The sequence below is a fragment of the Bicyclus anynana genome, chromosome 2 (genome assembly GCF_947172395.1).
Source record: "Bicyclus anynana chromosome 2, ilBicAnyn1.1, whole genome shotgun sequence".
Classification (NCBI taxonomy): domain Eukaryota; kingdom Metazoa; phylum Arthropoda; class Insecta; order Lepidoptera; family Nymphalidae; genus Bicyclus; species Bicyclus anynana.
This window is the reverse complement of record NC_069084.1, coordinates 14,821,132-14,936,961: the sequence shown is the minus strand read 5'-3', so window position 1 is coordinate 14,936,961 and position 115,830 is coordinate 14,821,132. Positions and strand designations below refer to the sequence as shown.

General features: G+C 37.0%; 5 protein-coding genes across 6 annotated transcripts; 4 read left to right on the top strand and 1 right to left on the bottom strand.

Annotated features, from left to right (window-relative positions):
- Nucleotides 1-237: 237 nt before the first annotated feature.
- LOC112056448 (sodium-dependent noradrenaline transporter) lies at nucleotides 238-46,372 on the top strand. Its single transcript, XM_052887693.1, has 21 exons — nucleotides 238-379; nucleotides 26,469-26,556; nucleotides 28,528-28,589; nucleotides 29,083-29,184; nucleotides 29,487-29,649; nucleotides 32,360-32,407; nucleotides 32,629-32,712; nucleotides 33,478-33,603; nucleotides 35,018-35,149; nucleotides 35,314-35,376; nucleotides 36,127-36,304; nucleotides 36,710-36,843; nucleotides 37,307-37,446; nucleotides 37,937-38,040; nucleotides 38,307-38,431; nucleotides 38,516-38,628; nucleotides 38,714-38,851; nucleotides 39,422-39,521; nucleotides 40,533-40,633; nucleotides 42,618-42,785; nucleotides 44,604-46,372. Exons 2-21 carry the CDS (start codon nucleotides 26,502-26,504, stop codon nucleotides 44,700-44,702), a joined length of 2,235 nt encoding a protein of 744 aa, XP_052743653.1. The 5' UTR covers nucleotides 238-379; nucleotides 26,469-26,501; the 3' UTR covers nucleotides 44,703-46,372.
- A 1,168-nt stretch (nucleotides 46,373-47,540) lies between these two features.
- LOC112054682 (dystrobrevin beta) lies at nucleotides 47,541-74,483 on the top strand. 2 transcript variants are annotated; one of them, XM_052885981.1, is made up of 21 exons: nucleotides 47,541-47,821; nucleotides 48,784-48,964; nucleotides 49,471-49,687; nucleotides 50,344-50,429; nucleotides 51,500-51,651; nucleotides 52,617-52,725; nucleotides 53,478-53,644; nucleotides 55,165-55,292; nucleotides 56,480-56,583; nucleotides 57,741-57,832; nucleotides 58,032-58,070; nucleotides 58,459-58,571; nucleotides 59,228-59,408; nucleotides 59,677-59,777; nucleotides 60,231-60,319; nucleotides 60,871-60,933; nucleotides 61,251-61,346; nucleotides 62,595-62,651; nucleotides 64,330-64,412; nucleotides 64,837-64,878; nucleotides 65,217-74,483. In XM_052885981.1, exons 2-20 carry the CDS (start codon nucleotides 48,790-48,792, stop codon nucleotides 64,864-64,866), a joined length of 2,082 nt encoding a protein of 693 aa, XP_052741941.1. In that variant the 5' UTR covers nucleotides 47,541-47,821; nucleotides 48,784-48,789; the 3' UTR covers nucleotides 64,867-64,878; nucleotides 65,217-74,483. The 2 variants fall into 2 exon arrangements, with proteins under 2 accessions (XP_052741941.1, XP_023950314.1); XM_024094546.2 differs by lacking the exon at nucleotides 64,837-64,878.
- A 1,075-nt stretch (nucleotides 74,484-75,558) lies between these two features.
- Nucleotides 75,559-92,634, bottom strand: LOC112054683 (facilitated trehalose transporter Tret1-2 homolog). Its single transcript, XM_024094547.2, has 7 exons — nucleotides 92,432-92,634; nucleotides 85,025-85,254; nucleotides 84,115-84,438; nucleotides 83,387-83,522; nucleotides 78,514-78,737; nucleotides 77,347-77,532; nucleotides 75,559-76,476 (listed from the first exon to the last, which is right to left on the bottom strand). Exons 1-7 carry the CDS (start codon nucleotides 92,502-92,504, stop codon nucleotides 76,216-76,218), a joined length of 1,434 nt encoding a protein of 477 aa, XP_023950315.1. The 5' UTR covers nucleotides 92,505-92,634; the 3' UTR covers nucleotides 75,559-76,215.
- A 5,449-nt stretch (nucleotides 92,635-98,083) lies between these two features.
- On the top strand, nucleotides 98,084-113,001 carry LOC112054680 (disintegrin and metalloproteinase domain-containing protein 10-like). The gene is made up of 14 exons (XM_052885456.1): nucleotides 98,084-98,207; nucleotides 99,303-99,494; nucleotides 100,655-100,770; nucleotides 101,349-101,360; nucleotides 101,585-101,692; nucleotides 103,218-103,332; nucleotides 104,069-104,264; nucleotides 105,259-105,422; nucleotides 106,237-106,434; nucleotides 106,853-106,961; nucleotides 107,448-107,559; nucleotides 108,352-108,507; nucleotides 109,240-109,384; nucleotides 109,842-113,001. Exons 1-14 carry the CDS (start codon nucleotides 98,084-98,086, stop codon nucleotides 110,057-110,059), a joined length of 1,965 nt encoding a protein of 654 aa, XP_052741416.1. The 3' UTR covers nucleotides 110,060-113,001.
- Nucleotides 111,866-114,284, top strand: LOC128198903 (uncharacterized). The gene is made up of 3 exons (XM_052886525.1): nucleotides 111,866-112,559; nucleotides 112,799-113,000; nucleotides 113,384-114,284. Exons 1-3 carry the CDS (start codon nucleotides 112,465-112,467, stop codon nucleotides 113,687-113,689), a joined length of 603 nt encoding a protein of 200 aa, XP_052742485.1. The 5' UTR covers nucleotides 111,866-112,464; the 3' UTR covers nucleotides 113,690-114,284.
- The last annotated feature ends 1,546 nt before the right edge of the window (nucleotides 114,285-115,830 follow it).

Genomic DNA, 115,830 nt, shown 5'->3' with positions numbered 1-115,830 from the left:
CAACATGATTTTGAGCCACCTGCATCATAATCCTTAATTTAATTAAGGATTATGATGCAGGTGGCTCAAAATCATGTTAATCAAAATAAGTTAATTATTAATATACATACAATACATTAAAAACTTGCAACCTGAAACCCTGGTACAGACTACGAGGCTGTAGTAATTCCTACGCAAGGCAGTATTGAGACGCAATATTCAGTTTGAATTTCGAACTTCCAACTTCAGTCGCACGCCATGCTCCATACGGGGCGCACGCCTGCGTTTTCCATTTGCTGAAACTTTTCAATATATCGATGTAATAAATAAATTAAATAATAGTGAACGGACTGTAACGTGATTTTAATTTGGTTCGAGCCGTTGATGGCGTCTTGTAAAGGTAAGTAATGTTTAATAATGTTTTACCTCTTTTATTATAAAAGTGATTTGAATACATTTTCAATTATTTTATAGAATTTTCCTAATTAAGAAAATTTAGTTTAGTTTATTAAACATATTAGTCTACTAATCTACTTTATAAATTAGACATATTTTAATTAAAACATATTTAACAGCCCACTGCAGGACTAGGCCTCTCTCTTTATAGAAGAGGGGATAAGGGCTTACTCGAACTACTTACTGGAAGGCTCGAACCCAGGACTTCGTGATCCAAAGTTTTACCTATTTTAATTACATATTCAATTCTTAATTATTACAAATTCGTGCTTATACATGCCTAGCCGCCACCTAATAAAGAGGTTTTGGATTTAAATTCTTTTTTTAAAACTATTGCGTAGCTTTTATCGCGGGCTTTGAGCGTGGCGATCGAATCAAGAAATTCCGTAACGAAAATTAACCTAAACCCAAGCCGTGCATGAAGTTTTGCCGTTTTGACGTTGTCATATCGATTTAACTGGATAAGTGGTGTGGAACTAAGGAGCAAACTTATTAAACCAGAGTTCGATTCCAGCTCAACGTAAAGGCATTTTTTATTATTTATTTATTTTTTATTTTATTTTTTATTCTTTTCTTAAGAAACAAATATTGCATGAATAAAAATAAATAAACAATTATAATTGCATACGTAGTGCCACACATTTTTTTTTGTTTTTGTTATTTCCTCAAATAGGCTTCCTTATCACTAAAATACATTACATTAAACTAAAAAAAAAATATTAACTAACATGCTGCAGTAGAGACTTTTAATTCAGTGATATTTTTCTACAGCGAAGGAAATTACATACGTATTTAGGAACTATTATAAGAACTCTAACTGGTACCAATTAACTACCCCTGAACGAAGCCCATCAGACCAGACCCGAGTCAATTTAGAAAATATAAAATTCTAAATTGTCCCGAGCCCTAACATCTTTATTCTAAACCAAAACATTACAGACTGCACCACAGAGGTCGTCAAAAGATACTTGCACACTATTAAGTTAGTTACTCTATGGTAGTACAAAAAATCCAAGGTAGTACAGAGGTCGTCAAAAGATACTTGCACTCTAAGTTAGTAAAAAAAAAATAATAAGCTCCTTTCGTCTGTCGGATTAAAAATATAATGTGGCCAAAATGCAGACTCGCTTTGCAAATTTTTCACCAACTTCATTCTGCAAAACTGCGCTAACTTTCTCCATCTTCAAAGAGTAAACAAAATATTTTTAATCAAAAAATAAAAACGGACTTTAACCGCAAAGTTCATTTTATTTCAAAGAGCGGAGAAGGACCTCCTTCTTTTTATGCGATCCGAACAAGGGTTGTTTTTCTGAGCGTTTATGTTACTGACAGACAAAGCAGATTGGACTTTACTTCTCTCTCTATCTATAGATTATAGTTTTGTGTTGGAAAGAGCGATAGAAGCTAATTTGAGGCTACACTGTCGAGTAGTAAAAACGTTGTAGCACTACTACTACGCCGGCGAAAACGAGGTCCCCGATACATGACTTTACCTGGATGGGGAATTTTTAACTCACGATGTCGGGGCCGCCCGGACTGATAAACTCAGGCCAAAACAATCTTCAAAATTCAAAATTCATTTATTTCAAGTAGGCTCAGTTTACAAGCACTTTTGAAGCGTCAGTTGACTATTTGTAAATATTCTACCGCCGGTTTGGAAGGCAGGTTAATAACAACATTACAATTTCTTATAGTTTTACTTCCTGTGTGAAGGTGGAAGCTGATCCAATGGCCTCCAAGCACCTCTATAATTAAGGAACTCATCAATAGTGTAGTAACCTCGACTAAGTAAATGTTTTTTAACCCATTGCTTAAAGTTGTGTATTGGCAGGTCCATCACAGTCTTGGGATCTTGTTATAGAAGAGTACACATAACCTACATAAGATTTTTTTACTCTTTGGAACCTTCCAGAACGGCCCTCTAAGCCAATGTCCGAATATCTATATCGTTATCGATATGATGATAACGATATAGTATACGTTCATCGGCTGATAATGATCATCATCATCATTATCAGCCGATGAACGTTCATTGCTGGACATAAGCCTCTTTCATGGACTTCGAGCCGCCAGCATCCAGCGGCTATCGTTATCGATAAACATAATATATACTCATATATGTATATCGCTCTGCCCATTTTTTTTGCCTTCGAACCCTATCAGGCGATGCTTCGCTCCAAAACTCCCGGTGACGCCCCTGAGGTTCCGATAAGGAGCCTAGGCGCGGCGATTACACGATGAGGGGGAAAAAGCATTACTGAGTAAGTGGAAAACTATCGCCTATAAACAGAGTAACACTTCGGGCAGACAAGGAATAGGTCTTACAAAGTGCGCTCTGTCCAACAACCTGAGGCGTAGGTGTAAGTGGTATTTCAAGTGCCTGTGATTACTAACAGCCGTTTTCTTAACCTATCTATCCGCCATTTCACTTACTAAAGTTAAGAAAATGTATCTTTCTGTTCTTATCTGCTGTTCAATAACCTACTGAATGATAGTTTGACTTTGTAAAGATAGTTTGACTGTTAGTGATAATCGAGGATAGCTATCTATCCGTAATCTTGGGTTATTGAAAACGGTCGTATGGCTACTAAATCTTTTAAACCGGAATAACCGGAAGTAATGCTTCTTGGCCGCAGAAATAAACACTGTGGTAGTACTTCTTTGGGACATTCTTCATGCCTACTAAATATTAGATCCGTCTCAGGTATACTTTCTTCTCTCTTTCTTAGAACTCTTTGACTCTTTCTTAGAAGAAAGAAAAACTATTGTAAGACCCGACCAAGGACACAGAATACATAATATTACAAGCCAGCGCTCGAATCGCGCCATTTCATGCATACGCCGCAAAGACAGATCACTAACAGTTAGGTCAGCTTAATAAATATAATTTCCGGAAAATCCCGACGGTCTCATGAATAATGAACGATAAGTCAATAGGAGGGTTTCAAATAAAAAATCTAATAAAAGTAGCGCTTGCGTCAATTTTAAAATGCAAATGACCACAATCTTTTCACTCTGAAATGAAAACTTAGGTGTACCTACTAAATATAGCTTCCTAAAAAAGGAGTAAGTAAGTAAAAAAATATTTAAATAGAAATCAAGATTTTGTTAAACAAATAATTATAAAAAATCAAGCATTTGTATCATTTATAGCCTTTATAACGTTAGCTTGTGCCGGCAACTTTGTCGGCGTAAGTTTTTTTATTTTAGGGGGTGAATTTAGGAAAAAACCTTTCTTAACGGAGCATACTAATGGGACAAGTTTAAATTGGTTGATCACGCCACTAACTGAACTACATGATACTTTTAAATTGCATTCATTATAAAGTACTAACTATAAAACTAAGTAATTGACTTGAACAAGTTCAATATTTAACAGTTTACCATCTCCTCAAGGTTGTTTACCTACTTCCGTTCAGACACAAATTAATTACGTTTCCAAGTAGGTACTATTCAAGCATATATTTTAAGCGACTTCTTATTTCTTTATTGAGTTTAAAGTGGTTTAACTGCTTACGCGTGTTTCGTATGGTAATTAATACGAATAAGTGACAATAATCCGAAATGGCAATTTCCATTTACAAAGCTACTTTACCCATTTCGAAAGGTAAAATTGTGTCATATGCTGACGACACAGTCCTATTGTTAACGGGTGATACCTGGGAGGATGCCTTGACGAACACAGAAAAGGCCCTACGACAGGTGTCTAATTGGCTGTCGACAAATGTCTTAAGTTTAAATACTGGGAAAACTAAATTTCTAGCGTTCCATACTTCTTCTCGTACACTACCTCAATCTCAAAATTTAAATATCAAAATTCATAGCTGTAAGAATCCAATTGAAAATCCCAGTTCTTGTTCCTGCCCAGCTGTCGAATATGTTCATGACATAAAATACCTAGGTGTACAGATTGATAGTACTTTATCTTGGAACTTACACATTTGTAACATTACTGCAAAAGCTAGAAAACTGATCCATATTTTCCGTAAGCTGAGAACATCTGCTGACAAATCTACACTTTTAACCGTTTACTATGCTCTTGCGCAATCCATCCTTGGTTACTGTATCACTGTTTGGGGGGGTAGCTCTAAGACATCTATGTTGCGTATCGAGAGATCCCAAAGGGCCATCTTAAAAGTCATGACTCACAAGCCCTACAGATATTCTACTCAAGAGTTATACAAGGATTGTAATGTGCTTACAGTTCGTCAACTTTATATTCTTCAGACTGTTTTACGAAAACACTCAACACTAGCTTTTCATAATAATCTAAACAAAAGAAGATCTGACATAGTATGTCACGCTACCAAACACAGAACACAAGTTGCTCGGAGGCATTTCTATATTTCTAGTTCCAGAATTTATAACAAGTTAAACAGAATCATTAACATCTATCCTCTTACCATCAAACAGTGTAAAACTTGTTTAACAAAATGGTTGCAGACCCGCTCTTATGAGCAAACAGAAGAATTACTCCAAATTCTAAGATAATCTGAATCGCTTTATCAAACCGTCTACATAATATATAGGACTATAGATATATCAAGAGGCTGACTGCTAGCATCATCATTGTAGTGTATAGTTATGTAAATGTAAAATCATAAATCACATACACACACCCGCAAACACACATACACACACCCGTAAACACACATACACACACACACATAATCACACACACATAATTACACACACACACACACAATTGCACACATACAAATACTAACGTACAAGGGCATAATTTTATGATAATATTTATAGGATTGGATTGTATATATAGTAGGGAAGTTCCAGCTTTCTGAGATACAGTTTCTAACTAGTTCAGATAGCTGGGGCACTCACAAAAATTTGGTAGTAATATTTAATATTTTTCTATTTGTATTTATGTGTCATGATTTCCTTTTTTGTGTTTTGCCAAATAAAATCTTTCTTTCTTTCTTTCTTACTTATCAATACTGTTTTTCTCGATTCTGAACGAAGTTATTTTTTTTACCGAAGTTTTTTTTATATTTACTTTACTTATTGTATTTGAATATACTTATTGTATTTCAAATTCAATTTAACGTTTTTAACGAATTTTAACAAGCTTTAATAATTTTTGGATGGAAATAAAGAAACAGATTCTAACTTCGATAAATTAGAAAAGAAATTAAACCAGATATTGTTAATATAGGACATACTCGTAGTACCAACTTTTCAATTAGTAGCCAATACTAAAAGAAAGTAATTCGTCGTGTTTTAAAAGACAGTTTACAATCCTAATTATTAATATTAAAATTTTAAAGAGGTAAAGTTTGTGTGAGAAGTTTCTGGATATACTGAACTTTAAGAAATATAAAATGAACCTATACAAAGTCACGTTATTCGTGAGTGTCATTGACTATATTTTATTCTCGTATTTCCACGGGAACTGCTGGTCTACACTAGTATTATAAAGCTGAAGAGTTTGCTTGTTTGTTTGTTTGATTGAACACGCTAATCTCAAGAACTACTAATCCGATTTGAAAAATTCTTTCAATGTTAAATAGCCCATTTATCGGGGAAGGCTATAAGCTATATTTGATCCCCGTATTCTTACGGAAACGGAAACCACGCGGGTGAAACCGCGGAGACGTCTACTAGTTATTAATAAAAACATGACTTTTTAAAATATTGGAAAAGACAATCTAAGTACAAACTGATTCCTTGCAAAAGTAACATTTGTATTCCGAGGACATACATATACCTAATGTTCTGTACATCACACCCCAAATGCTTGTTTGCAATGCACGCTTTCCTTACTTGTGAAGACTATTATTTTCCTCTCCTAAGTAAATCCTTTCATAGCGAAAATATAAGCTCTACGCTGAGTATATCTTTTCATGGCGAAACTAAAAACTCATAGGGGCCTTCGTGAGTTTATACAATGACAGAGGGGTGCTGATGGGAATGTCACCATTACTGTAACTACTGTAAAATACTGTCTACTAGCGGACACCCGCGTGGAGTTTAGTTTTTCACAAATCGCTCGGGAACCATGGATTTTTCCGGGTTATAAAGTAGCCTATGTCTTAATCCATGCTATAATATATCTCAATACCAAATTTCAGCTAATTCGGTTAAGTAGACGATGCGTGAAAGAGTAACAAACATTCATATCATTACAATCATCAGATTTCGCAAATCTCCGGAAACCATGGATTTTTTCGGGATAAAAAGTAGCCTATGTGTTAATCCAGAGTAAAATCCATTTCCATTCCCAAATTTTAGCCAAATAGCTTCAGTAGTAGCGACGTTAAAGAGTAACAAACATCCAAACATTCAAACGTACATCCAAACATCCATACAAACTTTCGCGTTTATAATATTAGTAGGATTTCCGCGTCATCGTACTGGGACACAAACTCACTCGGTGTACCTGATTGTAGCACTATCATCATCATTATCATAACCTATTTTAAATAGCTATGCAGGGCCCTCAGACCAACTTGCTCGATAGACGTTACTTTTCTGTCAAAGTATATGATCAACGATCTAATGCGATTATAAAAACCTATCTTTATATTATCGATGTTTTATAGTTGTATAGTTGCTGTTGGTTAAAAAGCTCCGCAAAAAATACTTTTTTGTGTAGTTGAATTGCGTAAAAAACGGACAAAAACTTCTAGTTTAGTATAGGATATATACCAAATCTATGCTCGTTTTCCTTAGACAATTTTGTTCGTGAATTGGGTGCGATACTGGTCCTATACAATAATTGATCTGAGGCAGGGCCAGGTCTCTCATAGGCGAAGCTTTTGGGACCACCATGTTGCCTCAATGAGCGATGCCAGGCTTAGGGCGGATTTATACTTGTCTGACGTGCCGTGTCATGACGCATCAGAACATAATCAGTATCATACATTTTGTATGGCAACGTTTACATTTATTTGTTGTGACATGTCGTGATGGCTTCTGATGTGTTGGATACAAAATATATGATACCGATTCTGTTCTAATGCGTCACGACACGACACGTCAGACAAATATAATTCCGCCTTTATGGTAATAATGTAATTACTATGAAATCTTAATGAAGGAAACCGAGATCGACAACTTTAAACGTCCCTTTCAATGCCAACAGCTAATTTACATATTAATAATTTAGGTTATATTACATTGTATAATTGTAAAGATTTCCTGACAGTTAAACGCGTCTTTTAATGCCACAGCTAATTTACATATTAATAATTTAGGTTATATTACATTGTATAATTGTAAAGATTTCCTGACAGTTAAACGTGTCTTTTAATGCCACAGCTAATTTACATATTAATAATTTAGGTTATATTACATTGTATAATTGTAAAGATTTCCTGACAGTTAAACGTGTCTTTTAATGCCACAGCTAATTTACATATTAAAAATTTAGGTTATATTACATTGTATAACTGTAAAGATTTCTAGAAACATCCTAAATTAATTTTCTTGTTCGTTATTAACATCAAAGAACAAAGACGTAAACTTTATGCCATTTAATAAGTACAAGGTAGCATCCGGGCAAGCAAGTGGAAAATAATAAACTGCAACTATACTTAGAAAGTCCCTTGATAACTCGGTAGGGAGCGGAACCTTGGTAAACTGTATTGGACTTTATTTACCCTTGATATAATGCAGAACTGAGAAAAGTACTTGAGACTTCAATAACTGGATGCACTCAGAGCGCATTACAGGACTTAACATTATTATTGCAGTATCCGGGACTCAAATATCATGAAGGATATTTCATTTTGAAGGTCAGGTTACCTTCTTAAGTTTCGCGAGTATGGAAGTTAATTAGTAGTAGACAACGGTATTTTATACTAGAGATAGAGAGAGGCACTAGCGCATCAAAACTGACGCGGAGAAATGTGCATAATTGTCTTAATTTCATTTAGTCGCTTATTAAACAACAAAAGGTTTTAAAACAAATAATAAATATTGTCATAAGTTGTGTGTTCCGGAAATGTAAAAACTATGTGTCAGCGAGTTATTTGATCGGTTAATAGTTAAATAATAATAATAATTTTTAGTTATAGCAAAATCTACGTTAATTATTGTGATAATATTAGAATCAGGTTTTCATGTAATTGGGATTTAATTATTATTTGTGTCACAGAAGAGAAAGGTTTGATACACATAAGATGCTACGCCGTAGCACCGTCGTAGCACTGATTATTGAAATGCGGCATTTTTATTTATTGAAATTTAGAAAAATAAAAACTAATGGACGTGAGCTACTAGTTTTTTTAAACCATTTTCGCTTTACTAACGAAACCGTTTGGGGCACATCAGTGGACTGTTTCGATATTTTCTTTTCTGCCATTGTTATAAGTTAGTAATAGGATACAATCATGCTTTTGAGAGCAAAAATCATGCGTAGAGCATATAAAAAAAGCAGTCAGTGAAGTCACTTTTTAACTAAATCGTATATATATTTTTTTGATCCGTGACGAACATGAAGAGCAATTATGTATTATATTACTCAATATTACATACAATATAATGTTTCGAGAATATACTGTCAACATCGATAAAAAGCACATGAAAAACGTCTTAAATATCAGTAAAAAAGCTGTTTACAATCTTTCAATATCCGTCGAGGTTCCAATTTCCGGCTCTCAATTATGTTTTTCTTGTCTTTTACAGTCTTTTTACAGTGTATTAAATAAAATGTGACATTATTCGATGAGGTTATTAAGACCTTTTACGTTACTTTGATGTTGTTTCTGTCAACGATAAACTTACTATGCCTGCAAAAACGATTTAATTTTTATGGTAAATATACGAAAATTAATGATGACGTCTTGTATATGTTACCGTTAGATTGTAAAATACGTTAGTTTATAATCGCACTCGTGATATTATAATCTACCGTTACATTGTGAACTGAAAATCGTGATTACAATTTATCGTGTTATTTTTCGGTATAATATTCGATGCTTGTCAACTAAGACAACTTAAATTTGTTTGAAATAAATGAATTTTGAATTTTATAGAAATCATCAATGCGTCACCCTGAACTTGTGAACTTGAAGTAAATAAATTATGTAAAACTAGCGGACGCCCGCGACTTCCTCCACGTGGAATTTAGTTTTTCACAAATCCCTCGGGGACCATGGATTTTTCCGGGATAAAAAGTAGTCTATGTGTTAATCCAGGATATAATGTAGCTAATTCGGTTCAGTAGTTGATGCGTGAAAGAGTAACAAACATTCATATCATCAAAATATCGGTATAAAAAGTAGCCTATGTGTGTAGAAGTAGGTCATGACATGACACTATCACACTAATATCGAAAATTTATGTGTAAATGTGTGTGTGTATTTCTTAGTTCTTCACACTGAGCCGATTTGACTAAACTCGGTTTAAAGATAGGATATATTCTGGATAAACACATAGACTACCTTTTAACCCGATAAGCTCTACGGTATAGTGGGATTTGGGAAAACAATTTCACGCCGATGGAGTCGCGGGCGTACGCTAGTTCTACGAGTAGATAAAGGTTTATAACTCAGATAATTCTCGGGAAACGCGTTGAGGCTTGCCAAATGACTTAAGGGCCGGTGTCTTATCTCATACATATGACTACTATGTTCCAAACTATCTAGTACAACATACATAAACGGTTAAACGGAAGTCGGAGATATTGCATTACTAGCTTTAGCGTTCTGTGTTCTGTACTTTATCAACTAATTTACTTGTTAGCTGTATTATGTGTATTAACGTAACGGAAATATGTATTGAAACGGATTAATGCTCTTTCAAAGCCATGATAGCCCAGTGGATATGACTTCTGCCTCCGATTCTGGAGAGTTTAGGTTCGATCCGGCCCGGAGCTTGCACCTTCAACTTTTCAGTTACATGCATTTTAAGAAATTAAATATCACGAGTCCCAAACGGTGAAGGAAAAACATCATGAGGAAACCTGCATACCAGAGATTTTTCTCAATTCTCTACGTATGTGAAGTCTACCAATCTGCGTTAGGCAAGCGTGGTGGACTATTTGGCCTAACCCCTCTCGTTCTGAGAGGAGACTCGAACTCAGCAGTGTGCCGAATATGGGTTGATAACGAATGCTCTTTCTAGACAAGTGCGTCCTATCCCAGTCTCATGGTTTAATTACATTTTAATTTCTCACAATTAAAAGAGATAATAAATAAATCATAATTCTTGGAAACCCTTATGAAGGGTGTTTACAGACTTTAAAAACTTCGTATGAGGGTTAGGAGTTAGAGCAAATATATGAAACATAAACAAATTGTGGTATCACGATTTAGTTGATAAAGCGCTGACTATATCTGAAAAAGACACTGAAGAACAATGTAAAATCAATCATAATTATTGATAACAATTATCACTTACACAATCATCATCATCATCATCATCATCATCATATCAGCCGATGGACGTCCACCGCAGGACATAAGCCTTTTGTAGGGACTTCCAAACATCACGATACTGCATCCAGCGAATCTCTGCGACTCGCTAGACCACCTGGTTTGGGGTCGACCAACACTGCGCTTACTAGTGCGGGGTCGCCATTTCAGCACTTTGGGACCCCAATGTCCATCGGCTCTTCGAACTATGTGCCCCGCCCATTGCCAGCATCGCAACTCGTTGATCTATGTCGGTGACTTTGGTTCTTCTGCGGATCTCCTCATTTCTGATTCGATCACGCAGAGATACACCTAACATAGCTCGTTCCATCGCCCGCTGTGTGATTCTGAGCCTTCTTATGAGGCTCATAGTTAGCGACCAAGACTTACAGAATAATGAAATCAAATATCAAGTTACACAGTTCCAAAGGTCGCATTAACTCCCAATATGTTAACACCCTCTATGTACGTGTAAGGACTTTTCACATCCATAAATACGTTTAGTATAATTTTAAAACGCTTTCACGGCACACGGGCTGTAAAACCGTTCAGGCAGTAAGGTTCCCTTCATTACAGGTGGGGACGTTTGATTTATCATTATGACGATTACCGGAACGTAGGGCGACCATGTCGCAGGCGTTTGACGAGGGTGAACAGGCTTACGTTTTAAATTGAAGTATAATTGGGTTGTAAGATACGGGAATTACCAATAGCGGCTTTAACTTTATTGCAGACTTTTATTAACCGATTTCAAAATAGGAGGAGTTTCCCAATTTGCGTATGATTTTTTTTTAATGTTTGTTACTTCATAACTACGTCATTTACTAACAAATTTTGAAAATTTTATTGTTTGAAAGAATACTTCTAGATTGGTCCCATTTCATGTTCATGATCATCGGTTTAGTAATTTTGGGTTAAATCAAAATAACTGAAATACGTTTTTGAAATCGGTTCCATTTTTATGTTAAAAAGATTATTTTAATTTGGCTTGTTAATTGAACGTGTGATATTTATCACAGGAGGGCAATTTTGGGCTAGAAGATTTACATTGGCACTTCTCATTAGAAATTTGACTTGGTCCGTTAGTGGTAAAATCTAGGAAATTAAATTCGAACCACTTCATGAAGACATTGGAATAAGTATTAACTGATTTTAGCGGTGATTGAGAAAATATTAATTTATAATAATCGCGCTGTGCTCAGGATACATTATATACAGGACAATTTTGAAGTGCTCGCTTTGTTTGAGGTTTTAAAATTCAAATTAATTTATTGATTTACATGTGCTTGTATGCAAGTACCGATGGAAAACAACAGTTACCTTTTAAACATATTATAGTAGGTATCATTTGATTCCTCTTCTTTCGCGGCAAACATTAAGTTTGCACCCTTTCGAAAAAAACTACCATATTTCCATATTAGTGAAAGCTTGGTTACTTGGCAAAACTGCCACGTTGGTTCACTGGTTAGCCACATAAGGCTGTGGATAACGAACTCCTGTAAATAAATACTGAGTAAATATTGAGTTTTCATTCTTTCAAATATATTTCTGTCAAAAATGCTCGGAGTGGGGAAGTTGAATACTTTAAGACGGTCGGTAGGTCATTATCATCATCTTTCAAATTAACATCGATACAGTGTATGGTGGGTTTAAGCTCCTCACTTAAGCCATTTTCAGACAGTTCTTTCCCGTGGTTCTTTCAGAAACGGCTTTAATTAATACGCCACTGGCTCGGCACCGTCTTTAAAGTGATCAGAAGGTAGCACATACGATGTTATTTTTCGCTTTTAAATTTGTTTTTGTGATTTTGAAGTCGGGTGTTTTTTTCTGTTAAAAAGATTTTATTAAAGTATAAAGAGAAAAAATAAAGAAAAGAAAAGAAAGAAAGATCTTTATTTTTAAGTAATGCCACATATCATATTAATTCTAATTTATATTAGGGCTTAGCTATCCACTCAAACAGGGGAGCACTAAATAATTCCCTGTGGCATAACCTGGAAAAAGGCCTCAACTCAGCATTTTGCCGGCTACTTTTAATAAAAAAAGTATGCAGCACTGATTTTCAGTTAGGACCCAGTTCAGGTGCCGCCACGCACACAGTTCAACATCCTAAGTAAACTATTCTCGTCAGGGTCGTTATAAAAGACAGATACTGATGATGACTTACAAAAGTCTTACAAAAGGTGGTCTTGTCCGGCAATATAATGTAATATGGTGACACTACTGCGGGTAACAGAGTTAGTGAGGGAGTCAAGGACACGACATGAACACCTCGCGCGTCGCTCACAGCAATGGCGTCGTGCAAACTGAATTATGATTCATTTCTTATAAGTAGTTCTTTTAATTGAAATGGAAATAATCTTTATTGCTGAAAATAATTAACGAGTGCAAATTGTTTCAATTAATGACACATAAAAATGAATAAGAGTTTTACAACAGAGCATTTTAACATTGATTTTGATGGTAATAAATAAAGATGTATGTGTTTATACGAGCCAAGACATCTAACGTAGTCACATCAAATCTTCTCTCTTATAAAGAGAGATGCCTGGCCATGTAGTATGTTGTTAGAATAATGATCACACCCGCGCAGTTCTTCCCTCCCGTCGCCCGCATATCATGAAAGTATCATCAACGAACTTGATGTTGCCAAACTAAGCAGTGAGCGGATTTGGATTTTGAAGGGGTTTTTTTATTCGTTGACAATTTAGCCCTTTATTGCAATCACGCCTGATGTTGTAGTGATGATGCAGTCTAAAAAAGGTTACTACGCGATATCGTACCGATACGCTGAATCGCTTGGCTGTACGTTTGGTAGCCACGGCTGATGCCTATCACCAGTATTATGCCTAGGTAGTTAGGAATAAAAGACAAGAAGACAGTTTCTAAATCACTCGGTTTTCTTTCTTTCGAGGTTTTAATTATGTTCATGTTTCACGTAAAAAGTAGGTAGGTTCTTTAGTGAGTTTAGAGATTAATCAAAGAAAGGAATCTCATGAAAACAATAAGTCTTGACGAAATTAATCAACACTGCTTAGTCTGCTTAAATCAACATTTGATTGTAGTTCGTAACGTCTCTGTTGGCGGAGCTTAGGCTGCCTGGCCACTAGAGTGGAACAAGATAACGGATAATGGAATCGCATAAAATCTTAACTCTCCTTCCGAAAATTCGTACTAAATCTTATTATGTCTTATAATCTAGGATCTTACCCAATTTAGCTAAGCAGGGGAACAACACTAGCAAGGATTGTTTATTGATTGTCAAAGAATTCCTTGACCTTACATCAATTGGTCACAAGACCGACTTTGCTTGGAGTTTTTCTTTTTGCTACCCGCACGGTGAATCCATGGATTGCTAAGATATTGTCTCCCTCTTAATTAATATTAGTGTACTGAATTGATGACAACTGATTAAAAAACTGATTCAAATTGATTCTATTGTTCTGCGTTTTTCTTATTTAAATAAAATATATCTTAGACCTTGTAACTAACAATTCTTGTATACTGCAAACCTTTCTTTCTTTCTTGTATACTGTAATTCTTGTAAGTATTGTAAACTATTTTTATGACATTTAGAAAGGTTTCGGGTGTGAATCGATTAAGCTAGGGTTGATTTTTATTTCAAAACAAGAAATAAGCAGAGCAAGTCCACAACTCTGATCCACAATACTCACTCGTTCCGCTCCGGTGGACATGCAGCCCTATTTGAAGAATTTTTAATTAAAGTTCTCTTTTCTTCAACTCGAGACTCGTAATCGTTTTGGATTCCGATTACAAGTCTCGGAGTCTTAAGAGCTAGTTATTAGTTATCAAACAAATGCCATATCGGGCCTTTTATACCCCGAAGTAAAAAACAGTGGAAAAAAAATTTCATAATTTTTTTCAAACTTAAATTCATTTAATTCAAATAGGCCATTGTATAAGAACTTTTGAAAGTTACGTCTGTCATATACTCAGAGGCACAATTATCCGCCCACTTTAATAAGAGCGAGTATATTAAATTGGGCGGATAATTGTGCCTCTGAGTATATTTCTACAATTATTAGCACCACAACAACGAGAGGTTATGGGTTCGATTCCCACCCGCAAGACTATTGTCGTACCCCCTCCTAACATAGTCTTTCCAGTAATTGGAGGGGAACAGGATTATTTGCGACATTTAAAAGATATTGCAAATATCTTTTTTTGAAGTGAAAACTACTTTAATCGCGTTTGCACTTTTTGGTAGGGGAAAATCTGATGCCTTCGCGTCATCGACATGATAGTGACTAGCGCACGCGCACGCGCAAGTATTTTAATTAGAGTATGCATTATACGAGAAGATTATACAAAATGAAAAATCTCTTCTACATATAGGTTCATAAATTTTGCGCCTGTGAAGTGCACTTTTTAGATGGGTGAAATCGTCACGGACGGACAGACAGACATGGCGAAACTAAAGTTCCTTGCGAACTACGGAACCTTGAAAACTGTCATCATTCCTATTATGTCGAATTTCGTTTCTTGACAAGAGTATTTCAGTTAGTGTAAATTAAATAAGGATCTCGTGTCCCAAATCGCTAGCACCTGCGTGACGTCACAAACGGTGTCGCCTTCACCTTCGGCGCAGTGGCCCGCACCGCTGCCTATGTAGGTGTGACACCTAATTGTTCAGCCCCAACAAGCCGAGGATAAACACGCCTTAGAAAATGGGATTTTAATAAACTCCGGTCACAGATTAAAGAATTAATAGGCAGATAGACCACGACGGTGTCGTAGCCGTTCCAAATACAAAACTCAAAAACGAATACATTTTCGAGTCAGTACGACACGAAGCGTTGCATTATAATTATAAACATTATATAAATCCACGGCCACGGCCCCTACGTAAATCATCCAAACTCAAAATTGCCAGACAATGTATAGAAGTTTAACCCACTAAAAACAATTAATTTGCAACAATATATTTTATTGGATTTTTTGTACTTTTTCAAGCCATTTTCAACCTAAAGTGATTAAAATGGAATAAAAACGCTTTAAAGGGCTCGAACCCAAGATCGAAATAAGGTTTTTAAAAAATAAGTAAACTTTATACTTAACTAAAAATTACTGTTTTATGCAGATTTTTATTCTGGAGTAAAATTGGTTTAATAAAAAACGATTATTTAAAAAGTGGATATTTTTAGCACATTTACATTTTCCGCAAAATTCTATGTTAGGACTGGGTCAGGATCTGGCATTCTCCTTTAATCTTTTACGATTCAAAGCTAAAATGAATTTTGACTTTGAATTTGACATTTATAACATTAGAAGGTAGGGTTAGTTTTGAAATATAAATCGAAAGTCTTCAGTAGCCGTCATTAATCAGCATTCTTGGTTTAATAGATCATTACGATGATCACAGACAGCTCTTTTTTGTGAAGGAGCAATTGAATGCCCTTACTGAAAAATGTCAATTTTTCCACGCCATTCGTAAACTTTGTCACTTTAATGGGGCCTAATTCCATTGCCTTTTATCGCGGTTTAGTTAAAGTCTTAAGATTTAAGTCCGCTCGTTTAAAATACAACCGCGCAATAATTCACAGGTTGGGGCTATCGTCTGTGAGATCGCTTCGTAAACAAAAGATCGGCGCGAGTTAGGGCCAGCGGTTAATGAGGTAGGAAGTCAGACAAGAGTTTTACGAGGTAGACGATTTTGTATTCATTGAATTTAAGTAACTGTTTGGAGGATTACTTCTCTTATCTACGACTGTATGAGTATGACACACTATTAGGTGATACTATTAAATAAAAAAGTATTTTTAAAAACTTAAATTGTCCCGGTCATAATCATTTTGAAAACGATTACGCATTATGAGATCTATCGATTTTATATGATACTTACCTCGATAATAATTGATTAGTTTGAAAAAGAAACGATATAAAAGTTAATCGTAAGTATACCCAGGTTCTTGTTCGTGGTGTAAGGCTATGGCTGGTGGGAGGCTTCGGCCGTGGCTATTTACCACCCTACCGGCAAAGACGTACCGCCAAGCGATTTAGCGTTCCGGTACGATGCCGTGTAGAAACCGAACGGGGTGTGGATTTTCATCCTCCTCCTAACAAGTTAGCCCGCTTCCATCTTAGACTGCATCATCATTTACCATCAGGTGAGATTTTAGTCAAGGGCTAACTTGTAAAAGAATAAAAAAAAAAAAGTATATTGCATATGTACCTAAGTATATTCTGTAGAACTACTCGAACTAAACGTCGCGTCGCAGAGTACCTTCATGAGGAGACGACCTTGGCTACAGTATCAAATTATTTCTATTATTTTAATGATTGTATTGTTACTAAAACTGAACAATAATACAAAATATTAAAACCCTAAGATTAGAGGAAGTGGTTTTTATTTAACTTCTGTTTTATCTATTCATACCTACATACATTTTCACCTTCTAGGTATATCCTATACGTAAGTTGAAAAAAAAATAATAAAAAGAATTCAACCGACTTGAAAAACATACAACATACTGACTAAACTAAAAAGCGAAAAATAATATCATACTCAGTTCCATATATCATATTGTGTACTAACTGATGATCAGTTTGAAGGCGGTGCTAAGCCGGTGTTGTGTTAATTTAAACCGTTTCTGAAAGAACTACATGAAATGAAAGAACACTGGCTGAAAAACCTAAATCTTTCTTGGTTATGGTAACAAACTTTAAAAAAAAACATACGCATCGAATTGAGAATCTTCTTTTTTAAGTCGGTTAATAAAAACATGTAATAACCGGGCCCAATGAACGAGGACTTCACGCGTTCAAGGTTTATGTGCATTGCTATTAGTCGTAATTAGTTCAATTCATTGCAACATGTCTACTTCAATTTCAGTAAATATCAAGACAAACGAGCACTGCTTGGTATTTTATCACGCACATTCTTGAATACGAGACGTGATAGACCAGTGGATGTGACCTCTGCCCTCTTCGGGGACTTAGGTTCGGGGCAAGCAACTCCAACTTTTCAGTCATGTGCATTTTAAGAAGTTATATATCAACTGTCTCAAACGGTGAAAAAAAAACATTGTGAGGAAACCTGCATACGGCTGAGAACTGTCTCAATCTCTTTGTATGTGAAGTCTGGCAATCCTCATTGGGCCAGCGTGGTGGACTACGAGTAAAACCCCTCTCATCCTGAGAGGGAACTTGTGCTCAACAATGAGCCATATATGGGTTGTTGATGATGGGTCTTGAATTTCCTTTTCATACTAGTGGGTAAAATAGACTTTTGTGATATGAATAGTGCACGTTCATTTCGTGTTCGAAAATAAATAATGAGATAAAAAGATTTTTCCAAATCTAAGTGGTAGGTAGTTCTGCATTGGAACACCATGGTGAATCTAAGCTCCAAAAGTCTTCAAATATCAAATCTAGAGATTACGACCAGGACGGTTAGGAATCAATCAGAAACCCTTTTATTTAGCTTTATTGCTCAAAATAAGATTTTGAAAATCTTATCAATATATAAGATATCTACTTTTGTATGCTATTTATATTAGACGTATCTTAATTTAAATTTTGTAGGCTCAAAAGGGCTCGTACGCAAAGCCGTCACTTAATTAAAAATAAAAAATAAAAATTCCTACTCGCTTGCTCCTATGTCACCAGTACCTACTGTCTGGTATAGAATTTATTGATAATTTTCCTCGAGATGTTCGTGTTTTCACTACTCTATTTTACTCGGTGTCTTATATCGCTTCGTAAACAAGTTTGCTAACGAAAGGGAGAACTCCAGGCACTATGTAAGATGATACTTTGTCGGGCAATGGTTTCTAATACTATAACATTATCCTAATACTATATTAAAAGGCAAGGAAGGCAGAGGTCATATCCACTGGGCTATGACCTCTGCTTTCCATTCGGACGGTGTAGATTCGAATCCAGTCCGAGGCATGCACCTCCAACTTTTCAGTTATGTGCATTTTAAGAAATTAAATATCACGTATCTCAAACGGTGAAGGAAAAACATCGTGAGGAAACCTGCATACCTGAGAATTTTCTTAATTCTCTACGTGTGTGAAGTCTGCCAATCTGCATTTGGCCAGCGTTGTTCTTATTATGAGAGGAGACTCGTGCTCAACAGTGAGCCGAATATGGGTTGTTGATGATGATAATGACTATATTACATGTAGGTATGCGGATACTTCAACTGCATCTTTGGTTTAGTGATTAGCCTACGTGGCACTGGATCGCGAGGTCCTAGGTTCAAGTCTTGGGTCCTGCTATGGCTTATTGAGTTTTGATTCAGGTCCGGAGATGGGAAGTTGATGGTGATAAACTCCCATGGCCTTAAAAAGCACATAATATGTCGATTTCGGTCATATCTGTGAATCTGATAGTAATCTCTACTAGGACATCTAAACGATAAACTAATCCCACCAACTCGTATTGGATTAGAAGCAGTATGGTGGGTTTTAGCTATATATTCCCTTTCCTATATTGAGGGAAGCCTGGGTCAAATATCCTATTTATCTGTTTAGATACATGTGATATGTTTACATATGACATGTATCTAAATGCGACTTGCTTGTATTGGAACAAGTCAAGAGCAATTTAGATTAATAGATATATGTACTTGTATGTAAGTGCATTACTGTTTGCATGCTCGCTGGAGTACCTACTTCGTTACCTATGCATTGATTCAAGATTGTTTGATATATACATTAAGTGTCTATTAGTGGCGTGCAAAATTGTCGATCAGAGTATGCACTAGTAGGAAAAGTTAACCAAACTGGAAAAATCAGCTTATGATAGGCTTATAGAAAAACATTTCTATTAGGATATGAAGTACTTTGATGCATGTATGAAGTGCACGCCTCTGGTATCTATGGTTTTGTTTGTAGGCAAGGGAATGTGAACTCCATCGTCATGTCTGTCTGTTAGCGACAAACCCGATAACTACTGATCAAATTTTCATGCATTTCAACATACAGCCCCCCTTGCCAAGTGACACATCGACTCTCTTTCTACGATCGCTAACGTTTCGAAAACTAGAAAAATGTATGGGAATGACATTTGCTATCGACAGGTCACGTGATCATGATCGGTCACTCCCATACATTTTTCTAGTTTTCGAAGCGTTAATATATATTATAGCCTGGATTAACACATAGGCTACTTTTTATCCCGGAAAAATCCATGGTCCCCGAGGGATTTGTGTAAAACTAAATTTCACGCGGACGAAGTCGTGGGCGTCTGCTAGTACGATGATAGTTGTGGGACTTGTCGGGAAAATCCAACCCGTTGAGTAGAAAAAAACAATGCATAGAGGCACAGTCTGCTTTTATAGAAGGGCTTAATATGGATGCCTTCTAGTATTTATCTAGTTTTTTTTTATTGAGAAAGAATACTTTTTTTTTATTCTTTACAAGTTAGCCCTTGACTACAATCTCACCTGATGGTAAGTGATGATGCAATCTAAGATGGAAACGGGCTAACTTGTCAAATACAGTATGGAAATTAAGCTAACTTATCCTAATAACTATACAAATCATGCCCACGTAGAATGGTGGCAAGAATACTGGCTGCATTTCCGCGCTGGACAGCCAGGCTGATCCTTTGCGCAAAAAATGAGCCAGCCCTTCTGTCACCAGTCGAGGCAACTAGCCGCGGTGAAATTATTAATATACCTAGTTAAATTCCTTCATACATAATATTTGCGTATTCGGTTCAGTACATCCAGATGTTACCCCCAACGACCACACAAACATACAAACACCCAATATCAAGTTCATTTCTCACTACCTATTACATTTTTGCCAGATTTCGGGTATTATCTCATTCACATCTAGGTTTAAGGCTGGGCGGCGGAGCGTGTGGAGGCGTTCACTTATCGGATGCACACGTTTGCAAATTAACGCCATGCTACATTAGGCACGATATTGCGACGTTTGCTGACTGTTGCCTACACTTAGTTACTGAGACACTTGTTATATCTGTGTAAGCCATAAATCAGTGTCGTTGGTCCAGTGGCGTATCTAGGATTATTTCCTAGGGTGGGCCTGGCCCCTGACAACAAGTCTATTATTATAACGACAAATTATTTATTTACGAATACTTAAATAGGCTAAACTTATTATAAAAATAAAATATAAGGAAAAATCGATTTACAACTATAAAATTAAAATAAATTAAAATTGTGCTTGGAGGTCCATGCAAGAGGCCTATGTCCAGCAGTGGACGTCTATCAGCTGATAAGGTAAGGTAAATTAAAATTATAACTAATACCTAAAAATACTTATGAAAATTTCCGCCCTTGGTAGGGTTCCCATCACGCAGGCAGCATTCCCGCGTTGAATTGCGATTGAAACTCTTTGCGTGAGAAAGCTGCCCCGAGGGTCGCCTGTTGCCTCTCTGAGGCGTTTGCTGATCTCCTTGTGGAGAGTCTGAGCGCTCCTGCCCCACGGGCCTAGTGTCTCGACGTCTATTATTAGTATGATAATAGAATTCCATATCAGTAGCTCAGAATCCTAGTGTGGGTGGCAGATTTGGAAAGAGGTTCCCTAGCCAGGATTTTCTTTCGTGAAATTCTTAACAGTACTTTGGTATATGGTGGTATGTTATGTACTTTTAGGACGTATCGAGATCACTCTCCATACTACTTAAAAGAACATAACATGGTGGTGTATCCCTCACGGAATAGAGTGGACTTGTGTTGGACGTACGAATATTTTCTATCTATAATTTATTTATATTGTACCTATATTATATTTTATCGTTTTTTAAACGTTTTTGAAAGGATTTATTTTTCGTTTTTTTTTTGTACGTGTGTTATATCGCCAGCGTAAATTCCTTATCAGGGAATAAGTGGACGTAGTGTTTTCTCATAATCAACTCATGATTATTATTAGCCATGAGGATTATAGATGAATGTAACGCCAGCGCTGATCCGATTTTAATGGGACTTTCTCTGAAAAGATAGATATGAATAGAGGAAGTTACGGAGCAACATATAGACTATTTTTATCCTGGAAAAATACGTAGTACCCGCGGGATTTGGTAAGAACAGAATTTTATCGCGTACAAATTCGGGCGCATTTGCGAATTTTGAGTAAGTCAGATGCCTACGTAATAAGCGCTGTATAAATAATGAAAATGTTAGGAACATTCGGTCAAGCAGAGTTGTCACAAGAGCCTTCAGCGTGAGGCTTTGAGATGGGATAATTTGACAGCTGAATAGCACGCCGCGGCCAATCAGGTGCCACGAACATTCGCACTCTACACCAATCGTGCGTGTTTACAAGCTTTTATATAAATTGCACTGATAGTATACGAAGTTCCCAATTTTTTTTCTCTTAGATCACTTTCTAATTTAAAACTGATTCCGATGGATTCCCAGCTAAAGGACATGTCCCAATTTTGTATGGAAGCAGGCCTTTATTCCGAGTGTCAACTAAGCAGAACAAATTATTTTTATCTTAAAAGAACATAAACATAAAGTAAAAGCCCAAAATAAAAAAACTTTTTAGAACCCGCATTGTTTTTAAATTAATTAAATAAATGTATATTTTTCATTAGCTGACAACATTAATTAAGAATTTTTACAAGGCAACATTCTTGTCAGTCAGTCTTGTAGAGACGTGATAGCCCAGTGGATATGATCTCTGCCTCCGATTCCGGAGGGTGTAGGTTCGAATCAGATCGGGGGGATGCACCTACAACTTTTTCAGTTGTGTGCATTTTAAGGAAAAATATCGTGAGGAAAACTGCATACCAGAGAATTTTCTAAATATCTGCGTGTGTGAAGTGTGCCAATCCGCATTGGGCCAGCGTGGTGGACTATTGGCCTAACCCCTCTCATTCTGAGAGGAGACTCGAGCTCAGCAGTGAGCCGAATATGGGTTGATAATGATGAGTATACGAGGTTCCCAAACTTTTTTTTCTTGTAGACCACCATTTTGCTGCCATTTTGTAAAGAGTGGTTTGTTTAGAAAAATAGGTTAATTTAAAGGAAGGGCCTCACAAAGAAAGAGCCTCATTCCTACTGCTGGAATTGCTTAGGCCTCTAATAGTAAAGCTATAATTATAATATAGTTATATACTAACAACCCTCGTGCACTAAGAAAGGCCTCATTAGTATATATACGAGTATATTTAGGCCTTATATTGGCCTATGTAGCTTCGAATCAGTATCCTGGGTCGAGCAATGAAATATCGAACTTCTCTTTTCTTCAAGAAATTCTACTAAAGCCACATAAGCCACTGGGCCAAGAAGGACCAAAAGACATATTTTATTAAATAATAACATAGATGGACGGAACATAAGTCATAAATGGCAAGGATATTGATACATTATATATAATTTTATAGCTCGTAATGTCACAGATGCGCCAAACATAAAACTAACAGACGTTTGGCGTTTGGCTATAAACCGATCATGCTTTTATGATTAGTTGGATAGTTATTGCTTATAGATGCATTAGAGGTAGTCGGCCTCTTAGATCCTATTGCCTCTTAGAGGTCTTGAGTTAAATAATTTCATTGAAGACATTTGTCCAAGTACTTCAATTTGGCTTAATTGTGGAACATTCTACAATGTTGCATAATACCCAGTAGGTAGGTAAAATAAATAGGGCTAATGGAGTTCATCCTCACTTACTATACCAAAACATGTAGTGTAGCCATGACATAAAATAAAAAGTACACTTTTAAGGTGCAGTTTATTATGCGCTACATGCCTGCTTTTTAGTTTTTCATTTTGACGTTACAACGTCTTATAATTCGTAGGATTCCGGCTGCTCACTCGAAAAAAGTTGACGTCATGCGTCGTTCCCTCGCTCTAGGGTTGCCAACTTTTTTTACAAGAAATAAAGTATATTCTGGCCTATGAAGATTATTTTAGAAAAGTAACATTTTCTTCTGAAAAATGCAACCATTCCATCAGTATTTTCTTATGACGTTGTCACGTACTACTATCGTCAGTAAGCCGACTTTACAGACAACCAATTTTTTTATTAACTACTTCTTTAGTGCAATGGCTATGTCGTTATTGTCGTTATGCGATCTGTTGGAATCCTGGATCAGGCAAAAAAATATTTGGTTTTCCTAGATATTTCCAGTAGCAGGGCAAAGTTGACTAGTGGTACCCAAAGCTTTAGAGAGCAAGGTCCTGGACATTATCATCAAAAAAATATTCAAATCGGTCCAGGCGTCATCGAGTAATTGAGTAACATACACAAAAAAAACAAAGACTCGAATTGAGAACTTCCTCCTTTTTTGAAGTCGGTTAAAAACGAGCATTGTCAGAAATATTTGATTTGACGCAATAAAGATAATAAGATAATAAAGTTGATTTTATTTGTTGTGATGTTTGACTATTTAATGTATGTATGATAACAACAAATAATCAATCAATTATTAAGGAACCCTGCTTCTATCAAAAAAACATTTTTCATTTACCTGAAGTAGGTAAACTTATTATACTGAAAATAATTAAAACTAAAAGGCGACTGCACACCTCGGAGAGTTACTCAGCCGAGCGTGCTTCTTTGCGTGCAGTGTTTTCAACAAATTAAATATTCCGAATATAAATTCACTCTGTTTTTTCTGTAAAATCATATTTTAATAGTGCTACATATCAGGAAGCTTAATCAACATATCTCTCATATTTCCACTTAGCAGCATTGTCGTGTCTAAAAAGTATGGTTAGCAGTGAAATTGATACATGAGGCTTAAGCAATTTGGTAAATGGACACAGAGCAACGCATAATAAGTGGTGTGGTGGTATATATTTGTAGCATCAACTATTATAACTTTGAAAAACTGTAACTCGACTACGGAAAAAACGTGTGCGTCTCGGGACTCTCGGGAACTCGCATCTATCGCTCTCTGTCTAGAGTATCATGTTAAACAGAGAGAGATAGAGATTAATTCGAAACTCGCACTTGCGTGTTACACTAAACATCGTTACTGAATAGACCTCCTGCTGCCCTATCCGTGAGAGAATGGGATGCCAGACATAGTGGAGCCGTAACGCGTTACGTTACGTAGTTTACCCTCCCATAAGCAGTCATCACTTTAAAAAGTCTGTTCAATCGGGGCTCTTTTTATTGTTACAAGGTCGATAATAACGAATCGATTATTATTAATCATCGAATCGCCAAAGTTTAAGCGCTACGAAATAAAATAAGATACAAACATACATATAAAAATAATAACCGTCCCTTTTGGCTTCGTCGTAATCGGGTAAGAATTATGAATGTATAACTGCAATATTTATATCCAAACATTTTATATATTCCATACGAAATGACAGCTACGAAATTGCTAAGGCCGCGTAGACCGCAACATTTTCGTAGGTAAAAATTGTAGAGGACATTAATACAGCCGAACATAGAACCTCCTCCTTTTTGAAAGTCCGTTAAAAAGAGTAACAAAAAGTATTGAGTCTAAATTTTCGTATCTCAAAGAAGAACCGAGTAATGGTAAAAAAACTGAATTCATACGTTTTTACAAGATGGCGGAAAATGCTCTTAGAAAATCTTGAAGTTAAGCTTTTCCGAAATTCAACTTTCTCAGTTTATTTGCATTTCCAAATGTATAATGTAACTGGACTACAATGACATCCCGCCATGAATTGTTTTGTTTTAATTAAGGAGCGCTTTTGAATAAAGCTCCCATGCGTAGTGAATTTTTCTGACCTTTAGTTATTTTATAATTTTTCATATTATGTAATTTGTGTATCATGATATAGCCAAACAGCCGCTGACTGCATACTACCACTAAAATACATACTCGTATACCTATTATATATGAACTGCCTAAGGATGTGTTGTATGATTTTTTACATATTATGGTTTAAATATGAATTTTTACACGTTTTTCCATTATTATTTCTCAAAGATAAAGGCGCTTGGAGGCTACTGGATCAGCTTCCACCTGCACACAGGAAGTAAAACTATAAGAAATTGTAATGTTGTCTTCAATTGTAAATTATAATACTGTATGATTTTTTTTAAAAAGCGCAACTGTTGAGTTTCTTGCCAGTTTCTTCTCAGCAGAACCAGCCTTCCGAACCGGTGGTAAAATCTATACAAATAGTCAACTTACGTGTCAAATGTGCTTGTAAACTGAGCGTACTTGAAATATATGAATTTTGAATTCGAATTTTGGTCTTTGACCTCATGTTTTCATATCTTTGACCTCAGACAAAACAGATAACAAAACTGGGTTAAATATTCTGTTTGCACACGAATGATTTATACGTGAAAACCACTTTTTTACGTTTCAGCGTTTTCGTACGTGCATTAATTTCGATTAGGTTCACAACACTGATCATTTGATGTACACGCCATCAGATAGCACTGAACGCTTTTTCGTTTGCAAATCGGTACATCGGACGGTGCTAAAAGATAGATTGTCTACTACATTTTTTCATTTATGTATATATTAGCTAAAAGCCGTGATAGCCCAGTGGATACGACCTCTGTCCGATTCCGGAGGGTATGGGTTCGAATCCGGTCCAGGGCATGCACCTCCAACTTTTCAGTTGTGTGCATTTTAAGAAATGAAATATATGTAATAATCATCCCACTATCAATATCATCTCACTGTCAAGGTATATTATTTGGATTTCTGATTACTTTTTATGGAGTTTTATATTTTTTAATTAATTGATTTTTTTATTTGTTATGATAGTCATGACGGCATGATGGACTGAGCGCAGGCGACATGGCGGGCATGCCCTTGCTGGGCAACAGCGTGGGCGCGGGCGAACTACGAGAAGGTATTGTATTGTTCGATAAGATAGTAAGAGCGGGGGCACAGGATGTGTGGCGACGGTGGTGCGTGCGTTGTCTTTACATAGAAATATCACACACGATGCGCTCCGGCGCCGTATTGCAACCGAGACAAGGCGGGGAATGATTTGCGACGTCGGAGCGGCACCGCTCAGTTGTCTATGCGTCACAACATTACTTTACTAACATACTGTCCAACGGTGCTACTGCGCCGATGCAACATAACAAGACGAGGCGGGGAGGGGTGAATGCGTTGCGACGTCGGAGCGGCACCGCTCAGTTGACTATGCGTCACAACATTACTTAATTAACAGACTGTCCAACGCTGCTACGGCGCCGATGCAACATAACAACGTTGCGGCGCCACACCGCTCGTGTGCCCGCTGATACGGTGAAATCTTTGCGATGCGGCGCCGCAACGTATCGTGTGCCCCTGCTCTAACTCTTGAGAACTACGTTATGCTACTACCTAGCGGACGCCCGCGAATTCATCCGCGTGGAATTCAGTATTTCACAAATCCCGCGGGAACCATTAATTTTTGCGGGATGAAAGGTAGCCTTTGTGTTCTCCAGAGTAAAATCTATTTCCATTCTAAATTTCAGCCAAATCGCTTCAGTAGTAGCGGCGTTAAAAAGTAATAAACATCCAAACAAACATAAAACCATACAAACTTTCGCGTTTATAATATTAGTAGGATGATATTGTACGGATTTTCATGCGGTTTGTCTGTAAAAAACTCCAAACTCTGCACAGAAGCGTTAATGTAATTTGTTGTGAAATACCCTAAAGTCGTGAACCACGCTTGCATAGAATGTGCCTACTCACCATTGCCTATAAGATGATAAGTAGGTACAGGGCCGGCTCGCCCATACGGCAAAAGGAGCAATTGCTCCAGGCGCCAAATCCTAGAGGGCGCCTAAATGGTAAAGAACGTTGGTCACTCCAGATTGCACTCACAATTGGTATAGGTATATATTTTTAGGAGTAAACAGAAGAGGTGCCATAATTGGATCTCGCTCCATTCTAAAATTTACTTCTGGCCGGCGCTGAGTAGGTACGCATAAATACATAATCTCCAATGGTTACATATATAGTTGCCAACGATAAACTTACGTGTATTTCCACTAGAAAATATTTAACAACGAACGTCAGCTATCTACGAGTATATTGCGTTCATGTGTACCTAATATGATTCTGTAGAATTAAGTGAAGTAAAACTTATAATGTATTCAAAACGTGTCGTAGAGGCGTGCGAGCGGCTCTCGTCGTGTGGTCAACTCCAACTAAGACCTAAAACTAACTGAGAACATTACCTATCTACGAGTATCCCACTTTAAATACTGCTCTTCTAACACATAGATTCTCAATGTGCGCTATAACACCCCGTTTGGGGTGGGTGTTAGACATTTTCTGGTGGGCAGATGACCTAGAAAAATTTAGAGTTAGATCAGAAGAGAAGTAAGCTGATATTGACACATTGATGTTGTATAGAAGTAGAAAATGCTATAGGAAAGGTCATGAGAGTTAAAAGCTTGACTCTCCAAATATAAACTGTTTTTACCACAGAACATAATGCACTTAAGCTTCGCTTAAGTTTACAGTGCAAGCAATACGCGCTAGCAATGGACTTACTTAACATGAAAAATGTTTTTGGTGAGACACTTATTTGTAAACGATATTAGAACAAACAAAAATTTTTTCTGGTGCCTATGTTTGTTCGGCCCGATCTCTGGAACGGTTGGACCGATTTTAATGGGACTGTATATTACTGGAAGATAGAGGAAGTTATTGAGAAACATATATCTACTTTTTAATCAGGGAAAATCCATTTTCCCGCAGCAATTATGAAAAACTTAATTCTCTCGCTCGGTCGTGCGCTAATTTAATAAAAATAAGTCTTTGTAACAATGTATGTAGCAATAGTTTGCAATGATAACAATTGTTTTTTATGTTCTAGATGCCAGTAACAGATCGTCTAGTAGTGGCTCGCGTCGCGGCTCCTCCCCTCCAAGAGGACAGGTAAGACATAGACATTTTTAGGGTTCCGTACACACACTAAACAAAGCGCTAAAGCTGAGCGCTTTGGAAAAATGGAACCCTATCAGGATCTCTTTGTATTTCATTTGTTATTCTGTCACAACCCTTTATCATAGGAAACAGTGGAGGTTTCGAGTAGCGAATAAGCTCCGACTTAACTTAGATAACTACTGGACGGATTTTAATAATTGTTTCACCAATGGAAAACTACGTCAAAAGCCTTGTTATGCTACATTTTATCCCAGCATTTCCACGGGATCGAGAACTATGCGGGTCAAACTCCGGTATTAAGTTGAAGATACGAAGGATTGTACAAAAATAATATGCTAGTAAATTAATGCATTCAAGATATCGCATTTTTTGGACTCAAGAGAACTAATCAAAACCCATCTACCAGAGCCTACTTCTCAGTGACTTACAGTTTGAACAGATTACAAATTAGAATAGAAACAAAAAGTGATGAATATACTTTTAGGAGCAGGAAGCGGACGTGAGTTGTCACCGGCCAGACCTGACGACGTCCCTTCCCTCGCGCCGCCCCACCAGCTACGAGAGGGAATACAAGGTCCCCACTGTGGTAAGGTCCCCCGTCTTCTGAATCTCTACAAACTTCAATAGCAAGCGTTTTTACATTCAAGTAAGTAAAAAAAAAACCATTGTTTCAAAAAAAACTAACAAAACGCTGGAGGCAGGTAATCATCATCATCATCTGTCGTATTCTTTGCAACGTGGACAATGTGCAATGTGAATTGAGCTTCGTCTTGAGTAGAAATGCCAATTGTTTTCTGTCACATTGCGTTAACTTCCCATGCTGAAATATTAACATTATATAGCCGTTAAATGTTGTTGGATTGGACCCCACGGCAAATTATTCTCCAGGCGTCGCTGAGCGGCGCGAGCGTGGTGACGCACGCGGCGCCGTCGTACGAGGAGCAGCGCGCGAGCCCTGCTCTGCTGTGCCGCAACACCGGCGGCACGCCCGGCGGACGCAGCGTGCGCGACGACGGCTACTGCTCCGCGGGGAGCACGCCTCGCGCGTTCGGTGAGTTACACTGAGCGGCGCGAGCGTGGTGACGCACGCGGCGCCGTCGTACGAGGAGCAGCGCGCGAGCCCTGCTCTGCTGTGCCGCAACACCGGCGGCACGCCCGGCGGACGCAGCGTGCGCGAAGACGGCTACTGCTCCGCGGGGAGCACGCCTCGCGCGTTCGGTGAGTTACACTGAGCGGCGCGAGCGTGGTGACGCACGCGGCGCCGTCGTACGAGGAGCAGCGCGCGAGCCCTGCTCTGCTGTGCCGCAACACCGGCGGCACGTCCGGCGGACGCAGCGTGCGCGAAGACGGCTACTGCTCCGCGGGGAGCACGCCTCGCGCGTTCGGTGAGTTACAGTGACCGAGTTACAATGCTGCTTAAGCCTCAATAGCTCGGTAAAAAATGGTAGAGGAACCAAACTCATCAGAGTTATGAGTTCAGAGGGAGAACTCATCCGAATTCATCAGAGTTCGATCACCGTATAAAGTTTTTTCCGACTGGGGAATGATAATATTGGCCATATTTAAAAGATATGGCAATTTTCTTTAAAAGAAATGTGCTAGAAAAAAAGTGTATTGCACGGATTAGGTAAGATTTTTAAATATTCTAATTCGTGTCAAATAAAACCTTAAAATCATGCCAAGATTTTTGCCTAAATCGGAAGTGTAAAATTCAACAAACAGAACAAAATAAGAACAAAAAATCCTCAACGAAAAGACAAATATACGCTATAGGTTGTAAGAGGCAATAAATCCTACACTCAACGTCACTAGACGACGTGCAAGGTTTTCAAGTTCACATTTCAGCACAGGCTGCGAAGGTCACTCAATACGGCGGTTTTGAAAAGCTTGCCAGAAAATGTTTAACTTTGTATTTACCAAATAGGGAACTGAAAAATGATTTTGTTTACTTCGTTTAACCTTGAAAGTATCTTTTTAACCAGTTTCATTTACTTGCTTTGCCAGATAGTTAGTTTGATAAACTTGGATGTTAGACAGTCATATTTCTAACTCGTTTTTACTAGAGTCGCCTTTCTTCTACTAGCTAAAGGGTTGTTTATGGAGAAAATACGACTAAAATAATAAGAAAATCTATCAAAGCCAAGTAGAGATTAAAATTTAAATAGTACAACTATTTATATTTTAATAGACCAACGAAAAACCACTCTTTCATTCATCATTTCATTCAGTCATTACAAATGACATTATAAAATTAATATCATTGGTCATTTCTAAGGTGTGACCACTTAGCCGGTTTTTTAATAATAAAATGAATGAAATATTGGAAAATAAATTTAAATAATTAAACTTAAAAATACGTCACGAAATCCCATTACATATTTGTAAGCATTCAATTGATCGAGCGATCACAATCGTCGGCTAGGTTAAGCGGCATTTTTTCGCATCGGAATCCCATTATATGCGATCAGATGCCGACTTTATTAAGACCTTGGCACTGCAGTAGGTATGAGCGGTATTTTCGCATTTAGAACTCTACGGTCTCCGCTCAGGTATGCATTCATTCCCTTTAGGGGATATTGTCGTCTATTTGGGTATTTACGTACCTTTAAACTAAGCTACGCTTGCTTTACGCATTTAAAAATCGTCTAGGTTTTTTTTTTATTTACAAGTTGCCCTTGACTACAATCTCACCTGATGGTATGTGATGAAGCAGTCTAAGATGGAAGCGCACTAACTTATTACGAGGAGGATGAAAATGCAAACCCCTTTTTTGGTTTCTACACGACATTTTCTACCGTTTCTACCGTTTTGTTTGGAAATCCATGCAAGAGGCCTATTTCCAGCAGTGGACGTCCACCGGCTGACAATGATGATGATGACACGACATCGTACCGGAACGCTAAATCGCTTGGAGGTACGTCTTTGTCGGTAGGGTGGTAACTAGCCACGGCCGAAGCCTCCCACCAGCCAGACCAGGACCAATTAAGAAAATCTCAATCGGCCCAGGCGGGGATCGAACCCAGGACCTCCGTCTTGTAAATCCACCGCGCATACCACTGCGCCACGGAGGCCGTCAAAACGGAGGTTCCCAAACATTTCTTTCTCATAGACCACTTTCTAATTTAACTGATTCCGGTTGATCCTCCGCTAATTTTCTATTCAAAACTCGACAAAAAATGTGATTAGATTCAAATAAGGAAATTTTCGTTGAAGCTGAATCAACAGCCACCACGAAATAACAGTTTAAAAAAATTCATTTTCATTGTAAAACGCAGGATACCATATTGCAAGCATAGCGCTGTCTGTGCGTAGCGTGGCAATTAAAAGCAATTTAGATGTATCGATGCAATTAGCCTTAATAAATTAAATTAGGCTATAGATAGAAATTAACGCATTTTGTGAACAGAATTTCCAAATAATATAGGGAATTGCGCTTATAATTTAGGTACGTATCTACTATATATTTTATTGTTTACTCTATATTTCCAGCAGATAGAAGCGCCAAAAGAATCGGGACGGATATCAAATGAAAGAGTTTGTGGGTTGGAAGAAGCTATTCGTACGCAAACCGTACGAATTACATAGAATTATTATTGATCCGGATATAATGATTGACAGTTTCTTAATGAATTCGTATGATTTAAGTGTAAATACTCACTTCTTCACTCACAAAAATAGTCACTTCTTTGTTGATTTTCTGAGAATATGAAGAAGATTAGTTGGGAAAGAGCTTGTTTTGATTGATAATTTATTTGTTTCAGAACATAAATCAACGAAAGGGTCAGTTGTTACCCTATCATGCTATAAAAGTAAGTATAATTATTCTAGTATTTGTTCAAGGGGGGCTTGCGAGCTGTCTCCCTCCTCTCCCCTTGAGATTATAAAAAATAAACTAAATGCAAATACATTGGAGCTAAATAGGGGATTTTTAGTTTGATTATGGATTTCAAGGTTTTATTTATCTACCGTTTAAATTCTTTCATATTTGTTTTGTTCTCATTAAATATTAATAAAGATTTTTTTTTCTCAGAGGAGCCTAAAATCCAAATTGAGGAGGAGGTCTACTTTAGCGAATCCTCTAAGCGGGTTAGAGGAAATAGTATTGCTAAAACAGGTTAGTTGGTAACCATCTCTATTAAGTAACAAGTTGTAAGCTAAAATAATATTTTTCATAGGTTTAACTTATAAATAAATGAAATGATTCGCTGTTAATTAGGATAAAGTTAATTATGATAATGAGCGTCAACTCGCCAATTAACTGCCTGTACACTTTGGCGAGAGTATGCTTAATTTAAATAATTGTTAAGTCTTATCAATAAAATAAATTAAAAAAAAAAGCAAAATACCCAGGTTGAAAATTTGGTCAACTTCTGGGCAGTTAGATTAACTAGTTAACTTTGTATGGCCATAGATATAGACGACCAGTCTAGGCTCGGACTATTCAGTTATTCTTTTTTCCCAGAAATTTTCAGTATAAACTCTCAGTGATGTTACCGTGCCTCGGAGAACATGTCCTCGTTAAGCCGTCGTCTCCGATCACCGTCATTAACATCTGATAGTGATCATAAGACGTCTCAGAAATCAGCTAATTGTCACTACGTGTATGTCATACATGAAGTCAAGACGCGTGACGCGACTGCGGGTGGGTGCGAGGCGCGCGCGGGGTGATACGCCCCGCCGCTACTTTACCGCTGATATCTAAAATGTTGTATTGCGCTGTTCCAAAACGTCGTAAAGTTTTGCGTCATACTATACCTAAACATTATCACCCTCAGCACGCTAACCTGCGTTTGAGCATATGATCCATATCGCCTCTCCTATAAGGAGAGAGTTTTGACTTTTGACCCTATAATTTTGACTTTGTTTTATTCTCTTACAGCAGAAATAAATGACGGGCGGGAGACATGGGGCACAGGAGCGGATTTTCTTCTTTCTATTATTGGTTTCGCGGTGGATTTGGCTAATGTGTGGCGGTTTCCGTATTTATGCTACAGGAATGGTGGCGGTCAGTATTTAAATTCATTTTGAAGTTTATTAAATTACTAGCGGACGCCCGCGACTTCGTCCGCGTGAAAGTCGATGTAAACTTTCATCTACCCCTACCCTACCTTACCCTACCCTACCCTACCCCTACCCTATTCTTTAAGGCTGCACACGCGACGGAAGCTTAAAATATGGAGTAACATCTCCCGTTTTCCCAACATTTCCCTTCACTGCTCTGCTCCTATTGACGGTAGCATGATGAAAAGTATAATAACCTGCCCAGGAGTATGAAGAACAATTGTACCAAGTTTCGATAAAATCCGTCCAGTAGTTTTTGTTTCTATTACGAACATACATACAGACAGACAGACAGACAGAAAGACAGACAGACAAAAATTTTACTGATTGCATTTTGGCATCAGTATCGAACTAATCACCCCCTGATAGTTATTTTGGAAAAATATTTCATGTACAGAATTGACCTCTTTATAGATTTATTATAAGTATAGATAATTGTACTAGCAGACGCCCGTGGTTTCATCCGTGTAGTTCCCATTACCGTGGGTATACAGGGATAAAATAGAGCCTATGACACGCACAAATAATGTGGCTTTCTTTTAGTAAAGAATTTTCAAAATCGGTTCAGTAAATCCAGAGTTTATTATTGAGATTAGATTTACAAGCCAAACGTCTTATTAATATCGATAAAATTAAAAACCTGTAATAGTGTTAACAATATTTATAATATCCGCTATTAAACAGTGACAAAGCCGCGATAGCCCAGTGAATATGACCTCTCTCTGAGATTCCGGAGAGGGTGTAGGTTGTTTCAATCCACAGAACAGACAACGCTAAAAGCTAACGCTTTTAGCAATAGAAGTAGCAAGGGGGCGTGGCCCGCGTACACCCGGGTGTGCGGAACAACGCAAGCGTGTCCGCGCATGTACTAGCAGTCTTGTTGTGTTCTGTGACAAAAGGAATAAATAATAATCAACTCTAAAGTAAGGGTGACGTATTTCATTTTTCACTAAATATTAAACAGCCATTTAGGCCACGCCCTTGGGTACGCTGGTTTCAATACAAAGAATTGACACTTTATAAATCTAGTTACCTCTTATATCTGTGTTTCAATCTGGTCCGGGGCATGCACCTCGAACTTTTCAATTATGGGCATTTTAAGTATCACGTACCTCAAACGGTAAAGGACACACAAGTACACCGTCAGGTAACCTGCTTACCTGAGAATTTTCTTCATTCTTTGCGTGTGTTAATCCATTGGGCCAGCGTGGTGGACTATATACGGCCTATGCCTTCTCGTTCCGAGAGGAGTGAGCCGAAATGGGTTGCTAATGAAGAAACAATGAAATTTAAATTAAATTCTTATTCATGATAGTAATGGTGTTTATGTTTTTAACAATTTATATTTGTATTTACAGGCGCCTTCCTTATTCCGTACATGCTGATGCTAATATTCGGCGCTGTACCTCTTTTCTACATGGAATTAATTCTTGGGCAATACAATCGACAAGGGCCGATTACGATATGGAAAATCTGTCCTCTTTTCAAAGGTAAACTCTCTCTTTCTTTTACAAGGCATTTTCACGCTAATTCACCATAAGATAATTCAGAAAAAAAAATATAAAATCGTTTTATATCAATTTGATCTCTCAGTCACTCACTATGAATTCAATGTTTTTTACTGAAATTAACCTATTTCATATTTACTTTTCAGGCGTGGGCTTTTGTGCGGTGATGGTGGCGTTTTATGTATCTTTTTACTACAATGTTATTATTGGTAAGAACCATATCATAATTTCGACAATTTCAGTAAGTTTAGCTGTTTTCAGCTTGTTTAGTTTAGCTTGTTTAGTTTAGCTGTAAGTTGCTTTTGATAAATACGGCTAAATCATGACTGATTTTAACTTATAATTATTTCAGATTTCAAGTTTTGTACTTGGCAGGTATAAAAAATAACTTCCTTTTAAATAGAAACCATTGTCTATCATCTCAGAATTTGGTCACAAATAGCTCAACCTTCATTTCTGCATAAAGTCAGATTTTACCTTTTCGTATCCTAACGACTGCGCCAGTTAAGAAGAAGATTACCAGATGATCCAGAAAAAACTAAGTGAAATACATTTTATTCATGACGAATATGTTCCTATCCATAGAAAGTGTACACACAGAAAATATAATAATAAATCATAAACTGATTATGAAACACGGCTAAAACTCACGTGATATTAGGTCGGAGTATGCCCGACTAGTTTCGAAACCATACGGGGCCCTTAGTCATGGGCTGGTTCTTGCATCGCGGCACGATCCAAACAGTTTGGATCCCGTATGGGTTCCAAATATCACGTGAGTTTTAGCCGTGTTTCATAATCAATTAATATGAATAACACTCACGATAGTTTAAATTCTAAAAATCATAAACTCTTCCATTTGGACGAACTTCGCGCCTTGAGAATGTCGTATCGTATGTACATCGTATAATTTATAATCTAGTTATAGCTACGTAACTGTCTGTTTTTTTTTATCCTAGGCTGGGCATTCTACTTCCTCGTATCGTCAGCTCGATCAGAGCTTCCGTGGCTGCACTGCGACAATTACTGGAACACCGAGCAATGTTGGGACGCAGCGCGTTTGAACGCGACGAATCGTACCGACATACCGTACCAAGGACCCCTGTCTCACTTTACACCGGCATCGGAATTCTTTCAGTAAGTACGGAAGGTTTTGTTATAATATTGAGTTTAGTGTTTGACTTCACATGATATAACTACAGGCATGCAAAAAACAAGGTCCCCGAACCTATGTTTCGCTTGAATGTCGATTCCAACTACAGTCACGCAGGTCCGAATGTCCGGCCAAGCCGAGATCCGAGCTAGAGAACTTTCCGCCTCTCCACGTTTTTCTTTACCTCGAATTCTACTCCTCTGTTTACCCAAACCCTTGGTGATGCTACTGCGTTCCCATTAAAGCAATATGCAGTCAGAAATAAGAGACCAAGAAAAGTTACATTTTAAGGTTAACCTTAACTCTCTAATTCTATTGGTCCTTAACTGTACTCGGTTAGATTGTTGGCAGATAAACTATAATTACTTAAATTGGTTTCGTTCTTTTAGTCGGGCGGTACTGGAGATGCAGCATTCTGAAGGGCTGAACGATTTGGGCTTACCGAAATGGCAACTCGCGATATGTTTGGGTGTAGTCTACTTTACCCTCTATTTGTCCCTCTTCAAAGGGGTCAAAAGTTCTGGTAAGTTGCGTTATGAAACACAACATTAATTGAATAATCAGCTGTTACTTACTGTTTAGCGACAGAAATGAACACAAGATAAATCTATTATAAAATAAGTTATTTATAGACCCCAGCAATAACATAACAATTTCTAAGCAAAATTAAAAACAAAACCAAGTCGCTCAGATATTTGATTATTTAAATTTGTTTTTGGGTGAATGGTATATTCTTAAATTCATATGTTTACCGGAAAAATTATATTATTTAATTTTTCCGGTAAACATATGAATATGGTTATGGCTAGTCGTCCGGTTACCGGATCTTTCCTTTTATATTTATATTCCGAATCACAGTACCTTTTATATTTTCCTCGTAGCTACTCGTAGCTGTAAAACTATTGGAAATGTACACATTATTTTTAGTCTTAAATCATAAGTTACACAATTTTCGGTCTCGTCGTGAATTGTCTTATTATTTTTAGGGAAAGTAGTATGGCTGACTGCAACGATGCCATACGTAGTGTTGTCGATACTTCTTGCAAGGGGACTTCTATTACCGGGCGCTACTCGCGGCATCGCCTACTACTTGCACCCTGAACTTAACCGGCTGAAGGATACACAGGTTAGAACCCCACTATACCTAATACAGAAACCTCCTTGAAGTGAAACTTCTTTAGACACACTTGACTTAAGGAGTAAGTTGGTGAATGCGTTATACGAAAATTATTACAGGCATACTAAAACAGTGTTTGTTATTTTGGGTTCCAGTAGATGGCGTTCTTAGAGAACTTTGAAACGATCCCTTTTTGAAAGAAGAAAGTTAAGCCTGAGGCTCATAGATGGCGCTTCTTTTTTATTTTTGATAAAAGTTTTATCTCAGTTGTGTGGTCTACAGCACACTCGTTTTTGTAATAAAAATAGTTGATGTAACAAGCAGAGGAATACTGCGGTTAAATTCGTAGGATAGAAGAAAGTTGCGAAAATGTTCAATTTAATTTGTTTGCGTCGCGTTCCTCTAAACACGAGGTTGGAAAATGGGGGAGGGGACTTTCATGAATAAAAATCAATATATGTCTATGTAAAAATGAGTCTATGTTTCTTTGTGTACACAGGTTTGGGTGGACGCTGCAGTTCAGATATTTTACTCAGTTGGTGCTGGTTTTGGAGTCCATCTCTCTTATGCGAGCTACAACACTTTTCATAACAATTGCTACAGGTATAAACTAAGCAGTAATTTGTAATGTATTTTAGCAGTAACATGAATAAGCAGTAGCTTATTGATATAGGGTATGTGTTTTTTTAATCATTCCTTAGAAGGACGATAACTACCTAGCCCGACTCTGGATTTCAACCCATGATGATCCAAACTACTATGACTGTAATTTTTTACCATGTAACTAATAGATAGGTATCATGATCAAAGCATGTCGGATTTTACTTGATCCCTTAACTGCGGGTCTGCTGAAGGTTTTGTTGTTTCAGAGACTGCCTGGTGACGACCCTAGTGAACTGCTTCACGTCATTCTTTTCCGGATTTGTTATCTTCACGTACTTGGGCTTCATGTCTCACAAGCAAGGGGTTCCTATATCATCTGTTGCAACTGAAGGTACCGAACGCTTTTTTAAAAATATAACCTTTTTGTCTTAATAGAATTTGAACATAATATTTGCTATGATATTATTATTTTCAGGACCAGGCCTAGTGTTCCAAGTATACCCCGAGGCAGTCGCGACTCTACCGGGAGCAAGCCTGTGGGCCATGCTATTCTTCTTCATGCTCATTATGTTGGGATTAGACTCTGGGGTACGTATTTGGAAGGGAGACAAGAAAGAACATACTTATTTTTTATTTCACCAATTTTTTTCATTAATAATTGTCTTCATTTTAGATGGGTGGTCTGGAATGCGTGATCACGGGTCTGTTGGACCAGGCGCGCGCGTGCGGCGCCCACTGGCTGCGACGAGAGCACTTCACGCTGGTGGTCGTGTGCCTGTCCTTTTGCGTCGCTTGCATCAACGTCACACCGGTATGTAGAACACCTGTTCTGCAGTGCGTGATCACGGGTCTGTTGGACCCGGCGCTCACTGGCTGCGACGAGAGGGTTATTCCGTAACGGTGATTTGTTTAACTCGCAAGTGCTAGTTTCGAGTTCACCTCTTTCTGATTCTATAGTATCGTGTTAAACAGGGAGAGATAGTTTAGTTTTCATTAACTAGTTATACGAAACGTTACAGCATAGGCCAACAGGTCTAGAGTACGCGATCACGGGTCTGTTGGACCCAGCGTGCTCACGCGTTTTTTGCCTTATTAACACATACTTAATGATAAACCGATAATACCTAATTATTGCTTATCTATACTAATATTATAAAGCTGAAGAGTTTGTTTGTTTGTTTGATTGATTGAACGCGCTAATCTCAGGAACTACTGGTGCGATTTGAAAAATTCTTTCAGTATTAGATAGCCCATTTATCGAGGAAGGCTATAGGCTATATATTATCCCCGTATTCTTACGGGAACGGGAACCACGCGAGTGAAACCGCGCGGCGTCTACTAGTACATAATATAATAAGTTACTTATTTTTGTCTACTATAGGGCGGTATCTACATGTTTCATTTATTGGACACATACGCTGCGGGGATATCTTTGCTGTGCTCGGCACTCTTTGAAGCGGTGGCGGTATCATGGTTCTATGGTACGTTTTTTTTATTTATTTTCATTATGGCTTCGCAGTTTGCATTTAAGCCAGCCCTCAAGTTTTTTTTTAAATAATAATTTTTGTCGGCCTCCGTGGCGCAGTGGTATGCGCGGTGGATTTACTAAACGGAGGTCCTGGGTTCGATTCCCGGCTGGGCAGATTGAGATTTTCTTAATTGGTCCAGGTCTGGCTGGTGGGAGGCTTCGGCCGTGGCTAGTTACCACCCTACCGGCAAAGACGTACCGCCAAGCGAATTAGCGTTCCGGTTCCGGGGTGTGGATTTTTATCCTCCCCCTATCAAATTAGCCCGCTTCCATCTAAGACTGCATCATCACTTACCATCAGGTGAGATTGTAGTCAAGGGCTAACTTGTAAACAATAAAAAAAATAAAAATAACTTGCCCTATTGTGGTTATCAGTCAGTCAGTCCCAGTGAAGTCATGTCAAGCTTTAGTAACGCGAAAGCAATCTTAACCAAACATTGATACAGTCCACCGTGAAAATCGAATTATTCATATAAAACACTCTTGCTCTACCCCCACTTCACTTGTACACCTTTACAGAACTATATTGAAAGAATCTATTCTTGTTTATGCAATAAAAATGCAGGAAATCAATAAAAGTAAAACTATAACATGTGATTTCTACGATTTTCTCGCCCAAATCCTCTATGTTATGTTATTTTTTGTAAAAAATTCGTAGACAGAAAAGTAAATAGACAACTGATTGGCGTCCGCAAAGGGTGCATCTTAAACGGGAGGGGAGGGTTCGGGGATGCGCTTCGTTTGGCAATATAATATTACTAGGCATTGTAAACTTAATTGATAATAAGTAGGAACACAATTATATGCGTATTAGTATAATAACATACCTACTAGTAAACTCGCTATCCTCGCAAAATCGTAAAGTGTATGAGGATTAATTTTATACATAAATAATGACTTAACACTCTTTTTATTCAATAGATAAAAAAAAATTATTGACGCTTTGCTTATGTGATGGTTACAGGATTGAAACGATTTTCCGATGACGTAGAGGAAATGCTAGGCTTCAGACCCGGCATCTACTGGCGGATATGCTGGAAGTTCGTCAGTCCCGTGTTCATCATTGTAAGTATCATCATCATTCATTATTATCAACCCATATTCGGCTCACTGCTGAGCTCGAGTCTCCTCTCAGAATGAGAGGGGTTAGGAAAACAGTCCACCACACTGGCCCAATGCGTATTGGCGAAGTCTGCCAATCCGCAGAGAATTATGAAAATTCTCTGGTATGCAGGTTTCCTCACGATGTTTTCCTTCACCGTTTTGAGACACGTGATATTTAATTTCTTAAAATGCACACAACTGAAAAAGTTGGAGGTGCATGCCCATGACCGGATTGGAACCCATACTCTCCGGGATCGGAGGCATAGGTCATATCCAGTGGGCTATCCCAGCTCAAGTAAAAGGCAAGTATCATACCTACTAGGTATAGACAGGTAAATTGATACCACGCTTACCATATTTAGATTGATTTAGGCTGCCAGATCTCTCTCTACTCACTCTCTACTCACACTACTACTCTGTCTGTAGTTTCTAGTTTTTGTGATAACATAAAAAATAATGGCTACGTTGGTTTTATTTTAATTTAAGCCTCTTTTTTTATTCTTTACAATCTTTACAAGTTAGCCCTTGGCTACAATCTCACCTGGTGGTTCAGTGATGATGCAATCTAAGATAGAAACGGGCTAACTTGTTAGGAGGAGGATGAAAATCCACATTTTTGTCGGTAGCCACCTACCTAGCCACGGCCGAAGCCTCCCACCAGCCAGACCTGGACCAATTAAGTAAACCTCAATCAGCCCAGCCGGGGATCTAACCCAGGACTCCGTCATGAAAATCCACCGCACATACCACTGCGCCATTGAGGCCGTCAAATTTTAATGTAAAGAAAAAAAACAAGTGTATCATGACTATTCCAAATTAACAAACATTCTTCTATACTTACTAATATTATAAAGTGTTAAGATGGTGGTAAGTTTGGGAGGTCTAAAGTCGTGGGAGGATAACTTCTGGTTCTACTGAACCGATAATGAAAATTATTTTATCAATAGAAAGCCACATTATTTGTAAATATCCTGTACTATATTTTATCCCCGTATTCCCACGGGAACTGGAACTACACAGATGAAACTGCAGTGCGTCGGCTAGTCCTACTTCTTACTAATATCATAAACGCGAAAGTTTGTATGGATGATTTGTCTCTATAACACCGCTACTACTGAAGCGATTTAGCTAACATTTGGAATGGAAATAGATTTTACTCTGGATTAACACATAGGCTTTTTATCCCGAAACTTTTCATCCTACACAACACACTTTTTATCCCGAAAATATCCATGGTTTCCCAATATTTTAGAAAACTGATGATTTTGATGATATGAATGTTTGTTACTCTTTCACGCCTCAATTACTGAACTGAATTAGCTGAAATTTGGTATTAAGATATACTATAGCCTGGATTAACACATAGACTACATTTTATCCCGGAAAAATCCATGGTTTCCGAGGGATTTGTGAACGAAGTCGCGGGCGTCCGCTAGTACTGAATAAAGCAACTTTGAGTTTGACTCGGGCATAAATTAGTTATTTCTGCGTATCGTCTCCAAAGAGTTAAAAAATCTTTTGTAGGTTTAGATGAACTCTTCTATAACAAGATCCCCAAGACTGTGATGGACTTGCCAATGCACAACTTTAAGAAATGTGTTAAAAAACATTTACTTAGTCGAGGTTACTACACTATTGATGAGTTCCTTAACGACAAAGGTGCTTGGAGGCCATTGGATCAGCTTCCACCTTCACACAGGAAGAAAAACTATAAGAAATTGTAATTGTTATCAATTGTAAATTATAGTACTGTGTGACTTTTTCATTTCAAAAGAGCAACTGTTGAGTTTCTTGCCGGTATCTTCTCAGCAGAACCTGCCTTCCGAACCGGTGGTAGAATCTTTACAAATCGCCAACTGACGTGTCAAAAGTGCTTGTAAATTGAGCCTACTTGAAATAAATGAATTTTTATTTTGATTTTGAGTTTGACTCTATTGGTTTCCAGGGCGTCGTAGTGTTCGGTCTCTTGTACCAACAGCCTCTGCAGTACCAGGACTACACCTACCCCCAGTGGGCGGTGGTGCTGGGCTGGGGCCTGGCCTGCTCCTCCATACTGATGATACCCCTCGTGGCTGTTTACAAGCTCTTCACCACTACTGGAACTTGTCGTCAGGTTTGTTTCATGATTCTTTTCTTCTTTTTCTTTTTTTGAAAAAGAATATTTGGGGAAAAGCTGTGCTAGGAGTGGGTACGACAATAGACCAATGGGGCGGGGATCGAACCACCACCTCTCGGTGATGAGTCCGACCACTCTTACCGTTGAGCTATTAAGGCTATACCAACCTATAAGTACCTATTTGTCTCACTGTTAAGCACGAGTGTCCTGTCAGAATCAGAGGGGTTACCCTAATAGCCAGATGTAGATTGGCTTAACACACGTAGATAATTAAGAAAATTCTCAGGTATGCAGTTTTCCTCACGATGTTTTTCCTTAACACGTGATATTTACTTATATACAAAGTGCATAATACAGAAAAGTTGGAGGTGCATGCCCCGGACGGGATTCGAACCTAGGCCTTCCGAATCAAAGTCAGAGAATTATCCACTGGGCTATCTTTAGCTTTGTTTATACTTGTCGATTAACTTTTTAATTTTAGGCCTAGTATGCGTTAATGACGCTCGTGAAGAAAAAAGACAATTTTCGACCAGTAGCGGTAGAGTTCTCCTATTCCAAGCTCTTTCGTACCAACGTAACGAAAGAGAGACCATTTCTCCGCCTCCGCCGCTATATTTCTTTTTTCATAATGGCTTCGCATGTGCTTATAGCCAGTCATGAGATAAAGTAACAATTTTTATCAACAAAAAGTTTTAAAAAACGCATTCTACTTTATGCAATAAAACTCTTAAATGCAACAAATACATTGAAATAAAACGAGAGGTATACAATGATAATTGTTTGAGATCCTGTGATTTTCCCGCCAAAATTACGTACGATACGAGTTCAAACCAAAGATACTGAGTAAAGGTAATAAACTCGTATCTATCACACGAGTTTAAACATTGCTTTTTCCCTCAGAGGCATCACCGGTCACCATAGAGGAATTAGCTTTTAAAGAACTTAATGCTCCACTACATTCTCGCTGACATTATCCAGCTGATTTATACTTTTTTCATTTTACAATATGGTTTTGCAATACATTTCAGTAATCATTTAAAACAAATAATTTGCTCTATTAGGGTGAAAGTGGTCAAATATAGTCCATCATCCGTCGTTGGCAGTCAGTCAGTCCTAGTCAAGTAATGTCAAGGCGAAGGTGTCAAACCTTACTAAAACTTATAATAGAGTCCACCGAGAAAATCAATTTAATCACTCAAAACACTCTTGTTAAACCTCCACTTCACTTGTGCACTTTACAGAACTATATTGAATGATATGCATTCTACTTTAAGCAATAAAACTCTAAAATGCAGCAAATCATTGAAAATAAAACGAGCGCTATATGTGAATCTTACGATTTTCCGCCAAACTCCCATTGAAACTAAACTGATATCAAGTTTATAGGCAAATGGTCTTACCATTTTTTAATACCGGAGACATTTTTTTCATAACTAATAGTTATAAGTTAGTAAAAAGGTTTTATCTACTTATTTTTATCCTAACTTTTTTTTACTGACTTTTTTATCAGTCTGCCGGTATTCTAAAAGGGTTTGCCAATATACATAATATCAGTTGAATACAGTAGTTGTCAGCGAGAATGAGAATTAATATACTAGTAGTTTTTATTACTTTTACTTATGTGATTTCATAAAATTTTTCGGACACGTTTCCAAGGGTACCAAAATAGGGTATTGCATCTAGAGTTAGTACTGTTATAAACAAAAAAAAAATATTTTTAAAGGTATATTTTTTGCCAAAATGTGCGATCTTTCCTGCCAGCAATAGACATACGGAATTATTTGAGATATCATTAATTGCTCCTTTAAATTTCAGCGTATAGCATGTTGCATCTCTCCGGAATCTGAACACGAAGCTATTCGCGGAGGAGCTCCTGTCAGTCGATTTACTTGGAAACATTGGCTCTACGTTTAAAATAATAAAGTCATATGGATTCTGGCAAAAGCTGATCAAAAAGACAGAGTTAATGAAAGAGGGGGAGAGGAGGTGGCAAGCACTGATCTGATCAATCTTGGACAAGGAGGAATTTGTCTTGTTTATCTTGCCACCAAGTAAATTATGGACCTACTTTTGGTTACGAATATGGCATCAGTTGCTGGGCGAGGACGAGAAATAAAGTAAAAAACAATGAAGTTAAGAAGAAATACATGAATATATGATACATATTTTCTACTTAATATTTGCTTCTTAATTATATTATTCTGTAAGACCTAGTTTGTGACTTAGAAAAAATAGTTTCAAGCAAACTGGTGGGATTATACTTAAAATGGCCTATTTATATTCACTGTCAACATTGGTAAGACGAATTGGAAATTTTATAGGAAAGATCTCGAATGTAGATGGCGGTATTTTTTTACTTACTTAAAAAGTAGATGTTGTAGAGATTTAGAGATTTATATGTGGGTAGTTACTTAAATATCGCGCTTAAGAAATTAAATTTTGATCATAATTTTGACATTTGCATCTAGTATGGCAACAATATACTTGTCTATTATTTAATAAAGATACAACTATTTTATATTTGACGTTAATATTGTTCGGGCTGGCCCCTTTTAATAGCTGATTATTTTAGAAACTCAAATATGTTATCACCATAAATTATAATCAATTATAAAGTACTTATATTCTATTTGTTGTACTTATTCTAATATAAAGTCGTTAAATATTTGTAAAAAAAAAAGAATTTTGTATTTAAAACGCTGTCCACTAAGGACCTAGTTCGCAATCAGATCTGTGACGTACACAATAATTTTGTAAATAGACCGATATTATATTTGTCGCTGTTATATACCTGAATAATGTACACAAATGCTATTTATAACCCTGTATGTAACATATTTTTCAAGCAAACATATTTTACACTTTAATTTTAAAAAAAGTATAGCGAACTAAAAATGAAGTTATGTGGAGTTGTCTACTTTTATCGTAATATGTATATTATTTAATATAAAATTTTCTTCTCACTGAAACTGCAAAGTCTCGCATAAAACTATTTCGAAAAAATAAACCTTTAATATAACTCAACATATAAGATTTAACCCAATATATATATATATATATATATATATATATATATTTACTTCATTATAAATAGTCATATTGCTTGTCAACACGAAACGAACTACGAAGTAATATAACTTACTTTGATATAAATTACAAAATATAAAGGGAGATCTTTGTATAACCAATCAACCAATCTTTATGTAATTAAATGGGTACTTTGTTATATATAGATTATTGACTTGAGAGAACTGTGATTAGTGTTAGAACTATTTATTTCTATAGGAAATATATAAAGTAGAAATATCGTACTTTTTTTTGTTTAATTCTTAAAATAAAAAAAAATAAAATACATACCTATATTTAGAAAAAAATATTCTGTTAAACACTAATTTGCCTACTTAACATATAGTCTGTAAGAGTATGCTCCGGGAGAGTTAAAACTAACCTTGTATATAAATACAGTGGTTTATGTTACACAATTACTGTAAATATCGCTGTGTTAGAAATGTTCTAATAACAAAAATGTTTAGATATCTATGTGGACTGTGTTCATTTATTAATAAACAATGGTGTTAGATACATAAAAATTGTTTTATTTACTAAAACCCTAAGCGTAAAAAATATCACGTAAGAACAGAACTATTAAGCATTATTAAGCCTGTTCTGTTCAGTACGTAAATTAAAGATGTTTTGTTAAATAGTATAGTCATTGAATGCCATTGTTATTTTAATACTAGGGGCCCGTGACTTCGACTGCGTGAAACTCAGTTTTTTCAAATTCAACGGGAACTATGAATTTTATCGGGATAAAATATGATGTTACTTAAATAACCTCTATCTTCGTGTGAAAGTTTCATTAAAATTGGTTCAGCCGTTCCAGACGTCACATTGATAAACAAACAAGAATTTTTAAAAATTTGTTTAGGTTTTAGTCTTCTGTAATTTATATAATTAATTATATATAAGCGCTTGAGAACACATATTCTTTCGGTTATACGAATATAGTAGGATTGATTTCGGAGTAGTACGAGATTAAAATATCTTCCATCACCATTTCCAAAATAATAATTTAATGATAATAATAATAATTTAATAGTCAAGCTCGTTGGTTTCTGGAATATATTTTGAATAAATATTTTTCGTTTATCTTTTATGAATTAATAAATTCCGGCAAATGAAAGAGTGACCAAAAAACGCAACAAATGCAAACAATCTGCATGTGGTACCACATAATGTAGCAGGAAAAAGCGTTTTGCTATATATTATAAATAACTCAAAATAAAATTAATAAATAAGTAAAAAAGACGAGTATATGTTTTCCTGCTATTTTTAGTGACGTAGATTTTTTGAATTTGCCGCGTTTATTCCGGTCACGCTTTCATTTGCCACAAATAGAATTATTATAAGACCAAAGTTGTGAGGGATCATAATTACTATGCCCTGTGGCTTTTTTTCCATTAGTCTACTTTACGTAGTCTATGATCATTCTTCAGTGTTCACACGTTTCTATCTACGTATTATTTTTTAAGAAATTTCGAATGAAGACATTTTATAGTCAATCTTCTTTAAATATTTTGTTGATATCTCATTTATAGTATAGTATTTTTTTTAATATAACTTTTCTTGACATTGCCTTTACTAAGAATTTGTTAAACAATATTTATTAATTATTATTTTATGATCAAAATTGAAAATTCCCAGTTATCTGCGGTTATTGAAACGTTTTAGTTCAATGGCAAACTTGTCATTTCGCAGCTTATTTTTCTGATCTGTCTGTGTTTCGGAATCGAATGACTGACTATCAGTCTAGATTAATTAAACTATTTGTAATTTGTGAAAATAATAAAGATAAATAGTATAATTGAAGCAGTGCGCGAGGCATTCTACTTTTAAGTGAAAATTTTGGAGTGTTATTGTACAAAACGATTTATTAGAAGCTCAGTTCTATGTGATCGATATTACTGAAAAACTGTCGTATTTTACCATAAAATCAAATTAAGTTCTGGAAAAAAGTAATGAGATAACTAAAGGTAAGGTATATATTTACATTTTCAAAAACATATTCCCCGAAAATGTTACCTCTACTTCGAAGATTAAGCTATTTTGGTCAAGTAGTAGTAGTAGTTAGTATATCTCTGTTATTATAACTTATTATTGCAGATTCACGTAATGTTTCGGCAAATAATGAGTAATGTTTGTCTTGTGATTCAATGTTGAAGAGCTTACCTTATGTCAGAGCATCATAATGCATAAATTGGTTGAAACATGGCAATTTAAAAATTTTCTTGTTTATTTATATTTTTTATCATAAATGTCAGTGATAAGTAGTTACATTAACAATTTCTTTAGAGCATTAATTAATTCCAATAAGCACAAAATTAAGTTTGCAAGTTGTTATACATAAAGAGCTTGGATATCAGATAACTTGGAAACTCTAAATTTAAAGTGCAATTCAAATGAGAATAAATAAATTTAGGAGTAACACAACATTAAAAAGAATATTAAAGATAAATCAGAACATAAATAAGGTTTAAGTAATATAATTGAGATTGTAATTATTAGGTCTATTATGAAAAGAATACTTGTTACTATTTTCTAATAAGAAATTGTTATCAATGTGTGATAGCCAAGTGTATGGCAACACTGTTCTGCATCTAAGGTTGTGGGTCTGATTGCTACATAGATTCTTCTTCTGTGCCAAATTTTATTCAAATTCATCCTTTCTGTTATGAATGGTTTAGCCAACACAACTTTATAAAGTTGATTTACGTGGAGAGTCAATGTATCATTTATAAATGTACTACTGGATGTCTGCAACCTTGTCCTCATGGAAATCATGAACCATGACATTATTTATTAAATTGCACACGAAAACCTCTTAAATCACACTATCAATAGATGAAAACCGCTTTAAAATCCATTTTATAGTTTAAAACATTTAAGCATACAGACAGTGGGATGCTACTTAGTTTAATAATAATCTTTTTGTTAGGCGACCATGTCTCTAGAACGTGAGAGTATGGGCATTATGCCCCCCATCCCAGTGGGCAGTGGGCCTCTTGACCCTCGCTCACAGTTGGTGCAGGAGATGAGAGACCAGAACTACGATCTGATCAGATTTGCCTCATACAGGACTGCATGTAAACTGAGATTTGTTCAGAAAAAGTGCAATTGTAAGTAATTTTTTTTACACTTGTCTAGAAGTATTTGAATAAATTTCAATATTTTACTAATTATCTAGAAACTTCTAACCTCTCAAATTTATGTATATAAAAATAAATTGATGATTGTTAGTCTCGCTAAAACTCGAGAACGGTTGAAAGAATTTTTCTTACCTTGGTCTTGATATGTTCACATAGTAATAGGAAGGGTTTAAAAGGTGAGTAAAATTAAAATAATTGCCGGGAAACCATAAAAACTACCCTTTTCTATTTCCCATACAAACAAGGGGTAGGGTAGGGTAGGGGCAGGGAGGGGTAGGGTAGGGGTAGAGTAGTGTAGAGTAGGGATAGGGAAGAAATGCACATAAGTCAAAGTGAAGCTTGACTGGGTATTCTAGTTTTTAATAATTATTTGGTGTACAATACTATGCCTTGACAATCTTTGACACTACTACTATTTTAGGTTCTTAATCAATAACCTTTAAGATTATCTGCATAATGTTTATTATAATTTTCAGTACATGCCATAGACATATGGAATGTCATAGAAGCATTCAGAGAAAATGCTCTAAACACATTAGAGCCTACAGCCTGTGTTAATGTCACGAGACTAGAGACATTGGTGTCTTCTCTCTACCACAATCTAAATAAGAGACTGCCACCAGCCAATCAGGTGTCTGTTGAAGCTTGTTCAGCTTTGCTGTTGAACTGGCTACTTTCAGCATACAGTACAGGGTAAGTTTTTGAATATTTAATACACTTGGTTAAAATTAAAACGAACAAATATAAAAAGTTCTGCTCTTTTTGTCTTGTGTCTTTCCTAATATGTCCATTACTACTGTTACATGCTGAAAAGCTATTTGTGTTCAGTAATTTATGACTAAAGTGCTTTGAAGTCAACATCAAAATTTCTTAATTCAGTAAAACTTTTGTTTTTTTTACATTGTAATGCAAAAATACACTGTCTGGCCTACGTTCGTTTCATGTAGGATGGTGCGGGTAAAAGTTCATTTCACTCTTGAAAGATTGCCGCGATTCATGATAATAGTTCATATTATGTCCGTCATACCGATGACTGTCACATACTCATGGTATCTGAAAAACACTTCAAATGTATGTTATTTAATTGAGTCCCGTCGTGACCACGATCCATGCAACTGGGTCGAAATATCGACAATAAAAATCTCGTCGTTTTATCGTGGTATGTACCCATTTAAATAACATTCATAATGAACAACCACGAAATAAGTTTAAAATCATTACTTCAAATGTAATTTAAGCATTTTAAAACAAATATTGTACCAGTTTATGCCTTTAGTAATAGGTTTAATTACATTGGGGACAACTTACAAAAAAAAATATAAAACACTAAAAATTTATTTTTGTTGCAGTGAAAATGTTGGCAAAATTAGAGTGTTCTCAATAAAAGTTGCACTAGCAACTATGTGCGCCGGTAAACTCATGGATAAACTAAGATGTAAGTTATTGCATATTTTATGTTGCTATTATGGCAAATTGGGCTCGGCAATTAATCTCTAAGGGATTGGGAGCTATAGGAAAGATTGTACGGATTTTTAACTTTGTCCAATGGGAGAGATAAATATTTCTGAATGTTTTATTATTAAGAAGGCAATCATACTGGTTAACTGATGTTAAATGATTACCATTACACATGCACCATCTATGGTACTAATACTTTGTCAGCTCTCTTGAATTAAAATTAATAGGAAATACAGTTGAAAGTTGGTTACACAATTTGTGTGTGCATTGACCTTGGAAGAAACAATCAATTCCATGGATTATTGAAATGTTCAAATTACTTACATTAGGTAAATAGAAAAATAAATGTTATTATATAATATAAAGCATTAATAAAATATATTGAGTGTATTTGAGGTTGACTAGGTGGAATAAGAACGTCAAGCAAGTTAAAAGTAGCCACTGGAAGCTGGCGGCTCATGGCTGGTGTTTGGAAGTCCATGCAACAGGTAGTATCCAGCAGTGGACATCCATTGGCTGTTGACGATGATGATTTGTGTACACATTGTTTTTTTTATATCTCACAATTATAATAACAATAAAAAGTATTAAAATAATCCTTAATGCAACACTGCTGTTTTTGTTCTCAATAACGACACCCGAGTGCCGAGGAAGGTGCGGGCTTTTTATGTATTAGGCTAGCGAAGTGTACTTGTATTTGGTCTATTGATGTGCTGGATTCTACTGTAATCTATAATGTAAAAAACGCATCGCTAAATATGTTGCTAAGCGCAAATCTCGAGAACGGCTGAACCGATATGGCTATTTTTTTTTTTATTATTCCTTGTAGTACGATGGTGTTTTTTACGGAGAGTTTTATTTTTTTTCGAATGTCAAGGAATTCCTTCACCCTACATCCATTGGTTACAAGTCCTGAAGTTTATTCTCTGCCACGCGATGAATCCATGGATTGCTAAGATATTTGTCTCATAGGGTAGGATAGTGTTAAGGAAGAAGCGAAGCTTGACCGGGTCTGCTAGTAATGAAATAAAATATGTCTCTCCGCAGACATTTTCTCCCAACTCTCCGATGGCAACGGCCACCTGCTGATGAAGAGGCTGTCGGACTACCTGAGAGAGGTGCTCGCATTGCCGGCCGCCGTGTACGAGTCGCCCTCTTTCAACTATAATGACAACTTGGCAATTTCTATATTTAATCAGGTATGCTATGGTTTTCAAGGTCCATCAATATATACGAGTATGTTATTGGTGTCATCAACTTATACTTGTACTTATAACTTGGAGGTTCGCGTCTTCGCGTGTTTAGTTGTTCAAAAATTCCGCGGAAATAATGGATTTTCCCACAATATAAGTTGATCAATGACACTAATCTTATATCTGCTAAATGAAATTCCTATTTAAATAGGTTCCGCCCTTTTGATAGACAATTTTAAATTAGACAATCTTAAATAGAGAATTTTAAATTAAAAAAAAATGTTTTTTTATACAATTTAAATAAGTATAAGTACATAAGAAAACAACTGTTTTGATATCACAGATTGACACTTCAATTTTATTAATATGTATTTATATCGAGCTGAAGGCTTTGATTGATTGAACATGCTTATCTCAGGAATTATTGATTTGATATGCACTAATTTTTCCATTTATCGAGGAAGGCTATATGAAGATAGACTTTATAACATCACACAATAGGAGCAGAGCATAAATTTAAAATGTAGCAAATACGGAAACTTTTGAACTTGCATACTGCGTAAACAGTTAGTTACACATAAATCAAATAAGACAGAATTGGGGAATGATTATTTACATATAGACGTGAATAATGTATAAATGTCTGTATATTTATTTTAATAATTATTGAGGGTTTATGACATAAGGTTTTTAACTATGCACTATAAGTAAAAATTGTAAAATTCCTTGACTGTATGTATTCTGTGGTCCAACTTAGGTTTGTATTGAGTCCTTAGGGTAGGCAGTGCATTCTTGCATCTATGAAGTGCACGCCACTGTATTAGATGCAATATACTAGATTATTTTTCATATTACACTCGATTCTAGGTCACAGAAAGGTTAAATATCAGCTGTACAAGGATGCTTCTCATGCGTGACAGATGGGATAGTGTTTCACCAAGCGAGTGTATGACACCGGTGTATTGTTACAGAATGTCAAGATCACTGTGAACGACTTCCTCGACACACTAATGTCGGACCCCGGCCCTCCTTGCCTTGTGTGGCTGCCGTTGCTACACCGTCTAGCTAGCGTCGAGAATGGTGAGTTGCCTACTCTTTCTTCGTCTTCTTCTTCTTGATGTAGCGGCTCTGCAGGTCTTTAAAGACTAAAAAAAAGAAAGAAATTAAATTCGAAAGAATCGCGAAGAAGAAGAGGTTCCTGTATCACGTTGACCGCTTCCAATCTATTGTGATCGCCACTGACTAGATTTCCCCTCCAATACTGGTTGCTGCCAGGTTCAGCAGCACTTTATTGATTGGGGTGTATTTTACCTCCTCCAGGTTTACAAAGAAATGCCCTAGGTGAAGGTCGCGTTAATGTATTAGAGATGGACTAAACACGGACACGTATGATAAACGTCCGACGTGCACGAGTAAATCCCAAAAAATCCTCTTCGGCTTCCTATCGTTTAGCTTCAAAAATTACTTTTGCGTCAAAATCATATGGAAACTCGTTGATACGCGGGTAGTACTGAAAATTTCGGGAATCAAAGAAGTGACACAACATTACTATTTAAAAATGTAAACGCAAACGCAAGCGACGTAAGTAATTTCTTGTTTACTAATGTCAAGCATACATTAATAAGCAAGAAGGAAAATTGACTACTATTTCCAAATTATCTTCGTGTAATATTCGGCATTTCATTTTTGTCAATCTTTACAAGGCATGTTTTCTGTTCATGCGTTTTCTTTATAATTTTGTGCGCCCACCAATATTGGTCAGGACTGAGTGGCCTGGTTTGTTAGTTTATCTCCACTAGATTCAGTGCTGATCTTCAATTGTTTGTTCTCAGTGGTACACCCGCTGGCCTGCAGCGTGTGTCGGCGCGGCTCGCTGACGGGCTTCCGGTACCGCTGCACGCGCTGCGCGGGCTACACGCTGTGCCAGGACTGCTTCTGGCGCGGACACGTCACGCCGCCGCACACCAACGACCACGAGGTCAAGGAGTACGCTACATACGTGAGTTGCCATTTAGTAGAAGGAAAGAAAGAAGAAAGAAAAGATCTTTATTTTTAAGTAATGCCACATATCACATTAAGAGCGCACAGCGCGTCGGTACGATATGGATAAAATTCGAAGCGCAAACGAGACGCCGAATTATGACTTTCACGTGAGTGAAAAGCACGGAGCGATTGACGCGCGACGCAAATTTTATGACGTGGGCGCCAAAACCATTTTTACCTAATTGCAAGTAAATTAAACAACATAACGAAAGACAAAATGACCATGTTCAAGATATATACCTAATTTTCTATACAAAACAAAAATTTAAGAAAATAAGTTTGCTTTTCCTGAGATTGAAAGCAAAATGTGAGCAAAACATGTATTTTTTCAAAAAAATAAACTATCGAGAAAAGTTTTACAAATTGTGTGTTTTGTATGGTCATAATGAAGCTAACACTTTGAAATATCATTTACCAAAATATCAGGCTCCTAACTTTTCCAGAATCTGAGATCCAGAACCATTTGTAACCACCAAATTACATATTGCACACTCTTAAATCAAAATTATAACATATTATGGCTTAACTGTCCTCGTAAACAGTGGAGCACTAAAGAATGCCCTGTAATATGTGGCGTAACCTAGAAAAAGGCCCGAACTCAGCATTAGTCATTGCCAGTGGTACACCCGCTGGCATGCAGCGTGCGTATACGATCGAAACAATGTATATAATAATAAATAATAAATAAAAAGCCTTTTATTTCGCACATAAGTAAGCACATATACATAGTGATTTATAGTAGATAATGTGTACAGTTAGGTTAATAAAATTTATAAAAATAAATTACAATTTTTAAATTTTTGTAAGTACAAACTCAAGTTACTTTAATACTTATTTATAAAGTTTAAAAAATTTAGTGCGAACCCCTCTATTTGAGGGTGAAGGCCTCCTCCAGAAATGACCAGTACTCTCTATCTGTGGCTTTTTTCCTCCAACTAAACAATGTATATCTGTCGAAGTGAAACCGTTAAATTGCAATTTTAAAACATCACATATTTATTTATTATACCCAAAGACTGATATAAGAACCCGAATTGTCTTGTTCTAATCTAACCTAACTTTAGATTTGACTAAATTATACTTATAATTAACAATAACAACATTTTACTTATGGAAGAACAAACAGTGTTTAAAATTAAGTGTTTATAAAAATTAGGAAACGCACTGGGTACTGGGTGGGTGGTGGTAGGTTAGGTTAGGTTAGGTGTTTATAAGTGTTTATAAAAATTAGGAAACGAACCTAACCTACCGCCACCCCTCCGATTTTCGCTTTTAAGCACCACTAGTGAGATATAGTCTGCCAGGTGCCTATTTCAAAAGCTACATCTTGTCTGAGTCAAATTAAAAAAAAATAGAAAAATTAAAGCTAGCAAATATAGCTGCAGCACGAAACTATATCACCATTATGGTTACCAATTTATTATCCTGTTTATGTAAAGTCAAAATCTAGCATTCTTAATGCATGCATTGTTCCAGAAATCACCGTCGAAACAGATCGGCGCGACGTTACGCAAGTCGTTCCGATGCGTACCGGAACGCGCGCGCCCGCAGCTGCCTCGCTACCCCGACCAGCCGGAGCGAACACTCAATCTCAGCCACATTGTGTAAGTTTACACCCCGATTTTTCTTGCGCAGATAATTTAATCAAAAAATGATAGTCTCTACATTAGTTTATCTGATTGCTTGAAACTCAAAATTACTGAACATATTTTCATACTGTTTTCAAGAGTGTTCATTCATTCATGTTTCATGAGGAAAGTTGCAATATTAAAACCTTATCTGAGTTTTTGAAGTAAAACTTCTTTACTAGTTGTTTGCTGTCGGACTTGTTCCTCGTGGTTTTTGTTAATTAAAAGGCCTTTTGATATTGAAAGCGTGTATTGCGTTGTAATGGAAGACGGAACAAGTGAATGACAATATAAAATATTCGCAGGTAGGTAGACAAATGATATGATGCAATAAAGTAAACGCCTGTCCAAATTATCCGGCAATTATTGTCTTAGGTAACATTATAATACATACATAACATTATGGAGAATACGGTGATAAAAAATAAAGCCCACGACACTCACAAATAGCGTAACAGTTATTTATGCCACTGTCATACAATGAGAAGCACAAGTGACAATGGACAGCACGAGTGCTGCAATGGCTAATTTTGTGCAGTGGCATACAATACTTTTTTACAACCATGATTAAAGAAACAAAAAAATTAACAAAACTTTGTTAATAATTATAATTGGCATTGGCCATGGCCTCCTCGATTTTTGTCTCGATGTGACCTCCTAGAATTGTCTCATTTAGGGAATCCTGAAATTTTGTAGGTATGACATGGAACTATTAATGACTTCAAAAAAATATTGTAGCACTGTTTACCCGTGTGATTGTTTACATTACCAAACTACCTGTAGGAATTTATTTGTGATATGGTTTGGGGTTTTATACTACGAAATGTATTTCGAAAAGTCGTTTCAGTATTTAAATCTATACTAATATTATAAAGCTGAAGAGTTTGTTTGTTTGTTTGATTGATTGAACGCGCTATTCCCAAGAATAACTGGTCCGATTTGAAAAATTCTTTCAGTGTTAGATAGCCCATTTATCGAGGAAGGCTATTTCCATTTTATTTCCATATTCTTACGGGAACTGGAACCACGCGGGTGAAACCGCGCGGCGTCAGCTAGTAATAAAATAAAAAAACATTGACGTTACCCCCTAATAAACAGATGTTACCCCCTAAAATGTCAAACTTTATGATATTAGTATAGATGTACATATTATAATGTGTCAGGCCCCCGTCACCTGTGCCGGTACACAACGGGTTTCCGGAGTACGCGGCCGGATACGTCAATACGGGCTCACTCGACAGTCGCTCTTCGAGGTCCACGCATCGCAGTACGTATTCCCATAGGCGTAGCCAGGATTCAAAGGGGGGGGGGGGCTGCTTTCTACCGGACCGCTCCTCTAGGGAGGGGCAGCCTCTCCCCCGCTCGTACCTTCTTTTTTATTCTTTAATACTGACTCCCATTGACTACAATCTCACCTGATCGTAAGTGATGATGCAATCTATGAAAATCCATACTGTGGATCCTTTGTGTAAAGAGCTTCCTCAAAATACTAGTTTGTGTAGTTAAATGCTATAAAAAACATTCAAGTTCTAGTTTACTAAAAGATGAAATTACATTTCATTTGTAAGTATTTCCAAGTTAATTAAAAAAAAACAATATCTAAAAAGAATTGATTCTTTTGTTGGAACAACAAAACATTGATCAAGTAATTGAATATCCTGTGTGGATAGTCTAAGCAATCTGTTTGTTAATATAAGTAAAATTACATGTCTGTGTATTGTGAATCATATTTATAGTAATGTTGTAAGGGGGAGGCTAGTACCAGTCAGTCTCCCCAACTGCTAACCTCACCTGCTCGTGGTGCATCCTGCAGATGGACCGACGAGGCTCTGGCGACCGACGGATGGCGGTATATCCATTCCCACAGGCTAGATTATGAAATGCCTCAGGCCGGTGTCGGGCAGCAGCGACATAGGCGCGAGTAATCTAGCACTGCGCTGACCAACCCGCATGCCCAGCGTGGTCAGAACTGGGCAAAACTTTGTATGGACGGCAAAAACAAAACACAGCCCCTAGTCCCCGGCAGCCCCGCTATTCCTGGCTCTGTCAGCGGTTACGGTAACGGCGGGGCAAGGGGTGTTAAGAATCTCCGGCAGAGATTCCGCTGCCAACCCCGACGACTAGACCTGGCAACATACAACGCACGCACTTTGAGGTCCGACAAAAAGGTTATCGAGCTGGAAGAAGTTATGAGCAAGTTGGATATCATAGGATTGTCTGAAGTCCGAAGAGAGGGGGGCTCGATAATCCTTGAATCCGGCAACCTGCTCTACTACCGGGAGGGTGACCAACAGTCCCAGGTCTCAGGAAAATTCTCTGGTGCATACCAGACAATTTTCCCCAGGATTTTTTCCCTTCACCGTTTAGACACGTGATATTTAATTTCTTAAAAAATATAATATTTCATATGTATATGTTGTACAGGTATAGCAGAGCACCTGTCGCGCGGCGTGGACGACGAGCACCGGCTCATAGCGCGCTACGCGGCGCGACTGGCGCACGAGAACCGTACCATGGTAATCTCTTCATACATCTTCCATCTGATTTAGATCCACTTTAATCCTTTTTATTTTTAAGAGTATACTTCAGGATTTGTAACATTTCAGTTTTCATGTAAATCGATATAGTAGTATTGTGTTAAAATCAAAATAACTGAAATACGTTTTTGAAGTCGGTTCAATTGAATAATTTCATCTGATTTGTTTTGTGTTGCAGCCTCGAGCTGGAAGGTCCGCATCCCTTACACCTGAATTGGTAAGATATATTATTATAAGAGTTTTATAGCAGTTTAAAACATTTTGTACCGGTTTTACTATTTTTAAAGGTACGGTTTTTGTAAGGTTTAAACATATTATGGCCTTGAAATTCTAAATTTTATGAAGGCGAAAGCTTATGTGTAAGTATGTTTGTTCCTCCTTTACATTGCAGCTACTAAACCGGTTTGGTTGAAATTTGGGACGGAAATAGATTTTAATCTGGATTAACACATGAGCTACTTTTCATCCCGGAAAAATCCATGGTTCCCCATTTGTGAAAAACTGAATTTCACGCCAACAAAGTCGCGGGCATCCGCTAGTAGCTTGATAAGCAAGCCTAAGGACTAATGTGCGTGTAGACTAGACTAAAAGTCGTCGGTGTACAGGGTCGCTCATCCTCCGAGGGGTCGGAAGTGGACGCGGCGCGGCAGCAGCGCGAGCTGATCTCGCAGCTGGAGGCCAAGAATCGAGAGATCATGAGGGAGATCGCTCGACTGAGGTATGTCAGCATCCGCATCATTAATAAATTCTATTTATACCATCGATCTCAGCTATTAAAAACTGGATGCACAATCAGCAACCAAAAAACATCCCCACTAAATGAGTGCCAAACACAACTTCTTGGCACTCAATTCAAGTAGTCGCATTTGCAAATTCAACCTTAAACTCAATCCTTAAGGTTGACTTGCTCTGAATTTGGAGTTTTATTGAATATTGGACTATATTTAAAGGCCTTTCGGTATAATTTTCTTTACCAATAATTCATAAGAGGTCAATGATTTATACTGACATGCTAAAATATACAACGTGTGACAGGACGGGTTGCAGCGACAGTGATTATACCATCATTTTGTGGTAGAGGAAACACCTGGAGCAGGTCTCAGGACTTGTGACGTTGGGTGTAGGTTTAAGGGTCCCTTTAAAATGCATTGACACTCACCTCCCCTGCCTGACATCTCCATGCCCACACTAAACAATTTATGATCAATAATTACAACACAAAATCTCTAACACGACTAGCAGCGTGACGGTGTTCACGCTGCCTAACAAACAACTGAGCTCTTTCTATCTATATATTCATACTATTACTGTTGAACGAATCTCGCTGAGCAGGGAGGGAGGGCAGCTAGTACATAGAATGTGTCACTTCCTCAGGCGGCAGCAGGAAGCGGAGGCGGTAGGCGGCGCCAGCTGCCCGGGCTCGGCGCCGCCGCTGGTGTCGGAGCTGCGCGCGCTGCGCCAACGCAAGGACGAGCTGGAGGGCCACCTGTCCTCGCTGCAGGAGTCCAGGAAGCATCTCATGCATCAGCTCGAAGGGCTCATGAGGATGCTCAAGGTATAAATAATATTTTTATATGACTTTAAACTAGCGGATGCCTGTGACTTCGTCTGCGTGAAACCCTACCCCCTACCCTAAGTATCTTATGTCCATCTCCTAGTTCTACCTCCCCACCAATTTTCAGCCAAATCAATCCAGTCGTTCTTGAGTTTATATAAAATGTTTTTTTTTATTCGTATATACTGAAAAAAATTAATTTAAGAAACCTTAGCTTTAGCTTTTATAATAACAATTATTATTTGTGTAATAATATTTTGTTTTTCAGACTCAACAATCCAGTCCGAGGTCAACTCCTAACTCTTCTCCACGGTCTACCAAGAGTCCACCACTTCCCGGCTCACAACCACAACCTTCAGCACCGGAGAGGTAATATTATCTCAATTTATAACTTTGATATAGCCGTGATAGCCTAGCCTAGTGGATATGACCTCTGCCTCAGATTCCGGAGGGCGTGAGTTCGAATCCGGTCAGGGGCATGCACCTTGCAACTTTCCAGTTGTGTGCATTTTAAGAAATTAAATATAACATGTCTCAAACGGTGAAGAAAAAGCATCGTGAGGAAACCTGAGAATTTTCTTAATTCTCTATGTCTGTGAAGTCTGCCAATCCGCATTGGGCCAGCGTGGTGGACTATTGGCCTAAACCCTCTCATTCTGAGAGGAGACTCGAGCTCAGCAGTGAGCCAAATATAATTAATATAGTTGATAATGATGATAACTTTGATACTGCAGTAACTGTCCTGTATTTCCCCTTTACCTTTATTATAACTTAACAGACTCTTAGATCAATATTAATATTTTCATTATCTTTGTCCACTAGAGAAACAGCCCCCCGCGGTACTGTACGCAGCGCCCCCCAGACGCCGTCCCTAGGCGAGAGGGAGCGCATCGACATGACGCACAGTCTTGGTATGTTGCTGTTCTTGATTCATCCAAATAGGTTCAGTGGTTTGACTGTGAAAGGTAACAGACAGAAAGACAGACTCTTTTTAAATTATATTTACACTTACGATTTCGAAATTTATTTCGATTGGAAAATCGCTTGAAATAAAAGTTATCAATTTATTTAATATCTAATATATCTAATATATAAAATTCTCATGTCACAATGTTCGTTCCCATATTGCTCCGAAACGGCTTGACCGTTTTACCGTTTTAGTAAGTCTGAGAATCGGCTACTATCTATTTTTCAAAACCCTAAGTGACGAGAGTTGTCCGCCCTAACATATTTTTCTATACTCCCATACAAACTATTCGTAATACCATAAAGTTCAAGTGATAGTGGAAAAGTGAGGGGTAGGATAGGAGAAGGGTAGGGGTAGCTTAGGTGGGTAGGGTAGGTGTAAGGTGGTAGTAGAATATATATATAGAAATATAGGGGTAGAGAAAGTGTCAAAGTCCGCTAGTGTATTTATATAAATAATGATAGATTTTAAGCATCTTTGTGATTATATGTGCAGGAGCAATGGAGAGTATGGGCGGTGACGCAAGAAGTTTTCACCAAAATCAACGACCTACCACTAGTGAGTATTGATAACAGTTATTTTATTAACTTAAAAGGTTTGCCTGAAAATGTCTAAAAAAATTCTATACTCCCTACTACTAATACTAAATTCTATACAAACGATTCGTGATAAACTTAAAAGTCAATTTGAACTCTAACACCATAATATAAAGTTCAAGTGTTAGTCGAAAGGTTCCGGGAAAGCAAAACAATTGAGTGCCGGGTAGGGTAGGGGTAGGGAACAAGTGCACATAAGTATTCAAAGCTTGACCGAAAAGTTAGGTATAAAATGATGAACCTATGAGCTTTACAAACCTTTTACTATAACTCTTGCAGTGGGAATAGACAATCGGAATCTACGTAGCGACTTACTGTACGCGGCCGATTCGGTCACGAACGCCATGTCCACGCTAGTGCGAGAACTTAATTCCGGTGAGTAAACTAAAATAAAAAAAAAAAAACATTTTTTATTACTATCAATGTCTAGGCATCATGAGGAAAATTTTTCAAATAGATCGTAGGATTTGCATGCCTTTCCGTTTTTACTGTTTGTAATGATGGTAACTTGGCACGCCTAAGTATATATTTTTTGCATGAGTTTCTACGACACACTTAGCCAATTTTGATAACCCCCCATGTGTGTTATAATTTTCCAAATACACATATATTATACCTATATAGAGAATTTTACTTGTCATGTATATTTTGAAAGTATCAAAGTTTATTTATAACAAAATGTTATAAATAATTTGTATGTAAATAAATAAAATATTGTACATTAAGTTGTTTTGAAAGTATACTATAAACAAACAACATACCACATAGGTATAACCGTGCTAGGACGAATTATGTTTATTTAATCTTATGTAACATTTGGTTTTTTACCTAAAAATCTAATTTAATATAATAGTAATTACCAGAAACATAATAATAATATCAGAAAATACATGTGTCAACTCTGTTTAATTTCATGCGATATTTTTAACTTCATCCAGAACAATAATTATTTTAAAATTCATGTAAAAATCTTGGAAACAGGTATTTTAGAATAGAATAATGACTTATAATAAAAAGACGCACAATCATGTAGAAAATTTTACTTAAAAACTGGCCAATTATGCTTTGACAGTTTAGAATTATTGTTAAAGAAAATTATACCTAAAGGCCTTTAAATATAGTCCAATATTCAATAAAATCCCAAAATCAGGGTAACTGAAACCTTAATGATTGAGTTTAAGGTTGAATTTGCAAATGCAACTACTTGAATTGAGTGCCAAGAAGTTGTGTTTGGCACTCATTGCGTGGGGACGTTTTTTGGTCGCTGATTGTGCATACACTTTTTAATAGGAGATCGATCGAAATAAAGGAAGTAAGCCTATTGGGTAATTTATTTTAAACGATGGGACAGTCAACTTTAAAGTGTGACGTCACTTATTTTGTGTATACGAACACACACAAGCTCAGTGCGTGAGTGTCGCATAAATAATAAAATAAGTTAGTTAAAAATCGTTTTCACCTATATTTTTTTTGCGTTGTATGCTGAAGATGTTGATGTATCATTTCATTGTTGTCGTTATCATGGTTATTCATACAATTAAGTTCGTAAAGCACATAAACTAGGGCATTTAAAAGTTTTTTCGATGTGTGTTTAGTCGTTTTATGTTACTAAATGTTTTGCAGAGGGTTCAGACACTGAGGATACGGTAAAGGGCGGTTTGGAGGCCAGGAAAAGACGAGGTAAGACCATGAGACATTTCTATGAAACACAGACTTACTATGGGGGATAGATGTTAGTAAAACTTTTAAATGCACTTTTATTAGTTCTTAGTAACTCCATCTCATTAATGATTCAACATGATTTGTTTTTATTTATTTTTTTAATAAATATAAATATATTTATAAGTAAATGTGGATTACAAGCAATAGGCTAGTCGACATTTATTTTAAATTGTCTTAAATAGTTCATTATTGCTCTTATAGATTGAAAAAAAAATCATATTTTTTTGAAACGTGATTACTTGTAATTTTAGTTTTTAAATATGTTTTTGACAATACGAGCCAAAACGCCTGTCAGCCATGATGGTATATAATTCAACTGTTTGGATAATTTGAAAAATACATGATTTTTGAAGGAAGTCTTATAAGAAATCCTTAACTTTTATTAATTAATATTGATATATTTCGGACCCTTATTCCATGTACTATGCGAAATTAATAAAGTTTTTTTTTTGTAAGATTTGATTGAATAACAATATTCAATATTCCTGTATTGTTATTCAATCAAATCTTACAAGGAAACGAAGAACTAATTCCCGTTATTATAATTATTTCAAAGTCCAAATTTTATACAAGCGTATATTTAACCAATGTAGGGAAGGAACTTATTTCTGTAATAAGAACTTTGTAATGGTGGGATTATACACATTCAATTATGCACAACAATATTATAAATATCCTCTTTGAAAACATGATTTGCTTCTACCTACCGACTGCGCCAATTCGAATGCAACAAATATTGAGGGATGGATATGTGGGATACGTACAGCACATACAATTTCATACCATATATAAATAGTTCATTTTTATCGTTTATCTTTGTAAACACTAATTTTTATGGAACACGATGATGAAATTTTGCATGGATGTTAAATTTGCATGAATACTATTTTTCATTTATTTTTTTGACAAATACAATACACTTGGCAATACATAACCTTTTATTCAAAAAGCAAAACTTTCTAAAAATTCAATACTTTTTAAGATTAACTTTTACTTATTTTTGAGCTAATAATATTGTGATACCTAAGCAAAGACGATCCAATTACCAAAAAGATTCTTGTTAATTTAATGGGATTTTCTAGTTTGGAAACTCGCTGACACACAAAATAATCCAGAACTTCTTCAGAAACATAATTATGTGTTTCAAATTGACGATCGACATTAAGGTCGTATGTTTAACAGTGCAAAAAGAAAACACGAAACATTTACCAATATTCCCTTTCCGTCCGATAAGTCGTAACGATTGTATTAAGAGTAGGCAAAGATCAAAACAGTAACCGCTCGTGTTGAGTCCGACCTAACCGAAGAGCTATTGTGGCTTATTTTGATCAGTAATGTCTATTGTAATCAAATGATTTTTTACTCTTCCCTTATCTCTCAACCACGCTCTGCTACCAAAAAGAATATCTCATCGCCTATTGGGGATACTTTGTCATAGTCCAATAATTAATTTCCGACTCCATTTCAACCAATAAGCAATAGTTGTTTAAATATCTAGCCTACATACCCTTGGATAGGATATTGAAATGTACAATTAAAGTACATTTATCGTATAAAGATTCATTTATGTAGATGTGCGTTTATTGAAAATGGTGATGGAAATAAGTAATATTAAAATGTATCGAAAATGTGACAGATTTCGAAGAGGACGAAGATAGCGATGAGCCGATGCCGAGGCCACAACTGCCTCGCCATTACCTACACGACAACAATGTCCAGGTATGATTCTCTAGAACTCATAGTGTGAATATATAAATATATAGTAAATTGAGCTTTGTATTTTTTTTTGTGCGAAATGATTATCCTAGAAATCTGTGAAAAGTAAAGTCTATTTGTTGTAGTTATTTTTACTAACGGTCTGAATGGATAGATTTTGAGAAATCTCTAAAAAAATTAATTTTTGTGTTTTGTACTTAAAATTAGCGAGAATCTGCAAAGTCAAACGATGTACTATTTCTTTTTATATTCTTAATCGATTTCTCTTAATATAAAACTTAAATAGTTACTGTAGTGAATATAGTTCACGATATTTTATGCATATTAAATATTAATGTTTATAAATGTGTTTCTTGCTTGTTTTTGTTGGATTTATTTATTTTTACGGCTTTGTAGCATTTATTTTTTTTTATTTTATTTATTACAGAGCTTGGCATCTAGTGTTATATCATCGTAAATAGTGCTAGAGGTTTGTTTTTCTTTATTTTACAAATTTTTGGTTTTTTTTGTTTTGTCAAATTTTACTTTGACTTTTATTTTTCATGTTGATGAGCCTCTGCATGAAGTTGTATTGACTTTTCGTTTTTGCAATCATCTTACATGGTTTTTTTTATGAAATTCATCATCACTACCATCAGGTGAAATTTTAGTCAAGGACTAATTAGTAAAGAAATAAAATATCCCATTATTACCCATGCTTAACACACAAACATTTTGCAATTGCGGATGCAGTAGGTAGAGTCTGCACTGCAGCAATCGACCGTTAAAATAAACAATAATAAATTAAAAAGTATATATTTCCCGCAGGACACCCCACCACCGCTTCCGGCTCGCACGGGACACTACTTCCCTCGTACATAGCTCTAGAACATATTTATACTTGTACTAAAATATACTATATTATACCATGTCATACCGTTTTAATGTATGTTAGACTATAATGAACTTTATTGTAATGGAAGTTAAGTTCAATTATCATTGGCTACTTTTATATGGACGGAGCATTTGTATGTATAGATAAACCATATGAATGAGTCCCCGCCCGCACGTCACTCCCCTTTGTCGTCATAACGCGTGGTCAATGACTCATTTATGCGGTTTGTCTATATAGTACAAGATCCGGCATAACAAATATATACCCTCATCTGTTATTTATTTGGGATAACAAATAAATGATAGACAATATTCACATTGAGACATTTCAAATAGGTTTCTAGTAAAATTGCGGAATAATAGTTAATGATTGAATTTATTTAATCTTATTGGTTAATTAAAAATAAACCGTAAAGTAGTAAAAAATATATATCCAACATAATTAAAAACGCAATGGTTGTCTGCTTTTACTCTGCAACTGTAGAGTTGCCAGTTATAAACAGTTGAGTGATGTTATTTAAATACCCTCATCAGTTATTTGATCATTTAATATCTCAGATGAAAGCTTATTTTGTGCTTAATTTAACTGTATTAACAGTTTCTTGTGATCTAGTCCATGGTTTCCTAGATTAAGTATGAAAAATGTGTCTGGCCGCAGTTTTACTAGGCTTTTTTTTATTTGCTGTGTCACTGTGAATATTATCTATCATTTATTTCTTATCACTAATAACTAACAGATGAGGGTATATATTTGTTGTGCCGGATCTCGGATCTTCAATTTGAGTGTGTATTCACGTAGCAACACCACATGTATGTATGAAACAAGTTCATTTAACATTCATTAACTGGAACTACTAGTCTACTATCATACAAAACATACATGTTCATAAACAGATTACTTACTCCTCACGCAGCGATACAAATATTACTTTCTGCAAAGTTTTGACATGATTCAAAAAATAATTGAAATGTATTTTTTTGAACCAGCGGGACATAAAAGCATTTTAAAAAAATACTGTTAGAAAGGCGAAACCATGAAATTTAAAATGGTATTGCATTTTTATTATCATCCTTAATGATTATGAATCTTATTATTATCAGTATTCGTGACAAGCGTTTATAATCATAATCATTGATAATGTAACCGGAAATGAATGGACAGACTGATATATTAATTAATATACTTGTAAAGTCACTTGAGTAATAAAACACGTGAATTACTGAAGTATTCGACACGGTAAAACAGTAGTTTATTTCGCTGTAAAACAAAAAACCTCTGCAACATCTATACATGTAATAATATTACACATTAAATCAAATAAATTAAATATTTAGGCACATGTACTTGACACTAATTAATTAATAATATCAATCGAAAAAGGACTCTGCACTTGCATTTTGGTTATTTTTTTTTGTGTGGTTTTCTTACTCAAGTGACGTTGTAAAATGATACATCACACATCATCACAAAAATCATTATTATTTTTTTATTGAAACCTCCAGTTAAGTATAAAAAAAGAAATTAGAGATTTAGAAGTATAATTCTTAGAGGTACGTGTTTGGCAAGAAAGTGAACAGATGGCGCCATTTTTATTTTTAGTCTGTGTATATTTAGTTAAGGTATGTTGTATCTGTTAGAAATTTAGGAGGTTAAGGTTATTATATTTCTGATGTTTTACTTAAATTATTGTTTTGGAAATAAACGTTTTTAAATTTTAAATTCAGATTATGAAATATGTAGTTGGGTTATGTGTGACTACTAAATTGTTATTCGGTTTAAAGTTTTGAATCATTTTTGAAACTTTGAATGGTTCATCTTGATGTGTCTTTATATTTTTTTTGGTACCATGCCATAAACATAGTTTTTGGTAGATGTCGTATTTTTTTTTTTTACAAATCTTAATTGTGTTTTTACAATCTTGATTGTCAAAATTTTTGTTGGATATTATATTTTGGTCTGATTGATCCAAGGCCACGCATTTTACAGTCAACGCCTAATTAAATGTATGATACTGACAGACATATTTATTTTCAAAGTGCGTTTCCATCAAATATGTTCAATACAATGCAAATAGTTTTGAAAACACGTCTGATGTCAAATAAAATATATTTAGTTGATATATGAACAATTAACATGTTTGTTTGAAAGCATACAAAGTCAAACGGCTAGTTCACTGATAGAAGTTTTTAAATTGTTGATATATTTCTATGTATACTTATTTAGTTTTATTTATTTTACTTTCCTACAAAAGAATACCATATCATTCTATCCCTTTTACCCTTTCTGTCTTCCATTAGTCAATTCCTTCCAAAATGTACAAAAATGTCAATTGATACTTCCTTATCCATATCTCCTGTGAGTTTTATTCAAAATATATTATATTTTATGAAACTTCGATTGTTTAAGTAAAAAAAAAAAGTTTCACTGCTTATGTTATTGTAAGATAATTTCTCATGTTTAGTTTTATATAATTTTAACCGCTTTAATGATATTACGTTAGTTTCATAGACATTTATTCTAGAAAAAGCAACAGTTTCACTTATAGTCTGACCAGAGAAATGAACAACTTTCTCATGTTGCGGGGAAAATGGGAACTAATTTCTTCTTATTCTTTATTATGATTTTGCCAAGACAGCACAATTTACTTTGAAATTTCGCGTAGATTGGGGAAAACACAATGAATAAATTTAACTGGTCAACCGGTTAAATTTATTTTACAGTTCAACTTATGGTACTTTGTTAGTCACAAACTTCTTCCATACAAATCTATACTAATGAAATATAAATAAGCACAGATATGGCTAAAATACTCATGGTTTCCCTAATCCAGATTTTTATATATTTCTGGTCAGGCTATAATAAAAAATTTAACAATTTTTAAAATTTGTGTGACACGGAACTGTTGATAAAGCTGTGAACTTTAATTAAAAAGCACATACAAGGCTGTAATGAAGCCTTCAAAACAGCCTTTAAACCCTGCAACAGTGTATGTATAAATCGTAATGATCCTAGCGCATCTTTTTCTGTCATTTAAAAAAAATACCCCTACTTAAATAATTTAATACCCCTACTACTCGACTTGTAAGGTTTTATTTGTTTATTTTCGTATGGTTATTAATGAAACTCTAGTTTCTATTTTTTTTTGTAACGTCTTGTTTTGTCTTATTCTTGGGTAACGTATATTTTTGATTAAAACAAGATAATTAAGTAATCTAATAAGCCTATTTAGGTGAATTCTTTAATTTTATTATAAATTCATTCTGAAGAACTTAAAACAACTATGTAACTTTCTTTAAAATGGCACAATTATCCGCCCACTTTAATATACACGCGTCATATTAAAGTGGGCGGATAATTGTGCCTCTGAGTATATATCACAAAAACTATATTTTCTCCTAAAGTGACCCTGACTAACAGAAAATGATTGAACATTTAAAGACTGATTTATTATTTCAACCACCGAGTTGTGAAAAATACCAAATTACTTTTTCCAAAACCAAATTGTTTAGTTTAGAAAACTTTTGCGCTATCCGCGGTAGCTATTTGGGGCAACTATTTATATATTAATTTCGCATTTATGAACGCGAAATAATTTTTCACAAGACGTGAATTATTCTGATTCTGATCTTTTTGCTCTGAAGAAAAAAAAGAGACGATATTTTATAATTGAATCTGAAAAAAATGTTTATAACATGATCGGATTTTCATAAAGTAAACAAATAAATATTTTAGTGGAATTATGATTCCAGTGGTAAACAAATCTACATAAAGTGTCAGCAACAAAATTCTATATTTTTGCTCTGCATGAAAAGAAGAGAGGAATATTAAAATTAATTTTAAGATATTAGTTTAAAACACGATCGGAATTAAACTATGTAAAGAAATAAATATATTGGAAGGACTTAATATAAATCAAGTCCAAGTTCAAGTGGCAAGTTCGTTCATGACACTCCCATGATATGCGGGCGACGAGGGGAAAGACTGCGCGGTCGTGAAATCATGCGTGCGGGAAAGTGAGGTGCGTAAACTCACCAGTCGTGGGTTTTTCGTTCATGGCTACACGCCCCTCGGCCCGCTCCCGCATCGACAGTGTTACGAACGAAGTTTCCAAGCTATAGACTTGCTGGTCATGTGCGCTAGTTTCGTTGTACAGTGATGACTAAATTGACAAGTCCAGGTTAATGCTATCTTCGTCCACTTTCATATTGGTACTGAATCCGGCATAAGAAATATATACCCTCATCTGTTATTTAATTGGGATAAAAAATAAATGATAGAAAATATTCGCATTGACACATTGCCTAGTAAAATTGCAACCGAAAGTATTAAATGATTTTTTTTTTTAATTTAATCTACAAAATACATATCTAAATTAAGCCTAACCATGATGCAACACAAACCACAGAACCACAGTTGGTTTTACTGTGCACTGGTATTTTTAATACTTATACAATATTTAAAAAATAACAAACAAAAGGGGGAAAACATTTGACTGTTTTTACACTGCAACTGTGGGGTTGCCAGATATAAACAGTTATTTAGTCGTGTAATATGTCAAACGAAAGCTTATTTTATGCTTAATTTAACTGTATTATGTATTCTTGCCTTTGATCAGGTTCATGGTTTTCTAGATTTTCAATGAAAAACATTTAACACACATCCAATTTGCAATGTGTCACCGTGAACATTATCTATTATTACTTCATAGTGTTAATGAATAACAGATGAGGTTATAGCTTCCAAAAGCCGGATCTTAGACTATATTAGTGACAAGGACACATTCAGACCTGTCAGTTTAGTTTGTAACAGAACTAGCACTAAGTCACAATGTAACTGTATTTACAACTAAATATAACATAAATAGGCCGATTTAATCTATGAATATGATTGGTTAACCATCGGTGTGCCTACCAATATCGTCTTACTGATCATGCAAATAGCGTATTATGCTAAAATGAGTCGATTTAGCATAAAATCGGCCATATTATATAAAAGTCGTGATCGTAAAACAATATAGCAATTGTCTACGTACTTACTTAGGGTTGCCAAATGGCATGTACTTTTAGAGTTACCCCGTTATTGGGAAATTATATAACTTGGGTTTTTGTAAAACCCAATGAATTGGCAACCCTACCAACTTCACAACGTCCATTATTTTACGAAATGAGCATTTGTCTTTCGAGAATTATTTTTTAATTGTTTTCATTGTTTTTATTGCTTTATTTGTTAGTTTTTTGTTTTTATGATGTCATGGTTTTGCAATATTTTTGTCTTGGTTTTTTTTACATATTTTTTTTTTTTGTAAGAATGCAGTGTAATTGATTGATGATTTCGGGTATATTTAAGCTTATTAGTCCTTTTTCTTTTTTAAATTATTTTTTATCCTGTATGTTCAATAAAATTGGGGGCTCCAGCATCGAATTTTATTTTTTTAATGACTGAATTGAAGCTATTCAATTCTTATTAGTAACTTTCCAAATAAAAGGTTAGTTATGACCACTACTCACTATTTAAAATTCGATGCTAGAGATTCCTTATGAAGTTATTCAATTTCTGGAATTCCGTTTGGCTTCAGATGTTGTAGTAAGGTGACAAAACAAACGCCTCTTTGTGTGTACACTAAAGGATCGTCAGCAAAACAGTCGCACATTGTTAAATAATTTAAACTGATACGAATGGTGACGTGGCACATTGAATTTACTAAAAAAACCGTTGCTTGACAGATGATAATTTATAAATTTGTTTTTCTGACGCACCTTCAGTTTCACACACAAACACGTCTGACCGTCTATCTGTATAACTTTCCAGGATTACCTAAAAAGTCAAACCCTTAAGCGGGCTACATACCTTCAGTTTTAACTGTTTAGTTAATAGTCCAGGATCCGGGGAGCATGTTTAAAATTTATTACTATCATTATTAATACTATTAAGGAACTTCCCTTCCTCCCTAAATCATAAAAAAGCTGTTTTTTACTGTTGCTTAATTAATAGTTTTCCAACCTAATAGACACATTGTCCTGCAAATTGCGTGGTACGCTGTCTCGTTCCTACGCTTAGAAATTTTTAGCACCCAGTAACTCTGTTAGCTACCAGAATCAATATTTTCGGTACATATAAAAGTTGAGCTATACATGGAAAATTAACTTGATATTAATCAATTGAAAAAATGCTTCCCGAATCCTGGGTCGTCCGTGTGTAAGTAAAACTCAAAACTGCACAGTTAAAAATGCAAGTTATATGAATCTATATCACTATATTCTTCAATACTAGGCCTCGACACTAGTTATATCTTGAATTGCCTCTTGAAAATGTATTTGTATATATATTTTGTGATGGTGTCTTCCTCAGAGTAAGCGTACATTGTTGTGTTTCTTTTTTATTATATTTATTTTGTCTGAGGCTACGTTTCTAAACATATACCTATATCTAAAACTAGCTGACGCCGCGCGCTTTCACCCGCGTGGTTCTCGTTCCCGTAAAAGGACGGGGATAATATATAGCCTATAGCCTTCCTTGATAAATGTGCTATCTAACACTGAAAGAATTTTGCAAATCCGACCAGTATTTCCTGATATTAGCGCGTTCAATCAAACAAACAAACAAACTCTTTAGCTTTATATATTAGTATAGATGTGTTGACTTGCTATCTGGCAAGTTCGTTCATAACACTCCCATGATATGCCGGCGACAGGGGGAAAGACCACGCGGGTGAGAAATTGTGCGTGTGGGGAAGTGACGAGCATCAGTCGTGGGTCTTTCATTCATCGCTACACGCCCCACGGCCCGGGCGGAACATCGGTAGTGTTACGAACGAAGTTGCCAAGCCTCAAGAATGCCTCAAGACATTCTGATGATACCAAGTCGTGATGTCACAATATTTTATATTTATTTTTCCTGACCTTGCCAGTCCGCCTTGGTGCAGGCAGGGTGGTGAGTCCACAGGAGAAGGGAGGCCAATTAAATTGGTTTTAAACTCGTATGTGTTATGACTCGACGACTCAATTGATAACGCGCTCACAACTTTATCTGATCTATGAATTAACGCAAGATATCATTATCTTTTCAGTCTGTCTTTACGTCTCTTCTAACGTATATAATTTTATTTTAACAGTCTATAAGTAAAGTTTAATGAATAATATAATGAAACCCACTGCTTTACTCTGAGGGTATACCATACATTTATTTGTATGAAATTTTAGGCTAGATTTTGGCATATCATGTTACTTTTAGGAATGTAAGTGCAATATTGGGTATGGATGGGATTGTCTTGCCGGAAATGTGATGGTTTTTTTACCATAGATTATATTATACCTACTTAATTTTTTTTATAGCTAGATAATGTTATGAAATCGTTTAGATTCAGCCCAAAGCATTAACTATGCTCAGAGGCACAATTATTCGCCCACTTTAATATAGTCGCGTCATATTAAAGTGGACGGATAATTGTGCCTCTGTGTATATAAATTACTTGTGACGTGCTATATTTTTTTAGTATGCTAATTATATTTTTATTTTGTAATTTAATTGCGTTTTGTTTTGTATAGGATATTTTATCTGAAACTCAAAAATCGTATTTGTTTTCTAATTTTGACTAAAATATAGCACGTCATGAGAATCTGTCTAGTATATAAGTATGTACTTATTTTAGATATAACTCTCCAGTTAAAACACTAAGCGTTAGATTTTATAAACCTACCCTCCCTAAAGATGAGAAAACATATTTAACTATCTGACCTATATTTTAAATCCATATTATAATTATATTATAGTATTTTATACCATAAATAGATTTCATAATAAACGTAGTGTACGATAATATATGATATACTACATTGGTAGAAAGCACAAAACACTCTGTTTCTATTGTGTCTTTTACATAATATAAAACGAGAGCTTGCGAACGTCAGACTTACCTCATTTTATGAAGACTGTAAGTTTGTCAGTGCGCATGCTCCTACCATAGATAAGTACGGTAGCCAATTATATAGTTTGGATCGTGGTAGCTTTAGAATGTAAAGCGCGAGTCTAAGCGACTGGCCAATAGGGAATGTTTTCTCATATTATGCTCAAGAAAATATTTAGAAAAAAATACCGATCAACTTGAAAAAAAGTAGGAGGCTCCTTTTTGAAGTCGGTTAAAATACGTGTGCATTTCGGGACGCACGACAGAAGTGATGAACTTTAACCTGCTGTAAGCGTGAAAGAAAGGGAAGCCAGACAGAGTGGTGTGTAACGCGTTACGTTACGAATCGGTTTACTCTCCCGAACACGGAAATACCCGCAAGTTATTACTTCAAAAATACGGTTTATACTCGGACGGTTGAGGAAACCTAAAACTTTTTACCTTCCAAAGCCACCACGGTTCAATCTCCATAATTGGCTACTGCACTTATCCATTGTAGGAGCATAGTGTAACTAAACTAAGAGCTAATTCTACTACTAACTAAAGTAATTCATTCAAGATGTGGTATGTCTGGCCGTCGCAGTCTTAGTCCAATATGTATATGTGTTGTATACGTTAGTTCACGTATTGTACATCGTAATGTAAACTATTTTACGCAGTGTCTTTTGTATTTGTGTAAAAAACGCTTCTGACCGAGGCTGGCGAAAGGTGGTCTTGCTTTGTGCTTGATGATGTCACTTGTCTATTGGCAAGTGCGAAACTCGTTGATGTATTTGAAGGGCATGAATACCATAATCATCTGAAATGTGCGATACAAACTCCGGTTTCTCGTATATCTAGAATCTAGATACAGCAGAACAATGAACACTCGGCGGAAATCGGCTTCTATGAACTCTTCGCCACTGATATTTACTTAATTTAACAAATTAACACTAAATTTAGACATTGCGTTTTACTTTTTTATTGTTGTAAAGTATATTAGGTCAAAAGGGCTGGAACCCAAAACCGATAAGTTGGTTATTGAAAAAAAAAAAAAAATTTTTTTCAGTTTTTTGTCAGCCAAAGCGTAACTATTCATTCCTAGCTAGAGAGCGATTAGTAAGGTTGTGATTTCAACGAAAAGGGTTCGATTGGAGGATGAAATGAATATAAATATTTATTTATTATTAAAAGAGTTTATTAACACTGAAAATCTGAGGGCAAAGTGAGACTGTCTTTCTAGACAAGGCTTGTAATCAACACCTATGATATTGTAAGGACTGTGTCATTACAATTATAACATTCCATTGCTTGTGAAGTTTCGTGTTTTATTTTAAAATATCCTCTATACAGGGTGCTGGGGAGTATTTCCCTTAACTTCAAGGTGTTGACGAGACCACTTTATAGGAAACGAACTGCTACTACTAATATTTTATTAACTAAAAAAAAAGGTTTTATGTTTTCATACTAAGTATAAGATCTATTTACAAAAAAAAATATTATTTACTCCGAAAATATTCCTTACAACATTTTGAATAAATTTTTGTTTGGATAAACCCTAGAATTAAGGGAAATACTTCCGAGCACCCTGTTTATGTTCATACTAAATTAATTAAATGCCACGATAGCTCAATGGTAAAGAGGCCGTACTCCGAGAGATGGATTGATATGAGTATGACGGCCTCAGCGACGCAGTGGTGTATGGATACTTATACAAGACGGAGGCCCTGGGTTCGATCCCTGGCTGGGCTGATTTAAGTTTTCTTAATTGGTCCAGGTCTGGCTGGTGGGATGCTTCGGCCGTGGTTATTTACCATCCAACCGGCAAAAGAGCAAAAGACGTACCGTCAAGCGATTTAGCATTCGCACGAGAGTCTTTTTAACGGATGTTAAAAAATCATTCAAATATACTCTCGTCCGAATGGGGGCTACCGGTACGATGTCGTGTCGAAACCGAAAGGGATGTGGTTTTTCATCCTCCTAGCAAGTTAGTCTGCTTCCATCTTAGATTGCATCATCACTTACTACCTTTTATGTTACGGTTTTATAGAGAATAAACGATTATTATTATTATTTATTACTTACTGTTAGGTGGGATCGTAGTCGAGGGCTAACTTGTCGAGAATAAAAATCGATCCCCACTCGCTGGACTTTTGTCGTACCTACTTACTCCTAACTACACTAATCCACTCTAATATTATGAAGAGGAAAGATTTGTTTTTGAATGTAACTAATAAACTCGAAACCTTCTGGCCCGATTTGAAAAATTCTTTTAACAATAGAAAGCTACATTATCAGGGAGTAACATAGGCTATATTTTATTCCCACGGGAATGGGAACTACGCGGGTGAAACCGCGAGGTTCTACTAGTTTTAAATGAAAATCAATTCTTATTATAAATAGTATTTTATTGCCAGTCTTAATAATATCAATTCGGTAATACACCAATTGTAAACCAAGTTCACTAAAGGGAAGAAACGTCGATAGCACCGTCCTTTACCAATGTTCTCTTGTTGATAAGGACGGCATTACTTTCAAAACTGTCAATTTAGTTTAGAATTTGTGTACAACCTAATCAAAGCCAGTGTTCTAGTTATCACAAAAGCGGCAGAACACAAAGAACATTTTATTTATTAATTTGTCTTTCTTTACGGCAAACTCCAGTAGGCCTTGTATGCGACTAACATCTTCTGTTGAGAAAAATATATATTGTCGACCAATAGCGACTGTTTTGAAATATCGCTTCTTTTTTTTCGTCTCATCGCAAGGAAAGGGCTATATTTTCGATTCAGCCGTACTCGACAAAATGTAGGTACTTTTCTCTACACGAAATACCCTCGAGGATGCATCCTAAGCCTACAGAAAATTCCAACACATATAACATAGTATTCACAGGTAGGTAGATTAAGCTTAATCTAGACTTATTAGATCTAACGTTAGAAAATAAATTTCCATACCTACGTTTTATCGGAAATTAAATTCGTCAAAATGTCCATGAATATCTGATAATTTGAAACAAAAACTAGTTATTCTAAACACATACAAATATTCTACAATCTCGTAACATGCGCTTCCAAATCTTTCTCCTTCTCCTTCCCACCGAATTCTGCGTATATTTCTTCTATCGTTCTCTTCTTCGTCTCTGGGACACAGAAGGCGATATATACAGTGCTGATGAGGCACACTACGGAGAAGATCCAGAAGATGAGGTAGAGTCCCACACTGCTGGCCAGCGGTTGGAACACTCGCAACTCTACGGAGACGATCGCGCAGGCAAATGCTGTGACTATTGATGTCACTGTGCCTCGAAACTGGAAGGAATAAACATTGTCAGCCTATATGACTCGAGTTAGAAGTCAGATAGCCACTATATCATTATATGACTCAAGGTAGAAGTCAGGTAGCCATGTAGCACGTCGATTGTCTTTCTACAAACGCTAACGCTTCGAAAAACTAGAAAATGTATGGTAATGACATACCAGCAGGGTCATTATGTATCTCGGTGTACCATTCAAATAATGAGTCACTGCGTACGTGGTTTTGCATTGTATTTTCGTTTTTGCAATAATCTAACATTGTGATTTCAACGAAATAACTTATCTAGTTAGTGGTAGTAGCAAGTATCAACGATTTATTATTTTAACGAAAAATCGTTGTTTACATAATTTCGTTAGAATAATCATGTAAAATGATCGTAGAAACAAAGAAAAACACTGGCAATTTATGTATCATGGCGTAGTTTAAGCCATTTCGTTGAAATAGCTATGTTAGATGATCACATAAACGAAGATACGACGAAAAACGATGTAGTGACTTATTATTTGAATGGTACACCGAGTTACATAATACGGCCGCTGATTGATAACTTGATCACGTGACTCTGTCGATAGCAATTAATGTCATTTCCTGAATCATGATGAAGAAGCTTTTATAAAAGTTCCCTATACCTACTAATGATAGGGAACTTTTATAGAAGCTTCTTGAGGTTTTATCTAAGTATACCTACTTATATTATGAAAAGGAAATATTTGTATGTTTGCATTGAATAGGCTCTGAAACTACTAGACCATTAGGTACCTTCCACCATTATGTATTTCTTATTTTATTCCCGTTATTCCCGTAGAATACTCAAGTGAAAGCCTGCTTGTATTATCTACTGAACTAAATCTCCAAATAGTTACCTGGAAGGAGAACATCTCCGTCATGACCACAAAGGGCACGGGTTGCAGGCCCGCCGCGTCGCAGTAAATGCACAGACACAGTGCGAGCACAGGCAGCCACGCGTGCGCGCCGTCGCTGGCTGCGAACCATGCTCCCAACGCGGCCAGGGCTAACCCTGACACCAGGCATGTGGCGCCTAGGAGAGGCTGGAAGAGTTCACACAGTTACCAAAATCATGAAGTATCACCAAGCAGTATTGTGCATTGTGTTCTGTCTGAAGGATATCTATGGTTTGCGGTGATGGCACTTGCACCTCAGGAACTAGGTAAATGGACGCAGGACAGCATTTTGTAGGGTGTGTTCTTTAAATGTTGTGAAGTGTTCCTTTATTTATAGGTTAATGGACGATGCGATGGAATATTCTGATTGTGTAAATGCCTGTAGGTCCCTTAGGGGAGCTCAGCGGCGTCACCAGGGGCGCGCAGAAGCTTCGCCTACTGGGGCCCGAAGGCAAAAGCAGAGTAGATAGGCGGGACGACTCTCTAAGGGCGTCTCCTCTAAGACTCGGACCTCGGTGGCTTAGAGGGTCATTCGGGAAGGGTGTTTAAGCTTGAGTGTATCAGTCCGGGCGCCCCCGATATCGGGAGTTAAAAAGCCCACGTCTGAGTGATGTCAGATATCGGGGACCTCGTTTTCACGGCGAAGACGCTGTGTAGCTTGTGTTTGAGTTGCCTGGGAAGCATTGTCGTTCGTTATATCATTGTCAGGATCGTAAAGGACGTTTTTTGGGCGTCTAGATCTCAAGCCAGCCTCATCCACTAGTTTGTTGGGGTGGGTGGCGGTTCTCTCAAAATAAGTTTTCGAGAGCTGTTTCATATATGGACTATTGTGGGGAGATCTAGGTCTCTATGTAGGTTGTTACTGCGCACAAACCACGGAGCGCCCGTAGCCTAACGCATGAATCGGTTCTGAAGGACCTGAAGGGGTTATAGAGTCACCTTTGGGCGGTGGGCAAACACTACATTAGCGTAAATCATTATTGGACGTTACGTTCCGATATGTCCCGCCCCGTCCCGTCTCGACGAATTATAATTTGCTTTTGGCACATATCACAGGATAGAGACGACCCATCACATAAGCAGCTCTTTTTCTGGCTTTCTGTATAAAATTTATAAAATTAAACTAACCTTTCGCCCCGTCCTCTCCACCAAACTAAAGGCAGTACAGGAGCCCACCAACTGCACGGCCCCCAGTACGACCGCCTGTTGGTTGGCCGTGAGCACCCAGCCGCCGCTCGCCTTGCTGAAGATGAGCGACGCGAAGTGCAGCACGGCCAGGCAGCCGCACAGCTCCCTGGCCAGTGTGATCACCATCGTGATCCTGAACGCGCGAAACGTGTTGCGGTCAGATACTGTGAACAAAGTATCAAAAAATTAAATTTAATTACTATAACCCTACTAGTCTAGACTATTCGACTACGTATAAAAATTTTAATAAAAAAAATTCAACCGACTTCCAACTCAAAAACTAAACTAAACTAAAAAGCAAAAAATAACATCTTACCTATGCGCTACCTTCTGATCAGTTTGAAGGCGGTGCCAAGCCAGTGATATTTTAATTAAAGCCGTTTAAATTACAAAATATCTGTGGATTATTCAGAAACGGCTTTAATGAAAACATGACACTGGATTGGCACCGCCTTCAAACTGATCAGAAGGTAGCGCATAGGTAAGATGTTATTTTTTGCTTTTTAGTTTAGTTTAGTTTTTGAGTTGGAAGTCGGTTGAATTTTTTTTATTAAAATTTTTATTTTTTCATTTTTAGTGTTAGCATACCTACTGATTGAGAACAAAAATTAATAAGCAATTAGCTAAAACGTTTTTTCTCATGATAAGTGCCTATGTCCTACAAACCCAATTTTAAAAATACTACCTTAACTCATATACAAAATTTCACTCCCACTTTATCCACACGTAATATGAATATCCAGAAAAACGTGAAAGGTATCATAACTCATGAGAAGTGGTCTTAACTGTCCTCCGTCTTCATGAGCTGACCCCCTATGTAGTCACAATCCATATGGGTGAAAAGTTCTCATCAATATAAAATTAATCAAGTCCAAACACAATGTAGCTACTGTGAACCATTGAGGAGTTCCCTTAACTATCGTTCGTCTTCATCATTAGCCTCTTAATACAATTACAACCCATCTAGGTGGAAAGTGCTCATCAATACAAATTAATCAAGTCCAAACACAAGGTAGCTACTGTGAACCATTGAGGAGTTCTCTTAACTGACCTTCGTCTTCATCACCAGACCCTTAATACAGTCACAACCCATCTAGGTGGAAAGTGCTCATCAATACAAATTAATCAAGTCCAAACACAAGGTAGCTACTGTGAACCATTGAGGAGTTCTCTTAACTGACCTTCGTCTTCATCACCAGACCCTTAATACAGTCACAATCCTTCTAGGTGGAAAGTGCTCATCAATACAAATTAATCAATACAAATTAAAACACAAGGTAACTGCTGAAGATCGTTGACGAGTTCCGTCGTCTGTGTTTCGGCTCCATCATCAGACCAACTCCAGACTTTCATAAAATTGTAGTGATTTAAAATACCTTATGGAAACACTAACAAACACACTAGCCGTCACTATAATTTTCGAAAGTTTCCCTCGATTTCTCCAGGATGCCATCATCAGATCCTGACATGAAAAAAATGGGACCACCCTGGAATCAAACCCTTCAAAACAAAAAAAGAATTTTCAAGATCGGTTTATAAATGACGGAATTATCGCTGGACATACATAAAAAAAAAAAAAAAAAAAAAAAAAAAAAAAAAAAAAAAAAAAAAAACATACATACAGCCGAACGTAGAACCTCCTCCTTTTTGGAAGTCGGTTAAAAAAGGGTTAGAGTCTTTAAAGGACCCGTAAAGGACGATGCGACAAAATAATCTACTATATAAAAATAAGTCGGGTTTTCCTTCCTGACGCTATAACTCCAGAACGCACGAACCGATTTCTACGGTTTTGCATTCGTTGGAAAGATCTCGGGCTCCGTGAAGTTTATAGCAAAGCGAAAATTCAGGAAAAGGTAAGGGTAGGGTAGGGTAGGGGTAGTTGAAAGTTTACATCGAGTTTCACGCGGACGAAGTCGCGGGCGTCCGCTAGTTCAGATATATATCCAAAAATGTATAGACTACAAAAATGGTCATGGTAGAGTTGTGCTCGCACCCACTGTATATAGATGGTACATAGGTACCATGAATGTTTAATAGAGGTGCTTCTAGCACCCTTCATGTTTTTTTAAACTAGGTACCTACTCGTATAACATGAACATAAATCTACATTAAAATAGCGGGTTGCGTATTGTACCTAATAAATAAATTATTTATTTGTTAAAGCAATTTCAGTTCCTGCTCGTTCAGCAAATAACAGATGTTTATCAGAATGATGGTTTTGATTAAAACTGCAGCTTAAAAATTTTACGTTTTTACTACAACAACCTACCAAACTAGATAGGTGCCATCTTCACCTCAATACCCAAATCGTGTAACCTATATTAGATCCAGTTTTAAAAATAGAACCAAGTGACCAGCCAGTCGCCACCACAGTTATGTTTGCCGAAGCAAATTGGTAAACCTTCACTTCCGAAGCACTTAGATGCATAAACATAGCCGTCTCGTTAGTCGTTAGTAGGGAGACCCTTGTTGTTTAGTGACCACTTGTATACCGTTACAGTTTGCTCAGTGTTACTTCGTGAGTCAACATATCGATTGACGCTAGTAGAGACAATGCGTTGACACTAATCGGATGGGTTTGTTACGTGGGTGTATGTAACTTGTTTACTGTTTAACGATGTTATCTACACCCTAACAGGCGTAAGATATACAATACAATGCATTGCTATAGTCAAATTTATAAGCGGGAATGTTTTCTATAAAAGGTTTAGAACACCCGCTTACTCACAATTCTTATTTGGCCGACTATCGAGCAACTTAATTGCAAACGGTTACAATTTAGTTAGACAACTTTTTAATTTGTATATAATCGAAAGGGAATTGCGACTCTGATACGAACGGTGTCCAATTTATTAATTGGACGATATAGTTGGAGAGATTGGAAGATGTGCGGGCTAACATTGGTATACCTATCGCTATAGCCGAATAAATCGTAGAGTATACTAACAGGTATTAGTATACTCTACGATTTATTCGGCTAACTAAGAATAATTCTTATAAGTGAGCGGGTCTAAACTTTAACCATTCGCTGCTCGCGAGTATTTTATCGAAAAGCCCGTCTGTGTCGAAGAAGCCGACAGTCAGGGAATGCGGTTTTAATCTACCGTTGTGAGCCATTAATAAAAATCTTTATATTCCTCTACCGCGCGGAGCATTATACTGTGCTCGCCTATTGCCCTTAGTTTACTTTATATTTTTTTACATGTCACTTAACGGATACGATCGACCGGTCGTACATTTAGGAGTCAAGTGGTTAAAACGTTGTTGATTCCTTTCTACAGACCGTGGCTAGTTATCACCCTACCGGCAAGGACGTATCGCAAAGCGATTTACTCATAGTGTTGACGCGATCCGCGTAAAAACCGTCATAGAATATTCAAATCGTTTCTTAATTATTAATTTTATTGAAGGTTTGCTTCATGTTTCAGAAAAACATTACATAGGTTAGGAGAAGCATCTCTTACAATAAAAAATATGGGTTGAAATTAGGATTATCTTGCAGGTACGTACCTACCTCTTTCATGTCAGACCGCTTCCATATTTACGAGCAATCATTGGATAAATTGAATGACTATTTTTTTGGCTTATTGCTGAGACATACTCCTATTAGAAATAAATGAGAGCCCCTTAAAGGAGAACACCTACTACAGAAACTAGAACCGTGGCGTTCACGAGGTTTTGACCGGGGTAAGCACCGTCATAAGTTGGTAGTGCTTATCTGAAATGAAGCCCATGAAAGATTAGAGATAACTGCAGACTGCAGTACAAACTTATACTGTAACTTCTGTATCTAGAAAGCAAAATGGTTAGTAAACTGTTACGGTTAAATTACTGTGTTACCTAATACGGCACGTAGGGCACAGTATACGTGACGTAAAGCGATCATGTTTTGTTACAATTTAGTTAACACATTTCTAGGGACGTGTAAACACGCGGTCTCAGCAAATGAGACAAAGTACTATAGTTAAATCTCAATTCGCAATACACTGTACTCCATCTTCGTACAATCTCATCCACAAATCATATCTTATAGAAACTTTCTTCGGTAGAACTTAGTATGTAGGAACTTGTGAGAAAAATGCTTTTTTTTCGTGTTAAGTAAGTGCCGATGGCTCCATGTGGGACCACTACGGCGTCACTGGAGGGTTTGGGCGAGCGCAAAAGCATCGCCTGATGAGACCCGAAGGCTGAAATAAAGATAGAGGACGGAACGACTCTCTAAGGGCGTCTCCTATGAGACTCGGACCTCGGCTTAGATACTCTTAATGTGCAAGTAAAGAGATGTGTACCAGGCGAATGCCGAGTGCAGCAAAAAATTAGGGCAACTAAATTGATACCGGGTAGGGCAGTATTTCGGGGTAAACTTACTCCGAAACTTTAGGCTTCTCTCTAGAAGTCTTAAATATACCTATCATCAAGTGGTAGTAAGAAGGTGGTACGGATCGGCATAGATATAGTAGATCGGATAGTTTATTGCACAAGATTTTTAACTACGGTAGGCAAAATTCCTTCTCCAATACAGTGTATAGGCAGTTTGTATTTTATTTTATTTTATCTACAGTTCAGCACGGAACCGTCTATGCATGTCTCAGTGCTGACTTTCTATTTCTGATTTCCCTCTTTCCTACTTTTCTGCCAGTTCTCTTTCCATTGTTGTGAGCATATGTGAGTAGTGAGTACTTCCTCTATTCCGCCTCGTCTGCTAGCATGCGTGCAATAACGCTTTGTCCATCCACCTTGCCCCTTGGCTCCCGGGCAAGGTACGCTACTGCTTATGAGCACCATGAGTTCACAGTGTAATGGATTGGCTTACCCAGGGTCTTGATGGTGGTGAATGGCGTCCCGCTGTTGCTCTGCTCCAGTTCCAGCAGCAACAGCTGCAGCTCGCTGTCCACCGCCGCGTCCGAGCTCTGTCGGCAGCGCAGCCATGCCAGTGCTGACCGGGCCTCCTGAGGAAAGGGATAGACTTTAAATCTTATGCAATTTATTCAAATACTAGCACTTGGCCTCTTCCACATAGTTCCCATTCTCGAGGATATAAGGGGATAAAATATTGAATATGATAATCAATGGTAATATATATGTTCACTGGTGGAAAACTTTTTAAAATCGGTTAAGTAGTTTTGCTATTTGTAACATACAAAGAGAGAAAGTGGATATGACTTATGCTTCCGATACCGGAGGGTGTGGGTTCGAATCCGGTCCAGGGCATGCACCTACAATTTTTTAGTTGTGTGCATTTCAGAAATTAAATATCACGTGTGAAGGAAAAACATCGTGAGGATACCTGCATAGTAGAGAATTTTCTTAATTCTTTGCGTGTGTGAAGTTTGCCAATCCGCATTGGGCCAGCGTGGTGAACTATTAACCCCTCTCATTCTGAGAGGAGAGTCGAGCTCAGCAGTGAGCCGAATATGGGTTGATAATGTTATTGAATATACAACCAAAAAATCAAATCCTACCTCTTTATAATACCTATTAGTTTAGATTTGTTATTTAAACAGAGAAATCTATAGAACTAGCTAGAAAGTACTAACTCACCTCCACTTTCCCACTCTTCAACAAATAAGAAGGAGTCTCCGGCATGGCTGGGAACAACAGCAAATGCACCAACGGTATCACTAAACAGATCCACAGTATCGCGTGATAGCACAGATATTCCCCTAACACGTAAACCACTAGGTTCCCTAAGTTCTGACTGAGAACCACTAAGCTTCCTAGGGTGCCTCGTATGGAATCCTCGCTTATTTCCTTGATGTAGAGCGGCGTGACTACGTAGGACCCGCTCACTCCGAGACCGATGATTGCTCGCGCCGTTATGAGTGCCCACGTCTCTGTGGAGTAGAGTTTCAGTCCCCAGCACACCTGGAATAAATGTCCACGATTAGGTATATGTCATCATCTTTATAATGTGATGGCCAATCCAAGACAGGGTAGACCCTGGAGAAGAGTTGACATGGAGCTTAGCTTATCGTCACGCTGCTTCACCGCGAGTTGGCAGGCTTAGGGTGATATGTATAACATAATGTAACGATAAGTATCAGACGTAAATGATTGGTTCGAATTAAATGGCAATACCATCACGAACTTCCCAAGAAAAACTTCACAGCCCGATTCAGGGATCGAACCCAGGACTTCGTGATCCAAAGGCACAAAGTCTAATCACTGATAAACGAAGGAGGGGCATGCAGAAACCCAGTCTATCCTGCATATTTGAGTCCTACCAATGATATCGAAGTATAGCTAAACAGCAAAGGGGCCGAACTCATCACCGTGGTCGTGGTTGGATCCCAGTCCGCTAGACTATTGTTATTGTCGTACCCACTCGTAACAAACATCTTTCCAAAGACTCGTACTTTCGAACTCGTAGTATGGAATCAGTAAGAAATATTTAAAAAGATATGACAAATATTCTTTTTACAAGAAAAAATAAAATAAATGTTGAACTCACTGCCATCGATAAAGACGTAAGCATCAGCGCTTTCTTCCGGCCGTAATTATCGACAATAAACCCAAAGAGGAAGACCGCAGGCGTCCCAACCAAGTAGGGAACTGACGCCATCCAGGATATGACGTCGGCGTGGACTGGTGCCGCAGCCGGAGTCTCCTCTGACATGAGCCGTGGACCCATCGGTGACAGCCAGCCGATTGCTGTGCCGTATGAAAACACTGGGAGCACCACTGGAACAAACAGTCCTAGATTAGGCTATAAGCTATCTAAGCATTTGTTTAGGGCAGCCCGTCTAAGGCTGCCAGTCCACCGAAGCGGAGCGAGGCAGCGGAGCCGAGAAACGGAGAAATATTAACCAATAGGATTGCACAAAATCTCCGCTCCTCTTAAATGGACAGGGACTTGTGAGCTAGTTTAAAAAATCATATAAACTAGTGAAGGACAAACATCGTGAGGAAACCATACCAGAGAATTTTCTTAATTCTTAAGTCTGCCAATCCGCATTGGGCCAGCGTGGTGAACTGGTCCAATCCCTCACATTCTGAGAGGAGACTCGAGCTCAGGAGTAAGTCGAATATGAGTTGATAATGATGATGATGAAGAAAAAGTGTGTCAGCTCCGACGCACGAGTGGAGTTTACTCTTTGATATTGACTGTCTAAATAGGTTTATGTTGCCCAGCAGCATTTAAAAAAATAGCAAATGTCAGTCAGTCAATGAGAATCGCCTTGCCACTTGGTTACAGGGGCTGATCTATCTAATATATATATATATATATATCTATCTAATATATAATATGACTCATGACCGTTGCGCAAACATTATTAAACTTCTTATGCAATGTTTTCGATAAGTATTTGCGGAACAATTAAAATGATCTGCAGCAATCATACATGTTCATATGATACTCCCTCTGTCAATGTAAGGTCAAACGAACATTTGAATCAGTACCACGTTTCCATTTACATTGTTGCTAGCTTCCCCTATTTGTCATGGTGAGCTATTGGAGGAGTAGGTATAGAATTTTATTTAGGCCTCCGTGGCGTAGTGGTATGCGCGGTGCATTCACAAAACGGTCCTGAGTTCGATGTCAATTTAGGTTTTTTTAATTGCTGGACCAATTCCTGAAAAAAGTCTAGCTGGTAAGAGGATTCGGTCGTTGCTTGTTGCCACTCTACCGACAAAGACGTAACTTGTAAAGAATAATAAAATACTGGAATGCTCTACTGTTTAGTTACCTGCTAGCTCCGAAAGTAACTATGGTCCAAACTCATTAATTGGCTACCGTCAACGATATTAAATACTGTGTCGTTAGCTACCGTACTTTCGTATGATAGGAGCACGAGCTGACAAATTTTCAGTTTTTATAAAATGATTCCTTAAATTATACATTCCTAACCTTACCTAACCTTTTTTTTCACGCTGGGAAATGCTTTAAATGCTTTTACGCATCTCCCTCGGAAATAGTGGCATAGGCTGGCACCATTTCTGAGGGAGTATGTGGGACTCACCGGCTGCGAGTCAGCCAGAATACTTTACCCAGTATTAACTTAAACCCAGCAAAGTTCCATCGCCTCGCTTGATGCCTGAGTTCCGGGAACAAAATCTTCCGCAACTTAGACACCGGCGTCCGCCGAGGAACCTTACTTAACCTAACCTTCCAGTCCGGCTGTTACAGACTCTTAGTCTAGTAGATATAATTATCTATCTAAAGTAAAAAAACCTAATAAAAAAAACTACCTACCTAACCTACGTGCATTGATAACTGCGTTCGTTCTAAACTTGGCCTAGTTAAACTTCATAGCTTATTATTTAACGCATTAGGATAGGTAAGGTATCGCATTCCTCTCGCTACGTCGGCTATTAGAGGTACACTGAACTTGACTAACTTTAACGAAGATTAAATTATGTTTAATGGCCATACTCATAAAAATAGTCCATAAATAGAACTTTGGATTAAAAAACAGGTTGTTCCTAAATTAAAGATTGATAAGTCTCTTTCTGTATGTACCTACAGTAGTCTGAGACTGATATGACGTCGCTCGATCTCGTGTTAGCTCGTGCCGACGCTAGATGGCGCGACTATTTTGCGTAAAGAGTGGGGAGTTAGAGAGGGGCAGCGATCGGTTTTTTGTAATCCACTTCTCAGTCAGTCTGATATAAAAACTGATCCGTTATTGATCATTGGAACATTCATCCATACTTACTAATATTATAAATGTAAAAGTGTGTATGTCTGTCTGTCTATCTGTACAAGTATGTTTGTCTGGCGTTGACGTGATTTTTTAAGTTGAAAGGATGGAGAGTGACGATGGCTATTTTTGTCTCTTTCTACCCGAATTAGTATTAGTAGGCTGTTAAATCATTTTGTTTTCGCGCCAATACGAACGGAATAGCACCGCGTCCATTCACCCTGAGAGCACGAGTTAAGTGCGTAATGTAAACAAATCAATTGCAGGGCGCAGATGTGTTTACAGATGAGGTTACATTGTAGCTGTTACGGTTACTTGTTTTGTTTGATCATTAAACTCATTACCAAATGGGTCACGTTCATGGTTTGAGTGACCCTTGTTTATTCTCTCTATTACGCATCCGAAAACTAGGTAGGTGCTAGGAACCATAGGTCATGACTGATCAAGGTCTTTTAACTAGGGTATGCTCTTTAAGTAAAATATTGGAAAATTCCTCGTCCAACTATGTATTCTGTAGTCATACATAGGTTTGTATTGCGTCCTTAGGGTAAGCAGTGCATTTTTGCATCTATGAAGTGCACGCCATTGGTTCCAGACTTGGTTGCTAGTTAAAGTCGTCATAAGAAGGCTCAGGGTCACACAGCGAATAATGGAACGAGCTATGCTCGGAGTATCTCTGTGTGATCGAATCAGAAATGAGGAGAATCCTTAGAAGAACCAAAATCACCGACATAGCTAATGGAGTCGCGAAAGTTAAGTGGCAATGGGTGAAAAACCGATAGACGTTGGGATGCCAATGGTGCTGGAATATCAACCCACTATTAAGACGCGACTTTTTTGGTTTGTTAATGGGTTGGATTGGTCGACCCCTCACTAGGAGTACTGACGAAATCAAAAGCAAGCAGGGATTCGCTGGATACAGGCGGCTCAGGAGTGGACATCCACTAGACATAGGCCTCTTGCATGCATTGCATTCCAAACACAACGGTCTCGAGTCGCCATCAGCAGCGGCTCCTGCAACCCACTTGATGTCCTCGGTCCATCTAGTAGGTTGTCCACCACTTTGCGGGGTACTCTATCGACGGAGTAGTAATTGTTGCTACGATGGGTGATGTAATATTTTCCACTTCTGGAGGTTGCTTGCTTTGCGTAAAGACTCGGATATTGTTTTCTGGGTTGCCACCTTCACTAGATCCGTCCATAGAGATCTTCCTCTGGACATTTTTCATTCACCAGGCCTTGAACCACCAAAAGCTCAATCGAACCCTAATTCATAGAGATGGTTGTAAGTTAAATTGCCAAAAGCATTCTCTAGTAGAGTTTGTTATAGCGCGTCGCCTACCACTCACGGTAAAGTTTAGTCTCAAGTCCTTAAAGGTAAACTTTATCGTGAGTGGCTGGCATTATATGCCATATTATGCATTCATCTTTAACATTCTATTTTAACGACGAAGTTTGGCGGGAAATCGTAGGAAGCACATGGAGGTCTCGTTTTATTTTTATTTATTTGCTGCAGTTTAGAGTAATGCGGTTTAAAGTACTTATTAACTGACTACCAAAAATATCTCGATATAGATTCTACATTTTAAGCCGAATAAACTATAAACAAAAAGGTCAGATTTGTCTTACGAAATAAAGCAATGGCCTCTTAAAATATGGTTTATGCAGAGACAGTTGTAACCACGGACTCAATTCTAGCTAGATACCGCGGGCCGTGCCCAAAAGATCATCAAACATACAATATTACAATACAATATTGCATTCCTAAAATATTTGTTCTAAAGTCGTATTTAAGACTACATTGCGTCCTGTTTTAGTTTTTGAATTGGTTTTTCTTTTCATAACTTTTTATAATGTGAGTCAACATCTACTCGTTTAAAGACTTAGATGGCGATTTTAACTCTCTCGTGTCACGGTGTTTGTGTATTTGGCGTTTTTTTATTCTACAATCACTAAAGTGTTTTTCAGATAGCATGGGTGACAGTCGCCTGTATGACGTTCATAATACGTACTATTATCGTGAATCGCAGCAAACTTGAAAGAGTGAAACGAACTGTCATCGTACCCATGCTACCTGAAAAACTCTTCAGGTTGTAAAGTATTTTTTCATTCTCCTACCCGCACTCCCTATTTTTAAGCGCGCCTCTTGCTGAGTCTTCTCGTTCGTTACACTAATTTATTTGTTTAAATTCGTGCAACGCGGCGTCTAAGTAAATGCAAGTCCGTGGCTGTAAGCGATCAATCAAAGCATGGGACTGCAGCTTCCGCCCGTATGCACTCTAACAAGAAAGTAATCTCAAGAACTGCCTACGCGCTGTCTATTCACAAATAACGGGCATAACATGCATTTTCATGGGACAGCAACTATTCCATTTTTATGGCACAGTCAAATGACACCCACGTGTTGTCATACCTAATGCCTTATTTATTGGGAACTTTCTATTATTTAATTTGTGGTTTTAGCCTATTAGTAGTATTTGTACCATTATGTATTTTTTAAAATAAATAAATATACTTAAACAATACACACATCACTATCTAGCTCTAAAGTAAGCATAGCTTGTGTTATTGGTACATACTTAGCTAGCTGATTTTCTATACTAATATTAGCCGAGGTGAAATAGTTCCGAGTTTAGTTTTTCGCACTGGAACTCCATGGCCTAAGGGCCCAAGTAGTATGTTCCACTTATCTTCACCGAATAATATACTTAGGTTATATTTAATCCCCATATTCCAACGGGAACGGTAACTACGCATGTGAAACTGCGGGGCGTCTACTAATCCTTCAATTTTAAAAAAAACTTAACTAGGTATTCTATTTGTTGTTCTATTTGTTGTTCTTAGGCAAGATATGCTCTTAATTGGGTCTCGTTTCCTATTTTTTATAGTAGTAGTATTTTCTTCCTTCTTAAAAATGTTTTTGTCCATTTCGAGATTGTCGCTTGTCTCTAGATGTACCACTTTATAGTCATTTAGTCGATAATAATGCATTGATTTGTAACTTGCCTATTACTTCTTACGTTACGAAACAGAAGTTCCCCATTATTATGCAATTTCTAAAGCAGAGCTAAGAATTCCGCGTATATTAACTAGGTGCCAACCAACCACGTTTATAATTAAGTATTGTAGCTACCAATCACCATTCTATGTACACGAATATGTTACATATGTTGATGGGATAGTTATCAAGAAAAAGTTTCATAAATGATTTCTTCGTCGATTTAAGGAACAGTGGCTAGCTTTTGTTACAGAATTAAATAATTCTACGACGCCTGAGCATTTAGATATAGTTTAAATTTAGTATATTTTCTTTTTAATTTTTATAATATGTAGTTATAGATATTTAGGTACGTAGTTTTAATATTATTGTAAAACTTTATAAATTTGAATGAATAAAAAAAAAAAATCTAATGAAGTAGGTACGAAGTATGATTTTCATATTACCTATTATCCGAAAGAAAATCAAAATCAATTTACCAAATATGCTTTGTACTTAGATGATAAAGGGGTTTTTTAACCTGGTTGTGCGGTCTAAGTTGCAGCGCGCTTACCTAGAAAATGCCTATTCACTCTTGCTTTGAAGGTGCTGGAACTTTTTTGCTTGCTACCACCATGATCTAATCTCTGAACTCTATGGTTGCCTACCGTACCAAGACATAAGTATACGGTACTTATGTATGGTAGAAGCAGGGGCTGACAAAAATTGTTCAATAAAATATCATCAATACATATAAAATTGACGCCGTAGTGGTTCCGCAGGGAGCTATCGGCACCTACTCAGACAGAAAAAAAAAAAAAACAAATACAATTAAAATTGAAGTATCTTGCGATTTCAAAATAACTATGCTTTTTCCAAGTGCTGCATGGACCAAGCAGATGACAATATTTCCTTGTGTGTGCCGTATTGGTCCAATGGTTTATGACTCCGAATCACGAGGTCCTGGATTCGAGTACTGGGTCGGGCTGTGACAGAGTCTTTCTTTCTTAGAAAAAATTCACAACCTTGTGGCTCAGAGGACGGTAGGAATATGGCTTTGCAAAAAAAAAAAAAATAATAAAATTGGACCGCTCAATAAAAATTTATCCTTGATTTTACATAATAATTAATGGTAATGCATCATGAAATCATCCCCTTTTTTTACTATTAGGCTTGGAATTGTTTTTCCGGACCATTTTCAAAATATACCTCTTACCGACAAAAAAGAATTATCAAAATCGGATAACTCAATAAACATTTCCAATGTTTATATATATTTGACTGGCCCTGGATTCCGAGGTATAAACCTAACGGCACTCCACTAATATTATTTACCAAGTATTGTTAATTCTTTTATTTCTTTTTAAAAAAGAAGGTCGTAGAAAAAGTATTGTATACCATTGCACGTAATTAGCTATTGTAGCACTCGTGCTACAATGAATAATTACGTGCAGTGCAGACAATTATAAACCATTTCAATTCACATGGGTTCCCTTGTCAATTTTAGTCACTACATGATGTAGTGTATACTTATGTTTCAAAGAAGATGTAGTCTACATCTTCTTTGAAACATAATTATATGTCTACGGAGGTAGGTAATATGAAATCATAAGCTAACAGCTTTTTATTTCAAAGCTCGTCGCATCTAAATGATATTTTAATCTCTTTTAGAGAGCTTTTTAATAATAGATAGGGCGATATTACGCCTTCCGCGGATTCCTGCATGTAATTTGTGGTAACTGCAGTATTTTCCCAGGAAAACGAGAACATATACCTATGTACATTGTTAATACCTACTTCTTATAGCCGGTAATGACGTAGATATTTAATGTAGTACGATTTAAGGAGGTTTTTATGAGTTAGTCGCGAATATAAGCCCCAATATAAAAATGCAAATTAATTCTTTTCAGTTCAGTTCAGTTTAATTTCAGTTTTAGAAAAATAGAAACAAATCACTTATTTCCAAATACATTAGTTTTATTTAAGTTGTTTCCAAGTTAGGCCTTAGTTTACCTATTAGACTTTTTTTTTTTTCAAAAACATAAACTTTAAAAATTCGCTCTTTATAAGTAAAGTAAGTATTCTCGGATCGATAGTAAATCGAAAATATTTTTAGGAGAAAACAACAAAAACTTAGGAGTTACATAAAAATGTTTTTAGTATTTTTATTAAATAATAATATTTTTTTAAGTTTAGTAGTTATGATTGATGTAGACACAATAATAAATAAGCAACTTACTCATAACAGCAACCACGACTTGGTTAACTTTGCTGCCTTCCGAACAATATTTTTTCACTGTACTTTTTAACATTATTGCAACTTTTTTATTAAATTATCACAGAAAATAAATACAACAGCTTTCGCACTTTAATTTAAAAAAAATATTGTTTATGGTATGTACTTTAAGAATAAATAAAAAAAGCGGGAGCGCCCGTTTGCGCCGGTACTCTTCTATAGAATGAGGATACAAGTATGGGATGGTGTCCCACATAGCTAGTACGCTATGGGTCAGTATTATATCATCTATTGACTATGTAAAAACATTCGTTGGTTCAGTAGCTAGTTCGGTACAGATAGGTCCAGGGACCAGGGTTCAAGTCTGGTCAGGCCAACAATAAAATAAGTTGTTGTTTGTTTCTAGAAAAATCTCAATAGCTGATGCCTAAAATTGGTACATCAGTAGTGCTCGGACTCCCCGGACCATGAAAAATACATAAAAAAAGATTAACAAAGAGAAAGATTTTTAAACGAACGAAAAAACCTTCACAAAAAATTTTTTTGTTCGTTGTGGGCTCTTCTCAGACCAAGGCGCATTTGAAACCCTCGTAACTTTAATTTTAAGTTTTCTACTTTAATTACCGTTATTAAATCATGACATAACTTGACGTTTCAAAAGTGCTTATAAACTAGGCCCAATTAAAATAAATAAATTTTGAATTGAATTGAATTTACTGTTTTAACACTAAAACGGCTCCAAGAATAATCAGATTTTTAAAACAGTTATATCAACTTTTGTGATTTATTTATAAGCACGCTAACAATCTATATACATAGGTATATTTATACATTAGGTATATAAAATATGTCCGTGTGTTTATTTATTAGATAGGTACAATATGTACATAATACTATTCCATTTACGAGTATTTATGGTTAGGGAAAAAGGTGTAAAAAGAATGAATTATTTTATTTATATTAGTGTTTATATTTTTCTTTCCATTGATTATCTGCAGGTTTCACAGTTCTGTACTAGACTAGGTACTTGTGAGGGGGTGGGGGGTTGACCAATACTGCTATTTTCGGTGCGGGATTGTTTTTCCCACATCACATCACATCATTTTTTCACTGAGTGCGAGACCCATCACATTGAGACGTCCATCGAATCTTCGACCCATGCCATGCTATCAACATCATCATTATCAGCCGATGGACGTTCACTGCTGGACATAGACTTCCAAACATCACGGTCTCAAGCCACCAACATCCAGCGGCTCCCTGCCACTTGAGGTCCTCGGTCCATCTAGTGGGGGGTCGACCAACACTGCGCTGTCCTATGCCATACCAATTAGCAACTACCTACCAATTAAGCTTTTTTGACATGATCCATGTAGCTTTGGTTCTTTTCCGAATCTCGTCATATACTTATTGTCGCAGCCATCCAGTTATAAGCTCGGTAATTGAACGCCTAATATTTTCATTAAAGGCTGGCTTCCAATGAAAAAGCTAGGCCAATAGATAATGAAACTAGAATTACTCAACGTTAACTAACTGGCGTATTGAAAGTCAGCCCTTTGAAGATGACGTAAACCTAATAAGATGCGCGACACGACATATCTCGTATAGACTAAATAACATGTTGTAGACCAATAGCGCAAAACTAGAAGTATCGCTATCTGTTTCGCTGCGATAATTCGAAAGAAAGAGCGATATTCCGGTATTTCATGGTGCGCATCGTACCTCTAATGTACCTAAGCTAAGTTAATCACGAATAACGAGTTTCATTCAACTCAATACTACATGACTGCTCTATGGGCTATTTCTGGTTACTTAGAAGATTATATTATGTACAATGTCATAACGTTAATAGACCATTGGTTAGCTCGAAAACTTTAGTACCACAATGTAAAATTGGTGCCAAAATTATTGCTGTGACAAGCTACACACGGTATATGATACATTTTTTTTTATTGGATTACCGAACATTAAAGTAAACGATCAAAATGCCAAAATTTCTATTTTTCTATAATTTTCACTTCTACTCATATCTCAGGTCTGTTTCAATATTTCGACTGAATAGTGTAATAACTATGGACTGAAATTATAACGTAGGTACTAGTGAATTCAAGATAGCAATCAAATTATTCTAATCTTAGGTGTACATGTCAAGCGACTTATTACATCCTCATTTTTAGTTATTTGTTGATAAACATTCTACATCTTTTGACTTTAGTCGCTTCGCCACCATTCACTGGCCCTAAGTCGGCGCTAGGCAAACGCTCGAGTTGGTAATTCATTGCGCGGTTAATAAATTATTTACACATTTAAAGCGAGCCTAGGAAAGGCGCCGCCGATGAAAATATTTACAGCTAATTAGCAATTAGCATTTGTAAGGATGGTTACACAATCGCAGTTCATTTTATCAAAATTCATTTATTTCAAATTTACAAGCACTTTTAAAATGCTATAATTACTCTAGTTAATACGACTAGTGACTCCGGAAAGTGTTGATCGACCCCCCACTAGGTGGTCCGAGGACATCAAGCGGATTGCACGAAGTCGCTGAATGCTGGTTGGTCGAGATCGTTGTGCTTGGACCTTCAAGCAAGACGCCTATGTCCAGCTGTGGACGTCCATCGGTGATGATGACTAGTGACTCTGACATCGGTTTAGAAGGTAGATTGAAAAGAAGCCAATAAACTGCTCTTTAAAAAAGATCATGTATTAGATATTTTAGTTCACAATAGTTAAATTAATTACAATTTATTTTTCTCTGTGGCGGTAAGTACTAGCTCGTCACCAAACCATTTACGACCACCGTCAATATGTTTTCTGTACCACCGTTTTTTTTTTGTGTTGTCTGAGTGTCTAGTGGCAGTTATCAATGTGTTCATACTGTGACTATCGCGTAACCGTAAACGCGAATGTCAAAGGAATTGAAACTGCGCCATCTAGTGGCACAACTGTACAACTGTTTTAATTCCTTAGAAATTCGCGTTTATGATTACGCGATAGTCACAGTATGAAAACATTGAAAACTGCCACTAGGCACTGTGTTTACGTCTGATATAGGTAAGGTATACTTAACTGGATTCGATAATAAATTAAGGCATTACGAGGCCAGATGGCGATGTGCTTAATTATATTTACATAGGTATTTACTTTATTATTGACTAGCGGACGCCCGCGACTTCGTCCGCGTGAAAGTCGTTGTAAACTTTCAACTACCCCTAATCCTACCCTACCCTAACCTACCTCTACCCTACCCCTACCCTACCCTATCCCAACCCTACCCCTACCCTACCACTAAACTACCCCTACCCTACCCCTGCCCTACACCTACCCTACACTACCCCTACCTTACCCCTACCCTACCCTACCCCTACCCTACTCATTAAGGCTGCACTTCATTATTTATTCCTCCCACCGCGAGTCGCGTCGAGCACGGCAAACGTTACACAAAAATAATCCTTAAAGCAAGAATTGGTAAAAATAGTATTCACGCGCGATGGCTTAGCGTATTTCATGTATAACTTTAGTGTTTCTTTACCGATTTTTATGATTCTTTTTTTATTGAATAGGTAATAATGTTAACTTTCTTATTAGGGATAAGTGATGAGTGTTATAAACATAAGAGTAGACAAATATAATTAGAAAGTTCCGAACTGTTAAGCTATCGGGAGTTACACGGGTTACTGTGAGTCAACCATAAAAGATAGACATATAAATGCTGTTGTATTTTTATAGATAATTTTAAGGAAAACATTTCCGTCATACATGATTTCTATGTAGCTTTAACCATTAAGGCTGTACACGCGACGGAAGCTTAAAAAATCGAGTAACTTCTCCCGTTTTCTCAACATTTCTCTTCACTGCTCTGCTGCTATTGATCGTAGCGTAATGAAAAGTATACTGCGCTTTCCGATGCGGGGTCACCATTCTAGCACCTTTAGCTAGCAAGGGCAGCTAGCAAGCGACTCGCTGAGCTATGTCAGTGACTTTGTTACATGGCTATAATGAACTAGGCTATAATGAACTAGGCTCAAAAAACTATACTATTCTAACAATATAATAATATACTTAGGTAATTATAAAAAGAAGTATTTTTGGTGTATGTAAAGGGCGGCAAAATTGCTGGATCGGCCCCTGCATGTAGACTATCTATGTGTTATAAATCCATGATTAGTACCTATTAGTAGGATCACATAGAAAGATCATCATTGTTGACTATGTCACTACCCTAAGTCGTGACTCAGTCAAGACATGTCCGGCAAGATTCTATTCAAATCGTAAATTAATTAAAGAAAGCATCCAGTAATTGCGCACGCCGCGTATAACTGAGCAGGCGTCTCCAGCGAGTTCGGACAACGTGTCATACAAACAACCTATTAATGTTCCCATTCATTATTAATGAGCTGGATTTAGTTGAACCTGGACTTGGTACCCCGTACCGCTGAATGAAGTGTTGCATAATAAACGATAGTAAAAAAAATTGCCAAGCGAGTTGAATCACGCGCGGTTAGGGTTCCGTAGTCTGCCAGTTTCTTTTTTATCTAACGACTAACTCGTGACCGCCTGGGCTTAATAACACTAATATTTCAAAGGCGAAAGTTTGTGTGTGTATGTTTGTTCACCTTTGCGCTGCGGCTACTGAAGCGATTTGGCTGAATTTTGGAATGGAAATATATTTTACTCTGGATTAACACACTGGCTACTTTTCATCCTGAAACTGTCAGAACCTTGAAACTGTCAGAACCTTAAATGTATGGGTAAAATGAACTTGTACCCTTCCAAAGTGAGATCGCAGTCAAGGATTAGTGATCTATACTTAAAATAAATCCTTAGAGAGTCAATTCTGTACATGAAATATATTTACAAAGTAACTATCAGCGGGTGATTAGTGATCGATACTGATGCCAAAAATGCAATCAGTAAAAATTTTGTGTGTCTGCCTGTATGTTCGTTATAGAAATAAAAACTATTCTATGGATTTTAACGAAACTTGGTACAATTCTTGATACTCCTGGCCAGGTTATAGTATACTTTTCTTCACGCTACGATCAATAGGAGCAGAGCAGTGAAGGGAAATGTTGGGAAAACGGTAGAAGTTACTCCATTTTTACACTGATAAGTGCTACTATAAGGGCTGGATTAAAGGGGTCTACCGTCTAAGGGCGAACGAACTCACAGACGTCAGCTAGTTATGAATATATGCAACCTATTGGCAATGTGTTAAGGTGAATATTTTTTATCATTTATTTCTTATCCCTAAATAACAGATGAGGGTATGTATTTCTTATGCCGGATCTTGTACTACAATGACCGACCACTAAACGTGATCTCCGATGCACGGAGATGTAACACCACGAGACAGTTATATAAATATAATTGCCTCGTTGTTAGTATAAATAAACATATAGTTAGTATAAATTAATAAATAAAAAGAAATATTATACTAAGGAATGCAATTAGTTCTGTAGACAGAGAAATAGGTCGATTGTATTAATAATAAATATTCTATAAATTATGTTGGAAAATTAAATTACTCTGTATTTGGAGATGCGTCAACGAGACGTATCTGACATTTTAATATGTTAGAATTTTCCGAAATTATAAAAATTTCGGCTTAAAATGCTTTGTATTATACTTCTAAATATCTTACCGTATCTGGTTATGGGGCACAATCATCAGGACATACACAAATCTGACAAGATTTGCAGTTCTTACGGATACCAGTTGTTGACAGCAAAGTTCGGTGCTGAAAGCTATTTGCTCTGTCTGAAGATGCAGAAGATAGGTAGACTTCTTATTAACGAAGAACTGAACACAAGTCACCAATCAACCTCTTATTCATACTATCAATAACAAATTTATACAAAGTAACATTTGTCCTAATTTACAATAGTAGAAGGTAGCCAAATCCGAAACACAAAACACCCTTCCCAAACGGCCCTCTAAGCCGAGATCCGAGTGTCAGAGGAGATACCCTTAGAGACTCGTTCCGCCCATCTACTCTGCTTCTGCCTTCGGGCACCATCAGGTGAAACTTCTGCCCTTTCCACGATTGTTGATCCCTTGCAGATTTTGCCCAGTTGCCCCCTGCCACCCATTTTATTTCGTCCGCCCATCTCTGCTTTGGCCTTCCTCTTCTTCTTTGTATATAGGTATGACTTGTATACCATTTCATGGCCGTTATGCACAATTTTTCTGTGCCTCTGATTGTTGATCTGACTACTTCCATTAAAGTTAAAGTTTCTTGATGACAACAAGTACTCCGAAAGAGGAGCATCTTCGAAAGAGCGTTCGAAACGCTTGGATTCGTTGCTTTTACCAATGTAATCCTAGGACCCGTATTTGCTTTAGGTTTTTTTAAGTGACTTAATCAACTAGTTATGCTCCTAAAGATTGTGATAATGAACAATTTTCACCTGTAACACCCATATTTACTAATATTATAAATGCGAAAGTAGGTCTGCCTGTCCTTATTATGGCTAAACCACTGAAACAATGAACAACTGAAATTTGGTAAAGAAAAACCTTGAAGCAGAACGTATTTTTCATCCCAGAAAAATCCATGGCTCCCGCAGAGCTTGTTTAAAACAGAATTTCACGCGAACGTTAAAACATTTTGTTAATTTCCTCCTACTGTCTTTTAATTTTGTGATAAATATTGCACACACTTCCACTAAAGCTATCGGACTGAAATTTTACGCTTACGTCTATGTTTCTTCAGGTTCTGCCGACAAAAATGCCGGCATTTTTCATCTAATAGGACGAATGATTTCTCATTTCCACAGAACCCCTGATATGAGTATCAAATGAAAGACCAAACCGCTCAATAAGATTTTTTTGTAGTTATAATTGTTAATTTTGTACTTGATTGTTCTTGCAGAATCTATGCCCCTAACATCAAACCAAGCAACCTTGCTGTTAGACCCTGAACCTGACGACACGCACTCTGGCACCAAGTATCCCTTAACAAATATCAAAATGGCGTACGGATTCCCTGTTGAGGATCCAAAGAGCGGGTCAGCTGAAGGTTATATTGGGGAGGATCATCAGTTCTACGGGGTTTTATATATAGGTATTTATTTTAGAATGTAAGCTATGGCGAGTGTTTTGCTCTCAACTGCCTCGTATATAGGTTTTACTAGCTTACTCAGCCATGCATCTCCAACTTTTCAGCTAAGTGCATTTTAAGAAATCAAAAAACGTATCATAGATGGCCAAGGAAAAACATTGTGAGGAAACGCATACCTGAGAATTTTCGTTGTGAAGTCTGTCAATCAGTATTGGGCCACGGCGTGGTGTATGGCACTATAAGTACCCTCTTATCCTAAGAGTAGACCCGAGGTCGAGCCGAGCTTAATGTGGGTTGTTAGTGATGATGTGATGAATTAGCCTATGTTGTTACGGAAATCTTCATGATTTTTTTATTATAAAGTAAAGTATTTTTTTTCTTGTAGCTGACGCTTGTCCACAATCAAGCCTGATGGAAAGCAATTTTGAGGTCTAAGATGAAGCGCGCTTGCCTAGATGATGCCTATTCACTCTTGCCTTGAAGGTGTACAAATTATACGTGATAGAAAACACACACGCCGGTATCCAAAAAAAAAACAGAAAAACAAATAAAGTTGCCGTTGTCGTCAAGAATCATTAATGGAAGTGGGCAGACCACACAATCAGAGGTACAGAATAATGGAGCATATCGATATATAGTATACAAGTAATATGCAAAGAAGAAGAGGAAGGCCGAAGCAGAGATGGACGGATGAACTAAAACGGGTGGCAGGGGCAACTGGGGAAAATCTGCAAGGGATCGAGAATTGTGGAAAAGCGCAGAAGCTTTGCCTGATGGGGCCCGAAGGCAAAAGCAGAGTAGATGGGCGGAATAACTCTTTAAGGGTGTCTCCTCTTAGACCAGGACCTCGGCTTACAGGGCCGTTCGGGAAGAGTGTCTTGGCCTGAGTGAATCCGTCCAAGAAGCCCCGAGATCGTGAGTTAAAAAGCCCTCGTCTGGGTGACGTCAGATATCGGGGACCTCGTCTTCGTCGGCGAAGTCGCTATGTAGCTTGTGTTTGTATTGCCTGGGAAGCGTTATATTTCGTTATGTATTATTCTAAAGGTCAATCAGACAAATTCTGAATATAGGCTCTTATTTTTATACTGATTATTTTAAGCTACTAGGTATAACGATATGGGAATTTTATTGTATCTTTTACTATTGGCCTGTGTCTATTGCAGGCAATCGGATTTTACACGCAGACCATTATGGAGGAGATGACCCGAAGAAAGATTTTGGTGTTTTTGAGAACGACAACATGGCGGCACCGATACGACCGCGCCGGCATCAAGCTCAGGTGATCAGGTGAAGTTACTTTATTAAAAAATCATAAATCATATTAATATTTTAAAGGCAAAAGTGTAAGCGTGTGTGTTTGTTCCTCCTTTATGCTGCGGCTACTGGCTACTGAAGCGATGGCTGAAACTTGGAATGGAAATAGATTTTACACTGCATTAACACATAGGCTACTTACATCCCGGAAAAATCCATGGTCCCCGCGGGATTTAGAAAAACTGAATCCACACGGACGAAGTCGCGGGCTTTCGCGATTATAAAAAAGTAATATTTTTTTTATACAAGAATATGTGCCATATCTTTTTTTTTTTCTATTCTTTACATGTTAGCCCTTGACTACAATCACACCTGATGGTAAGTGATGATGGAGTCTTAGATGGAAGCGGGCTAACATGTTAGGAGGAGGATGAATATCCACACCCCTTTCGGTTTCTACACGACATCATACCGGAACGATAAATCGCTTGGCAGTACGTCTTTGTCGGTAGGGTAGTAACTAGCCACGGCCGAAGCCTCCCACCAGTCAGACCTGGACCAATTAAGAAAACCTCAATCGGCCCGGCCGGGGATAGAACCCAGGACCTCCGTCTTGTAAATCCACCGCGCATAGCACTGCGCCAAGGAGGCCGTCAAATATCTTTTAAATAGGTATGACCAATATCCCCCCGCCAACCGCTCATTGTATTATAAGTGGGTACAAAAATAGACCTGCGTGGCGCGGATCGAACCATTACCCCTGGGTGATGAGTCCGCTTTTGAGCTATTGAGGCTCTATTGAAATACTATTGTTCCAGCGTGACACAGGTTCCGAGCAGCCCCCCGACTTCCCCTTCCGCATCCAAGCGCAGCAGAAGAAGTCCGGCTGCGCGCGCGCACGCATCTGCGACCTGCTGCTGTTAGCTGACAAAGAGTTCTTTCAGAAAGTTAGACATTTTTATTTTACTTGAACCGTAAGTAAAGTATCTATAGGTTAAAATATTACAAAAGACTACCGCACTATACTACAGTCTTTCTTGATGAGTACTGTTTACCAAAAAACAAATTAAAAATGAGGGTATAAATCACTAGTCATTTCACACCTAATAATAATTATAATTAACTTGTTCTTAAATAATGAAAATAAATTTGATTAATATGCCTAGAACAATCAGATATGATTAATATATTTTATATAACGTTTTATAAACAAGCAATACATAATTTAAAATAAATAATTTATGAAATGACATGCGTTTTCTACCTTCATTTCTAAATTATTTGTTGGTAAACAGTATTCATCAAGAAAGACTGTAGTATACGAGCGATTTTTAAGAACTAAAAATAAAACTTATGGAAAATAAAATTAACACTGTTACTGAAGTACGAGTATAGGTTAAAATTATACATGAAACCTATGCACTAGATTACGAACGATCATTTTTAATTTAAGAACTAAAAATGTATCTTTTAGAAAACTAGCAGACGCCTTGGTTTCACTCCCGTACTTTCCGTTTCAAGTTAGAAGTCGGGAATAAAATATTGTATACTTATTAAAATATAGTATATAGTAGGTACCCGAGGATAGCTTCCTAACAGTGAAAGAATTTTTCAAATCGTTTCACTAGATTAACTTCCCAACAGTGAAAGAATTTTTCAAATCGTTTCACTAGTTTCGGAGCCTATTCAATGCAAACAAACAAACAAACCATTGCTCTTTATAATATTAGTTGAAAATAAAATTGCCACTGTACGAAAAAAATACTTAAGAATATGAGAAAATGAAAATCTGCACTACCCTCGCGATTTTTCACGCTTGTAAACCCTTCGTCATCAAAGTCATTATTTTTTTATGCAGAAGCTACACAATGCTCGGGCTGCCATACATCTTTTCTGTCTGCTATACTCACGCTCAAAACCAATAAAACAGGGAGCAAGCGGCATGAAATGCGTCAGGACGCATTTTTGACGGCCTCCGTGGCGCAGTGGTATGCGCGGTGGATTTACAAGACGGAGGTCCTGGGTTCGATCCCCGGCTGGGCAGATTGAGATTTTCTTAATTGGTCCAGGTCTGGCTGGTGGGAGGCTTCGGCCGTGACTAGTTACCACCCTACCGGCAAATACGTACCGCCAAGCGATTTAGAGTTCCGGTACGATGCCGTGTAGAAACCGAAAGGGCGTGGATTTTCATCCGCCTCCTAACAAGTTAGCCTACTTCCATCTTAGACTGAATCATCACTTGCTATCAGGTGAGATTGTAGTCAAGGGCTAACTTGTAAAGAATAAAAAAAAGGACGAGTAACGTGGCCACACAACGTCTCTGCCTTCTTCCCACGCCACTAGTACAGTGTGTAGCGAACCTGTGATAGCGCACTATTATCTTTTAATTTCATTCAGTATTTGGAGCCTAAAGTCATCACGATGCACCAATGCGGGTTGAATTGATTTAAACGTCGTTATTGTCTCGTACAGGACGCCAACTCGAGCCTCCATCAGGTTGTGCAGAGAATGATGCACGCGGTGGCTCAGTCTGACCTTGTATTCAGGAATGCCGATTTTGATGAGGATGGTATGCCTGACAATATAGGTAAGTTTTATAATTATATCACCACCTCAATACACACACTAATATTATAAAGGCGAAAGTAAGTGTGTAAGTATGATTGTTCCTCCTTTACTAATCGATTTGGCTGTGGAATGGAAATAGATTTTACTCTGGATTAACACATAGGCTACTTTTCATCCCGGAAAAATCCATGGTTTCCGCGGGATTTGTGAAAAACCGAATTCCACGCGGACGAAGTCGTGAGCGTCCGCTAGTTAACTATAAAATAAACTTACAAAACCGAGTTCAAAATCCATTAAGGTCCTAATTTTGAACTATCTTAGATCTTACCATGGGAACACCTTTTAAAGAAAAGAATCTAAGCGATCCAGCCGCAATAACCTTGACCTGTAGCCATGTGGCACGTCGATTCTTTTTCTACAAACGCTAACGTTTCGAAAATTAAAAATTGAATGACATTCATGACTGACAGTTCATGTTATTAAGTTGTCGATTGGAGCGTTTGTAGATAGAGAATCGACGTGCCACATTGCTAGAGGTTACTTACAAGGTTTTTGGTTTGGTTCATTCTTCTTTAATAAATGATTCCTCTTTAAATGTTTCTAACATATCTCCAGGGCAAGAGCATTTTTGTTTAGTTGAGTCATCATCACAAAATTTCTTTTATTGGCGCAGTGGTCAACTAAAGCCAAATGTATTCCAAGAATATATTGACTATACGAATATACTATTTATATGGATTTATTTTTTTCCCTAGGTTTCTCAGTGAAATACATTTTGGTTCTGACTTCCCGTGAAACCAACAACCGAGTTTTCGGCGACATAGTCGATCACCGAGCAGTGGACGGGAGGAACTATCTCATGCGGTTCTCACGACTGAGACGTCTGTCCGAAGTCTGTCTCGGTGTCGCGTTCTCTGGGCACATGTTTATGAACAGGACGCTTGGATTAAGGTTTCTGTCTGTACCTAATATTATACCTTTTTCCCGATGGACGTAGGTTTGGTGTGTTCTTCAGCAGCATAAAGGTTCATTTACACAAGCAGCACGTTGCGAACGGCAGAGGCAACTGCTACCGACGACTGCACCTGATACGCCGAAACGCCGTCGACTGCCGCTGATACGTCGGCGACAGCAGTTAACTGCAGTCGTTGACAGCACATGCCTCTGCAGTTGGCAACGTGCTGCTCTTGTAAGTAAACCCTAAGGACGAAACGGCTATTACTTAGAGCACCCGCTCACTTATAACTTTTAGTTGGCCGACTTAGTCGGCCGATTATAGAACAGGTATAGCGATGTATGACAGCCCACACATCTGTCCAACTAAATTGTCTAAATAAATCACGCACAATTAAAAAGCCCTTAGTTTAGACAAATCAATGAAAGGAAGATGTCGAGTATAGTCGAGTAAGTATAGTTGAAGAAATCCAGGATGATCTTGTTCGTGACTTCAAACATGAAAATTATTAGTTAAACAGATATTAATAATATTGATCCTAAAATACAGCAAAATAGAGAGACTTGGGATTTATCCTAGAGGAGTATTTTGGTGTATTTTAGGGTGGCGGTCTGGAGGGAGGCAAAGAAGTCAATCGCTCGATTCCTGTAGAAACTTCATACAATGCATCAACCAAAGTAATAAATCATAATTTTTTTTGCATTCCAAAGTACCTACCTAATGTAAAACAATTTTTACCTTAGTATATCTTGCATCTAATATTATGTATTCTGTATTTATAGCCTTAGTCATATACGAGTAGGTACAAGTATCCACTGATGATAGTCTAGATGAAATGGTGTATGGGAAATAGATGGAGTTTCTTCTGGCATCTACAAATGTTCAAGAGCATTACGTCTCGTGATCATGATCATGACAATCATGACAATGATTGTACGATCATGAATGATCGTACAATCATTTAACATCGGTATTTTATTTAATCTTCAGCTTCACATCCCTCGGCGGGGGTATGGGCGGCTCAGCCGGGGGTATCTGCGACCGGAGAGCGTATGGAAAGTCGTTTAACACCCTCGCGTTAGCACACGCTACCCAGGAACTGAAGGAGAGAGTGCCAGAGAGAGTGGCCGCGCTCACTCTTACGCATGAGTTGGGTAATTGCTTAAGTATCTTAATTACTGCGAGATAAAGATTTTTTAAAACTCATTACAAAGGATATAAATAGGTAGGACACAATCTTATTTTGGTACCAAACCATCTAATTACCTAACTGTTTAAGACGTCTTCAAAATGGAATTTTATATTTTGATTCGTTCGATCGGACGTCTAAGAATATAAATGACTTGGTTTTGACTACAATCATGCAGTGCCTGTAAAGCAATGATGAAATCTTATTTGAGACTGGGGCGAGCTTGCTTAGAAAGTGCTTCCTCATTTATTTAGTCTTGAAGGTGTATAAATCGGTGGCAGGAAATCTGCTGGCTTGGAACCTCTGTCTCATGGGTCTCAAAGCGTTGTAAACATATATTTTTTATTTACCTTTTGATTGTGTAAATGCCGTAGGCTCCTTAATGGGAACTCAGCGGCGTTACCGGGGGGCTTGGGCGAGCCTTGTTCTGTGACCGAGTCCAGAAGATCGTCAGATGGGGCATAATAGATGGACGGAACGACTCTGTAAAGATGTCTGACAGGTCCTCTGAGACTCGGACCTCGGTTTCGAGGGCCGTTCTGGAAGGGTGTTCTGGCCTGAGTTGTAAACATACTCGTAGTGAATGGTATTTTTTTTCTTTCTCAGTCGTATAATACTTTTTCAACTCCCGGCGCAAAAAGAGGTGTTAAGGTAGCGGTACGTATGACCGATAAATGATTGTCTAGGTTTTTCAAATTGGAATTCTTAACCTTTAGAAGCTTTTAAAACGCTTTTTGTGTCGTTTTTTTTTTTTTAGTTTTAACTCTATAAACCACCAGGTCACAGTTTTGGCGCACACCACGACGAACATTACCCCAACCCTGATTGTCGCGGTTACGTCATGGGGTCGCAGACCTCCGTGACGAATGCCTCGCATCGCTCCGAGTTCTCAATGTGCAGCAAACGGCTGATATCGGACACTCTGAGCAGCATGAGTTACTGCCTGTCGGAGATAGATCGGCCTTACTGTGGGAATGGTATGTTAAGTATTTTTAAGAGAATTGTACGAGCGGATAAGGGGAGGGGTTAGGTAAGTCTTAACCCCCCTCCCCTTATCCCCTCAGTTGGGGCTCAGTTGGGGAGCATTCGAGAAACTCCATGACATATTTTTGTCCAAAATTCCTCAGTGCCTGAGGCACATAAAAAGTATTCGATCGATTCGATTCAAAGTATTCGATCTGGGCTTGCTGTATGACTGAGTTTGCGGCCAGTTGCCATGTTGCTAGGTTTATGCCTATGTTATTGTTATTTAGTCTCAGTTAGCCGCGTAGTAAATAGTATTTTTAATATAGTAGGTTTATTATCATTGATATTGAATTGTGTATGCCTATAATTGCATAGCAATAAGTATGGTAATAAAGTTCTTATTAATAGGTCGTTTATTACGATTCGCAGGTATAATAGAAGAGGGAGAAACCTGCGACTGTGGCATGCCCTTTCTCTGCCACCAAAGAGATCCTTGTTGCACGCCGCGAGCGGGCGGCGCCCTTGTGTTTGAGGAAGGGTTAGTTCTATGGATTACATTCAGCTAAGACCAAATTTAAGATGAATCGAATATGTTAGTATACGAATACCTTTATTTTCCATCTGATGTTTAGTGGAAAACCATCGCCTATAACTTCAGAAGAATTAGCTGCCTATAACGGAACAACTCTGTCTGTCTAACATTATCGCTCAATCCTTTTTCACTTGACACATGATTATTATTGGCTACTTTTAACAACCGGCCGTCTGCCTGACATCACCCTTCTTGGTATTTCTTAATTGTCGATATTTCGAACCGCCTTTCGGTTCTTGGGTACTGATGGGACCGCCTTTTCGTGATGTAGGTAAAGTATCTCCTTTTATTATTGTACCCACTCGCGAAGTTTTATCGCTTAGTCGTCTTTTACGATATCAAACCCTACTATTAGATAACTACTACAACCTTACCGTATCTACTTACTACTAGGATACTGGGTGATGATTATTGTGGATGCAAATATTTCAGTGCACTTCACAAAGAAGGCTGCTCAGTGGCGCCGTCAGCAGTCTGCCACCCCGCTCAGGGTCTCTGCTGTACCTCAGAATGCACGTATGCAAACCTTACTAGGAGTGGAATTGTAAGTTTTATCCATACAAATATCACTAGGCAGTAGATATGACGCATATAGCTCGAAGAGCCGATGGACGTTGGGGCACATCCACCCACCACCCAAGGTGATGGAATGGCGACAGCACCGTAAAAGCGCATGTGGCGGTGTTAGTCGACCCCTCATCAGGTGGACTAGCGACATCAGGCGAGTCGCAGGAATTCGCTGAATGCAGGTAGCTCAGCTTGTTCTTATAAATGTTTGGAAGTCCTTACAAAAGGCTTATGTCCTGCAGTACACATCCATCGACAGATAAGATATGTAGGTCAACCATTTCCAAAATGGTCCAGGTGTACCTCCAGGGATCTACGGAGACTCGATGGGGGTCTACGTTGACGTGACATAAAAATGGGTGTTCACGATTCGTTAGCGGGGTCCACGAAAATGTATCTGATTTTATACCGAATGGGGAATTTTCTAATTAAAATAATTTGTGACTTGATTGCTTCCTTGTGCTGTGAGTACATATCAAAAATTAAAGTTGGCTGAAATAACTTTTTCCCTGGACAATTTTACTTTTTGTCATCTACTCACAGCACAATCAATTAATTAATTGACTCAATAATCAATTCTCACTTTTTCTTAAACTATTATTTCGTGGTAATTTCGATTCGCTGTAACGAAAATTTCCATATTTGAATCTAATCACATTTTTAGACGAATTTTGGTTAGATTAGGTTACCGGAACCAGTTCAATTAGAAAGTGGTCTATGAAAAAAAAGTTTGGGAACCTCTGACCACGTCTACATTTGTCATGAATAGGATTGCCCAAGTCAAGACATGAAATGCACCTGCAAGCACGTGATGGCGTCGTGCCGGTGCGGGCTGGGCGGGCGCTGTCTGCCGGACCGCAGTTGTCACGCGGCGGAGTGCGCCATCTTGGGCCTCCGGGAGTGCCCCTGCCCTCCTAATGGACCAGTGAGTGATTACTAAACTTTTAAAATCTACATAACAGTAGAAGAACCTCGCGGTTTCACCCGCGCAGTTCCTATTCTTGTGGGATATAAAATAATAGGCATATGTTACTCCCTGATAATGTAACTTTCTGTTGGTGAAGGAATTTTTGAAATTGATCACAAATACAAATATTTCCTTTTTTTGTAATATTATAGTGCAACACGAAATATCGAAACCGCTTGCTTGACATAAAAAGATGACAGGGAGGTAGTTTATAATTTGCATGCCAAATTGGCAAGATACATTTACCATCTACATCTACCGACCACCTGTATATATATAATGTATGTATATGGAAATAAATAAATTGATTGATTGATTTATAGTTAGTAGATGTCCGCTAAGAACGGATTTTACACCAGGACCGGATAAAGGGGCTCAAAGGGCGGACGAAGTCGCGGGCAATTATATAAGTAGGTATAGGTACCTATGAGTAAATAGATTAGATGGCCCGGTGAACGTCGGACTTGTTAATGATGGTAATGATGACAATAATCATAGGGTGACTATTATTATAGCGCCGTGATAGCCCAGTGAATATGACCTATGCCTTCGATTCGGCGGGCGTAGGATCGAATCCGTTCCGGTGCATGCGGTCAATCGTGGTGGACTATTGGCCTAACCCCTCTCATTCTGAGAGGCGACTCGCGCTTAACAGTGAGCCGAATATGGGTTGCTAATTATGAATCACAGGGTGGCGTGATAAGCAAAAACAAGAAGTGCGGCGTGTGTTGCAAGCTGAAGAACGAAGAGCGATGCGTGGGCGCAGAGTTCGCGGCGAAGGAACTGATGGCTGCCTTCAGACTGCCTGACGACTGGCCCGGGTTTCACAAAGGGCGTTAGTATGCCTTTTTTAGGTATACTTATTCAGGGGCGTAGCTACCGCCGTATCAGCCGTATCAAGGATACGGGGCCCCTGGGCAACTGGAACCCCTTATGCGTGAAAGCAAAAATTAGTGAAATGTAATCTACAATCTCACTTAATCCAGTGCTTTCCGGAGAAAAAAAACAAAAAACTGCCTATAGAGTTTCACTTCAGAACAAAATGTTCTTGGTTCTAAGCGTGCGCCTACATTTTTAGCCAGCATTTTTGCTTCTTTTGTGAGAAATCTACCCTAACCTTACCTATTCCGAATAGGCTCCGAAACTACTGAACCGATTTGAAAAATTCTTTCACTGTTGGAAAGCTACACTATCCCCGGAAGCTAAAGGCTATATTTCATCCCCGTATTCCTGCGGAAACGGGAACTACGCGTGTGAAACCGCGTGGCGTCAGCTAGTAATAGATTTTCCAGCGAGTGTGACATTGGAGTTGTGCGAGGTGGACAACAGTACGGTGTGCAGAAGCGTACAGATCCGCGCCTGGTCGCCAGGGGAAGTGTGCGTCACACTCAACACCGTAGGCGTGTGCTCCCCGCGCGGCACTTGCAAGAGCGTCGTGACCACGCCCACTTCGAATGTGTACCCTGACATTATGGTAAGCTTACCGAAGCGAAGCTCTCGCGAAGTGTGACGAATCCAAAACTGTGGGAGAGTTTGAGGGAGGCCTTTGCCCGAAAATGGAATGGACTAATAAAAAAAAACCAGGCTAAAATTAAGTAAACCAACCCTAATACCCTGTCCGTTTTTACAGCAGGTGTCAGCCATTACAGGCAGGGGCTCTGCCCCGAACCTGTTTCTCCACACCCCTGCGGGTGTGAGGGCCCACAAGTTAAGGAGCTACGCTAGTTCAGTATAGCATGCGACCAACAACTTATCTCTTGAAGAGAAATAGACAAAATGTCGACCAATGGCGGCGGAGTTGTCCCAGTCCCATTTCTTTCGCCGCAACACAAAAAAAGAGCTCCGTATAGCTTTATATATAGTGATAAGGTGTACAGATGGATGGATGTGTTTGTCACTCAATCAGTTCAGAACGGCTGATTGGATCTGGATCAAATAAATAAAGAGATAGGTAGGATATAATTTGGAATAGGACATGGTACTTTTATCCCTATACTCCTTAGTAGGGTAGAATTGGGGGTTCTGCATCACTTCTCGCTTCGCTCGATTGATGCAAAACCCCCAATGTTTTTTATCGGCTGATGTAGAAGCCCCAATATGGTTTACTAATGATCACAATACCCGATCCCATTACACATGCGTTAGTCCGCGCGAATAGCGCATCGGAGATCTGATATTATGTTTAGTCAGATGCTTGAAACACACAATAAAATTACAATGTTTCATTGGATATCGTACACGCGATCGATCTGAACAATTAAAATAAAATTTCTTTTAGGTTTACACTGCACGTTATGTCGATGCAAACCTAAACATAAAGCGTGTAAAGACATAGACTGATTTTTCACTGCTTAAGCGTTATGACAAATAAATTCTAATCACATTAACGATTTCTGTTCTACATATTGGACAAAGCATATTATTTAAAGATAGTGCACATTTTGCACATGTTATAGCGTGACCGCAAGGTCTATAGCAGACCGTCACTTCATTGTCAAAACAAATTTTGCAGAAAAGTCTGGATTTTTTCACATATTCGACAGACTCATTGACATCAGCTTTTAAACATATTTTATTATTGTGTGCACACCTTTCATGGTTTTCAGTTATTTCACATGACTCGTTGATAACTCTTTGAACATATTCTTTACCCTTCATGAGTAAAACATAGGGACAGAACTGAAACCATCGAGCGTGTTCAGACCACGGCAGATCCTCACGACTCCAGTCCTTGAGCTTGCCTCCACAAAAATAACAAATTACTCCATCGTTTATACCTGTATAAAAAAAACCGGCACTCGCCATTTCTTCAGGGCTCTGAATTAAATCTTGGGGCCAAGTTTTAAAACTATTTAAGCGTGCACTTTGTGTAGCATAACTATGGTATTCAGGATGAAACGACATCTCTGTACAAATATACTCGTAGTAAGTAGCTTAATGTTACAGTTGGAAATGCTTGCAAATTTGCGTTGGTTAAGATGAATGTCTAGCGTGCTAATAGTTATTTTTCTTTCTTATTACATGTTATATATAAATATCCTACAGTAGGTACTTTATAAAATATCAGCTACATACTTTTTTAAAAAATATATTATAAGTGAAAGAGTTCAGATGTTTTCAGTTTCATGCTGCAAACAGAGAAAACCAATATACGAATATTTAGAACCATATTATGCCTAATGATTTTTTAAATTTAAAATTATTAATGGATGTAATTTGTAATGCAATAAATAAACTTCACTTCAAAATGGGAATATTTAATAAATAAATGAAAGAAATCATGAAAAAAATTGAAAGTTCTAAGATTTTTGGTTTCTATACTATAAACACTGAAAACCATTATAATAAGAACCGCGACACCTATGGTTAAATAATGCTACTGCCAAAGATTTTATAATAGAGACATGTCACTAGCGCGTGAAAACTGAGCTGACCAAAAACGTATTGACCGCATTCCATTGAGTCGCATAGTACATACAACGAAAGTTACTTAAATAAATAATGTAGCCATTATTTATTTAAGTAACTTTATACATATACAATGTCGAGTTGTTTGTTTAGTAATTTTAAAACTGTGTATACACAAATATTTATAAAGGAATACACAAAATAATTCATGCGTGCGCTCAGTGGAGTGGTTAAATTCAGCCTACTTTTGCGATGATTTTGTAGGCACGTAACATGTCTATAATTTATAATGTCGCTGGCAACTGCCATATAAAAATTTCGTCTCAGATATCCGCGACGGATTGACGCCAGACCACATTAGGAAAGTTAAAGGTGTGAACATCATTGTCAAGCTTCACTTATTACATTTTAGTCTTTATCTAGAGCATTCATAAGAACGATAATTAAATATGAGTTCAAGAAAATAATACTCGATTTTTACTAAAGTGCTACTGTGAATGTGGGCTTATGATTGCATTGTATAAAAAGAGATGCGAGAGCGACATCAACCATTTCTGTTATTTTCAACTGAAGTGTCAAGAGCACCAAAAACCTGTAAGTATGTAAGTGTCCTTATTGTTTTTATATACCTAGCACATAATTGTGAACTCGATTAACTATTATTTAAAATAGATCAAATATTTTCATGTAATAGGTATGAAATGTATTTTCAATTTGCCTTCTGTAACCAAGGCAGTGGGTTCGACTCCCACAACTGGAAAATGTTTGTATGATGAACAAGGATGTCTTCCAACGTCGAGATGTGTTTAAATATTATAAAAGTATTTATCTTTGATTCCAGGTCGACTGTAAGCGGAAACCCTTTCGACTCGGATAACGAGAGTGGGTCAGTTAAGAAAAGTAAAGTTAAAAAAACAATTAAGAAGCCTCCTCGAGCCGAAAAGCCCGCTCAAAAGCAGAAGAAGGCTTTACAATCGGATTCGGACTCCGAGCCTGAGCAATCGAAAATAATTAAGAAAAGAAGACAAATTTTAGATTCAGAGGTAAGTCGAATTTCAAGTATTATGTAGGTATCACTTATCCATGAATTCATATCTGCAGTGATATGTAACTTGAAAAAAAAAACCAAGTAATTTTGTTTTTTTTTTTATTAAAATTGTAGAGAGAGAGTTTTTTTTATTAAAGTTGTGATTAAATACTTACCTACATAGGTATTTTCGACTTGCACAATATCGTATTAATAAAGTCAATCGGTTATTGGGTTATTATAAAGTAATACAAATTGATAATATTCTAATGGTCATCATTACTATTACTTTTTAGCTATTATTAATTATCTAATATTATCATCATAAAATAAACAAAGCCTTATAAAATTTCTATTGAAATCGTGCGCTTATATTTATTATTTATTTATTGATTTCAGGAAGAAAACGAGCCCATCAGAGCATCGGCTTTACGAAGTTATTTCTCTCGCCGCGTGGGCACGGGCTACACGTTGCAGAGGGCGGACCCTACGAAGACTGGAGAATATTATATTGAACTACGGGTATACAACGCACGCGAAGCTGAGACCCAGGGCGCTGATAGATGGAAGCGCGCGCTCATCACATGCAAGTCAGCTGTGGAAGGCGATAGTGCGACGTGGCGTGCTGTAACAAAGCTGGTCACAGCGGTGAAAGAAGAATATTCACCTGTTCAACCTATTTTGTACCCGTATAATGTCTTTTGAAAATAAACCTATGACTTTGCAGGTTTAATTAATATTTTAATAAGTATTATATTTTCACCCTATACATTGTGTTTCCTAACAGCAATTGCAGAAATGAAAAATAAGTACTGAAATCAGATTTTAAAATCAGAAAATAAAATCTGAAATATAATATTAACATTCAGATATTTCTTTTTAACTTTCATCTCGCATAAGAAACTAACAAGTTAGAGGATGTGATATTTTTTTTAATAATTTGATTGTCTTTCCTTACAGCAATTGCAGTAAAGAAAAACTAAGAACTAAAAATCAGAATTTAAAACCAAAAACTAAAAACCAAATATAAAAACAAAAATATCTGAATTCAAATAATATTATCAGATAACTTTGTTTCTATTATTTTATTATTTTTCAATTTTCATCTCGTATAAGAAACTACCAAGTTAGAGGTTGTGATATTTTTTTATTAATTTGATTGTCTTTCCTTACAGCAATTGCAGTAAAGAAAAACTAAGAACTAAAAATCAGAACTTAAAACCAAAAACCAACTATAAAAATAAAAATATCTGAATCAAAATCAAAATTATCAGATTACTTTGTTTCTATTATTTTATTATTTTTCATTTAAAAATACGCTTTTATTACGCATATTTACTTTAATAATTTCTGAATAAAAATTTATTTTTAGAATCAATATTATATATTTGTTTTACTTTTGATTGTGTTATTGTCTTATACAGTAGGTAATTGCAAAAATTAAAAAATAAGTACTGAAATCAGAATCTAAAAAAAAAAACCAGATATAAAAATAAAAATCTGAAATTAAATACTAACATTTAGACATTTCTTTTTAAATTTTATCTCACTTTAATTTTATTTGATTATCTTTCCTTACAGCAATTGCAGTAATGAAAAACTAAGTACTCAAATCCGAATCTAAAAACTAAAAATCAGATATAAAAACAAAAATCTGAATTCGTAGAATCATATCAGATATTTGTTTTCATTAAGTTCATATTAAAAATATAAGAACCTATAATAAGTTCCGTATTGAACATAGAATCGATTTTATTTTTTTTACTTTGATTTATGTATGTTTTTCTTACAGTACGAGTAATAGCAGAAATGAAAAAATAAGTACTGAAATCAAAACTAAAAAAATCAGAAGCCTGATATCTGAACTTTAAAATTACTGACAGATATTATTTTCATTTCAGTATAAAATAGTATAGTATACGTTACTAAGTATTGAATTTAAATCTCTATACAGAAAAACACTTGTCTATTTTATACATTTTTCATTATTTTGTGTATATTTTTATCTGAATTAAAAATATTACTATTGCACATTTGTTTAAAAATATATAGAGGTTTAATTTGATATTACTTAAATAGAAAAATATCGAAGTAAGAGAAGTCAAAAAAGTGTAAAAATTAACATGAAGTTTTGCCAGGCCTGTAACGTGCACGTATCAAAGTATTCATCACATAAGAAAAGTAACATTCATAAAACAAATTGTTTACTTAGAACTGAGTTTGATAATGTGCAATTGATAGCCAGTGCTTTCAAAAATAGGATTGCGAGTTATAGAGTTAATCCGTATTCGTCAAGCATTATTTTACCAGAACTTTTTTTAACAAACATTTTAAACACTGTTTGCAGTATAATTAAAACATTACTCATAAAACATAAATCGATCAAGGTAAATTTGGAATTATTTGTATTATACAAACTTCCAAAAAATGATGAAGTTTCTTTAAAATCTTTTAATACTAAGTATACAGTTGTAGTTCAAAGCACCGATTTATATGCTCTTTTTAAAGAATTCTCCAAAACTTTGATAAGCAAATGCACAGAGTTCGAGTTATCCGAGTCTGGCTGGACAATTGAGTCAATTAACCATTTAGAAGTAAATATAGCAAAATATAATCCCTTGAGAGCAGGCACGTACTTAAGTTTACCAACAAGTATTATCAGAACGAAGTCATGTCTTAATATTCATAACAAAGACAGTCACTGTTTTCTTTGGTGTATCATAGCACAAATGTATCCAACAAAACGTAATCCAAATAGAACTTCATCTTATCCACATTATTCTACAGTATTAAATATAAGCGGTATGTCATTTCCACCAACATTCGAAGATATAAAACGTTTTGAA

Coding starts and splice junctions, on each gene's coding strand:
- LOC128198903 (XM_052886525.1), top strand. CDS start 112,465: ATGATTGCATTGTATAAAAAGAGATGCGAGAGCGACATCAACCATTTC. Junction 112,560..112,798: donor CACCAAAAACCTGTAAGTAT/GTAAGTGTCCTT, acceptor CTTTGATTCCAG/GTCGACTGTAAGCGGAAACC. Junction 113,001..113,383: donor GACAAATTTTAGATTCAGAG/GTAAGTCGAATT, acceptor TATTGATTTCAG/GAAGAAAACGAGCCCATCAG.
- LOC112054680 (XM_052885456.1), top strand. CDS start 98,084: ATGGGGCACAATCATCAGGACATACACAAATCTGACAAGATTTGCAGT. Junction 105,423..106,236: donor CACTCTTACGCATGAGTTGG/GTAATTGCTTAA, acceptor ATAAACCACCAG/GTCACAGTTTTGGCGCACAC. Junction 106,435..106,852: donor TCGGCCTTACTGTGGGAATG/GTATGTTAAGTA, acceptor TACGATTCGCAG/GTATAATAGAAGAGGGAGAA.
- LOC112054683 (XM_024094547.2), bottom strand. CDS start 92,504: ATGTTAAAAAGTACAGTGAAAAAATATTGTTCGGAAGGCAGCAAAGTT. Junction 85,255..92,431: donor AGTCGTGGTTGCTGTTATGA/GTAAGTTGCTTA, acceptor TGTTTGTTCCAG/TGGTGCTCCCAGTGTTTTCA. Junction 84,439..85,024: donor TTACGTCTTTATCGATGGCA/GTGAGTTCAACA, acceptor CATTTATTCCAG/GTGTGCTGGGGACTGAAACT.
- LOC112054682 (XM_024094546.2), top strand. CDS start 48,790: ATGTCTCTAGAACGTGAGAGTATGGGCATTATGCCCCCCATCCCAGTG. Junction 53,645..55,164: donor TCAAGGAGTACGCTACATAC/GTGAGTTGCCAT, acceptor GCATTGTTCCAG/AAATCACCGTCGAAACAGAT. Junction 58,071..58,458: donor CATCCCTTACACCTGAATTG/GTAAGATATATT, acceptor GTCGGTGTACAG/GGTCGCTCATCCTCCGAGGG.
- LOC112056448 (XM_052887693.1), top strand. CDS start 26,502: ATGGCGGGCATGCCCTTGCTGGGCAACAGCGTGGGCGCGGGCGAACTA. Junction 26,557..28,527: donor CGCGGGCGAACTACGAGAAG/GTATTGTATTGT, acceptor TTTATGTTCTAG/ATGCCAGTAACAGATCGTCT. Junction 35,377..36,126: donor TTACTACAATGTTATTATTG/GTAAGAACCATA, acceptor TTTTTATCCTAG/GCTGGGCATTCTACTTCCTC.